Source organism: Sciurus vulgaris (genome assembly GCF_902686455.1).
Source record: "Sciurus vulgaris genome assembly, contig: HiC_scaffold_604_arrow_ctg1, whole genome shotgun sequence".
Lineage (NCBI taxonomy): Eukaryota > Metazoa > Chordata > Mammalia > Rodentia > Sciuridae > Sciurus > Sciurus vulgaris.
This window is the reverse complement of record NW_027632417.1, coordinates 444,160-588,338: the sequence shown is the minus strand read 5'-3', so window position 1 is coordinate 588,338 and position 144,179 is coordinate 444,160. Positions and strand designations below refer to the sequence as shown.

The following is a 144,179-nucleotide window of genomic DNA, read 5'->3' as shown; positions in this document are numbered from 1 at the left end:
ACAGGGAGAGAAATAGCAAAGCAGGCTGCAAATTCTAGCTCCCCACCCCCAGGAGCAGCTAGCTTGGTGAACCTGGCCATGCTAGTAAAGTCATATCCCTTGGCCTTGGTGTCCCCATCTGAAAATTAGGGCAAAGGTGCATCTAAGTAGCTCTCTCCTCCACTGCCTGGTTGTGATCAATATGGTACAGAAACCCTTCGAGTGGGGACTCCTCTCATCCCCACTCTAAAGTCCAAAAACTGAGCCCAGGAAGGATCCAGAGACAAAGCAGTGGACACTCAATCTTCACTTCAAGCCTGTGGTTCCCTAGACAAAGGCCTTCTCACTACACACTGCCATTTTCCCCAAAGGGGCTCTGCAGAACTGATCAGACTCTAGAGTCCTGGAATGGTCCTCCCAGAAGCATTGGAACTGGGGGTCTCCCAACCCATGTGGGTTGCCTGAGGGCAGTTAGGAGGGGTCCTTCTCCAAGTTCTCCAGGGGGCCCTCTGGTGCCAAGGACAGAATGAGACACACACTGCATGGAAGTGTTGAGGGGTGTCCCCGGTGCCAAAGTTCATGGTCTCCTGGTGTGATTGACTCATGGGATGACAGAGAAGATGAAAGAAGGAGAAAAATTTGGAATCCTGATTTCCCATTCACTGTCTCTCCCACTGGTGCTGTGTCATATGACTGTAAGAAGAGATGAAGCAAAGTCTAAAATGAAAATGAAACAATAATGTAGCACATGGTACATAAATTAACCAGGTAGATGACACCCAGCAGGTCATGAATGACTTCATACATGGTTTTATCAGAGGGGTAATTATAGCACAGAAAGACCAACACACATTGTTTCCACAAGAGAGATAGTGTTGGAAGTGATTAAAAGGGCTAAGGGTGGGGAATGTGCTCATCACAGAGACTGCTGGTGTGCTAGAATAAGAGTTTTTTTTTTTTTTTCAAACAAGAGCAGCACATGTCTTTCCAGTGTGCTGAGAGAGGGAAATCTTCTGAACTTCCTTGTGACTCTAGCCCAGGTTCTCTGTTAGAAGTTCCATAGACACACAGGTCAGAGTGGTGCAGCCTATAATCCCAGTGAGCAGGAGAATTAGGCAGGATGATTGCAAGTTCAAGGCCAGCCTCAGCAACTAAGTAAGGCCCTCTGAGACTTAGTGAGACCATGTCTCAAAATAAAAAAGGGGGGGCTGGGGATGTGGATCAGTGGTAAAGCACCTTTGGGTTCAATTCCTGGTACCTAAAGAAAAAGAAAGAAAGACCTTCTCTAGACTCACTTGAGCATCCTCCTTTCACCTCCTAACTCTGTTTTGTCCAAAAATGATCTGGACTGTTCTTGGCATGTGGCTTCTTCACCACAAAACTCACAGCCAAACAGTAATGAGGTCTGAGCAGCCTGGAACCAGAAACAGCCCAAAGACACACAATCCCATTTACAATGGGTGATGATTGACCTTCTCCCAAGAAGGTAGACATTGGTCAATGGGCACAGGAGAAGATGCTCAACATCCTTTAGTCCAGGGGTGGAAATGCACTATTTCACACAATCAGAGATGGACATAGCCAGGAAAACAAAGAACACTCAGGGTTGGTGAGGACATGGAAAAACTGGAAGCTTTGTACATCCAGTGCAGGAAGGACAGTGGGGAAGTCACCAAGGAAAACAATTTCAACCTCCAAAAAGTTAAATGGGCAATGACCTATCAGCCAGCAATTTCACTCCAAGGCACCTACATAAAATAATTGAAAGTGGATTCTCCAACAAGTACTTGAAACTGAATGCTAGATTATCCATGCATACTACAACATAGGTGAAAGTCAAAAACATTATACCCAGTGAAAAAGTTGGACACACAATACCACAGGTTGTGAAATTCCATGAAATCGCTCCACAAGCAATCCATGGAGACACAGAAGATTCCTGATTCCCAGGGACCAGAGGGGAGAGACATCAGAAAAATTACTTGCATGGGCAGGTCTCCCTCTTGGGTGATGCAGAAGACACTCCAGGGTCAATGGTGTTTGTACAATCCTGGAGTGTGTTCAGTACTACTGAATCATCCACTTTAAAAGGGTTCTTTTTATGTCACTTTCATTTCCCTCAGTCATCAAAATAAATTGATGGTGGAGGTGGTGCCCTCCACCTGCCAGAACAAAGGACACTTGGTCTTGGACTCCAGCTCAATACCTACACCTGGAGTCTCCCTGGAGTCTCCCTGGAGTTGGCCTCCCAGGCCCTGTCATTCTGGTCTTGAAACTCTGCTAAATGGCTCCCTAGAGTGAGTCACCAGACCTGTTCATTCTTGGAAGCATTTTTGACAGAATGTGGCTGCAGGTGACATTCATCATTAAATTTTTTTTCTATAACTTTATCTTCCCTCTAGAAAAAAAAAATTCATTCGTCAATTGAAGGGCATCTAGGTTGGCTCCACAATCTAGCTATTGTGAATTGAGCTGCTATGAACATTGATGTGGCTGCATCACTGTAGTATGCTGATTTTAAGTCCTTTGGGCATAGGCCAAGGAGTGGGATAGCAATAGGTGTTGTCAAGGATGTGGGAAAAAAGGTACACTCATACATTTCTGGTGGGGCTGCAAATTAGTGCAGTCACTCTGGAGAGCAGTGTGGAGATTCCTTAGAAAACTTGGAATGGAACCACCATTTGACCCAGATATACAACTCCTTGGCTATACCCAAAGGACTTAAAGTCAGCATACTACAGTGATGCAGCCACATCAATGTTCATAGATGCTCAATTCACAATAGCCGGATTGTGGAACCAACCTAGATGTCCTTCAATTGATGAATGGATAAAGAAACTGTGGTATATATACACAATGGAATATTATTCAGCCATAAAGAAGAATAAGATTATGGCATTTGCAGGCCATTGGATGAAGTTGGAGAATATCGATCTAAGTGGATAAGCCAATCCCAATAAAACAAAGGATGAATGATCTATCTGATAAGCTAATGATGATACATAATGGGAGGTGGGGGGGAGGCAAGAATGGAGGGAGGATGGATTGCATATAGAAAAAAGAAGGGTGGGAGGGATGGTGGGAAGGAAAAATAACAGAATGAGACAAATATCATTATCCTATGTACATGTATGATTACACAAATGGTATGACTCTACTTCATGTACAACCAGAGAAACAAGTTGTACCCCATTTGTTTACAATGAATCAAAATAAATATTTTTTTTAAAAAGAGAGGAAAAGTTAGAAAAGATAAAAGAATTAAACAATACTATCAATTAACATTTATAGAATGTTAATCTAAAAATCTAATTAACATTTATAGAATGTTCTGCCAAACAACAGCAGAACACAGGCTCTTATCAACTGTCATGGAACATTTACCGAAATAAACCATAATCTCAGACAGAAAACAACAAACTTCAACAAATGTAAACCAATTCAAAATCATAAAGAATATGTTTCTAAACATAATGAAATCAAATCAGAAATAAAGACAAGAGGAAAACCTACAAACATTCAGAAATTAACACATTTCTAAACAATGAATGGATTAAAGAAGTCACAAAGGAAATGGAAAAACACAAACCTGAATTAAAATGATTAATGCCACATACCAAAATTAATGGGATGCAACTGAAGCTGTGCCAAAAAGAAAATGTATAGTCCTAAATGAATACATTAAGAAAGAAGGAAGGTCTCAATAATCTGCTTCTACCTAGAAAAGAATGACAAAACAACCCAAAATGAGTAGTATGAAGGACATCATAAAATAAAAGCAGAAATCTATAAATTTGAAAACAAAAATATAGCTAAAAATTTCTGTGGAGAAAAAACAAAATTGATAAATCTTTTTATACATGTTCTTGTCATAGTAAAATAATGTAAGATAAAATAGAACAAATAAATCACTACTATCAGAAATGAGACAGGAAATATTACAGCTCCTATATCCATTTAAAGGACAATACAATAAGAGAATACTATGAAAAACTTTGACAAATTTGATAATTCAGTTCACAAATATGACAAATGAGAAGTCTCTAAGATAGTGAAATCCACCAACATAAAATAGATAACTTGAATAAGCCTATAACAATGAAACAAATAAAGTTTGTAATGAAAAGCCTCCTGAAAGCAAAATCTCCAGCCTACTTCTCTTTACTGGAAAATTTTACCAAATATTTGAAGAATGTATATTAGATTTGCACAATCTCTTTCAGAAAATAGAAGGACACCCTTTCCAACTCAATTGATGAGATATCACCATGAAACCCAAACTAAACAAAGACGCAGGGGGTGGGGAGAAGAAAGAAAGAAAACTTAGATACAAAAATCTTCAGCAAATATTGTACCAGGTGTGTAGCTCAGTAGTAAAGCACTTACCTGGCTTGTGTGAGGCCCTGGGTTTGGTTCCAGCACTGCAAAAACTAAAAACAAAAACAAAACAAAAAACAAACAAACAAACAAAAAACTTCAGCAAAATATCAGCATATTCAATCCAACACTGTAAAAAAAATTAGAGACCATAAAGGAGAGGACTTTATTTAAAACATGTAAGAGTGATTTGATATTTCAAAATCAATTAATGTAATCTACTTCATCAACAGGCTAAAAATGAAAATGCCTATGATCCCTTCAACTGATGCAGAACATCCACAAAAAAACCCACACACCAACTCTCAGCAAGTAAAGAACAGAAGACAGTGACTTCAACTTGATAAAGAGTACCTATGGAAAATAACAAACTTCAGCTTTAATATCACAATCATGGTAATCCATGGTGGAAATTTGGATGCTTTCCACCTAAGAGCAGGAACAAGACAAGGATGTCCGCTCTTGACAATTGCATTCAACATTGTATTGGAAGTTTTAGCTCAGGCAATTAGGGGAAAAATGTGAAAACTAAAAATAGAAGAAAGAAAAAGCATGCTGATTATAAAACTATAAATGAAACTGTCACTATTTGTAAATAACTACCTCATAGAACATGGAAAAAACCTATGAAAACACTGGAATTCATAAGTGGATTGAACAAGGCCACAAGATAAAAATGCATTTCTATATACTAAAAATAAGCATGCAAAAATTTTGGTGATGCCATCTATAATCACCTCAAATAAATTTAAATAATTAGTCATAAATTTAACAAACATGTACACAGGGGTTGGGAGTAAATCTCAGCAGTAGAGTCTTGGTCCAGTATGCTCAAGTCCCTGGGTTTAATCTGTAGCAAAACAAGAAAAACCAAATGCAAAACACATACATAATATGCATGCTGATAATTAGAAAATGTTGATGAAAGAAATTAACCCAAGAAAATGAAAAACTACCATATTCACAGATCAAAAGCCTCAACACAAAAGAGCTGTCAATTCTCCCAAAATTGATCTATAGTTTTAAAGCAATTTCTATCCAAATCCTAGCAAAGATGTTTCTACAACAAACAGGTAAGCTTATTTTAAAATTTAAATGAAACAACAAAAGAAATAGAATGACTAGACAATTTTGAATATGAAAAATAGATATCAAGGATTGTTTAAACTGATTTCAAAACTTACTCTGTAGCTATAGTAATCAAGACAGCTTGGTGCTAGGGGGACAGATACATAGACTCATCAAAGAGTAGAGAACTCAGAAACAGATACACATGAATACACCCACTTGATTTTTGACAAATCAGTCCCTAAATTGAGGAAGGACACCTTTTCAACAAATGGTGCTAGTGCAATGGGACCTTCATAGGCAAAAAATATAAATCTTGATCTAAATTTCATGCCTATAAAAATTAACCCCAAATAATTACAGTTAAAATATAAAAACCTCAAACTATAAAGGGTTTAGAATAAAAGTAGGAGAAAATCTCTGGGATCTAGCAATAGATAATTCTTAGACTTAACACCAAAATATAATCCCATTTAAAAAACTGGTAAATTGTACCACATCAAAATTTAACACATTTGCTCTGCAAATCATCAGTGCAAAAATAAAAAGACAGCTACAGATTTTGAGAAAACATTTACAAACAACATATTTGATCAAGAATAAGTACGTAGAATATAAGAACATCTCTCAAAACTCAACAATATATAGAAGCAAAAGTATCCGATTTAAAAATGGGCAAAAGAAGTAGTAGAGGCAGAACCCTCCGAGCTCCGCGCAGGCTTTCTGCCCCTCCTGCGGTGGACGCAGGCATTGGGATTCCACGTGGCTGGGAACCATGGAGACCAGGGGCTGCGGACAGCCCGAAATCCCAAGGTGGTTAACTGGGGTCCATGGCGGCAGTGAGGAGGGAAGAGCGCTAGACTGGGGCTCACAAGCCAGGCACAGCCCGCTGGGAGCGTACGGGCGTGAGCACACGGATGGAGGACTTCATGGCCGCCAGCTCAGAGCGGCGCTGGAAGCGGCCGAGGTGCTGGGGTGGCCAGGGTGACACTGCGGCCCTTCCCGCCCTTCTCCTGGGCGGCGGCAACCGGAGGTTCATCAACCTGGAGTAGGTGGAGCTGCAGAACCTGCCCAGAGCCACAATCGCCTGCCACCTGGACCCGTACATGTTTGTGGACGGCCTGTGCTGGTGAGGGCTGGGCTGGGCGGATGGCGGACACTTGTTGCCCATAGGAAATGGCGCGGGTAGCAACACTGAGGTTGGGCCACTGGAGGGGCGGACAGCGACCCCAGGGACTAGCTTCCAAGGGCCCCTGCTCCTGGGGTGGCGCCCCGCTGCCCCAGTTCTCTGAGCACCTGCCAGCTGCGTGCAGGACTCAGAGGGGTTTCGGAGGCTCCCCTGGGCCAGGGCTCCTGGCTACTTCCCAGCGACTCCCCTGCATCTGGTGGTTATGCGAGTGGGGGAAGAATGAGCACCCCAATTGTCCAGGCAACCCCTGGGTTCCCCTGGGGCATTAACCACAGACCTGCATTTACTCGGTATGGAAGGGGATCACCTCATTCATAGGGAGGAGGAAACAGACGTTGAGTGGAAGTGTGATTCTCTCTTCATAAATATGACAATGTCTGTGCATGATTCTAAGAAAAGCCAGAAACCAAAAGAAAAATATTATGACAAACATCACTGAAATCCAGAACACTACTAGGAATTATCTAGAAAACTTATTGTTCAACAAACAGGAACATCTAGAAAAACATTATGAAGACTGACATGGTAAAAAATGGAAATCCTAGAATATATGTATGAAGTAGTAGGTATGAATCTAAACAACTCAAATATATATCAAAGGAATGCAAAAATCCAACCTAATAACAGGCAATTATATTGAAGCAGTAATATAAAGCATCCAGGACCAGAGGTGAACAAAGGGCTGAATTTTATCAGATAGCCAAAGAACTGATACGAGTGCCCCACCATTACATGTAAAAGAGAAGGAAAGACACTTCCAAAGTAATTCTACAAAGATAGTATTACCCTGGTTGAAAAGAAAAATAAGGACACAACAAGGAAAAAAAAAATACAGGCCAATATCCTTGAGGGTGGCAGTCTAAAAATCTTTATAAAATACTTCCAAAATATACTCAACATCACAATGAAAACAACAAACACTGTGTTCCCAGAAATTCAGGAGGTTGTGTCAAGTCATTTGTAGTTTCAGTCAACCTGGGCAATTTAGAGACCTGGGCTCAAAATAAACAACAAAAGGAGCTGGAGGTGTGGCCAGTTGTACAGTACACCTTGGTTAAGTCTCTGGGGTCACACACACACACACACACACACAAACACACACACACACACACACACACCATACACCATGAGCCAGCTGGTTTCATTCAAGGGATGCAAGAATGGTTTAATATATGAAAAGTAATTAAACTAATACTCCAGATAAAGAATCAAGGACAAAATCATTTTGTCTTCATTGTCTGAGGTTCTGTCTTCCAAGTGGTCTAGTCTGTTGGTAATGCTTTCCATTGAGTTTTTTATTTGGTTTATTGTCTCCTTAATTTCAAGGATTTCCATTTGGTTTTTTTTGAGAATCTCTAACTTTTTGTTGAAATGATCTTTTGCTTCCTGCAGATGCTTTCAGCTTATTGGTATTATTATTGCCTGCATTTGCTCTCTTATCTCATTCTTTGCTTCATGAATCATCTTTTTTTTTTTTTTTTTTTTTGTGGTGCTGGGGATTGAACTCAGGGCCTTGTGCTTGAAAGGCAAGCACTCTACTGACTGAGCTATCTCCCCAGCCCGATGAATCATCTTAATCATTTATAATCTGAAGTCCTTTTCTGACAGTTCTTCTAACATACTGTCATTGGATTCTATTACTATAGAATCTAGATTTGTTTGGATCATTTTCTTCCCTTGGTTTTTCATGTTATTCATGTATCTTCCCCTCTAGCAGTGCAGATCTGGGGTATTGCAGATTTCCCCCTATAGGCTTATAGTGGCCCTATAGGTTTCCAAAACCCTTTCTTTAAGGGGAGATCAATATTAGCAGTGCCAAATCAGAAACTATGCAATCCTAGACCAAATAGCCCCTATGGGGACAATAACAAAATTGTCATAATAAACAAAATGAGTTCAAATATTATCTTTGGTAAAACAAACAGGTTTGCAATAAGGTCTGCAGTTTCTAATGGAGAACAAAGAGGATGCAGAGGGATGTAGAATGTGGCTGTTAATGAGATAAGAAAAGAATATACAGAAGTTCTAGAAAATAGAAAGGGTGAGAGTGTAATCCAAAGAACTTGGATGTTAGCATGCAAAATGGGAGAAAGAGACTCTGAGGGAATAGGTCTGGCCAGGGGTCCTACAGGGCCTGGCTGTTGTCTCAAAATGGCGGCAGCCATGTGTAATCAAATCTGCAGGTACTGTAACAGTGAACTTCCAGGCAGCAGCAGGCAGATGGTGCTCCACTGGTGGTCGGCCATCAGTTTGCTGACTGTAGTCAGACGATCAGAAAGTGAACCTTGAGAATTGGGTGATAGATAGGAGTAAGGCAGGTGATGGACAGGCGAGAGGCAGGCAAATGGCAGATGATAGACGCCTGACAGTGAGCAATCTGCTCTCAAAAAAGATGTCGATATGCTGGCAGACTGCAGGTCATCACAGCAGAAAAATGGGTAAACACCAGGGGATCAATATGCAGCAAAAACTGCCTCACCGAGAAACAGATATCCTCTGCTTAAAACCGGCATTACGGAGTGACAAGGAACACAGCCTCCCTCTAGTCTGTCATCTTGGATCTTCCCCAAAATATTTAATCTTGAAAATAAAGTGGCCCAAACAGAGAAGATGGTAAGAAACCATGAACGGAATCTCCAAGAACTATGGGACACCATGAAAAGACCAAATTTAAGAATTATTGGGATTGAGGAAGGCACAGAGATACAAACCAAAGGAATAAACAACCTATTCATTGAAATAATATCAGAAAATTTCCCAAACCTGAAGAATGAAATGGAAAATCAAATACAAGAGGCTTACAGAACACCAAATGCACAGAATCACAACAGATCCACACCAAGGCACATTATAATGAAAATGCCTAACATTCAAAATAAAGATAGGATTTTGAAGGCCGTGAGAGAAAAGCATCAGATTACATATAGGGGGAGACCAATATGGATAGCAGCAGACTTCTCAACCCAGACTCTAAAAGCGAGAAGGGCATGGAACAACATATTTCAAGCTCTGATAGAACATGGTTGCCAACCAAGAATCCTATACCCAGCAAAATTAACCTTCAGATTTGAAGATGAAATAAAATCCTTCCATGATAAACAAAAGTTAAAAGAATTTACAAATAGAAAGCCTGCACTACAGAATGTTCTCAAAAAAAAATAAATAAATAACATGAGGAGGAAATGAAAAACAACAATGTAGGTCAGCAAAGTGAGGAACGACCTTAGAGAAAAAGCACTCAAAGGAGAAACCAAGCCAACTTAAAAACCAAAAATAAGCCAAATGCCTGGGAATACAAATCATTTCTCAGTAATAACCCTGAATGTTAATGGCCTAAACTCATCAATCAAAAGACAAAGACTGGCAGAATGCATTAAAAAGAAAGACCAAACAATATGCTGCCTGCAAGAGACTCATCTCATAGAAAAAGACATCAACAGACTAAAGGTGAAAGGATGGGAAAAAAACTACCATGCACATGGACTCAGTAAAAAAGTGGGTGTTTCCATCCTTATATCAGATAAAGTGGACTTCAAGCCAAAGTTAGTCAGAAGGGATAAAGAAGGACATTTCATACTGCTTAAGGGAGCCATAAATCAGGAAGACATAATGATAGTAAATATTTATGCCCCAAAGAGTGGTGCATCCCTGTACATCAAACAAATCCTTCTCAATTTCAAGCATCACATAGACCACAACACAATAATTCTGGGCGACTTTAACGCACCACTGTCACCACTAGATAGATCTTCCCAATAAAATCCAACCAAAGAAACCATAGAACTCAATAACACAACCAATAACCTAGACTTAATAGACATGTATAGAATATTCCATCCATCAATGAGCGGATACACTTTCTTCTCAGCAGCACATGGAACCTTCTCAAAAATAGACCATGTGGTATGCCACAAAGGTGCCCTTAGGTATTGCAAAAAAAAAAAAAAAATTAGAGATACTGCCTTTTGTTTTATCAGATCATAATGGACTGGGAGTAGAAATCAATGAGAAAATAAAAAAGGAAAATTACTCCAAAACTTGGAGACTAAATAATATGCTATTGAATGAAACATGGATAACAAAAAACATCAGGTGTGGAGATAAAAAAATTCTTAGAGGTCAATGAGAACCATGATACAACATATCAAAATCTCTGGGACACTATGAAAGCGGTACAAAGAGGAAAATTCATTTCATGGAGCACATTCCAGAAAAGAATGAAAAGTCAACAACTAAATGACCTAACATTACAGCTCAAAGCCCTAGAAAAAGAAGAAAAGAATAACACAAGAAGTAGTAGAAGACAGGAAATAATTAAAATCTAAGAGCTGAAATCAATGAAATTGAAACAAAAGAAACTATTCAAAAAATTGACAAAACAAAAAGTTGGTTCTTTGAAAAAGTAAACAAAATAGACAAACCCTTAGCCACGCTAACAAAGAGAAGGAGAGAGAAGACTCAAATTACTAAAATTTGTGATGCAAAAGGAAATATCACGACAGACACCACTGAGATACAGAACATAATGAGAAACTACTTTGAAAATCAGTGTTCCAATAAAATAGAAAATACCGAAGACATTGACAAATTTCTACAGATATATGCTCCTCCCAAACTGTACCAGGAGGACATACACAATTTAAACAGATAAATATCAAGCAATGAAATAGAAGAAGCCATTAAAAATCTACCATCCAAGAAAAGCCCAGAACCAGACGGATTCTCAGCCAAGTTCTACAAGACCTTCAAAGAAGAACTCATTCCAATACTTCTCAAAGTATTCCAGGAATCAGAAAAGGGGGTACCCTACTGAACTCATTCTATGAAGCTAATATCACCCTCATACCCAAATCAGGAAAAGAAACATCAAGGAAAGAAAATTTTAGACCAATATCCTTGATGAATATAGATGCAAAGGTCCTTAACAAAATATTGGCAAACCATATCCAAAAACATATTAAGAAAATTGTGCACCGTGATCTAGTGGGGTTCATTCCTGGAATGCAAGGATGGTTCAACATTTGTAAATCAATAAACGTAATCACTCATGTCAGTAGATTTAAGGATAAGAATCATATGGTTATTTCAATTGATGCAGAAAAAGCATTTGAGAAAATACAACACCCCTTCATGCTGAAAACACTAGAAAAAATAGGGATAGTAGGAACATACCTGAACATTGTAAAGGCTATTTATGCTAAGCCTATGGCCAATATCATTCTTGATGCAGAAAAACTGAAACCACTCCCTTTAAAAATGGGAACAAGATAGGGATTTTCTTCTATTCAACATTGTCCTCGAAACTGTAGCCAGAGCAATTAGGCAGACTAAAGAAATTAAAGGGATATGAATAGGAAAAGAGGAACTTAAGCTGTCACTCCTTGCTGATAACATGATTCTATATTTAGAGGATCCAAAATCCTCCTCCAAAAAACTTCTAGACTTCATCAATGAATTAAGCAAAATAGCAGGCTATAAATTCAACATGCATAAATCTAAAGCAGTTTTATATGCAAGTGATGAAACAGCTGATAAGGAAATGAGGAAAACAACTCCATTTGCAATAGCCTCAAAAAATAAAATAAAATACTTGGGAATCAATAAACCAAAGAGGTAAAAGATCTCTACAATGAAAACTACAAAACATTGAAGAAAGAAATTAAGGAAAACCTTAGAAGATGGAAAGATCTCCCGTGTTCTTGGATAGTAAGAATAAATATTGTCAAAATGGCCATACTACCAAAAGTGCTATACAGATTCAATGCAATTCCAATTAAAATCCCAAAGATGAAATTTACAGAAATAGAGCAAGCAATCATGAAAGTCATCTGGAAGAATAAGAAACACAGAATAGCTAAAGCAATCCTTAGCAGAAAGAATGAAACAATACCAGAACTTCAACTATACTACAAAGCAATAGTAACAAAAACAGCATGGTAATAGAGGACATGGACACAAACCCAAATAAATACAATGTTCTCATACTAGATAAAGGTGCCAAAATATGCAATGGAGAAAAGATAGCCTCTTCAACAAATGGTGCTGGGAAAACTGGAAATCCATATGCAACAAAATGAAACTAAATCCCTATCTCTCATCCTGCACAAAACTCAACTCACAATGGATCAAGGACCTTGAAATCAGACCAGAGACCCTGTATCTTATAGAAGAAAAAGTAGGTCCAAGTCTTCACCTTGTTGGCTTAGGATAAGACTTCCTTAACAGGACTCCCATAGCACAAGAAATAAAAGCAAGAATAAATAACTGGGATAGATTCAAACTAAATAGCTTTCTCTCAGCAAAGGAAACTATTAGCAATGCGAAGAGAGATCTTACAGAATGGAAGAATATCTTTGCCACTCATACTTCAGATAGACCATTAATTTCCAGAATATATAAAGAACTCAAAAAACTCCACACCGAGAATACAAATAACCCAATCAACAAATGGGCTAAGGATATGAACAGAAACTTCACAGAAGAATATCTACAAGCAATCAACAAACACATGAAAAAATGCTCAACATCTCTAGTAATAAGAGAAATGCAAATGAAAACTACACTAAGATTCCATCTCACCCCAATTAGAATGGCGATTATCAAGAACACAAGCAACAATAGTTGTTGGAGAGGATGTGGGGAAAAAGGTACACTCATACATTGCTGGTGGGACTGCAAGTTAGTGCAGCCACTCTGGAAAGCAGTGTGGAGATTCCTTAGAAATCTTGCAATGGACCCACCATTTGACCCTGCTATCCCACTCCTTGGCCTATAGCCAAAGAACTTAAAATCAGCATACTACAGAAATACAGCCACATCAATGTTCATAGCTGCTGAATTCACAATAGCCAGACTATGGTACAAACCGAGATGCCCTTCAACTGATGAATGGATAAAGAAACTGTGGTATATATATACAATGGAATATTACTTAGCTATAAAGAATAATAAAATTATGGTATTTGAGGCAAATGGATGAAATTGGAGAATATCATGTTAAGTGAGATAAGCCAATTTCAAAAATCCAAAAGATGAATGATCTCACTGATAAGCGGATGATGACACGTAATGAAGTGTGGGAGGGTGGCAAGAATGGAGGAAGGAGGGACTGTATAGAGGGAAAAGAGAGGTAGGAGGGGTGGGGGAAGGAAAAAATAACAGAATGAATCAAACATCATAAAAAAGGACAAAATCATAAGATAATTTCAATAGCTACAGGAAAAGTCTTTGACAATATTCAATGGCCCTTCATTACTCAGCCCTGAGGAACTAGAAAGAGAAGGAACTTTCCATAACATACTAAAGACCAAGTATAAATTTCCCTTATATTCATCAAGCCATACTTTAGCATTGCATTCTGATTCTTTTGTTATATGATGACTTACTACACCATATTCTACAAATGTTGATTCTATATAGAAACCACAACTGTTGCTGTCCTTGTTATTAGGACCCTGAGGTCTAAACTTATATTTAGGTTGTTTTGTGTCATTATGTGCATATGAGAGATGAAATGTAAAAACTAGAGGAAATATATATATATACATATATATATATTAAATTTTACCTTTGGGCCAACTAATATGAAGAAAAATGTGGATTGTTCTTCATATTGCAACGTTCTACAAGAGTGGTTTCAACCACCTTTTTCATTGTATGATCAGCATTACAGTTTTCAGGTAATGATCTAATTTCTGGTTCCCTAGTGTCAGTGTTTGCTTCTATAATAATAAAAACAAAGTAGATAGTATATGAAAACACTCCTTTTTTTTCAAATCAATGAGCAGTTCAGCAATAGGTATTCTTCAAATAGTTTACCCTCTTTCCTCAACTCATTAGAAGCTTGATGTGATTCTCCTTCTTCGGGGACATTCTAAGAAGGAAAAAATATTTAGGGGTAAATGCACCAAATACAAAAAATTATCATAATGGTTTCCTTTACTGTAGGTTACAAAAAAAAGAGAACATATTTCTGAGCCATTCCAATATAAAATCAAACTTCAATTCTTCAACTTACTAATCTATGTCTTCTTATGGGGGTGAGAATGATTAGAGATAAGAGAGAGATCTGAAATGTTATTCCCCTTACCTCCAAGATAATTTCTCAAATACTGACATTTATAAAACTATTTTATTAATCAAATTACCTAGAATAAATTATAGCCATCTGTAGTTTAGAGTGCTTTCAAAAATATTAGAAATTTAAATGTGATATTTTGAATGAGTTTTTGTGAATTATATTGGCACAAATTATCTCATGAGGTGAAAACATGAGACCTGAGCTTTAAGAGTATCTTATAAATAAAATTGATTGGAATCACAAAGAGTATAAGCTCTGTTCTTCCCATGTGTCAAATAGCTAACAATAAATGTAAATATAAATGTTGATCCTTCCAAGAGAGAGAAGAATGCCAGAATCTTGTGGAGGCAGTGAATGGAAACCACACACAGTTACTAAAAGAAAAGATTTACTAAATTACCAAAGAATGGCGACAAAGATGGCTCAAAGAAAAGACATTGGAGAGATGTTTTTCTGTAAGGTAACACTGAGTCTTGGAGTAAATCATTTCAAAAAATAAGGAAATCTTTATCATAAGTCCAAATATATGCTTCATGATTAAGGGATGCTTGAAGCATATTCTGGTTCCTACTTTAATATTTATGACATTTCTCTAACTTGTTTGCTTCTTTTTATGGCACCAATTCAAGATAACTCACCTGAATTTATATATCCCAGACATCAAAATTAAATACAAACAAAGCATCATTTTTAGAATTCAGTAAACAGTCATTTCATGTTTGTTATTTAGAACACTTCATTTTATAGCAATTTTTTCTACAAATTTATTCATGTTCAAGAAATTAAGAAGTTTTTTACATTTGAAACCTTATTATAGGTGCTCCAGAAAATATAAAAATATATTTATTAACTTTGAAAAGCTCATTAAAAATCAAAAGCTATAAAGTGAATAGTTACATAACTAAGCAAATAACTTCTAAAATTTGGGATCTCCGAATGTGACATACTGGCTTGGATACGTTTAGACACTATGATACAAAAATAATGAAACTAACATCATCATATGGTTATTGAGAGTCTCTGCTTCTAGAATTGGTTATTACTTTGCACATGACATCTATCTTCAATTAAATGAAGAGTTCTAAATATACTCTTAGTGGAAAGAGCCAGAAAGCATGGTGAAATCCCTTTTAAATGCAAATATTTTATAATTTTATTGTATTTTTATACCTTTGTTTATTTACTTAGTTTTATGTGATGGTGAATATTGAACCCAGTGCCTCACACAGACTAGGCAAGTGCTGTACAATTGAGCTACAACTGCAGACACTAATCCATAAATTAATAAAAGTTAATATACATATTCTAAATTTCTCTGTTTCCATAATTTATAACAGTATTTTAGTGTAAAAATGGAGCCAAGAATAGAAATAATGAAAAAAGTTCTCCTAGAAAAGTATGGTAGTAAAATACAAAGGGTCCAATTAAAAAAAACCTGCAAGCAATCTGCTTTACTTATTTCAAATTAAAGACATGAGGGAAATCCCATGATTCTACAAACAGTAACTTGAGCATGAATGTTAAAAATCATGTATGATTTAAATTTCACACTAATGTAAACCTAACAAAATATCCTTGACAAAATTTCCTATTTCTTCTGCATTGAGAAATTTACTCCTAAGACAGTTTTACTGTCATATGTATTTTCCAGCCCAATGTTTCCTCCAGCCCCCCTACACTAAACTACTCAATGGAACACTGACATTTATACATGTTCAAAAATATCAATGTAATTTTCTTCAAATATTTTTGTTATTTTTTCTGAGCGAATTTACAAAATACATATAAGGGAAACCATTGCTAAGTTTCAAGTATTAACACCTCAAAACTCAATATTAAGAGCAAGAAAATTAATTGCACAAAAGATCACTTTACCTTTAAATGAGATTGATAGTAGAGCTCATCCAATATAAGACAGTCACCAACAGGATCAGTTTCAGTGGGATGACTTTAGAACAAAAATGTATAATAAAGTGGGTAGGTAGGTTTTCTCAATAAACTGTGGTGAAAATTTGGATTCACCTATATGAAATGCTATTTCTTGACTAATTTGATTAAAATATAAGCTGTTTTATAAAACTCTCCCTCAACTTTTTCAATCTATGAAATAGTCAATGAACTTACCCATTTTGTTGGTGGACCTTTAATTAATTAATTTATTTATCTATGTGTGGTGTTGAGAATCTAAATGAGTGCCTTGCATGTAAGGCAACTGCTGTACACTGAACTAAAACCCAGCCCCCAATAAACACACTCTTAATTCTATTTCAGACTGAAAGACACTATATAGGTAGAACTTGAGAATAGTTTATTCTCAGAAACTGACTGTCTTGAAGGCTGAACTTGAATTCCAATTTATAGCTGTCATAATATTTTCTTTTTACCTGAAGTGGAACAGACCTTTGATAACCCAAGACAAGGTAGCAAGATGCAGACTGCCTTCTCTCTTGGTTATTCATGGATCAAAGACTAAGTAAGCTAACTTGAAAATTGTGCTGTTGGTTCTTCAGCATGGATATCACCTACAGAAAATACCACATTTTGCAGGGTGTAGTGATGCCTGCCTCTAATCCCAGCAAATTGAGAGATTGAAGCAGGAGCATTTTAAGTTTAAAGCCAATCTCAGCAAATCAGTGAGGCCCTCTACAACTTGACAACACCCTGTCTCAAAACACAACATAAGACAAAAGGGCTTGGGATAAGTCTCAGTTTTTAAACATCCCATGGTTTAGTCCCCAGTACAAAAAAAAAAAAGAAAGGAAAAACAAAAACAAAAATAACTCAGCACAAGCAAGGTCCTAAGCAATTCAGGGAGACCATGTCTCTAAATAAAATACAAAATAAGACTGGGGATGTGGCTCAGTGGGTGACTGCACCTGAGTTCAATCCACAGGACACATCAAAATAGATAAATAAATAAACCTATTGCTTCCCTTTACCCACAAACAGTATATTGAGTTTCATGAAACCTTAAAAAATTTTTAAACACTGAATGTTCAAGTATGTGTTGTTATTGAGAATACTACTGTCAGGTATACTGAAATAATATAAAATACCTTTTTACCTGTGTTGGTCTCACTTTATTCAGATCCACATGAACTAGGAAGCACTTATATTTACAGGCAATCAGATATTCAAGAGGAAAGATTGCTACAAAAGCAGAATGCTAGTAATTGTGCCTGTATTTCCCTAAATATTATTGAACTATCATTCTTCCACTGGCATCCAATTCCCCAGTCTCTCATTTTCAGAACTCAGTGGTACTCTCCATCTTTAAATCTACATCCTGTGAAGATGAAGATTCCTGACACAGGTTGCACTCAAAGGACCAAGAGTCAGAGCTCTTTCTGTTTTTGTTTCTGATTCTTGAAAATAAGCTAAATGGGGTCTCAATCACAGGTCTTAGCATAAACACATTACCAACTACTAAACTGAAGCTCTTCAATGATTTGCCCATCAATTATCTCCATGATCTACCATGATCTACCACACATATAAATGGGAAGGACATCAGTGAGTTGGGAAAAGAAGTGGAAGGGAATAGACACCTGCTAGAGTCTGTAGATCCATATGTTCAACAGATTCTAGTCCCCAGTGTTTTTGTCTCTAAAGCCACTCTCACAGCTCTGTAAATTCAGGAAACTTTTCCCAGTGTCTCAAATTATTTTAATATCTTTCAGCATAACCTTGAATTTTGTCACTTATTCCAATTAAACAAGAGAATAATGGGACTATCAAAACTTCTTTCAAATTCTATTTTAGTACACCTTTCTAGAGAGCATCCCATACTCTATGTCCTGAATATCTGTTTTGTGTTAATCAAACTGGTCATAAACCCCAAGGTTTTGGTCTATTTTATATAACCCTTTTTCTATCCAATGCAGTTATGTTCCTCCTCAGTCTTGCTCTTCCCTTGGTTAGTTTCACTCTGATACTCTACTGCTGGGCTCACTTAGTAATCCCATCTTACCCACTTCAGTTGCTTTCCACAGTCACTTCTACCCTGTTATGTCTGTTGTAAACACATTCACTACACAGTGATAATGAGGAGAATCACTGAGTTTAGAATCGAGGAGCCTCAGTTCAAATCTCATTGCTACCCCTTTCAACACTCAGAAAAGTCCCTTTAATATCTATAATTTCAGGTTCACCATCATGACCATCATTTGGCCAGCATGTCAAACACATATTGAAGGATGAGTGGGTACATTGATTAGTTGTTAAAATTTCTTAAAATTCTTAAATTTTCTGAGCTTTTGATTCAGTCAATAGAATAAAAGAATATTCAATTGAGAGAATAAAAAAGGAAACAGCAAGAGAGCACAAGAGAAAGTAAACATAAAAATTCAAGAAAAGATTTTAATCATAGAAAAAGAAAAAACTGTATAAAGGAAAAAATTTCTTCTTAAAACTAAATATAAATAGTAGCCTGAAGGGAAATGTAACTCTTAAAAACAGAAACAAAATGCGGGTAGGGTAATGAAGGAAACCAAACTGAAAATTGCAAAGTAGATATATCTCTATACAGAGGGTTAATATATCTAATATAACATGGTCTCTACAAAGCTATTCTTGACTTCAAGTAAAATAATTCCTCTACAGAACTAGTCTGATCTTGTTTATAAAGAGAACATGTGACCACAGCTCTGTGAGATTTTTTCCTTAAACTCTATAAGCAGGTTGCTCAGATAAATAATGAATCAGAATTAACATACAACTGATTTTGCCTTTCTTAATTAATGATATAGACCTGCATCTTGATTCTAGTTCTGCACTGGCATTGACCTATACAGTGGAGGAATACAATGGAGTTGTCAGTCAGGCAAGCTTACAGTCTAACTGCAGGCCTGGCACTTATTAATTATGGAAACATGGGAGAAAGAGTCAACATCTGTTAATGATAGCTGATTAATTAGTAAATAACAGGTTATGATAGCACAGGCACTTTCAAAGTCACCGTGATGACTTTAATAAACAAGTGTTAGGAACAATTGTCTATCCTAGACTGGAACACTCAATAAACGCTTTATTCCTTTTATATTCATTTTATAATCAGTTAGCATACTATCTTTTAAAATAAATAAAATCATACTTGTTTAAAGGGTCATCTGTAGAATTTCCATCCACTATTAAAGAAGAGAAGAAAATGTTTATTTAATCAACAATAGAAAATATAAAACATTAAATGTGCACAACTGTGATTCTTTGTTACAGAGTATTCCTCTGGGCCCCTATATGGAGATCTTTCTCTAATAGACACTAAGTATATTTCTGACAGGCAATTAAAGAATTAAGAATTCCTGTGTCCCATACTTAGTACTTTTGAAATGCTAGGAAGAAACATAGAATTTCTCTAAAATTTGATACCTAAAAGTAAACACTTGGTCCCATGACTGTAATTTTAACTAAAAGTTGCAAATGGTCAGAAAGCAATATTATTAGCAGATTGAGGAGCATAAAGAAAATGTCAAATAGCGTAATTTTTCTAGACTAATTGCAGTAGGAGCAATTATGAGAGAATATTCTTATGTTGTTATGACACACAACAGCTCCAGATAGAGGAAACACAACATAATAATTTGAAATACTTTTCTTATTTATACAAAAAATAAGAATTCAGGAACCAAAATTAAATTATCATAGAATTTCTTTAGAAAATATCATTTCAGATTATAAATTTCCTACAATTAGTTGCTTAAATAATCATGAATTCTATACTACTAAGAAAGTAAATAAGAACAATATGAATGTAATTTATATATGTATATGTATATCATATATATCTACATATACCATATATATCTATATATCTATATATCTATATCTATCTATCTATCTATCTATCTATATATATAAACTGCTCCTTTGCCATCAGAACATTCTTATTCCACTGGCAGTCTTATTGTTTTACACCAGGAATTGAATCCAGTGGAGCTGAGCCATTGAAAGATAACCCAGTCCTTTTTAAATTTTTGAGGTAGTGTCTTGCTGAGTTGATTAGGGCCTCAATAAGTTGCTGAGGCTTTATACTTGCAATCATCCTGCCTCAGCCTCCTGAGCTGCCAAGATTACAAGATTGCTGACACTGCACCCAGCATACATTCAATTTTGATCTGAGCATGAATACCAAGAAAAATTCACTTTCAGAAATCTTACCTGGGTCGATATTTTCAGAATTTTTAGGTTCTGCTTTCATATACTGAAGAATTAATTCCCTATGACTATGTATGAAAAATTAAATTAGAATATCAATATTGATATGAAAAAATCATATTCAACACATAAAAATGTTTTAGACAGCACAATATCAGACTTTATAATATGCAGTTGAAATTTGTAAGCCAGACATTTTGTTAACATGATAATTATTTGTAAATTGTTCTATTTTCTTTTGTTTTTGAGACGGGATTTCACAATGATGCCTGGTCTGGTCCAGAACTCCTGAGTTCAAGCAATTCTCATGCAGTCTCCCAAATAGCTGTGGTGAGCACACACATGCCACTGCACTCATAAGCTTATTTTAAGAAAGAAAGTGGAGATCCAAGATGGCAGACTAGAGGGAGGCTGCGTTCTGTGTTGCTCCGTAACTCCAGTTTCAAGCAGAGGACATCTGTTTCTTGGTGAGGCAGTTTTTGCTGCTTATCAATCCCCTGCTGTTTACCCCATTTGTCTGCTGTGACCACTTGCAGTCTACTAACATATCGACACTTTTTTGAGTGCAGGTTGCTCACTGTCAGGCACCTATCATCCGCTGTTTGCCTGCCTCTCGCTTGTCCATCACCTGCCTTACATCTGTACATCATCCAAAGCATGAGGTTCACCTCCCGATCATCCGACAACAGTCAGCAAACTGATCACCGACTGCCAGTGGAACACCAGCTGCCTGCTGTTGCCTGGAAGTTCACTGTTACAGTACCTACAGGATCCCTCAGCCCAACCAATCACTCCCTGTGTCTGGGACCCTCACATCGACTGACTGCTCCCTGCCGCCAGGACCCCCAGGCCAACTGACTGTGCCCTATCACCAGGACCCCAGACTGACTGCACCCAGCCTCCAGGATCCCGCAACCACACCAAACACACCTGAACTCCAGGACCTCTGCCTGACCAACCACACCCCAACTCCAGAACCTCAAGCTGAACATGTCCACACCCTGAGCTGCAGCTCCCCAATTGCCAACACATTTGGAAGCCAGATTGTCCATCTTGGATAATCCTGAAAGCTGTAGCTCCGATCTTTAGGTGGGGCAAATCCTATTCTGAGATGCCTGCTGGAGGCTTGAAGCTCATTTTCAGGTACCTGTCATGCATCAGGCTACTGAAGACTGGGAGGTTTGAATACTATATGACTGTTATAGTGTAGATTTTCCTTTTTCTCCTTATTGAACAATTTTAAGTTTTTTCTTTATTTTTCTTGCTCTCTTTTCCTTTTGTATACCTATTCCCTCAGAGTCTCTTTCTCCCATTTTGCATGCTAACATCCAATTTCTTTTGAATACACTCTCACGCTTTCTATTATCTACAACTTCTGTATATTCTGTTCTTGTCCAATTAACAGCTACATTCTACATCCCTCTGCATCCTCTTTGTCCTCCATTAGAAAATGCAGACCTCTTTGCAAATTTGTTTCTTATACTGAAGATAATATTTGAACTCGTTCTGTTTATTATGACAATTTTGTTATAGTCTTCATAGGGGCTATTTGGTATAGGATTACATAGTGTCTGATTGGGCACTGCTAATATTGATCTCCCCTTAAAGAAAGGGTTCTGGAAACCTATAGGGCCACTATAAGCCTATAGGGGGTAATCTGAAATATCCCAGATTTGCACTGCTAGAGGGGAAGATACATGAACAACATGAAAACCAAGGGAAGAAAATGATCCAAACAAATCTAGATTCTATAGTAATAGAATCCGAAGACAGTATGTTAGAAGAAATGTCAGAAAAGGACTTCAGATTTTACATGATTAAGATGATTTGCAAGCAAAGGATGAGATAAGAAAGCAAATGCGGGCAATGAATGATAATACCAATAAACTGACAGATCAATTGCAGGAAGCAAAAGATCATTTCAAAAAAGAGATAGAGATTCTCAAAAAAAAAAAAAAAAACAAGCAGAAATCCTTGAAATGAAGGAAACAATAAACCAAATAAAAAACTAAATGGAAAGCATCACCAACAGACTACACAACTTGGAAGACAGAACCTCAGAAAATGAAGACAAAATATTTAATTTTGAAAATAAAGTTGCCCAAACAGAGAAGATGGTAAAGAAATCATGAACAGAATCTCCAAGAACTATGGGACATCATGAAAAGACCAAATTTAAGAATTATTGGGATGGAGGAAGGCACAGAGATACAAACCAAAGGAATGAACAAACTATTCAATGAAATAATATCAGAAAATTTTCCAAACATGAAGAATGAAATGGAAAATCAAATACAAGAAGCTTACAGAACACCAAATACACAAAATCACAACAGATACACACCAAGGTACATTATAATGAAAATGTCTAACATTCAAAATAAAGATAGGATTTTGAAGGCTGTGAGAGAAAAGCATCAGATTACATATAGGGGGAGACCAATATGGATAGCAGCTGACTTCTCAACCCAGAATCTAAAGCTAGAAGGGCCTTGACCAAAATATTTAAAGCTCTGAAAGAACATGGTTGCCAACCAAGAATCCTATACCCAGCAAAATTAACCTTCAGATTTGAAGATGAAATAAATTCCTTCCATGATCAACAAAACTTAAAAGAATTTACAAATAGAAAGCTTGCACTATAGAATGTTCTCAACAAAATATTCCATGAGGAGGAAATGAAAAACAACAATGTAGGTCAGCAGATGGATGAACTACCTTAGAGAAAAAGCACTCAAAGGAGAAACCAAGCCAACTTAAAAACCAAAAATAAGCCCAAATGACTGGGAATAGGAATCATATCTCAATAATAACCCTGAAAGTTAATGGCCTGAACTCATCAATCAAAAGACATAGACTGGCAGAATGGAATAAAAGAAAGACCCAAAAATATGTTGCCTGCAAGAGACTCATAGAAAAAGATATCCACAGACAAAAGGTGAAAGGAAGAGAAAAAAACCTGCCACGCACATGGACTCAGTAAAAAAACGGGGTTTTCATCCCTTTATCAGATAAAGTGGACTTCAAGCCAAAGTTAGTCAGAAGGACTAAAGAAGGACATTTCAGACAGCTCAAGGGAACCATCAATCAGGAAGATATAACGATAGTAAATATTTATGCCCCAAACAATGGTGTATCCCCATACAGCAAACAAATCCTTCTCAATTTCAGGAATAACTTAGGCCACAACACAATAATTCTCAGTGACTTTAATGCACCGCTGTCACCATTAGATAGATCTTCCAAACAAAAACCAACCAAAGAAACCATAGAACTCAATAACACAATCAATATACTAGACTTAATAGACATATATAGAATATTCCATCCATCAACAAGCAGATTCACTTTCTTCTCAGCAGCACATGGAACATTCTTGAAAATAAACCATATGTTATGCCACAAAGCAGCACTTAGGAAATGCAAAAAATAGAGATACTGCCTTGTGTTCTATCAGATCATAATGAACTGAGAGTAGAAATCATTGACAAAATAAAAAAGAGAAATTAACCCAACACATGGAGACTAAATAATATGCTATTGAATGAAACATGGATAACAGAAAACATCAGGGAGGAGATAAAAAAATTCTTAGAGGTCAAAGAGAATGATGATACGCATATCAAAATTTCTGGGACACTATGAAAGTGGTACTAACAGGAAAATTCATTTCATGGAGCACATTCCAGAGAAGAATGAAAAGTCAACAACTAAATGACCTAACATTACAGCTCAAAGCCATAAAAATAATGAAAAGAACAGCACAAAAAGTAGTAGAAGACAGGAAATAATTAAAATCAGAGCTGAAATCAATGAAATTGAAACAAAAGAAACTATTCAAAAAATTGACAAAACAAAAAGTTGGTTCTTTGAAAAAGTCAACAAAATAGACAAACCCTTAGCCACACTAACAAAGAGAAGGAGAGAGAAGACTCAAATTACTAAAATTTGTGATGCAAAAGGAAATATCACGACAGACACCACTGAGATACATAACACAATGAGAAGCTACTTCAAAAATCTGTATTCCAAGAAAATAGAAACTACCGAAGACATTGACAAATTTCTAGAGACATATGCTCCTCCCAAACTAAACCCGGAGGACATACAAAATTTAAACAGATAAATATCAAGCAATGAAATAGAAGAAGCCATTAAAAACCTACCATCCAAGAAAAGTCCAGGACCAGATGGATTCTCAGCTGAGTTCTACAAGACCTTCAAAGAAGAACTCATTCCAATACTTCTCAAAGTATTCCAGGAAATCGAAAAGGAGGGTACCCTACCAAACTAATTCTATGAAGCTAATATCACCCTCATTCACAAACCAGGCAAAGACACATCAAGGAAAGAAAATTTTAGACCAATATCCTTGATAAATATAGATGCAAATGTCCTTAACAAAATATTGGCAAACTGTATCAAAAAACATATTAAGAAAATCATACACCACGATCAAGTGGGGTTCATCCCTGGAATGGAAGGATGGTTTAACATCTGTAAATCCATAAACATAATCCATCATATCAATGGACTTAATGATAAGAATAATATGGTTATATCAATTGACACAGAAAAAGCATTCAACAAAATACAACACCCCATCATGCTCAAAACACTAGAAAAAATAGGGATAGTAGGAACATACCTGAACATTGTAAAGGCTATTTCTGCTAAGCCTAGGGCCAACATCATTCTTGATGCAGAAAAACTGAAACCATTGCCTTTAAAAACGGGAACAAGATAGGGATTTTTTCTTTCACCACTTCTATTCAACATTGTCCTCGAAACTCTAGCCAGAGCAATTAGGCAGACTAAAGAAATTAAAGGGATACAAATAGGAAAAGAGGAACTTAAGCTGTCATTTCTTGCTGATGACATGATTCTATATTTAGAGGATCCAAAAACCTCCTCCAAAAAACTTCTAGACTTCATCAATGAATTAAGCAAAATAGCAGGCTATAAAATCAACACACATAAATCTAAATCATTTTTATACATAAGGGACGAAACAGCTGAAAGGGAAATGAGGAAAAGAACTCCATTTGTAATAGCCTCAAAAAAATAAAATACTTGGGAATCAATCTAACCAAAAAGGTAAAATATCTCTACAATGAAAACTACAAAACATTGAAGAAAGAAATTAAGGAAGACCTTAGAAGATGGAAAGATCTCCCATGTTCTTGGATAGGCAGAATTAATATTGTCAAAATGGCCATATTACCTAAAGTGCTGTACAGATTCAATGCAATTCCAATTAAAATCCCAATGATGTTCCTTATAGAAATAGAACAAGCACTCATGAAATTCATCTGGAAGAATAAGAAACCCAGAATAGCTAAAGCAATCCTCTTCAGGAAGAATGAAACAGGGGTATGGCAATACCAGAACTTCAACAATACTACAAAGCAATAGTAATAAAAACGGTATGGTATTGGCATGAAAATAGACAGGTAGATCAATGGTACAGAATAGAGGACACGGACACAAACCCAAATAAATACAATTTTCTCATACTAGGTAAAGGTGCCAAAAATATCCAATGGAGAAAAGATAGCCTCTTCAACAAATGGTGCTGGGGAAACTGGATATCCATATGCAACAGAATGAAACTAAACCCCTATCTCTCACCTTGCACAAAAATCAACCTACAATGGATCAAGGACCTTGAAATTAGACTAGAGACCCTGAATCTTATAGAAGAAAAAGTAGGTCCAAGTCTTCACCTTGTTGGCTTAGGATCAGACATCCTTAACAGGTCTCTCATAGCACAAGAAATAAAAGCAAGAATAAATAACTGGGATACATTCAAACTAAATAGCTCTCTCTCAGCAAAGGAAACTATCAGCAATGTGAAGAGAGAGCCTAGAGAGTGGGAGAATATCTTTGCCACTCATACTTCAGATAGAACACTAATTTCCGGAATCTATGAAGAACTCAAAAAACTCTACATGAAGAATACAAATAACCCAATCAACAAATGGGCTAAGGATATGAACAGACGCTTCACAGAAGAAGATCTACAAGCAGTCAACAAACATATAAAAAAATGTCCAACAACTTTAGCAATAAGAGAAATGCAAATGAAAACTACCCTAAGATTCCATCTCACCCCAATTAGAATGGCGATTATCAAGAATACAAGCAACAAAAGGTGTTGGAGAGGATGTGGGGAAAAAGGTACACTCATACATTGCTGGTGGGGTTGCAAATTAGTGCAGCCACTCTGGAAAGCAGTGTGGATATTCCTTAGAAATCTTGCAATGGACCCACCATTTGACCCTGCTATCCCACTCCTTGGCCTATAGCCAAAGGACTTAAAATCAGCATACTACAGAAATACAGCCACATCAATGTTCATAGCTGCTCAATTCACAATAGCCGGATTGTGGAACCAACCTAGATGTCCTTCAATTGATGAATGGATGAAGAAACTGTGGTACATATATACAATGGAATATTACTCAGCCATAAAGAATGATAAAATTATGGCATTTGCAGGCAAATGCATGAAATTGGAGAATATCATGCTAAGTGAGATAAGCCCATCTCAAAAAACCAAAGGAAAAATGATCTCGCTGGTAAGCAGATGATGACACATAATGGGCAAGAAGGGAGGAAGGAAGGACTGTGTAGAGGAAGAAGAGGTGTGGGAGGGGTGGGGAGGAGTAAAAAGTAACAGAATGAATCAAACATCATTACCCTATATAAATGTATGATTACACAAATGATATGCTGTTACTCCATGTACAAACAGAAACAACATGTATCCCATTTGTTTACAATAAAAATAAATTCAAAAAAATAATAAATAAATTTAAAAAAGGAAAAAAGTAAGATGCAATCATCCTGCATTGAGGGCAATAAATATATTAAATGATAATAGATTGAACTCAGAAAATGTCATGTCCCTGTAAACAATAGCTCTTTCTTCTTGCACAATTTATTTTACTTAAGATTAAAGACTTCTTCCAAAAATAAGGGTTGAACCCTAATGTAAAATAATATTGTAACTATTAAGTCTAAGCGTGTATTACCATGAATACTCAGGGAGTGGAATCAATAAGGGCATTTTGTAGTCAAAGGTAATCATCACCAGACTGCAGAGCAACACAGCAGCAACAGACTTGACAGAAACAAAAGCATTTTAAAAGTCCTTTCCCCTCTCCTTAGACTTTAAGAAAATCCTCAGGTCCTCAAGAAATTAAAGGATGGTAAAAAGCTAATTTTCAAGGAAGGGTAAAAAGATTTTCTGCTCAACTGGGCATTTCAAGACCCAAATAAGTTAATTAGGAAAATCAAAGTGTGACATGGTTTATACCCCATGGTCAGGAATAATACTTGTAATGACAGAGATAAGGCTGGGAACCATGATGATAAAATCTCTAAAACCCTAAGATACCCTAGTGATGCATTTCAGTAGTATAGCAATTCACTAGCATGTATAAGGAGATGAGGGAAGAAAAAGAGAGGAGAGGGAAGAAAGGAACCTTGGAGAAAACTCACACTTCATTACCACTTCTCATCTAGACTCTTGCAGGACTATTGGTTTATGAACTACTCTATTGTTTCATACATAGCTGTACCATGAAATTTCACCTCATATGTGAAATGCAATAGCTGTTATTATTTTGAGCCTCAAATCAAGGTTGATTAGAATTTTAATGTAAACACTTACCCACTATGACCACTAGCAGCAGCATATGCTAATGCCATCTGTCCAAAGTAATCTGTAACAGAGACATCAATACCATTCTGGAGAAACAGTTCAGTCATCTGTTCTGATTTGTGTTCCAGAGCAAACATGAGGACTGTTCTACAATAAGAGAGATCACTTCCACCTTAAATATTTTAATAGAGTTATTTGAACAGCTAATTTATATTTTTCCAATTCAAAATCTTACTTTACAGATACTAATAGATATAAATATCCTGGGAGAGCAAACTTTCAGTGTTGCAAATCACCTCAAAGTCTAAAAGGAAAAAAAAATATTTTCCAAATGAAGGAGAAGTTACAAACTTTAAATGAGAAAACAGGCAGAGAGAAAGGGGGTCACAGTCACATAAAACTAGCTGATGAGAGAATTCATATCACAATCAGCTCTTATGAGTCCTTCTCCGAGGCTAGTTAACCCATATGATATTATCTTAAGTGTCCGTTCCTATCTTATTCCATTGTTCTGTTTTTCTTCTTACCTTTCATTTCCCCTGCCAGCTCATATACTTTACTTGGCTCAGCTGACAATTCTTCCATAACTGTGAATAAGCCACCTCTTCCCCAGTTGCCAGAGTCATCTGACAGAAGAAAGAAATTTTTCATCTATAAGAGGTAAAGTCAAGCCCACAATTTAGAGAAACAAAAGCACATGAAATAGACTTGTAGAAGAATGATTTTTCAAAGGGAAGGAAAACTATATTTGATCTCCTAGGAGAATCATAGTTGAATTCTCAAATATATTCAGGTTTTCTGAAAGATATACCTGGTCATCACAACAGAAAGATATCTCAAAAATGAGTGTTATGAATGAAAAAAAATCACTGTTGGGTCTCTAACTCTGGGGTGGTGAATAAGGAAGGGTGGAGAGTGGGGGGAACATAACAGTGAGCAAGTTCTGTTAATATCAAAGCATACATCTCCCATTTTACTTGTCAGGAAGAGGAAAAGCTAAATGACTCATTCAAGCTTTCATTAACATACTGGGTTATCACATTGTATTTATACTCATTCATACCACAAATATTTGTTTATATGTATTACATGTTAAACTTCATTCTAGGCACTGGAGCTACTGCAGTGGACACACATACACATACACAATCCCCTTCTATTAAGATTATTTTCTAATTCAAGGAGATAAACAAATATACATGTTAACACATGAGGAGGTGGTAAAGGTAATTAGGGTAGAAAGAGGACAAAGAGTAAAAGAGGGGGCATGTAAACTGTTCTGTATAAGGTGATCAGGGGAGACCTTTCTGAGAGGCAGACATTTAAATAATACTTGATGTGACTAGAGAAAATAAGGATCCAGGCAGAGGATACAGAACATGCAGAGGTTTTGAGGGGAACACACAAGGAGTTTCTCAGAGAATGCATTTTTCTTCTAAAATGTAGCCTCATTTCACCATCTTAAAAAAACTTATGCAGAGGACAGGACAGATATTATCCCATTAGTATATATTAGGAAGCTCACACTTAGGGAGAGTAGGTAACTCAATCAGGTAAACCAAAGAGCCAAGAGTCAAATTCACATCTACTGATTTTACAATTCATGCTTTCTTGACCACATGATATTGCACTGGGACCAGCACCCTTAAGTCATGATTTAGATTAATCTTCTCCATTTCTTGGCACCATAAGTACGGAGGCACAATCCCTGTCCCACACCATTTTTTGTACCTATACCATGCACCATGAGAGCACCCTCTGTCATTGCCTGAGGGTGTGTGACATCACCACTAACCTACTTGATGGAGGTTGAGTCTGGGTCATAGTAACCCAATTAGGGAGCACTCTTATCTTCCTCATCCTCAAGGTCCTCAGACTCGCTCACCTCAGAGGGCAAGCAGAAGGACTGGTAATAGTTGGACATCTACCAAGCCATCCTTTAACTCGACAGAGAGAAAAGAAAATTAACCTCTCCTTGGAGCACATTTTGTGCTGCTATTCACAAAAAATAACCACCAAGTAAAATGTAATTAGAAACTCACCCTGACTGAAGTTTTGCCACATCTATTTCCTGACACTCCAACATTTGACATGGCTCTGTTGGAATAGAGGACTCAACACTTGACATGGTTCTGTTGACTGTCCTCCCTCTTTGGGGCCATAGGCGTGGCATGTCTCCATGTGTAGTTGCTTTTTAATATTAAAAATCAATATATCATTAGAAACTTATTGGAAAACATCAGGAATGTTTTACTGTATTGGTACACAAAATAGTGCACAATGAAAATTTACCAGTATTTCACATAGATAAATATGTGAAAATAAACAATTGTAACTTTGCTTGAGAGTAAAGGAGCCTGTGATTGCTTTAGTATAATAATAGATGGATAAAGAGGTTGGATGCAGTGTTTAGCCTTTGTTGCTTTCCTAGTTTTAGTAGTTGATTCTAGAGATACTTTACATAATAAAAACATTTAGGTTAGTCATAAATATAACTTGTGCTTTTCCCATGTTTAGTCTAATTCTCTGAGAATCAGAATAAGATTATAGTCCACCATTATATAAAATGAGAATAGACTAAATATTAGCTATAAATTGATTTCTTTGCCCTTTAATAATAGTAAAACCTTTTCACTGTTAAACATCAGAGTTCATGGTGGGGGTGGTTTCTCAGAAAATCTAGTGATGTGTTTGTTCTGAAGGTTGAAGACTGGCAGATAATGATGCCCTCAGTTTAGCTGGGAGACAAGTTTGTTTCAGTTTAGCTGGGAGACAAGGTTGTTTTAATCTAGCTGGGAAATAAGGTTGTTTTGGTCTGGACTGTCATACAGAGAGAATGTGTACTTTGAGAAGAAGTATAAATTGAACTTTTGAAGGTTTTTCTTATTTTAAACTAACCATAAAATGATATAATCATTTCTAAAGAAAAATGTCTATAAAAAGGCTGGCAGAAAAATAAAGATTCAGATTCAGCCTCAGAACACTTGATGTCTCTGTGTGCTGTTTCTTCAACATGCTAACACCTCCCATCCACCTAAGTCCCCTGACCACTGCTAAGACTGGACCCTGGCAAAGATTTTTGCTCATTTGAAAGTAAAAAAATTTTACTGATTAGCCTGTCTCCTGACTACACTTCAATAATGAGCATCCACCAAATGTTCCTGTTTTTAAGAACATGACTAAAAGGGACTTTTCAAATAAATGAGTCCTCATTAGCTACAATAAACCTTTAAAATTTCTTGTTTCAATAGAATGCATCTCCTCTGCTTTAGGCACTCAAGACTTCTAACTAAAGTAGACTAAATGTTAAAGCTGAATCTTTTTTAAAAAGTGTTCTGTGGAGCTGGGCGTGGTGGTGCTAACTTGTGATCCTAGCTACTCAGGAAGCTGAGGCAGGAGGATCACAAGTTGGAGGCCAGCTGAACAACTTAGTGAGTCCCTGGTTCTAAATAAAAAATAAAAAGAACTGGTGAAATAGATCAGTGGTAGAGTTCCTCTGGGTTCAAACACTAGTCCAGAAGAAAAGAAAGTATTCTGTTACCAACAAGAACTACCAGATTGATAGGTTTTTTTTTTTTTTTAGATTTTTAAGTGATTCTAGTGGAGGAGACGAAAATATCTATGTCACTGGCAATAACAATACTCTCTAGATATAATTTGTTTATTTTCAGCTTCTTCCTTTTCCCTATTCTTTTCCTCTATTATTCTCTTTCTCTTGGCTGCTGCTTCTTGTCTTTTTTTTTCTGTCTTTCCTCCAGTTTGTCTAGGCTCAGAATCCTCTTCCTTTTGGTAGACCCCTCCAAGAGGCCTGGGCTAAGAACCTGTAGGAAGGACAAGATCCAAAGCCAGGAAGGTTAGGAATTTCCTGCTCCTTAATGAGTTTCATTCATCCACAAAACAGACTTTCTACAGAGATAACATGTTTAGGTTTTACAAAATACTGTCTCCCTGTGTGGTGGGCACTGGCAGCAAGATACTTCAATTTACTATTCATATTATGAATCTCATTGGCATGGTGTTCACTGTATTCTAAGTTCAGCCAAAGTATTGGCATGGATAGTGCAGTCATTTTGATTCATTGCATGAGCAATAAGGTAATTCAAAATAGACAATTTTTTCCTTGGTTGGAAGTATACCCTGTAGGATACCATTTAAAGTTTAAACAGTTCTAACACAAAACTTTCTATAAATATGTAATTCCTTTAATACAGAGTATTTTAGCATGATTATCTTAATGATAGATAACATTTAGAAAGTACATTTTAAGCACCAAACACTGTGAACATTACACATATCATTTGTGATTGCCATCATATCTTAACAAAACAGAATCATGATTATCAACAACAGGATATGATATTTTGATTTAACATGGTGATCCTTTTAGGGGTGGCTTATAAGAGGAACAGGGCTGCTTTTACCTGCAATAAATTGTATAATATACTCACCTTATTAACGTTTTTCATGCTAGATTTTTACATAGCTTTTATACTAGTGTTCAGTTAATTTGTTACATTTCAAGAGATGCTTATTTCTTAAGTCATCCTAAGAGAACAAAAATGATACTGAGATCATTTTTGGTTCTTTTATAGGAAGAGAGTTTGGAAGAATTTATAATTTCACACAAATTTACAGCATTTACACTGCCTTTATTCTGGAGTAACCGGCCCTCTTGACTTTTTTTTTTTTTTCAAAATAATTTTCTGAAGATTCACCATTTGTTCAAAGGATTTTCTGTCTTCCTTACTGAGCTCTTTAGAATAATCTTTTCCTTCAAATAAATACATGTTCCTCTAAGAATATAAAACACAAAGCAAGAAATGTTAAGACACTGAAAAACAGGTTAATGCTATATAAAGCAATAACTAGGTGAATAAGAAAATAGCTCATACTCTAAATGGGTCAAGACCAGCTGTGATGAAGGCATTTCATTTCCTGTTGCACCAATACTGATGAGTTTGGGTTCTATACATGTTCACTTTTCAAAGGACAGAGCATTGGCTTAAACACTTTTGGTCCACCCTACATGATGTGGGAATCTCTGCTGGATCCCTCTACACTGTTGAGTCTTAAATCATTCATTCATTCCACAAATATTCCCAGTGCAAATATCACTGACTTTTAAGATCCCCTAATAAAATCTCAATGTTTTTAGTCTAAACACACTTTTAATACTCAACTCTTTTCTCCTTTTTCTATAATATTGAAAAAAGGGGCAAATCTATGAGAAAATAAAAAAATCACAGAAAATAATTCCTTAGATTTATAATATTCCCTGTAGATCTCACAAAGCATCTTCATGTTTCTTACCTCAATCCTGGTATAACTAACCCCCCCTTATGAAAGAGGAAACTGAGATTCACACAGGGATTAAAGGATTCCTCAATTCTCTCTGCTACAAAATGAACAAGGTAGGTTTTTCTGATTCTAAGATCAGTATGTTCTTTTCAGTAGATTAAGGGATATAGAAAAGTAGAGAGAAAACAGGCTTGAAAATAATTATGGCAAAAACAATAAGGACAGTAGTATGATTTTTTTCTTTCCTTAATTTTTGGATCAAACCCAGGGACTCACAGATGGTAAGTAAGAGTTCTACCACTGAACGACACTCCCAGCTGATATAGTACTCTTAAGTAGCACTTTATACTATCAGAGCAATTTCACGTCTATTACCACATTTGACTTTTGCAGTTGTGTAAAAGAGTAAAGAAGACATTAAGAGCACCATTTTACAGATGAAGACACAGAGGCCTAATGAGGCTGGGTGATCTGCCAAAATCATGAATCAAGTGATAAACAGCCAAGACCAGTAACCACAGATAGGTAAGATAATGATTAAAAAGTGAAGTGTATTTAATAGTACATGTTACCAAATAATGTATTTTCACAGCATTATAAAATCAGCTCTAAGTATATTTTTTCTAGAGAGTACAAAAGCAAAATATTTTCATTTTCAAGAGATCAATTGCTTCAAACTTCTACCCAAATCTAACCAGCTGTAATACTAATTGGCATTTGCTAATTAAATCAGCAGTGGGATTCAGTGAGGCACTCTATCAACAAGTGGAAAAAATAAAGAGCTGAGATATGTTAAATATGATCAACATATATAGCATCATAATGCATGAAATTCTCAATTTACTATGTAAATTTGCTTTTTAAAGAACTTTAGCATTAAAGATAAAGCAACCTTACTTTTTACTTAAATTTGATTGGGCTGCTCTAATTACTATCTTTTTTTTTTTTTTTTCAGTGCTTGGGATCGAACCCAGTGCCTTGAGCTTACAAGGCAAGCACTCTACTGACTGAGCTATTTCTCCAGTCCCTCTAATTACTATCTTTAATGTTTATTTACATTATGTTTAATGATGCTGCATGTCTTTAGTCTGTTTCTAATAGGCAGTCAGAGCCCACAGGTCTAGACCCTCATTTGTATTCTGCCAGAGGAACAATTTACTACAAAGAGAATCAAGACCTGGTCACTGAAGACAACATTCCAGATTTTAATGAAACTGGAGAATTTTTTGGCAGAGTGTCTGCAAAAATACCTGTTTTTAGGCAGGTGAAGATATACAATCATCTTTCTGAAAACACTGTAATTTTATTTTGTTCTAGCAAATAAAATTAAATTAATATAGATGACTACAGAAAAGGGTGTAAACTGGATACTAAAGTCATCAAATATAACTTAAAAATATGACCACACACATTTATTTTTTTCTCTCACCTGAAACAGCTAAATGACAATAAATGGATTTCTAAAAAGCTATATGAGGAAATGGTACATTAAAATGTTCACAAACACTTTGGAAAATGAAAACCTATTAAGAAGAGCTGTGGAACCAAAACAAAGGTATCCAGCTGGGACTGACTAGAGGAATAGAAACCCTCTCAATACTCCAAAAGCCTAGGACTTATGGTCCTTACAGGGCACCACAATGTGGGGGAACTGAAGGGATCCACACACCAAGTAATGGGAGCACCATGAGCCCTTGGATCCCTGTCTTTTCAATTTAAACAGACAATTTTGCTGTAATGGTGTATCTTCCAAGGATAATAAAAGAGGACTTGTCTAAGGATAAAATGAGTTGTCCAGTGATGTCTTCAAATCTGGGTGTCTAAAACGTGGATTCAAAGTTCAGCCACATGGGAACAGCCAGATATATTTTCAATTTCTTGGATCAAGAAGCCTAAAGAATGTGCTCAAGAAGACAATAGGGCTGGGTAGGAAAAGGAGGTCCCAGGGAGTAGGATGCAGGACTTCCTATGGTAATGAATATCACTCATGCCCTAGTTTGATTTAACTGTGCCATTTGCTCACCCTAACCCCCAACTCACTTCCTTCTTCCTGCTCTCTGCTCCCTCCTCCAGCTGCAGGCAAGGCATCAGAAACCCACTGGCCATTTTTTGTCTCTCCCAGAGGGGACTCCAGGTCTATCTCATCCATGGTGCTCCCCTTAGAAGACAGCAGTTTATCCAAGCCAAATTTAAGTATTTCACTCAACTTGAATGGAGAAAAGAAAAAATCCAGTTAGTTCTCATGAAAACAAACATCAGGATGTGGTGATCTGCTGAGTGTCTAAGTGACACCAAGCACATTCCTTCCTTTGTGAACTTTCTTCTCTCCCATGGCAGATGACTTCAACCAGGCTACTGTGGAGTTAGATGAGGAATAAGCAGAAAGGTGATAAATGATGACCAGAGCTATTGATTTTGATAATTATTTATAACTGCAAAAAAAAATTTTTAGCCACCAATTTCTTTTATTTTGGGGGGGGGATGGTAAGAATAAAATGATTTCCTGCATCTTCTATAACACCTCTCACGAGTATTTTTTACAGGTATTTCCAGCAGTCCTGATAGAAGTCAGAGACCCTGTTAGCTACCTTCCTACCTCTCCCACTGTCAAACTTCTTAGAAAAAGAAGATGCCACTCAGTACCTCACTTCACAATAAGCTGACTCCTTTTCTTTGCCAAGTTTCTTTCCTACCTCACTACTTTATGGAATCCACCTTGGAAAAACAATAACAATCCTGTTCACCAAGGCCCAAAGGCCCTTTATTAATTTCAATCTCCCTGAATAGTCCTGTGCACTCCCTGTTCTGCCCTTTCCTCTCACTCCTCCCTAAGGGATACTCTGTCTATTTCCTAAGGCTACAGGAACCACCCAGAAAGCTTAGATAGTATTACCTGGCTTTCACTTGCTACTTCCAACTTTACACCTCCCTAAGCACTATCACTTAAAAATTCTGAAACAATTGGGATCCACATGATGGGCCCTCATTTGCATTTTGCCCTTTTAGTTTTGTTTAGTTATCTCTAGACTGTCTATTTTGTAACTTGAAAACTTAAAGGTATTCTGCAGCTTAAAAACACGGAGATAAAAACTAAGCAAGAACATACCTGGATATATTTATATTTAGCCTTAGTAGATATGTGTACACACACAGAGAGAGACATATACACAAATATATATATATATATAGATTACTTACATTAATATATATATATTTACATATATATAAACATAAAATATAATTATACATATATATAAACCAAGGCAAATGGCTTTGGCATTTAGTAACCAAAGCAGAAGAAAACCAAGTGTTTAAGATGAAGCTCAGTTCATACTGGGATCATCCCTTCCACTCCTTTGGACTTAAATCTCCTGGCTTCCCTTGCTATTGAGCACTCACAATATGTTTTTAAGGAACTACCTTTTTTCAAAAATAAAAAATAATATATTATAGTAATTAAGAGGGTGTAGTTGTAAGTTACACAGTGCTTGGATTAGAGTGGTTCTGAATGATGTTTTGGAAAATTTCTTAAAAATTTTAAAGACATTGTCTATGTCATTCTTCTATTACTCTTCTTCATAAAACAACTGGAAAAAGTACACCTCAGACAATGCTTAGCACACAGTAAGCATTCAATAAATGTTCACTACATCTATATCTGTCCCTCTCCTTTCAGGATAAAGAACCTGTTTTCCTTTTTCAGGACTTCACCACTCTACACTGCTTATATTTATCAAACCAGAACCATGTCTTTTACTATTAGATTCTTTAATAATTTAAAAAATGCCCTGCTTTCTTTTGAGACAAGGTAGTGAGTTATTACCCTTGTCCTTGGAAACCATAAATAACTCATTTTCTGGATGGGGAGGAAAAAAATCATACAGAAACAGAATGAGATTTTTTTGCCCCTGGCCTAGGCATAAAGTCCCACCAAGTTCCTCTCCAACAGCCAGTAGTCTATATTGACCTACAGCAGGGAGTTGTGCCTGTGCACTTCACAATGATGTGCTGGTAGACCACATCACAGGGAAACCCCTAATTGAATGCCTGGAGTTCCCTCCACTGGGGAAGAGTTTGAGCATCTGAGACCTCATCTCCTCTAACTCCCAATATGTTCACCTTCACAACAGCCCACAATGAACTCATCTCTCAAGGCTCTGTGAAGAAATGTATTTAGACATCTACAGTATATACCTAAACCTCTCTCAAGCTTTCACCTTACATTTGTAATTGCCTCTTCAATAGTGTGAAAACAAAATGCACAACTGCCCTGCCACTATGACAGATGAGTATGCAGAACACTAAAAATATAGAAAAAGCCAGACTCCACAGTTACTCCCTAAGGTAAACAAAAACCAAGCAAACAAACAAAACATAGGGTTCTTCTTTCAGGTTCTAGTACCCAAAAAATTATAAACTTTTTCTGCAAGTCAATGATTCCCTAAAAAAAAAAATACCACAGATCCCTGTCTGCAATGCTGATGTGCAAAGATACAGGTGTGTGTGAGAGAAAACTGCTATTTTTTAACCCACACTTGGGCTTATTGTAAACTTGATAATTCTGCTTATAATACTGTGTAATTTTTCCCCTTTTGCATACCTCTTGAATTTTTTGATAGCTGGTCTTTTAAAGTCTGGTTTTTCCTGTGAACTTTTCTAAATAAAATCCCTTCCTTTTCAGAGTCTCCCTCTAATGATAATTTGCATTGATTTTTACTACAAACCATGTTGACTAAAGCCTACATTATTTTCACCTTCCTAACACTTTACCACCTATCTTCCTAATTTCTATTCTCATCATTAAGACTTAAAGCCTTAAAGTCATCTTTGAATTTGCTATCTCTCTCACTCCCTGCCTCAAAAAAACAATCAACTCCTGTCATTTCTTCTCTGCAATGTTTCCTACAGGAGACCTTCCCACAGCTACTGCCCTTGTCAGCTATTTCTTACTCACTTCATGCCTGAATTATTCCAAAATCCTAGGGGTTGATCCTCTGTATCTAATTGCTCAAAAGGATCTAGGGTACATTATAATATGGGTTCTATTTTAGCTCAAAATCTGCTGCTATGGAATAACTCTAAGCCTTTTTCCAAAAGAGAGCTCTCTCCAGAATCTTCGAAGTCAGCATTTGACTCCTATCTAATTTTTGTTTCCTCAAGCAAATTAACTCTAGTCTTTCATCCGTATATCCTATAGTATAATTTTGAGTTCCCAGTCTTGTTCATCCTCCTCTGGGTATAAAATGAGTACTGTAAGTCACTGCATAAAGGGTCTGGGATTAATGAGGAGGTATGGAATTAATAATTATTGATTAAGTCAAGTTCTTCTTTAAAAACAAACAACCCCCCCCAAAAAAAAAACCCAAACAAATAAATTCTCTCTGAGAGAACTAGTGGCATACTCATTTTTAGAAACCCCAAAGAGATTATATCCATTATGTTAAGTTACCTGCTCAAAGTCATACATCCAGTAAGTGATAAGGTATAATGTGTAATCTGAATCCAAATTTGACTGTTTAAAGCCCATTCTCTTTATTCTATTTCCTCTGCCTTTAAGTACCACACTCATTTAGCTTCTATGGCAACTTTCATGTAGTAGGTACTGTGTGGGTGTGAATTAGGCTAACAAACTAATGTGTAACTGGAGACAGAGGGTGTTAAGGCTGGTACTTTTTATTTGCATTCATATCCACAGAGACTACTGATTATAAATCATGGGACTTTAAATAAAAGAACAACATATTTTACCTGGAGGTCAGCATCAGCCAAATATTTCTGGGCTCCAAGAGTAAAATAGCCTCCTATGATCATGTTGGTGAGCTGCAGTTTGGAAGCTGCTTTCCTATAAACTAATTCTTCCACAGTGTCTTGGCCAATCAGCCAAAAAACTTTCACAGCCCTGTATGTAAGTCAAGTGATAGCAGTGTGCTATGAGTCTGCAAAGCTGGGGGGAAAAGCATTCCAGAAAAATACAGCAAAAAGGAAGCAGAACCAAAGAACATATTAATAAAACAATTCAAAGGACATTGCTCATTTTGACCTGAGCATTTGTTAGAGAAATCTGGCCTCAACTTCTCTCTGAGCCTTTCCCAAAAGAGTCAGGGAAAGAATGATGAAGTGACCACAACTGGAGCTTCATTTATAGCCAAGGACAACCCCTGGCAGGCATGTTATCCTGAGGTCAAAGGGTAGTTCCACAACCTCTTAACCCCATTTTTTTTTTCTTTTCATGGCACTGGGAAGCAAATCCAGGAGAGCATTATCAATGAGTTATATCCCTAGCATTTCATAAAAAAATGTTTTATTTTTATTTATTTACTTGAATTTTTTATAGACATTGATGGACCTTTATTCATTTATTTATATGCAGTGCTAAGAATTCAACCCACTGCCTCACACATGCTAGGCAAGTGCTCTCCCAGTGAGCCACAATCACAGCCCCAAAATATTTTATTTTGAGACAGGGTTTTAGTAAGTTGCCAAGGCTGGCCTTGAACTTGCGATCCTCCTGCCTCAGCCTCCCAAGTTACTATAATTACTGGTATGTGCCACCATACCAGCTTTAACTCCCTTTTTAAATTGAGTTAGGTTCTAACTAAAGCCTAAAAGTTTCTTCTAATCATTTTGCAATTTAGCTGTTCTTTTTAACAGTGAGACTGAATTGATCATGCGACCCACTGAACATGACTCTGCAAGTCAGTGCCAAAATGGGGTTAAAACCCAGTGGTGGGCTGGGGAGATAGCTCAGTTGGTAAAGTGATCACCTTGCAAGCACAGGGCCCAGGGTTTGATTCAAAAAAAAAAAAAAAAAAAAAACCCAGTGGTTCTCAACTCCCAGTATGACACTCTTGTCAGGACTACATTCTTGTAAGTCATATCGAGGATTAAAATCACTGTCAACAAAAATAACTGTATCTGGTCCTGTTAAGTTCATGCCAATTCCACCTGAAAACCACGCAAAAAAGAAGCATGATCAGCCAATCGCTTTACTTAAAAATGTGTCCCATAAAAATTATCTTCCTCTTGGGTTGAAGTTGGCTAGTGCAACCCTTCTTCACTAAGCGGAATATTTTAAGCTGTATTTAGTTGTTTGGGACATAGTCATAAGCTATCACTGCCACCTGCTGGCAAAATGTGGTAATAAACTCACCTCTTGAAAGTTGGAAACCCATTAAATGAAAATGCTGCAGAACTATAGCAAAAACGTGATAACAAATATGACAATCAGTGTTTGGAAAGGTTAACATCTACTAAGGCCTCCAGGGAGATTAATGGAAAAGCAGAGGTTTCTTTCTAATTTTAGATGACTCAAATATCTGCTCTCTAAATATGAATAACACAAATGGAATTTCTCTCCAAACCTGATGATGCAGTTGACCAGATCCTTCAAGTTTCCCCTAAGACTAACCATGAGACAACGGAATGAATGGCTCTGATACAGGGTGTGGAACATGACCTTGGAAGAGACTGAGGACAAAGAAGTCTGATTATATCTTATTATTGAGTTTATTAGACAGAAAGACATACATAGGAGAAATAATCTCCTTATACTCAAGGATTATATCTAACACTTCTTTTATATACCCATACAGAACAAAGCACTTAATAAATGCTTTAAAAATAAGTCTGAACTTTCTTTTTATAAATATATTAATCTCTCTTTCATCAAGGACACACATTCTTTTTGTATTCCTATAGGTATTCCATATGAATTAATGTCTATAAAAATAGGAAAATGAGACTCAGATTATGAATTCAAAATTGATTTAAGGTCTTTTTGATTTAGGATGTAAGGAAAATTCCATCTCCCATAATTGATTTCAAGTTATTTAATAGTATATAAGAGCACCCCATAACTGACAAAGCACCTCAGATGTCATATGATATTTATGATTTAACTCATATAGAAAATTTAATAATAATTACAAATAGCTGGCAGTTTCACTATGATCACATTTTAATAACAAAATGTTTGTTAAACTTTAAAACACTATTCCAAGTGTACTCATGGAGGAGGGGCAACTAGAAACAAGATTATCTTATTTTCCAAATTCACAGCTGGGAAGGAGAGCTGCCTCCACTGAACATAAATAAAACTTCCTCAAAATCACACACACACACGCAAAAAAAAACACAGGTCAAAGCAGATCAGAATTACTTTCTAATAAGCTCAGGTTCCAGCCTCACTTCTTTGTGACATTACAGCTTAGATTGTTTGGACAGAAAAGAGCTCCAAAGTAGAAGTCCAGTACTATGCTATATCAACTGCCTTGATTCTCTCCTTTTATTATACTCCTTGGTAATAACCTCACTTTTCAGAGAATTATGAAAAATTGCACCAATGTTTGGGATGTAAAAGTACTACACCAGTCCTTTTTTGTCTGCTTTCATCAATATTATGTGGCTTTTCTGCCCTGGTACTTAGGAGAAAAATAAAAATGGGCTGCTGTCCAAAGTTTTTTATAGGCAGGTGTCTCTCTTCTCCTCTCATGGAACCATCCACATGCTCATAGCCATAGCCTTTAATAGACAAGAACAACAACAAACAGAGCTTAACTCTTTTCAAGGACTCTTTAGGAAATAAAAAAGTCAAGTCATTCTTAAACCAAATGCCTATATTGTCCTTTCCATATCCAGGCATGACCCTACTTTAAATAAATCCCATGGGAAAGATCTAAATTTAGGGGGACAATACATCACTTTACCAAAAAAAAATAAAAATAAAAATAAAAAATAAAAACTCACCATAACACTCTATCCTGGGTTTTTAAAACACAACCAACCAAAGTTTTGGCACTTAAAACAGTTAATATTTAGTTTTAATTATTCCTAGGCAACTCTAAATATCCACCTTCTATGGCAGTTTCTATTTGCCGAGATAAAATCCTTAACTAGTCAAGCAGTAATACAAGCACTTAGGAGCCTGCCTGATTACCCAGCATCTGCTTTTCAATGAAGCTCCCTGGCTCTCCACTTACCACCATGCATCAGGTCAGGAAGGGGAATTATAAACTCATCATGTTTTGACAGTGGAGATTCCACTTGCATTTCTGCAAGTTTTCAGGTTACTGAAGTACTTGGAGGGTATCAAGTGGATCTGAGAGACCACTCTAAACTAAATTTTAAAACTCTAAGTTCTGCAGCTGATAATCTACCAAAGGCTCAAAACTCATCCACTGTTTAAGCTTTTTCCCATTATCCCACATCAATTTTATTACATATAAAACAGAGTTCTCAGGTAATTGCCTACATTCCCTATTGTCCATAGAAATAATTGGTCTACCTTCCCCTACATGATTTGTGGGATCTTTATACTATCAATATTCATTTTCTTACTAATCCTAAGTACACAAGTGCTGAGCTGAATGTTGCAAGACACTGAAAGTTTCTGTCACTGAAACTCAACTTATCATATTTCTGAAGATACTCAACATTTTCACATCTGCTTCACTTAGTGCTGTCCCCTCTCCTCATCTTTTTTTGGTTCTGAATAATGTTTTTGCATTTTCTTCCTCTGTAACATTTCCACACCCCTTATTATTCATCATGGACCTATTTGATCATTAAATATAAAAAAGTCTTCAGTAATGTAGTGACCCAGGAGAGCCACCTCTGTAATCCATATAGTCTTGGAGAATAACAAACATCTGAGTCACTTGGGAGAAAAGTAAATCTCAATGGCCTCTGACAAGGAAAAGAAAAGGAGAAACTAGTAATATTTAAGGTGAGTTACCCTCACACAAATTTTATCAAAGAATACAATTTTATAAGTAAGTCAAATGCTAAAGTAGAAATATAAGTGTCACATAACTTTCTCAGAAACTCTACATAGTTTACATAAGAATACAAAGCACCTCCACATGTAGCTGCATCCTTCAGAGCAGTTTTAAAGCTACAGTGGAGATATTCTCAGGGCACATGTCAATTCACCAGGAACTATGGAAACCCTAGAGCAACCAAGGAGCCTATTTCTGGAATGTCACTTCACTCATTGAAAATAAATATAAACTTTTACTTTAATAGTTAAATAAACACATGAAGAGTAAATGGCAAGATTCACTTATGTGTGTACCCCTTCCCAAAGATCCTGAAGAACTGTGGCAATTATCTACTGCTATTCCCCACTTGGGGGTGTAAGTCATTATCATCTAGAAAAGTCTGATAAGCATCACTTTAGAGAAGCAATCCCCCATGATACATGAGGAAACTTGCATACAGATAGTGAAAAGAGAAAAGAATTCAAAATAATGCATTAAGAAAAAAATCAAGCTGACAGCTCCTTGTTATCAGACATTGTTTTAAAATTTGCCTGAAAAAAGAAGTACAGTGTTGACAAAACAATATTCTTTTTAAGAAAATGAACTTAATTTAAGCTTACCACAAAGATAAGATCAAGTGTGAGTGAGAACTCCTGTCAGATTCTAGCCCAAATTGTTGGGAAAGCATTGAGCTTAAATAAAGGTGAGTACTTCAATTCTTATCTCATCTCTGACATTTGCTAGCTATATGACTTTGGACAAGATCTTTCTGGGTCTGGGACATAAAAAACTTGGATGAAGGGTATTTATGGGCTTTTCTCCATCTCTCATACACTTACAGTTGATATATCAAAGAAAATTAAGCACAGTAATACATGCAATTATTTAACTTGCAAATGATTGGAAAATTTTGCCAAATCTGAAGTTTTAGGTTAGTTCAGACCACACCTGGGACAGTCATCCTAAAGGGACAATTTTGAAATTCTGGTCTTCTGATACCCACTCACATTTCTGGGAAAGACTATTCTAAGTACTCCTTGAGTTTAAATCAAACCCCACAGGTTAACAAGAATAAGTGCTTACTGAGCCTTTATTATGTGTCAATTTAGCACAAAGTACCAGCAGACAATTATAAAAGAAATGCTCAATGCTGACTCTGTCCTTCTGGCTCTAAAAAATATAGCTGGACTGATCAAGTGAACATACACTGATCAACCAGGCAGTAGATTAAGGTAGGACTTGCCAAGTGCTGGAGAGGGATCCTAAATACTATAGGAATTCAGGAAAGAACGAATAATGATGGGGAAGAGTGGGGTAGAATGAGATGGAATAGAGTGGGTGTATAATTTTAGAGAAAGTTGACACTGAATTAGGGTCTTGTAAAAGAGGAAAACTTGAATCAGTCTCATGAAATAAGTAAGTTCCTCATTAATTAGGTTTTAAACAGTCACCAGCTGAAAGCAGTACATATATCTATACCTGGAATGCAGGAAGTCCAGCAGCTTATCCAGCAGGTGAAGTTTCCCACTAGCCTCAATCAGGTGGTCTCCAACTTCTAAAGGCTCTGGCTATAAACCTGGAAAAGAAAGGGCCCATTCCCAATCACATGCCCTGACTCAGGGTAAACTTCTTGAATAGAAAAGTCAATACGTAGGCAACAGCAAGAGAACCCTTGCTCCTTTTACTTCATTATGTCCCTTAGTCACATCTATTTGAGGCACTTTTTAACTATTTGCTTATGTCACTATCTCAGTGCAGCTTAACACCAATTTCAGAGCCTGGCACATCCAAAAAGCCTAATAAATACTTGCCTAGGAATCAAACCCACTCTTTAGGAAACTGAGGCAAAGGGAGATGCCAAAGGTCAAGAAGATCCAAAAATAAAATGCTAAGGCTCTCACTCTAGAAAAGGAATCCAGAAACAGTCTTAGGTGTATATAAGTGATTCTCAAGGTATGGGGTAGCAGTCAGAATATTCTGAAAGGGGACATTGCCTGGGAGTTTTCTCTTAGTTGAGGCACAACTACCCCTGAGACCACTGCCCAGATGCCTGGAAGTGTTTTCTTTGGGTGCTGCTGCTGCCCACACTGCTGCTGCACACCAGAGGTCTTTTCTCTGGGCATGCCTGTGGTCTACACTGCTGCCACTGACATTGCTGCCCCTGACATCCCTGCTGCCAAAGCTGCTACTGCTCCCTGGAGGTCACCTGGAGGTCTTCTCTCTGGTTGCCACTGCAGCTACAGCCACAGCTGCCACCACTGCAGCTGCTGATTCCCCACTGCTGCCAATAACACAGATGACTGAGCTATTGCTGAGCACTTGTCTGCTGTCACCGACCCACTGCCACTTACCACTTCTACCACTGCCCAAAGGTTTGCTGCCAGGGAGACTCCAGGTTTGGTTGCACATGATTGCATCCATTTTGAGACACCAGTCAGAGCCTGAGGTATGAGATACTGGTGGGTTTCCTGCTATTGCCATCTTGGGGAGTCAAGGTGCACCTGTCTGGGGACACCAGCAGGACCTGGAGGTTGAATGTCTGGTACCTGTGCGTTTGCCTGTACTTGGGGTCTTCCTCCTGGGAGTGCTGGTTGCTGCCATCTAGTTATTGTCTCTCAGGATTGCTCATCCCTCGTGGTATATTTCCAAATTCCAGTATCATTGAGATCTTGGGACTGCAACATGGTCAAACCTAAGACATCTGAGGCCCAGATTTGTGGGATAGTGACTAGGTCTGTCAGGGCCTGTCTGGGTCAGGCAGTCTGTGGGAAGTCAGAGGCAGGGCTGAGAAGCATTTGGATGCTAGCAGAGACAGTTTTTCAATTTTCCACTGAGATTTATTTTATTTTATTTTTTCCTCTGGCATCTCGCTCCACCATATTTGGAGCATGGTGTTTTTAATGCACCACTTTGTTGAGGATGGAAATATATGCATGGTGTTTTGCAGTTCTGCTGTATATTATTATATTTTTAACTTTTTTCTTTATATATATATTCTTCCTCTTCCTCGTCTGTTTCTCTGGATTCCCTTTCTAACTTTTCTACCCCTAATGTTCAATCTCTGCTGGTTCTTCTTCCACTCTTCCTGTGGATTTTTGCTTGTGGTTTCCCTCTTTCTCCTTCATGAGCATCATGTCCTGCACTATTTCTGATTTCTCGGTGTCCAATATTTGAGATTGCAAATCATTTTGGCAAATTTTCTGTTTATATTGTGGACCATGATTGAAATCATCATTGCTGTTTATAGATAGAAGGCAGTGGACACCTTGGTGGAAGCTAGTAGATTTGAGGATGTGTATTGTTTGTACTGGGTGCTGTTGATGTTGGTCTTCCTCTTAATGGTGGTATACTAGAAAACTTCAGGGACAATATAGTTCTATAGGATAGAGTCTGTAGTACCACAGATTCATTCTACTAGATGGGAAAACACACAAGCAACATGAAAAAACAAGGGAAAAAAGTGCCCAAAACAAATCAAGATGTCCCAATATGAGAATCCACTTACATAATAGTAGAAGAAATGTCCACAAAGGAGTTTAGAATATACATAGTTAAACTGATCTATGATTAAAGGATGGTATAAAGAGTGAAATCAAAGAGATAAAACAGGAAGTGAAGGATCACTTCAATAAAGAGTTAGAGATTGTGGGGGAAAAAAAAAAAACAGCAGAAATCCTTGAAATGAACGTATCCATAAACCAAATTGTACTTGTAATGGTAAGCATCACCAATAGACTAAACTATTTAGAATACAGAACCTCAGGCAATGAATACAATATTATTTACTATTGAAAATAAAATTGATCATGCAGAGAAGATGGCAAAAATCCATGAATAGGCCTTCTAAGAATTATGGAAAAACATGAAAAGACCAAATATAGGAGTGATCTGGATAGATGAAGGAGCAGAGGTATAAATCAAGGGAATTCACAATCTTTTCAATGACATAATATCAGAAAATTTCCCAAAGCTAAAGAATAAAATGGGAAATCAAATACAGGAGGCTTACAGGACTCCAAATGTACAATATTACAGCAGACCCACACCAAGACACATTAAAATGAGAATGACTAAAATACAGAATAAGGGTAAATTCTTAAAGACTGTGAGAAAAAAAAAAGCAAATTACATATAGGAGAAAACCAACTCAGATCTCAAGTGATTTCTCAACACAGAACCACAAAGCTAGGAGGTCTTAGAACAACATATTTCAAACTTGGAAAGAAAATGGATGCCAACCAAGAATTTTATAACAAACAAAATTAAGCTTCAGATTTGAAGATAAAATAAAAACCTTCTATGAAAAACAAAAGTTAAAAAAATTCACAATTAGAAAGTCTGAACTACAGAACATTCTCATCAAAATATTCCATGAGGATGAAGAGAGAAAAAAAGTGAAAACCAGCAAAGGGAGAAACTACACTAAAGGAATAGTCAAAGAAGAAACTACATCAAATTAAAAGTCAGAAATAAACCAAATGACCATGAATACAAATCATATCTCAGTAATAACCTTGAATGTTAATGGTCCCAATTCATCAAGCAAAAGATATAGGCTTGCAGATTTGATTAAAAACAAAATCCAACAATAAGTTGTCTCCAAGAGACTCACTTCATAGGCAAAGACATCCACAGACTGAAGGTGAAAGGATAGGAAAAAACATATCACTCATACGAATTGTGGAAACAATCAGGGGTTTCCATCCTCATATCAGAAAAGGTGGACTTCTAGCCAAAGTTAATCAGAAGGGACAAAGAAGTTCATTTCATTCTACTGAAGGGAATTATACATCAGCAGGACATAAAATTATAAATATATGTGCCCCAAGCAATGGAGCATCTATGAACATCAAACCCTTCACAATTTCAAGAATCAAATAGACCACAGTACAATAATACTGGTTGACTTAACACATCTCTCTTACTACTGGACAGATATAAACAACATCTAAATAAAGAAACTATAGAACTCAACAATACAGTAAATAACAGACATAACAGACATGTACACAATATTTCATAAATAAATAAGTGATACACTTTTTTCTCAGCAGTACATGGATCCTTCTCTAAAACAAACCACATCTTATGCCTCAAAGTAACTCTTAGTAAATACAAAAAAAATGGAGATAATACCCTCCAGTCTATCAGATCATAATGGACTGAAATTAGAAATCAATGATAAGATAAAAAATAGAAGCTATTCTAATATATGGAGACTAATACACTATTGAATGACAAATGGATAGTAGAAGAAATCAAGGATGAAATGAAAAAAATACCTAGGGTAAATGAAAATACGATACAAAAAACCAAAATCTCTGGGACACAATGAAGGAAGTACTAAGAGGAAAGTTCACTGCATTGAGCTCATTTATTAAAAGAATAAAAAGTCAACAAATAAATGACCTAAGTTTATATCTCAAAGCCATAGAAAAAGAACAAATGAACACCAGAAACAGAAGAAGACAGGAAATATTTAAAATCAGAACTGAAATCACTGAAATTGAAAAAGAAACAACTAAAAAATTCACAAAAACGTTGGTCCTTTGAAAAATCAATAAAATTGATAAATCCCTAGCCACACTAATGAAGAGAAAGAGAGAGAAAACCTGAATTAAAAAAAATACAAGATGAAAAAGGAAATATCACAACAGACCCAACTGAAATACAGAATAATTAGAAATTATTTTGAAAATTTATACTCCAACAAAAGAAAATACTGAAGACATTGACAAATTTCTAGAGATGTATGACCTATCTAATCTGAATCAGGAAATCATACATGATCTAAACAGAATAATTTTAAGTAATAAAATAGGAAATGCCATTAAAAGCCTACCAACTAAGAAAAGCCCAGAACCAGAAGAATTATCAGCTGAGTTATACAAGATCTTCAAAGAAGTATTAATACCAATACTCCTCAAATTCTTCCATGAAGTAGAAGGAGGGAACCCTTCCAAACTCATTCTATGAGACTAATATCACCTTGATACCAAAATCAGACAAAGACACATTAAGGAGATAAAACTTCAGACCAATATCCCCGATAAACACAGATGCAAAAATTTTCAATAAAATCCTGGGAAATTTCTACCAAAAATATTAAAAAGATAGTGCACCACTATCAAGTGTGGTACATCCCAGGGATGCAGAATTGGTTCAACATATGGAAAACAATAAATGTAATTCATCATATCAATAGACTTAAAAACAAGAATCATTATCTCAATAGATGCAGAAAAATAGATGCATTTGACAAAATACAGGACACCAACATGTTTAAAAAACTAGAAATACTTAGGTATAGTAGGAACATACCTCAACATCATAAAAGGCACATATGTTAAACCCAAGGCCAACATAATTCTAAATGGAGAAAAATTGGAAAGCATTCCCTCTAAAATTTGGAACAAAACAAGAATGCCCTTTCATCACTTTTATGCAACAATATCCATGAAACTCTAGTCAGAGCAATTAGAAAAGAGAAAGAAATTAAAGGTATACAAATAGGTAAAGAAGAACTCAAACTATCACTATTTGCCAATAACATGATTCTTTATTTAGAAGATCTAAAAAATTCCACCAGAAAATTTCTAGAATAAATAAATTCAGCAAATTAGGAGGATATAAACTCAATACCCATAAATTAAATGCCTTCCTATACATTAGTAATGAATTCACTAAAAGAGAAATAAAGAAAATTATACTCCTCCCCTCAAAAATGAGAGTAAACTATCCCATTCACAGTAGACTCAAAAAAAAAAAAAAATAGGTATCAATCTAAAAAAAGAGGTGAAAGATCTCTACAATAAAAACTACAGAACACTAAAGAAAGAAACTGGGGCTGCCATGCAGCGGAGTGTGCTTTAATGGACAATGTACTGCTATGTATGCCTGAAGTACTTGAAATGCAAATTTGGGACAACTTTGCCATCTAAATGCTTAGCTGGATTAAGCGCCTGATGAGGATGGTTTTTCAACAAGTTGGAGTAAGCATGCAATTGGTACTTTGGTCTGGAAAACCATATGGTTCATCTCGAAGTATTGTAAGGAAAATTGGTACTAACTTATCTCTGATTCAGTGTCCAAGAGTTCAATTTCAGCATACCAGCCATGCAACAGAATGGAGTCCCAACCACCTGGGAGAGGATGCAGTGGTATCTTTTGCTGATGTTGGATGGGTAGCCACAGAAAGAGGAGAGTGTTCAACAATACTAAGGACAGAAGTCAGGTCAAAGCCATCCCTTCTCAAAGACCTTCTTTTCTTTGAGAAGTCCCCAAGCAAGCATATTTCCTTACCAAACTTGTCTCAAGAAGAGCCTCCACTGAAGACCGCAACACTGGCCAATGAGGAAGTCCTGCAAAAGATCTGTGCACTTGAAAATGAACTTGCTACTCTCAGAGCTCAGATTGCCAAAATCATAACTCTGCAAGAGCAACAAAATCTCACTGCAGGTGACTTGGTTTCTGCTATGTCTGTTACCACGGCCCTACCTCCTCCACCCCCCAACAACGCCACCTCCTCTACCTGCTCCATCAGGGCTCCACCAAATTAAATCTGCTATTGATCTGATTAAAGAGCAAAGAGGGCAAAAAACCAGTGCTGGAAAGACTTTGGCTAAGAACAATCCAAAGAAATCTGGCATGCCAAAAATGCTAGAAATCCTTAAAGATATGAATAGTGTAAATCTTTGGTCAGTTAAGAGGTCAGAGCAAGATGTAAAGCCCAAGCCAGTAGATGCTACTGACACTGCTGCCCTCAAAGCAGAAGCTTTGAAAAAGAAATTTCCTTATTGGTATCGAAGTAATAGCCAAGGTGAAGTTGAAAAAGGATCTCCAAAGTCTGAATCAGAGACCACCTCAGAGACAGCATTGTTTGGGCCACATATGTTGAAGTCTACAGGAAAAATGAAGGCTTTAATTGAAAATGTTTCAAATTCCTAATGGATAATGAACTGAGAAAAATTTCCTGGTTCAGCTGGTTTGTGAGGGCTGAATTTGGCTAGTAGAAATCGACACTATTTAGTAAACACCTGACTTTAGTGTTCAGTGGTCTCCTTTTTAACCTAGAGGATTAAGCAATAATGGAAGCACCATAACTTTGTTTTACTTTATGAGATGGTAAGTTCTGGAGCTTCCCATAACATACTGCATTCTGACATGTTTTTCAAGTATAGCCAGGAGATGGAGGCTTCCAATCTTGAAAACATTCCTAAGATTTCAGAACACAGAAAGGACATTTGTGGATTTTACTGTGCATTTAAAATTCTTAACACTAATTTATCTGTACAAATGTTTTATATACATATGTTTGTATATAAAACAGTTTAAAAAATTATCAATGACAATGAGGGTATTGTTATCTTCATATGTTTTCAATGAGCATTTACTCTTAGTGATGGATTAGCTGGTGTAATTTAAGATGTTGGAATAAAATATTTGAGATTGGAATCTTCTTGCCTCAAACAAACTTATATTTTAGATTCTGTCTCACATTTTTGGAGCTGAGCTTTGCATAGGAACCAGTTGATGTCCACTGGTGCAATTCCATATACTTTCCATTACTGTGTGATGTGTCTTCTTCCTGGAGTGCTTGTTATGAACATGTAATGCAGTACATAAATTTGGCCATGGAACCGTCTGTCTTTCCAACCATGAGTATGCAAAAAGCACCTCCCACAGTAGCTACTAGATACAGACTAGCTTATTTTATTAATGGCAAGCCCTGCTACCCCCCTAAAGGCAAGCCCTTAGAGAAGGTAGATATAGCTCTCCCCCTGTCTCTTACAGGGTGGTTTAATCCAGATGATGGTTTTGTTTATGTGTGGTGGTAAGGTAAAAGAATAAGGCTTCACAACATTCCTTCTTTCCTACAAAAAATAGGTCACTCCTATAATAAACATTGGTACACAATGCCTTGTTCTGGGAAAAGGAGCTACATAAGACAAGGTAATTTATTCAGTAAAAAAAACTTAGCCATGGGAACCTTTGGGACTGTTGCCCTCCTATAACTTAGCAATTTGGATATTAATCAGATGGACCTAGTAGAAATGGTCATGTGAGATTATTTGTCTATCGCTTTAACCGCGAGAATAATAATAGTCTTAGGTCACATAGAGTTTAGATATTAAGGAAATAAACATTGTATTAGCTCATTGACTTAGTTAAATATTCTTAAAATAATTGTAATCTGTATGGTTACTGATTTCTCACAATCTTTTGGTAAAAACAATTTCTGCCTATGCCTTGGAAACTTCTTTGATTTTATTAATCATAAGCCTGTCATCATAGCCTGAAGAAAAGTGTATATAAACCCAGCCTTCCCCAGAATAAAGTGGGATTGATTGCACCAGAACTAGAGTCTGTGTCTTTCATTCTCCATCCATCGCCGACGCTGTCTCCCCGCGCCCTGTTTACCAGTGTGGAACCCATGGACTCCTGCTAGGGCTGGACCCTGGCAAGGGCTTATAAGGACTTACTATAAGTAGTCATTTGTAAGTGTTCAATAAACTTTCATGATTTTCTATTTCTGATAAATTCAGCTATAGTTAATGCCAGACTTTCGTACCATAAATAAATATTTGAACTTTTAAAATTTTTATATCTAGTGAAGAAAAGTTATACTTCCTGGGAGAATTAGGAGATAAGTAGATAAACATTTTAAGTTATTGAAAATGTGTGTTCTCCTAAATATTAACAAAAATTATCTGAGGTAATTTACATGGTTTGGTTTTTGGCTTAAGTTTAAACTGTGGCATGTTGTTAGATATTGTTTATAATTCTTTGGTATGTTTAAGAATTCTGCCTTTTAAGATATTCAGAAATTCACCTGACACATATTTTGGTCTCCTAAGAAATTTATATTTGCATCAGTATTGAATTTTGACTAGTACTTCAATGTAAGGAATTTACTATTTTAAAATAAAATAAACTTATTTCCAAAAAAAAAAGAGAAAGAAACTGAAGATGACATTAGAGGATGGAAAGACCTCCCATTCTCCAGGAAAGGCAGAAATAATATTATCAAAATGGCCATACTACCAAAAGTGTTATACAAATTTAATGCAATTCCTATTGAAATCCCAATAGCATTCTTCATAGAACTAGAAAAAACAATCATGAAATTCATTTGGGAAAATTAGAGATCCAGAATAGCCAAAGCAATACTTAGCAAGAATAGTGAAGGAGGAGACATCACATTACCAGACCTTAAACTATACTACAGAGTATAGTAATAAAAACAGCATGCTTTGGTGTCAAAAAAGATACATAGACCAATAGTACAGAATAGAAGACACAAAGACAAACCCACATTAAAACAGATATCTCTTACTAGACGTGTGTGCCAAAAATATTCACTGGAGAAAAGATAGCCTATTTAACAATGGTGCTGGGAAAAATGGAAAGAACATGTAACAAAATGAAATTACAACTTTATCTCTCACCCTGCATGAAACTCAACTCAAAGTGGATCAAAGACTCAGGCCTAACAGAAGAAAAACTAGGCCCAAATCTATACCATGTTGGCCTAGAATCTGATTTCCTTAACAAGACCCCTAAAGTGCAATATGTTCAATCAAGAATCAATAAATGAAATGGATTCAAACTAAAAGGCTTCTTTTCAGCAAAAGAAACAATCAATAATGTGAAGAGAGAGCCTACATTGTGGGAGAAAATCTTTACCACATGCACCTCTGATAAAGTAATAAACTCTAGGATATACAAAGAACTCAAAAAACTTAACACCAAAAACAAATAACCCAATCAATAAATGGGCTAACAGACATGTCACAGAAGTTATACAATTGATCAACAAATACATGAAAAATGTTCAACATTGATGGCAGTTAGGTAAATGCAAACCAAAACTACTCTAAGATTTCTTCTCACTCCAATTAGAATGGTAATTATCAAGAATATAAGCAACAGTACATGTTGACAAGGATATGGGGAAAAAAGTACACTCATACATTTCTGCTGGGAATGCAAATTGGTGCAACCATTATGGAAAGCAGTATGATGATCCCTTGGAAACCTTGGAATGGAACCACCATTTGACCCAGGTATCCCACTCATTGGTTTATACCGAAAGGACTTAAAATCAGCATACTACAGTGATGCAGCCACATCAATGTTTATAGCAGCTCAATTCACAATAGCTTAACTATGAAACCAACCTAAATGCCCTTCAACAGATGAATGGATAAGGAAAAATGTGGTATGTAGATATGTGTATTTTTTCTGCAAAGCTGATATGACATGGTATATCACTACTTCTGTCTTCTTGGGAAGCTCTGTAGCTACCTCAGCTTTTACTCTCCTCAGCAGAAATGGCTGCAAGAGGTTGTGTAGTTCACTTGCTGTGTAAGGAAAAAAATACAAGAAAGTGGTTCAAAAATATAACAAAGGCACTGAACTACTAGAGAACATATAGCAATTTACTTTCCTCATTTTCAAGCTAATTCTGCATTCTAGGTGAGTATAGCAATTTTCACAGTACCGACACTCTTGGATTTACAAAGTGATTGCATTCTTATAAACCCACCACAAATTGAAAATATCACGTAAGTAAAACATGTATTTGACAGACCTAAGAAACCAAACATCACAGCTTAGCCCACCCTATATTAAATGTGCTCACAACACTTACAATAGTCAACTCAGGCAAAATAATTTAACATAATAATATTTTATGAAAAACTGTTGAATACTTTATGTAATTTATTGAATACCTGTGTCTAAACAACACTGACAACATAGAACACTGCACAGCATCAGGTATTTATAGCATGTTCACCTGGGGAACTGGGGAGTTGTGACTTACTGCTGCCACCCACCCTCACAGGACAGTACCTTACAACATATCTCTAGCCTGGAAAAGACTGATACTCATGTTGTCTTATGACTGAATAGTATCCCATTGTGTATATACACCACACTTTCTTTTTTAATCTGCTAATGGACATTTAGGTTAGTTCCAAATTTTGGATACTGTGAATGGTGCTGCAATAAACATAGGAGTAGGAATATCTCTGTAACATGTTGATGTCCCTTCATTTGATGGGACTGCTGAATTGTAGAGCAGTTCTAGTTTTTGTTTTTTGAGGAAACTTCATCCTGTTTTCCATTATGTTTGGACCAATTTACTCCTGCCAGGAGTGTATCAGAATTCCTCTTTCACCACATCCTTGCTAGCATTTGTTAGTTTTTTTGTCTCTTTGTAATAACTGTTCTCACTGGGGTGAGGTAGCTTCTCTTTGTGGTCATGATTTGCATTTCCCCGATGATTAATGACTTTGAACATTTTATTTTATTTTTTTATTTTTAGTTTATCCTTATTGTGGATGGTTATATTTTATTTTTATTTTTTTATTATTTAAACAAATGGGAAACATGTTGTTTCTCTATTTGTACATGGAGTCAAGGCATACCATTTGTGTAATCATAAATTCACATAGGGCAATGTTGTTTGATTCATTCTGTTTTTTTCCTTCCCCTCACCCCTCTCACCCCTCTTTTCCCTCTATGCAGTCCTTCCTTCCTCCATTCTTACCACCCTCTTTATCCATAACCCTAAACCTAACCCTAATGCTAATCCCTCCCACCCCCATTATATTTCCTCATCCACTTATCAGTGAGATCATTTGTTCTTTAGTATTTTGAGATTGGCTTATCTCACTTAGCATGACATTCTCCAATTTCATGCATTTGCCTGCAAATGACATAATTTTATCATTTTCCATGGCAGAGTAATATTCCATTGTATATATATGCCACAGTTTCTTTATCCATTCATCAACTGAAGGGCATCTAGGTTGGTTCCACAATCTGGCTAAGGTGAATCGAGCAGCTATGAACATTGATGTGGTTGTATCTCTGTAGTATGCTGATTTTAAGTCCTTTGGGTATAGGCCAAGGAGTGGGATAGCTGGGTCAAATGGTGGTTCCATTTCAAGCTTTCTGAGGAATCTCCATACTGCTTTCCAGAGTGGCTGCACTAATTTGCAACCCCACCAGCAATGTATTAGTGTACCTTTTTCCCCACATCCTATTGTTGCTTGTGTTCTTGATAATCACCAATCTATTTGGGGTGAGATAAAATCTTAGGGTAGTTTTGATTTGCATTCCTCTTATTACTAGAGATGTTGAACATTTTTTCATTTATCTGTTGATTGCTTGTACATCTTCTTCTGTGAAGTGTCTGTTCATTTCCTTAGCCCATTTGTTGACTGGAATATTTGTATTCTTAGTGTAGAGGTTTTGAGTTCTTTACGAATTCCGGAAATTAGCGCTCTATCTGAAGTATGAGTGGCAAAGATATTCTCTCACTCTGTAGGCTCTCTCTTCACATTACTGATAGTTTCCTTTGCTGAGAGAAAGCTGTTTAGTTTGTTGTTGGTTGTTGCTTTTATTTCTTGTGCTATGGGAGTCCTGTTAAGGAAGTCTGATCCTAAGCCAACAAGTTGAAGGTTTGTACCTACTTTTTCTTCTATAAGATGCAGGGTCTCTGGTCTGATTCCAAGGTCCTTCATCCATTTTGAGTTGAGTTTTGTGCACGGTGAGAGATAGGGGTTTAATTTAATTCTGTTGCATATGGTTTTCCAGTTTTCCAGCACCATTTGTTGAAGAGGCTATCTTTTCTCCATTGCATATTTTTGGCCCCTTTGTCTAGTATGAGAAAATTGTATTTATTTGGGTTTGTGTCCGTGTCCTCTATTCTGTACCATTGATCTACCTGTCTATTTTGGTACCAACACCATGCCGTTTTTGTTACTATTGCTTTGTAGTAGGGTTGAAGATCTGTTATTGTGATACCCCCTGCTTCACTCTTTCTACTGAGGATTGCTTTAGCTATTCTGGGTATTTTATTCTTCCAGATAAATTTCATAATTGCTTGCTCTATTTCTGTAAGGTACATCATTGGGATTTTAATTGGAATTGTATTGAATCTGTATAGCACATTAGGTAGTATGGCCATTTTGACAATATTAATTCTGCCTATCCAAGAACATGGGAGATCTTTCCATCTTCTAAGGTTTTCTTTAATTTCTTTCTTTAGTGTTCTGTAGTTCTCATTGTAGAGGTCTTTCTCCTCTTTTGTGAGATTGATTCCCAAGTATTTTATTTTTTTCGAGGCTATTGTGAATAGGGTAGTTTTTCTAATTTCTCTTTCTGAAGATTCATCACTTATGTATAAAAATACGTTGGATTTATGAGTATTGATCTTGTAACCTTCTACTTTACTGAATTCACTTATGAGTTCTAAGAGTTTTCTGGTGGAATTTCCAGGTTCCTCTAAATATATAATCATGTCATCATCTTTTCCAATTTGTATCCCTTTAATTTTTTTGGTTTGTCTAATTGTTCTGGCTAGAGTGTCAAGGAAGTTGTTGAATAGAAGTGATGAAAAAGGGCATCCCTGCCTTGTTCCAATTTTTAGGGGGAATGCTTTCAGTTTTTCACCATTTAGAATGATATTGGCCATGGGCTTAGTGTAGATGGCCTTTGCAATGTTAAGGAATATTCCCACTACCCCAATTTTTTCAAGTGTTTTGAGCATGAAGGGATGCTGTATTTTATCAAATGCTTTTTCTGCATCTATTGAAATAATCATGTGATTCTTAACTTTAATTCTGTTGATATGGTGAATGACACTTATTTATTTCCAGATATTGAACCAACCTTGCATCCCTGGAATGAAACCCACTTGATCGTGGTGCACTATCTTTTTAATATATATTTCCATGCGATTTGCTAAAATTTTGTTGAGAATTTTTGTGTCGATGTTCATTAAAGATATTGGTCTGAAATTTTCATTCCTCGATGTGTCTCTGTCTGTTTTAGGTATCAGGGTGATATTGGCTTCATAGAATGAGTTTGGGAGGGTTCCCTCCTCTTCTATTTCATGGAATACTTTGAGGAGTATTGGAATAAGCTCTTCTTTAAAGGTTTGTAGAACTCGGCTGAGAACCCATCTGGTCCCGGACTTTTTTGTTGGTAGGCTTTTGATGACCTCTTCTATTTCATTGCTTGAAATTGATTTATTTAAGTTTGTATGTCCTCCTCATTCAGATTAAGTAATTCATATGTCTCTAGAAACTTGTTGATGTCTTTGAGGTTTTCTGTTTTGTTGGAGTATAGATTTTCAAAATAGCTTCTAATTCTATTTTTATTTCACTCGATTCTGTTGGGATATTTTCTTGTTCGTTCCAAATTTTAGTAATTTGAGATTTTTCCCTCTTTCTCTTTGTTAATGTGGCTAAGGGTTTATCAATTTTGTTTATTTGTTCAAAGAAACAACTATTTATTTTGTTAATTTTTCCGATTGTTTCTTTTGTTTCAGTTCCATTGATTTCTGCTCTGATTTTAACTATTTCCTGTCTTCTACTACTTTCAATGTTGGTCTGCTCTTCTTTTTCTAGGGCTTTGACCTGTAGTGTTAAGTCATTTATTTGTTGATTTCTAATTCTTTTGTTGAATGCGCTCCATGAAATAAATCTTCCTCTAAGTACTGCTTTCCTAGTGTCCCAGAGATTTTGCTATGATGTGTCTTTGTTCTCATTTGCTTCTAAGAATTTTTTTATTTCCCTCCTGATATCTTCTGTTATCCATTCATCATGTAATAGTGTATTATTTAATCTCCAGGTATTGGAGAAGTTTCTGTTTTTTATTCTGTCATTTATTTCTAATTTCAATCCATTATGATCTCATAGAGTACAAGGTAGTATCTCTATCTTCTTGTATTTGCTAACAGTAGCTTTGTGGCATAAAATATGGTCTATTTTAGAGAAGGATCCATGTGCTGCTGAGAAGAAAGTGTATTCGAACTTTGTTGGATGGTATATTCTATATATGTTGGCTAAGTCTAAATTGTTGATTGTGTTATTGAGATCTATGGTTTCTGTATTCAATTTTTGCTTAGAAGATTTTTCAGTGGTGAGAGAGGTGTGTTAAAATCGCCTAGTATTATTGTGTTGTGGTCTATAGGATTTCTGGAATTGAGAAGGATTTGTTTGACATACATGAATGAGCCAAAGGTCAGGGCATAGATATTTATGATTGTTATGTCTTTTTGATTTATGCTTCCCTTAAGCAGTATGTAATGTCCTTCTTTATCCCTTCTGACTAGTTTTGGCTTGAAGTCCACATTATCTGAAATGAGGATGGATACTCTAGCTTTTTTGCTGTGTCCATGTGCATGGTATGTTTTTTCCCATCCTTCCATCTTTAGTCTATGGGTATCTTTTTCTATGAGATGAGTCTCTTGCAGGCAGCATATTGTTGGATTTTTCTTTTTAATCCAATCTGCCATTCTATGTCTTTTGGTTGATGAGTTCAGGCCACTAATATTCAGGGTTATTATTGTGATATGATTCGTATTCCCAGTCATTTGACTCATTTTTGTTTTTTGACATGATTTGGTTTCTCCTTTATTTGGCTATTCCTTTAGGCTAGTTCCTCCTGTTGTTGATTTGCATCAGTTTTTCATCTCTTCCTCATGGAATATTTTGCTGAGAATGTTCTGTAATGCTGGCTTTCTTTTCGTAAATTCCTTTAGCTTTTGTTTATCATAGAAGGATCTTATTTCATCATCAAATCTGAAAGTAAGTTTTGCTGGTTATAAGATTCTTGGATGGCATCCATTTTCTTTCAGGACCTGGTAAATGTTATTCCAGGCCCTTCTAGTTTTTAGGGTCTGGATTGAAAAGTCTGCTGATATTCTTTTTTTTTTTTTTTTTTTTTTTTCATTGAATTTCTTTTTTTTTTTTACATTTTTTATTGTAAACAAATGGGATACATGTTGTTTCTGTGTACATGGCATAAAGACATACCATTTGTGTAATCATAAATTTACATAGAGCAATGTTGTTTGATTCATTCTGTTATTTTTCCCTCCCCCCACCCCTCTTTTCCCACTATAGAGTGCTTCCTTCCTCCATACTTGCCCCCCTCCCTAACCCTAACTCTAACCCTAACGCTAAGCCTTCCCTCCCCCCCATTATGTGTCATCATCCACTTATTAGCGATATCATTCGTCCTTTGGCTTTTTGAGATTGGCTTATCTCACTTAGCATGATATTCTCCAATTTCATCCATTTGCCTGCAAATGCCATAATTTTATCATTCTTTATGGCTGAGTAATATTCCATTGTATATATATACCACAGTTTCTTTATCCACTCATCAATTGAAGGGCATCTAGGTTGGTTCCACAATCTGGCTAAGGTGAATTGAGAAGCTATGAACATTGATGTGGCTGTATCTCTGTAGTATACTGATTTTAAGTCCTTTGGGTATACGCCAAGGAGTGGGATAGCTGGATCAAATGGAGGGTCCATTCCAAGTTTTCTAAGGAATCTCCACACTGCTTTCCAGAGTGGCTGCACTAATTTGTAGTCCCACCAGCAATATATGAGTGTACCTTTCTCCCCACATCCTCGCCAACACCTGTTGTTGCTCGTATTCTTGATAATCGCCATTCTAATTGGGGTGAGATGGAATCTTAGGGTGGTTTTGGTTTGCATTTCTCTTATTACTAGAGATGTTGAATATTTTTCCATATGTTTGTTGATTGTTTGTAGATCTTCTTCTGTGAGGTGTCTATTCATTTCCTTAGCCCATTTGTTGACTGGATTATTTGAATTCTTGGAGTAGATTTTTTTGAGTTTTTTATAGATTCTGGAGATTAGTGCTCTATCTGAAGTATGATTGGCAAAGATATTCTCCCACTCTGTAGGCTCTTTCTTCGCATTGCTGATAGTTTCCTTTGCTGAGAGAAAGCTTTTTAGTTTGAATCTATCCCAGTTATTGATTCTTGCTTTTATTTCTTGTGCTGTGGGAGTCCTGTTAAGGAAGTCTGGTCCTAAGCCAACATGTTGAAGATCTGGACCTACTATTTCTTCTATAATCTGCAGGGTCTCTGGTCTGATTCGGAGGTCCTTAATCCATTTTGAGTTTAGTTTTGTGCATGGTGAGAGATATGGGTTTAGTTTCATTCTGTTGCATATGGATTTCCAATTCTCCCAGCACCATTTGTTGAAGAGGCTATCTTTTCTCCATTGCATATTTTTGGCCCCTTTGTCTAGTATGAGAAAATTGTATTTATTTGGGTTTGTGTCCGTGTCCTCTATTCTGTACCATTGATCTACCTTTCTATTTTGGTACCAATACCATGCCGTTTTTGTTACTATTGCTTTGTAGTAGAGTTGAAGATCTGGTATTGCAATACCCCCTGTTTCACTCTTCCTGCTAAGGATTGCTTTAGCTATTCTGGGTTTCTTATTCTTCCAGATGAATTTCATAATTGCTTGTTCTATTTCTGTAAGGTACATCATTGGGATTTTAATTGGAATTGCATTAAATTTGTATAGCACTTTAGGTAGTATGGCCATTTTGACAATATTAATTCTTCCTATCCAAGAACATGGAAGATCTTTCCATCTTCTAAGGTGTTCTTTAATTTCTTTCTTTAGTGTTGTATAGTTCTCATTGTAGAGGTCTTTCACCTCTTTTGTGAGATTGATTCCCAAGTATTTTATTTTTTTCGAGGCTATAGTGAATGGGGTAGTTTTCCTAATTTCTCTTTCCGAAGATTCATCACTTATGTATAAAAATGCGTTGGATTTATGGGCATTGATCTTGTAACCTGCTACTTGACTGAATTCACTTATGAATTCTAAGAGTTTTCTGGTGGAATTTCCAGGTTTCTCTAAATATATAATCATGTCATCAGCGAACAGGGATAGTTTGAGTTCTTCTTTTCCAATTCGTATCCCTTTAATTTCTTTGGTTTGTCTAATTGCTCTGGCCAGAGTCTCAAGAACGATGTTGAATAGAAGTGGTGAAAGAGGGCATCCCTGCCTTGTTCCAGTTTTTAGGGGGAATGCTTTCAGTTTTTCACCATTTAGAATTATATTAGCCATGGGCTTAGCATAAATGGCCTTTACAATGTTAAGGAATGTTCCCACTATCCCTATTTTCTCTAGTGTTTTGAGCATGAAGGGGTGCTGTATTTTATCAAATGCTTTTTCTGCATCTATTGAAATAATCATGTGATTCTTGACTTTAAGTCTATTCATATGGTGAATTACATTTATTGATTTCCTGATGTTGAACCAACCTTGCATCCCTGGGATGAAACCCACTTGATCATTTTGCACTATCTTTTTAATATGTTTTTGTATGCGATTTGCTAAAATTTTGTTGAGAATTTTTGCGTCAATGTTCATTTAGGATATTGGTCTGAAATTTTCTTTCCTTGATGAGTCTCTGTCTGGTTTAGGTATCAGTGTGATATTGGCTTCATAGAATGAGTTTGGGAGGGTTCCCTCCTCTTCTATTTTATGGAATACTTTGAGAAGTATTGGAATGAGCTCTTCTTTAAAGGTTTTGTAGAACTCGGCTGAGAACCCATCTGGTCCCGGACTTTTCTTTGTTGGTAGACTTTTGATGACTTCTTCTATTTCAGTACTTGAAATCGGTCTATTTAAATTGTGTATGTCCTCCTCGTTCAGTTTAGGCAATTCATATGTTTCTAGAAACCTGTTAATGTCTTTGAAATTTTCCATTTTGTTGGAGTGTAGATTTTCAAAATAGCTTCTAATTATGTGTTGTATTTCAATCCTGTCTGTTGTGATATTTCCTGGTTCAATCCAAATTTTAGTGATTTGGGTTTTCTTTCATCTTCTCTTTGTTATTGTGGCTAAAGGTTTATCAATTTTGTTTATTTTTTCAAAGAACCAACTATTTAATTTGTCAATTTTTTGTATTGTTTCTTTTGTTTCAATTTCATTGATTTCAGCTCTGAGTTTAACTATTTCCTGTCTTCTACTACTTTTGGTGCTGGTCTGTTCTTCTTTTTCTAGGGCTTTGAGCTGTAGTGTTAGTTCTTTCATTTGTTGAGTTTTACTTCCTTTATTAAATGTGCTCCATGAAATAAATTTCCCTCTAAGTACTGCTTTCATAGTGTCCCAGAGATTTTGATACGATGTTTCTTTGTTCTCATTTACCTCTAAGAATTTTTTAATTTCCTTCCTATTATCTTCTGTTATCCATTCATCATATAATAGCATATTGTTTAATCTCCAGATGTTGGAATAGTTTCTGTGTTTTACTCTTTCATTTATTTCTTTTTTTCTTTTTTTATTGTAAACAAATGGGATACATGTTGTTTCTCTGTTTGTACATGGCGTGTCTTTCATTTATTTCTAACTTCAATCCATTATCATCTGCTCAAATACATGGTAGTGTCTCTATCTTCTTGTATTTGCTAACATTAGCTTTGTGGCATAATATATGGTCTATTTTAGAGAAGGATCCATGTGCTGCTGAGAAGAAAGTGTATTCGCTCTTGGTTGGATGGTATATTCTATAAATGTCCGTTAAGTCTAAATTATTGATTGTGTTATTGAGATCTATGGTTTCTTTGTTCAATTTTTGTCTGGAAGATCTGTCCAGTGGTGAGAGAGGCGTGTTAAAATCACCTAGTATTATTGTGTTATGGTATATTTGGTTTCTGAAATTGAGAAGGATTTGTTTGACATACATGGATGAGCCACTGTTTGGGGCATAGATGTTTATGATTGTTATATCTTGCTGATTTATGCTTCCCTTAAGCAGTATGAAATGACTTTCTTTATCCCTTCTGACTAACTTTGGCTTGAAGTTCACATTATCTGAAATGAGGATGGATACTCCAGCTTTTTTGCTGAGTCCATGTGCATGGTATGTTTTTCCCCATCCTTTCACCTTTAGTCTATGGGTATCTTTTTCTATGAGGTGAGTCTCTTGTAGGCAACATATTGTTGGATCTTTCTTTTTAATCCAATCTGCCAGTCTATGTCTTTTGATTGATGAATTTGGGCCATTAACATTCAGGGTTATTATTGAGATATCATTTGGTTTCCCGGTCATTTGGTTCATCTTTAAATTTTATTTATTTATTTGTTTGCCACAACTTGTTTCCTCCTTTATTTGACAATTCCTTTAGGATAATTCCTCCCTTTGCTGATTTGCTTCTTTGTTTTTCATCTCTTCTGCACGGAATATTTTGCTGAGAATGTTCTGTAATGCTGGCTTTCTTTCTGTAAATTCTTTTAGCTTTTGTTTATCATGGAAGGATTTTATTTCATCGTCAAATTTGAAGGTAAGTTTTGCTGCGTATAAGTTTCTTGGTTGGCATCCATTTTTTTTCAGGGCTTGAAAAATGTTCTTCCAGGCCCTTCTAGCTTTTAGGGTCTGGATTGAAAAATCTGCCGATATCCGTATTGGTTTCCCCCTGAATGTAATTTGATTCTTTTCTCTCACAGCCTTTAAAATTCTGTCTTTATTTTGTATGTTAGGTGTGGGTCTGTTGTAATTTTGTGTATTTGGAGTCCTATAAGCCTCTTGTACTTGGTTTTCCATTTCATTCTTCAGATTTGGGAAATTTTCTGATATTATTTCATTGAATAGATTGTTCATTCCTTTGGTTTGTTTCTCTAAGCATTCCTCATTCTCAATAATTCTTAAATTTGTCCTTTTCATGATATCCCATAATTCTTGTAGGTTCTGTTCATGATTTCTTACCATCGTTTCTGTTTGTTCAACTTTGTTTTCAAGATTAAATATTTTTTCTTCAATGTTTAAGGTTCTATCTTCCAGGTGTTCTATTCTATTGGTTATGCTTTCTATGGAGTTTTTAACTTGGTTTATTGTTTCCTTCATTTCAAGGATTTCTGTTTGTTTGTTTTTTTTTTTTCAGTATCTCTAACTCTTTATTGAAATGATCTCTTGCTTCCCGTATTTGGTTTTTAACTGTTGATTGGTGCGGTCATTTAATGCCTGCATTTGCTCTTTCATCTCCTCCTTCAATGCCTGCATTTGCCCTTTCATCTCCTCATTTGCTTCCCTGATTGTTTTAATTATGTACATTCTGAACTCCCTTTCTGACATTTCTTCTGCTGTGCTGTCATTGGGTTTTATTGATATAGTATCTAGGTTTGTTTGGGACATTTTCTTCCCTCTTTTTCTCATATTGGTCTGATATCAGTGTGACTCTGAGATATTGCAGATTTCCTCTATTGGCTTATAGTGTCCCTGTAGATTTCCAGTGTATCACCTCCCAGCCTTCAGTTGCCTGAAGTCTTGGAGTAACTTGATAATGTAGTGCTTCCAAAGAAAGCTGCCCCTAGCCTGCTACTGGTTCCAGGACTTGGAGCTGGCTCTGTGTGGAAAGGCTCTCACTGGGGGGCCTGCTCCGAGAAGCTGGCCATGTGGGAGGAGCCCACTGCCGGAATGTGCAGGGCTGCCTGGTGAAGACTCTAGCTGCCCTGGCCTACTCTGATAAGCTGTTTCTATCTGAGCCTGCCGCCCCGGCCGAGATTCACCCGATGGGGGAGACTCACCCTGTGGCTCTATATTAGTCCAAGTCTCTCAATGCCTCCCCTTATTGAATCCTGGGTTCTGGAGTGACTGGAGATGCAGTCACTCTCTATTCTGCCATCTTGGATTGCCCCGTGGAAAGAGCCTGCTGCCGGAGGGGGCAGGGCCGCCTGGAGAAGTCTCTGTCTGCCCTGCCCTGGTCTCAGAGGCTACTTGCAGGTCGGAGCTCTCTGCTGGCTTGGGGACTTGTGGCTTGCTCTGTGTAGAAAGGCTCTCACTGGGCAGTCTGCTCAAAGAAGCTAGCCTTGAAAGGCGCCTCCCGCTGGAGAGAGCCAATCTGCTTGGGGAAGTCCCTGGCTGCCCTGTCCTGGTACCTGAAGCTACCTGCGGGCCAGAGCTCACCACGCTGGCTTAGGGACTTGGAGTTGGTTCTGTGAAGAAAGGCTGTCACTGGGGTGCCTGCTCCGAGAAGCTGGAGAAGCTGGCCATGTGGGAGGACTGCACCGTTGGAGTGTGCAGGGCTGCCTGGGGAAGACTCTAGCTGCCCTGGCTTACTCTGATAAGCCGCCCCTATCTGGGCCTGCCAACCAGGCCCAGCTTCACCTGGTGGGGGAGACTCACCCCGTGGCTCTATTTTAGTCCGAGTCTCTCAATGCCTCCCCTTCTTGAATCCTGGGTTCTGGAGTGACTGGAGATGCAGTCAACCTCTAGTCCGCCATCTTGGATCACCCCTGAACATTTTAATATAACTAACAATAATGCATTATATATCTCAAACCAGTTAGAATTCAGACATAATTTTGAATATACTCAACATAAAGAAGTTTGAGTATATGATATGCTAATTATCTAAATTGATCACTACTCAATGTACACATGAATTAAAACACCAATACCTCAAAAATAAGCACAAATATGTACATCAATAAAAATTCAAAATTCAAAGTACTGTTTCTATTGAATTTGTAATGCTTCTGTAAAATGGTAAAGACAAACAATTGTAAGCTGAACACACATAATTAGAGGAGCGTCTGATTTCTGCCTTTACTGGGTTCTTCCCCATTCCTTCTGGACTTGTTCCTGGCTTTTAACCCCCAAAATACAAACATTTGAAGAGCTTGATTCTTCTTATTAATAATATCATTTTCAAGAAACTGTTTTCCAGGGTATTCTTGCATTTAATCTCACTGAGCAGCGTAACAGACTAGAAATGTATGGCAAGTAATACTGTCACTATTTTTACAACAGTTAAGTGAGTCTCAGAGGAATTAAGCAACTTATTCAAGGACATACAGGTGAATGTGAATATTGCCAGCATTCAAACTTGAGCTTTTGACTTCTAATCCCTTGTGCGTTGACCAGGTATTCTGATATTCAAAAATAATGTAAATTAGAATTATACTTCACATAGGATTATCAGAAACAGAAAATAAAAATACAAGCAACCAGCTAAATCTGAAATTCAGATAAACAATTAATAGTTTTTATATACAAGTTTGTCCCATGTCCCATGTAATTGGATATCCTATATTTTATCTGGCAACTCTAAACATGGGAGAAATCAATCAGAGCAGGTTCATGAGGTAATCTTCATCCTGTGGTATGGGAATTTGTGCTATAAGAAGTCTTGCAACTCATGTTTAACCAGTACATACATAATCACTAGTTGGCCTTCTGCAATTTGTTTTGGACAATCAGCCTAGGATATTCAGATATTACAGGAATATTCAGATAATTCCACAAGGCAGAGGGGCACAGGTATAAGAGAAAGTTACTGGTTATATGGATGAAGGCTTCCCTTTTCACTTCCATGTCCCACTCATCTCAGACTTTTGGTTTGTGCAAAGTGTTAAAGAGAAAATACCAGTATTGCAGAATTCTTAAGGACAGTTTAGGACTACAGCATGCAATTACTTTTCTGCATTGGGAAGTGGCATGGAAAGTAAAGTCTATAAAAATTTACAATTTGAAGGCAGGCATTGCAACATATACTCGAGAAAGGAGGATGGCAAGTTGAAGGCCAGCCTAAGAAACTTAGCAAGATGCTGTTTCCAAATTTTTACAAAAGCACTGGGAATGTATCTCAGTGGTAAATCACCCCTGGCTTAACTCTCCAAAACCACAAAAAGAAAAAAAATTAAAAAGAAAATTACAATTTTTTTTTTTGCAAAAAGTATACAGATCAGTTTGTACTTTCTACCTTCTTCCAAAAATGAACCAAATAAGCCTCAGTGTAGAATCATGTAACAAACAAATAAGAGTCATGAATAGAAGATCACTGGACACAACATGAGGGACCCAACATCTGCCTTGTGTTTGAGGTTCTTTATTTGAAGAACTGCATGAATCCTCTGGTTATCCATTCCCTTTCTTTTCTATCTGTAACTGTTATGCATTAGGGAAGTTTGTGTGTCAAGATTTCTTGGGGATTTTTTGTTGAATGGGAATTAACCTGATTGGACTCTTTCTCAATATCCTGGTAATTTTGAACAAAATCTTCTACCTATTCCATGGAGAAAAGCTCAAGTTCCACAAAACTGAGGAGAGAGTGGAGCTCTTGGACGCTGTTTTGGATAGGAGTTCCAGTCAACAGGAGACTGAAAGCCACTGAGAACTAGAATATGTAAATAAACACAATTAAAATTCTCTAACATTGGGAAGCAAAGCTGAGTTACTCATGACAACATTTATTGAAATGTAGAGTGGCATGATTTAATGGAATGAGTTAAGGCACACGAAATCAGGAGGCTCAAGTTCAAGTGGTACATTCTGTTTAAAGTAGGAGATAATATCTCTTCAATTTCAACTAAAAGAAGGGGATAATAATCTGTAAAGAAGACACTGTCATAGGAATGTAAGTAACATCACTTGGTGAACTCTGAGTATTACATAATTATTCACTATGGTTATTATTATTCAATTTATGTAAGGATTCAAAAATGTTATGACCCACAAGAGGAGTTAACTTGGGCATCTGAGTAAACACATACACATGAGGAGTTTGAAAAGCCAGAGCTACAGCTTCAGGCCTCTCTGCTACAAGCAAGAAACAAAATGTACACTAACAAAATATCTGTTTATAAAACTTTGCAGTACATCAGTTGCAAGACATCAAGATTTCTGGATGTTTCTTGATGTTCTGCCATAAGATATCCAATAAAGAAAGGACTTCTTTAAATTTTTGAGAAACTGGGCAGGGTATGTAGCTCACTGGCAGATCACTTGCCTAGCATGCATGAAGCTCTGGGTCAATCACCAGCATCACCAAAAAAAAAAAAAAAAAAAAAAAAAAGGAAAAACATTGAGAAACAGATAAGAACACCAATAACAGGAGAGATGAATGAAGGAAGAAAAACAATAAAGGTTTTAGGCCAAGTAAGGTCAACCTCTGAACTGGCACAAGAGCTTATACCAGGAGAATTAAATAATACAGCAAAGTTGAAAAGTCATATCCTATTTATATATATTATTTTAAATATTAAAGTACAAACATGGCAAAGAGACACAATCAAGGGTCCCTACAAAGGAGGAAAAGAGGACACCAGAGAGAATGAATGCCCTACCAGACAGGGGATAAAAATGTTTGAAACTAATAAAAACTGATTACATCTTCAATAAGACTCTAAAAACTTCAACTTCTAGGCCATTAAATACAGAATTTGGATCTAAGATTTTCCACTAAATGAACTCAAAGTTAAGTGATTTATTATAGGATGAGGACCAAATTTCAATTATCATCTCAGAAATTACCAAGTGTGTTCTCATGAGTGAGCAAACTTTCACCAGGTAAACAATGAGAATGTAGTTAACATTCCACTGGCTTCTCAGCAAAAAAAGGACAGCACTAGGTTACAGTGATGTTTCTCAACTACTTTGCCAGAATGATACAAGAGATTGAGAGAAGGGAATGAAATCAAGAGTATCATAACAAAAAATATGACAGATGAGAGATTGGAGGCAATATTCTATAAGCAATTGTTCTTTTCATGAGTCCATGTGAATGGTCAAAATTTTGACTAGGTTAATGGGGGGATGGGTGGTAAGGTATGTCCAATACATCTACGACTGCAGGCAGAACTATAAGATCATTTTTGCCAGGAAATCAAAGACACTCAAAAGAGAGTTGAAACATCTCCAAAAAAATGTATTTTATTGGAGTAGGTTCTTGCTCATTTGATAACTGAATTTTAGTAAATATTATCTCCTATATAAAAGAGAAAGGAAAAGTAATTAGCCATATTCAATACTACTTTTGTCACTACCCCTAACCCCCCAAAACAGATTCATTAAGCCCTGCAGAAATCTGTCTAAAAACATATCAATTTAGTTGACTATGTACAGACCTGAACTACATGTTTTCAAAGGGGAGTTAGAGGGGAGAAAAAACAATGAATACATGGGATATAAGATTTTTAAGCCTGTGAAACCATTCTGTGTGATACTATAATGGTGAATACATGTTAATAATGGTTTCTCCAAACTCAAATTATGTGCAATAGCAAAAGTGATTCCATAAATTATGGACTTTGGGTTATTTTGATGTGTCAATGCAGGTTCATTAGTTTTAACATCCCTCTTCAGGGAGATGCTGAGAATGGGGGGAGCATGTTTGTAAAGGGACAGGGGACATATGGAAACTCTCTATACCTTCTACTGAATTTTGTTGGAAACCTAACTTGCTCTAACAAATAAATTCAATTAAAAAATGAAGGAGGGTTATATAAAAACTAAGACTATCCTTTGGGTTTACCTCTGAAAGTGTCTTATGTAGCAGACAACTTTGGTTTTTCAATCTGTGAGCTTCATCCACAACAAGAATACTCCATGTGAAGCTGTGAGGGAAAATCCAAACATTCATTTTCAGGTAGCTCAAACACATTTCTCACAACCACATCTTACTACAAAATTGTGACTTGTTAAAAAGACTAACAGTAATCCCACTTTGTTAGAAATATACCTGGAATCATGATCTTCCTATCTCAGAGGTTACCAAGTGCTGTTTTTTTTTTTTTTTTTTAATCTGGCAAGATGAGAAAGATCTATGCAGGAAGTAAGGGGCCAGAGAAAAAAATAAAAGGATACATTTATAATCTTGTACTATGTACAAGACATTGTGCTTGTGGGTTTATGTGCTATTTACCCAAAAGAATAAGATAAGCAACCATAATTGTGCCAACAAGAAAACTAAAACTCAGAAAGTTTAGGTAAATATGTTGAGATCATAAAGGTAGAACTAAGATTCAAACCCATAAGGAAATTCAAGAGACTTTAAAATGAAGGGGTGGTTAACAGGATCACAAATATGTTCAGGAAGATGCTGCCACTGGGCTTTTTAGCATAGAGGTCATCCCTGGCTAATGCCAGAGTATGTTTTGTAGTATAGTAGGTTATGACAGCAATTTCTCAAGAAGGTCAGTCATAAAATCATATTTTAAAGAGATGCTACTGGTGGAAAGCTGTCAAAAACAATACAAAATATGGAAAAGGACTGGATGATATTCTAAGATGTAATACTTATAGCAAAAAACTGAAAAATAAACTAAATATCCAATAATAGGTGATAAAGTGATAAATACTATGCTGCAAAAATACATGTATAATAACTAAAAAGATATAAATATTGAATATCCTTTTTAAAAATGTGAAAACCATGCAAAAGACAATAAAGTATAAGTTATAGAATTTTTAACTTCTAATTTTGTATGTAACATTATGGAATCACACTACATTGTTTTTGTACTTGTAAAACTAAGTAGGTCAAGCAAAACATTGGATAAAGAAGAACAATTCCTGAAAAATTAAAATAAAAATCTGTGTAGAGGCTGGCCTACAAAAAGGAAGGCTTCTTCCTCTGAGGCTACAGAAAAAATTAAGAGGAACAGACATGCCTACTGCCATTTACCTAACGAGAGTGGTGCAGGTGAAGAGTGATCTGGGGGTCCAAAGAGAGGGCAGAAAGTCCAAGGAGAGTACTGGGCAGTGGAAGCAGGGGATGCATTTAAGCATTAAAAGGAGATAGAGTCCCAGTGAGGTTGGACAGTGGTTATGACATAGGTGCTGAGTGTCCATACTATAGTACCATTCAAAGTAGCTTAGATCCTATTCCTTTGGAAGGACTAGACACAGGTTTGTATAAACACAAACATCTAAAAATGCTTATTCAATGCAGAAGGCCAAGTGAGGTGGATTTGGTTCAATGAATGAAGGTGGGCTGAATAACTCATGAAAGGAAATTATTTTCTAAATGTATAATATGGTAATGGAGAAATATAACCTTAACAAATATACTGAAAGGATATACCTATGTTGTGAGATTCTTACTATAAGTCAACATTATAAATATCCCTTTGTTACTAAGGTTCTTTACTCCACTCAGAAATGCATTCAGAACAGACTGAGATATAAAAATGCATTTCTGCAGAATAAGGTGACACTCCAGTGCTTCTAGATACTTAGAGAATCTCTCTTAGAAAGAAGAGCCATGACACCAATTGGTGGGTTTGAATGTCTGCTCAAATGACTGCTCTGCCTTACTGGGATAACTGATCTGTTAATTTTCTCATTTGTATAATAAATGATAATACCTACCTACTAGGGTTTTCATGAAACCTAAATTGGACAATTTATATAAAGTATGCAAGAACATTTATGTACTGATTTTATTATCTTTTGAGACTTGCCATATATTACCTTGTATCATGAATATCTTTATACTGCTTATCCTTCTATTGGCTCATGAGGTAGCTCAATGACTTACTTTCCTATTTTTTACCAGTAACTTTCAAGAGTTACTTTCCATGGAGAGACTTCAAAAAAGTTAAGCTGGATATTAAGAATATAAAGAAGAGATGGGGTAATAACTAGAGGTAGAGCAGTTGCCTACCATGTGGGAGGCCTGAGGTTCAATTTCCAGCACCATGAAATGAAATGACATAACATTAACATGACATGACATTAAAGAAATAAAGTAAAAGAATAAAAAAGGAAAAGCATATATTCTTCTGAAGAAAAGATAATATACTCATTTAAATGTAAATTAATTAAAACAACATACTGCATTGTCATAAAATTTATGACCTAGTCTTTAGTAGTTCAGAATTAAGATTACAACAGAAACCCATGCACAACAAACTGGATGAGCAAATAAATATTTAAAATATTGATAAGGCACTCTGAAAACAAAATTTTCTGAATGGCAAAGCAGCACAGAGGGCAGGATATTTACATCTATGATGACAACTACTTGGGAAGCTGGAGGATGGCAAATTCAAGGCCAGCCTCAACAACTTAGTGAGACTATCTCAGACTAAACAATGAAAAGGGCTGGGCATGCAGTTCAGTGGTAAAGTTTCCCTGGGTTCAATCCCTGCTACCAAAATGTAATTAAAAATGACAAATTAGAAGTATACTTCAAACATCCTTTCTAAAAAGTTAATTATACAGTACTGATTGCTACTGTGTTGTTTCTTTTTTTTTTAAGGTCTTTTTTATTTTTCTAGACTGCATTTTAATTCATTGTACACAAACAAATGTGGTACAACTTTTTGTTTATATGGTTGTACACAATGTAGATTCAAACCATTAGTGTAATCATATATGTACACAAGGTAGTTATGTCTGTCTCATTCCATCTTTCATACCCCCATCTCCCCCCTCCTCTCATTTCCCTCTACATAATCTAAAGTTCCTCCATTCTTCTCTTACCCCCCAACCCCCCACCCCTATTTGGTATTATCATCCACTGATCAGGGATAACATTTGACCTTTGGTTTTTGGGGATTGGCTTATTTTACTTAGTATGATATTCTCCAATTCCATTCATTTACCTGCAAATACCATAATTTTATTCTTCTTTACGGCTTTATAATATCCCATTGTGTATATATACCACAGAACTTTGTTATTTCCAGGAAAAGCCTCCTATATTACAGTAAAATCACCAAATAGCAGTCCTGAAAGATGTCTATGCAAGCTACAAGGTAACAAATCTAGTGTCTAGGCAGGATGCTGTGGCACCCACCTGTAATCCTGGAGATTCTGGGAGTTGAGGCAGGAGGATTATAAATTGAAGGCCATCCTTGGAAACTCACAGAAACCCTGTCTCAGCATGTTAAAATAAAAGAAATAGGACTAGAGATGTAGCTCAGTGGTAGAGAACTCCTGGGTTCAATCCCCAGGACCAAAGCAAAAACAAAGAAACAGCAACAAGAAAAACTAGGAATCTACTAAACACCAACCATGTAGATGTAATCTCAGTTCTCAAAACAGACCGTTATCCTGTCTTTACCATTGAGGACACTAAAGTTCAAGGAAATTAAATAGCTAACTCAAGGACACATTGCTAATGAGTAGAGATTAGAACACAAGACTCCCACTATGCCTGCCTAAGAATAAACAGGACCCAAAGAAGACAGACCAGACATATCAGGAAAGTGACAAAGTACCAAACAATGTAAGAAGAGATAAGTCTTCCACACATGCAACACATTTTCTGACAGAGTACAATATACTCATGATTTTAGAAATGGTGCATCTTTTAAGCAAATCTTAAAAAATTAAGGAAGATGCATAAAAAGACTGGTATTGTTGGGAGTGGTGGCACATACCTGCAATCCCAATGACTTTGGGAGAATGAGGGAAGAGAATGACCAGTGCAAAGCAAGCCTCAGCAACTTAAATGAAGTCCTAAGAAACTTGGTGAGACCTAGCCCTAAATGAAAAATAAAAAGGGCTAGAAATGTGGCTCAGTGGTTAAACACCTTGGGCTCAATCCATGGTACTAAAAAAAATAGGAAATTAAAAAAATAAAAACACTGCAATTGATAAATTCTGATATTAATAAGCTAGTTTCTTATTTCTTCTTAACTCTCTTAAACCACATGCTCTAAGTCTTTTAACTTGTTAACTCTGTAAAAAAAATATAAGCCCAATTTCTAAACTAGCACTATCATATGAACAGAAGGGAGGAATTGTTAAGTGGAAGGTCTTACAGTTACCCAGTCTTAGTTTAAACAAGATTATAAAATGAGACTGAAATTAAGCATCCTCCATTCCTATAATCCCATTATCAGACATGATGCCTCTGTATACAAAACTCTCCCTCCTGCCTGCCAGCCTCCTGCTAGTTGTCAAAAGAGGAAGTTAAAGTGCCACTTTCCAGGAAAGCTTTCCCCCTTGATCCACCACGAAAAATAGGGAAATATATCTAGCTAATTGGAGCACAGTGATCCTTCACTTTATTTGGTCACAGTCCCTCTTTTAGAATGTGATGAAGGTAGACTGTCCCCTTAGAAAAATGTGTGCTATCAAAAAAAATTAAATATAATTTCAGTGGATTTTATAACTTCTAAGGACCCAGGTTAGAAATTATTGCTTTAGAGAAACAAATGAATACCTCATAGGTAGTCAGCAGTACATGAAAATGACTCCTGCTTTTGATCTTGCTGAAGATGTGCTCTTTTCTCCTTGTTCCCTGCATACTTTATACAGGAAAGGCCTGGAGCAAATCTAAATCCAAGAAAAGTGGCAGATGAACCCAAATGTTAAAGCCATGAAATGGTGTGTGCATGTCATGAAAGGACTGCAATGTGCAGACACCATTCATTAAGTGCTGATCCCAGAAAGAATACTGGGAGTCTGAATTGTTATCTAAAATAAGGTTAAACTTCAGGGGAAGGTCTGTGGTAAGCAGGGAGAACGATCAGGTCTAAGAGGGTCTTGTGCTAACTGGAAATGCAATGATGTTTCTCATTTTAGTTACTTCCTGTGTTTCTATGGGAAGGATAATTTCTCCCTTTGATAAGTAAATTTTATTTATGAAACCAAAAGATGCAATTTATATGACAATAAGATCAATACAAAGGGAGAGAGAAAACTATATTGAAGTAAAGCTTTGTATACTATTGAAATTGTTGGCATCAATCTGTACAAATTTATTTTAAGTGAAAATGTTTATTATAATCACCAGGGCAACCATTAAGAAAGTTTTTTCAAAAATATATAAATAAAGGAAACAAAGACATCAATTGGTATGCTAGAGGATACCTATCTCAAAATCAGGCAGTAATGAATATATGCAGGAACAAAAACAAAGAGAGTACGAGCCTTGAAAATGCAGAATGGTAATAGTAACACCCATTGGATCCTCCCCCATCAGATTCTGTGTCTTAACCTACACTGTTTTGGTTCAAGCATTATGGAATAAAATCATTGAATATGACAATATTTTGATTTATGATATTTTACACATCATCTAGAAAAATATCAACATAAATAATAAAAATCTAGCTGCATCTACTCTGTACCTTTCCATCTCTTCTTTCCAGTTGTTCAAAACAGACAGGGGACAGAGAATCAGAAATGATCCTTAATCATTTAACCTTCCTGCCAAGTAAATTATGAGAGCAATCATCTGAAACAAAGCAAGAAGGCAGTTTTGATCACATTTTCCCATAAGAAACAACAAAGTTCCCACAGCTGTAGGTTGAAAACACAAACTCTTATACATGACTTGCTTCATAAAGAAATTATGTACAATCTTTCACACATTAGGATACTAGTACATTCCTAGAGCAAAATTAGGTAAGCCTCAGTGAGTTTGCTGAGGGAATTGATGGTGTTCAATTACTTCAGGAGTTAACAAGCAATAAGGTTCAATATTTGTGTAATTGAACTTCTAACACAAGTAAAAAAAAGTCAGGAAAAAATAAAAATCAATGAAACATTATGACCTCCACTGCTGGCCCAGCTGCCCTGATGAGAGTGTTTTTCTTCCTTCCCAACTGTCTCCTGCCTTCTGTGTTTTCCTTCCTTATGTATAAATTTATAGAGTGCCTTCTGTTGGCTTAAGTTCTATGTGAACAAAACCTATAAAGGCCCTTGGTCTTTTTTAGTTGGTGCATTATGATTATACTGAATAGTGGGATTTTTTATGCCATATTTGTATATGTTCATATCTAGAACACACATTCAAATGGGGAAAATAGACAATAAATGATTCTCATAAGAAGTATGGGTATAAAATGAAACTTTGTAAAGCCAAATGGGCACACTTCAGGAGATGCCTGAAGGCACTTATGACTCTAAAATTGCAGTGATATGCAAGGAAAACAAATGCTCTCAACAAATGAAAACATTTAAAGAGCTTGCATCCCCACATACTGTGATACTTCTGAGGAAAAAAAAATAGGTCCTTAAGGCTCAAATTCAAAATCCTGTGAAAACTATATGCTCAAAGATGTTCACATCAAAATTTACTTAAGTAACCCAAAAAAGGGGGGGACTCATGACTCCTCTCAATAGAACATTTAAGTAAATTATAAATTCTCTTTATGGCATTTTATGCAGCCAGTTGAAAATGATCATGATATAATAAAATGCAACATACAGTGGCAGTGGTACATTAACAAATAGAAACCATATGAGCTATATGGGCACTATAATTTCATTGACATAAAACATAACTTGCTGCTTGCAGGTGGTTAGAATGCTGTGATGATAGAGTGGCAGTTCACTTTTTTGACATGATTTTATTAATTTCATAAAGGAAATAATTTTCTTATTTAACTATCCCAGCCCAAACTGTGCCCAGAGCAGCACTCTAATAAGTTAGTTAACTGGATTAAAATCATTCTGTTTAGCATTCCCTGAGGATACAATTTAGAAAAAAGTTTATCTTTTATTACCAAAAATCAGATGTGTCTACAAACTTAATTTGGAGTCATTAGTGAATTTTATCAAACATCTAAAATATAAACAATAACAATTCTACATAAACTCTTCCTGAAAATTTAAGAGGAACACTTTTGAACTTATTCTATGAGGCCAGATTTACCAAAATACTAAAACCAGACAAAATTATTATAAGAAAGGAAAACTGCAAACCAATAATTTTCATAATGTAGATGCAAAAATTCAAAACAAACTTCTACCCAAACAGATTGGGAGTTGGTATATATTTAAAAAATTTAAACTACAGGTGGAAAGGCAAAGGACAAGTGGACTTTTCTGGCTCTCAATGAAGTCAGTAAGACAATTTCAATGGCTGAGACAAAAGAGATTATAGCAAGGACACCTCATCTCCAGGAAACTGACTTTTATTGTACTTTCATAATTCTCAGTGCAGGAATAAACCAGGAACATTTTCTTTGCCCAAGAAAGCTAAGAGGGATCAATGATGAATCTCAGGGGACCCTACTGAGAGGTCATATGGTGTTCTGAATAATGCCAAGATTGATGAAGTACACCTGGACTAAATAAAGTAGCCTTCAACATATCATCAGACTAGCCTACATGCAGCACTGCTCCAGCTCAAACTTTATATATGTAAGGTGAGCGTTGGAGGGGATGGTGAACTTCTAAAAAGATGATGAGACCCTTGCTCATTCTCACCAGTGACCACTGGTGAAACTTTCTTGGGATTAGGAAGTTTTTATCCTCCTAATTTCTGATCAAGCTGCCTGTGACATATATCATAATTATATCAGGATATCTTTGGTATCCTTCACATAAGTAATCCTTGTGTGATTAACCCAAGGGGTGTTGTGACTGAACTTTTCTTTAATCCAAGCCCACTATGTCAACCCAGGGCAGCATTGCTGATTACCCTGACAGAAGCATCAATTTCAACACAACACCTACTGATCAATGCCCAAGGGCGCCTCATCTGATTCTCCAGGTTTCTAGGCTCTACCTCACCTGCAACACTTTTTAAAAAAAAGTTTTAGTTGTAAACGGATCCTTATTTTATTTATTTATATGTGGTGCTGAGAATTGAACAAGGTGTCTCACACATTGTAGGCAAGTGCTCTAATACTGAGCTAAAGCCCCAGCCCCATATATCAAACCCTTTTAAAGCCATTAGATGGCTAAGTTGTATTTTGGAAAATAGTGTACTCCCTCTTCATTTCTGTATCACAGTAGAAAAATGGGAAGCAGCCACACCCCAATCCACCCCCACTGAGGAAGGGAGATTAAAATTAGAAGCAATATAGTTAACTTCATTAAGTGTTATTAAGGAGGTCAGAGTCAATTTGATCCTTGGGCAAGTATACATACTTAACACAGAGAAATGTCCTAAGCCTGGGCCCATTAACTGCACTTCTAACTCAAGTAATTAACTCTTCTAATAGATACATGACAAAGCTCAGATAAAATAAGGGTAATGACACGAATCTTAACCACCCTACAACTGGAAAATTCAACTCCAAGTTTGTGATCTCTTAATAAAAGTGAGGTATTTCACATCTTAGTATAAAAAGAGATATTGTAGCTAACAGCTAAGATGGTAATGAAATGTGAGGAGGTATTTAGGTGGAGGTGAACAGTGCTTGTTCCACACTAACATACCTGGCAGGTATTACCGAGACCCATCTCATTTTCAAGGATGCAGCCATTCTGACAGTGGAAGTGTTGGACCAGTCAGTTGACTCCCTCCAGTTGATAAGGGTGTAGATGAATTCCTAGAAATAAAAAATACAGCAAAACCAGATATTAGACATATATGTGGGCTAAGCTCTAATGCTCTGAATGAAGAACATGGCTTACATTCCCTTAATGTCAAACTTTACTACCCATATCTTTTACTGGGAAGTTCTATGTATAAAAACATTAGCTGATTTCCAAATTACTTTATGTGCACACTTGGGTCACCAATCAAAGCCCTAAAATAGCCTGTCACTGTTATATAATCCACTTGATAGATGAGTAACTCAGCTTGGGATTTTTTCTCTAATACCCAGCTCATGCCATTGTCCTTGCCTGGAAATGAAGCACCACCGGTAATGATGCAACTTTACAAACAACATATGGATAGTTCACATGCTTGATTAATGGCACCCATCTGAATTTGCCATTTGTGCTGTGTTGTTACTAAAGAAAAGAGGAACAGTAAAACACCATGACCCTGAATGCTTCCTTTCTATTCCCAAAAACCTACCAAAATTAAGGAAACAATAAGAGCAAGCCTGATCTGGAAAATTCAGATACACATTATCTTAAGGGACACTGGATTTCTCTCATGCACACTGAGACTATGGCGAGTTAGTGTTATGTGTAAAAATCTACTTTCTTGCATGTACACTGGGTCAGTTGCTCTTTGGAATGCTGGTCATATAAGCAAAGTAATGTTGATGTCGCTGCTTCTTCAGTCTAACACATAAGCCCCCCTGAATGGGGATGAGCAAAGAATTGAGGACACTGGGGAAAGGATACATGCCACTCATTTGGCCAGTGCCACTAGGCAAAACCACAGAAAGAGAGGTACTACTTGGAGAAGCACCTTAAGAGATACAGATGCTCTCAGTCAGTCTGTTGCCATGGAACTCTTCCTGCAGCTGCCACTGATCTGCTATAAGCTTTCCCCAATGAATCATGTCTCCCAAGCTGTCTTCAAGAACCTTCTCTGGCCTTCCCACAACCTAGCACTACTGGGCTGTGGAGTGAAACATGCTAAAGGACAAAATAAAAACAGGACTGCATGCTTCAACAGAGAAGCAGAGAGGAGAATGGAAATGTCTGAGCACATAGCTATCTATCTATAAATAGTTCAAAAGTAAAAGGTTGGAGTGGTAGATAAAGAGAGCCCTTCAAAGAGTTCATGTGTAGACCCCAAAATCAGTGAGTATGTTACTTTATTTGGCAAAAAAGACTCTACTGACACAATTAAGGTTCAGGGTCTTCAGATGGGAAGATTGTACTGAATTATTCTGGACTACTCAATCTAATCACATTCACCTTTAGGAAAGGGAAACCTTTACTGGTTGTGATTAGGAGGTGACTATAGTGAAGCACACTAAGTACCCCCACCCAAAAGCCCCTTGCCATAATTATGCTTCTCCTCTTGTCAGATCAACAGGATGTCTTGGGGTTTGAAGCTTCCTCTTTCTTGTAAATGCCAGGTTTGCACACAAAAGGTGTGACAGAGTTAGTCTGCAGGCTTATTGTACAAAAAGATATTATCTCTGTTTTCTTGATAAAAACTTAGGAAACCTGGTCTAGGGAATGGATCAGAAAGCAATAGTCATGTAAAACCTCCAAGTCCCTCCTCCCACTGGATATAAAGTTCAAAAATTTTCCAAAATCTTTGTTCAGAGGAAGAATTCTTAGGTAAGATCCACCCTAGACCCTGCAGACAATGAACCTGCTTCCTGAAAACTCCTTAGGTGTCCAGCCTCTTCTGTCCTACATCAACAAAAGGATCCAATATATGCATGTTGAAGGATCTAAAAAAGGAGGACAGAGGCCCTGGCATGTTTTTTATAATTTCCTTTTTTGTTTAGTTTTTTTGAAGAGTGGCCACACCTGATCTGTTGGATCTCCAGAGTTAGGCCTCTGTCCTAGGACTCCAGTAACAGAAATGGTCTGGCTCTTCACTATATAAGTAAATATCTGGGCTATAATATTCTAAATAGTTTTGCAAGATATTACCATTGGAGAAACTGAGAAAGATTACATGGGATTTTATTACATTTTTTAAACAGAATGTGAATCTGAAATTACCATAAAAGACATTTAATTAAAATATGAAACTATATCCACAAAGATAACAGTATTTAATACTTGAGACAACTACAAAAGAAATCCAAGAAAGTTAGGAAGAAAAGAATTTAATGTAGGGAATTAGGTCACCATAAAATTGTTGGAAGGGCTAGAAGAGTAGCCTCCAGGTTTAGCTTCCTGGTACAACTACTGAATAATTACCATAGAACTGGCTCAATAAGGTAGCATCAACCTCCATGACCAGGAATCCAGGAATTAACCTGAAAGCACTGGCACAACCAAAAGCATAGACTATTTCCCCAAATGTTTTAAAAAGAACAGGAACTACTTCTGGAATTAGGAAAGTAAAAAAAAATTAACTCACAAAGAATAATTTCCAAATATATTAATTTATTTTGGCAAATAGGAATTACAAGTTACAATATTCAATAACTATATTTTGGGCTACTTCTACTTTCTGTTTCTTTCCCTACACTATCAGTTTATAAACACCAGTTGATAAATACCCCCACTAATTTTCCTATATTCTTCTGCTTTTACTCATTCTATCTCATCCTCTCCATCTTCAAATCTCTTGTCTACTCATTTTAACTAACTCATATCCACACGTAGGTTTCTCTGTAGTTGGATATCAACGTGCACACACTGTTGATAGGCAAGCACTTAGCCATTTGCACTTTAGTCAAGATATGCTGAACATACAAAGGGCAGTCCAAAAATTTGTACTTAGATTGAATAAACAGTCTGCCAGTCTCCTACTCTTCAGACATGCACCTTCTCCATACATCTACATCCATCACTCTTCTAAACAAATCACAGGACTGCAACTTTTGTTTCCTTTAGAGAACAACAAAACCTCACACTCCTGTGGTATTTAGTACATAAGTATGAGCTGAATGAACACTTGCTGTCATACTTTGAAAAGCATTGTTTACTAATCTAGAAACTTGGTGGACAGTTGGCTTTGTTGTCTCCTGTACCGAACAAACAATAGCATGCTCTCACTAGCATTTCAATAAAATGATGAGTAATTGGCTATATTATTATTGAGCACAATTCTATCATTCCACTAAGGCACTACCCTGTTCCAGGTCTGATAAATAAGGACAAGGAGGTTGGGACAGGCTGGATGGAGAGTGGGCGCTACAGTTCTATCCCTGCACTCTCCAGGCTTAGAAGACTAAGAGGAGGGCAGGTGGACCTGAAATTGACAACACGTGCGGTAAGAAGCCTACAAATTTTGCTTGTTTGCATTCATCAAAATACAGCTTTGATGGTGATTAACCAGTGGCAAATCATCAAGTGCGCCTGCACAGTCAATGGAGAAGAAATCAAAAGTGGGACATGTGTTATCAGTTTTACCTTAACAACCGCGCAGGCCAGGCCTCCAAACCACCAGAACCTGAAGGGCAATCACACAGCCTGGGGCGCCAGGATGCAGTCTCTGTTCTGAGACCTCCGCTTCACGTGCAACTTTGCAAGTTTCCCCTCCCACCGGCCTGGCCACCCGGATGGGGCCTAGGCCCAGCTCCATCCCCCATGCACGCAGCTGGGCATTGGCATCTTCCGCACCCACCCACTACCATCTCTGGGGCCACAGGAAAGCTGCCCTCATGACCCTGCTGGCAAAAGGCCAGTGCCCAGGAGTTGGTGGATCTGAGTGGTCGTTCACCTTAAATCCTGCTCCTCCACCCATGTCCGCACCGCCTAGTGTCTGCACGCGCTTGTAGGGCTAGTAAGAAGCCAGCACGTCACCCTCCATCTGGCCGCCAGAGGCTCCGCCCACGGGTCCTGCGTACTTGGCCTTTCTGGTGTGCCAGGGAAGACCCTGCCGGCGCTGTGCAGCCACCAGGGGGAGGGCGCACACTGAGGATGCCTCAGAGCTGAAGCTGCGAGACTCCAGGTGTGCAAGTTATGTAAATCATTTAGAAGTTTTACTCTGAATGCTGTATAAAATGAGCTTATAGGGGAGAAGCATAGACTTCAGGTCAGACACTATTGCAATAGTCTGGGCAAAAGATGATAATTTTGGGACCAGCATGGTAATAGTGGTGTGGCGAGTAGATATATTGAACAGGTAATGCCTAGAAGATTCACAAATAGAGAATTGTGGAGAAATCAGATTATAAAAGATGATTTCAAGGATTTGACATTAGCATGTAGTACAATGGAGTTGCCATATGGAAGGAGGAAGACAGAATGAAGAGCATGGGGAGCTTCACGAGTTCATTTTTGGGCTGGCAGGTATGCAGACATAGGCGAATTCTCATACATTGCTGGTGGGATAGTAAATTAGTACAGTCATTATGAAAAACACTATGTGGCTCCTCAAAAAAAAAAAAACAAAAAACCTAAAACTAAAAGTAGAGCTACCATATGATCGAGCAACTACATTACTGAATGTATATCCAAAAGAAATAACATCAGTATGTCAAAGAGATATCACTTCCATGTTTATTACAGCACTATTCATAATAGCCAAGATATGGAATCAACCTAGGTGCCACTTTGTGGATGAATGAATAAAGAAAATGTGGCATATATATACAGTGGAATATTTTTCAGCCCAAAAAGGATGAAATTCTATGATTTAGAGCAACATGGATGAGCCTGTGTGACATTAAGTAAAATAAATCATACACAAAGAAACATCGCATATTTTCACTTAAATGTGGAAACTGAAAAAGTTGATGTCACAGAAGTGGAGAGTAGAATAATGATTACCAGAGTCTAGGAAGAGTGAGAAGAAGAGAGGAATGGAGAAAGAATGGTTAATGGGCACAGAGGTGCAAATGGATAGGAGGAATAAAATCTAATGCTCTCTAGCACAATGAGATTCTTATGATTGATGATAATTAATTGAATATTTCAAAATAGTATAGAGGATAGTGAATGTTTCTAACACAATGTAATGATAAATTTTTGAGGTGATCAATAAATCAATTACCCTGATCTGATTATTTCACCTTGTATACACATAGCAAAATGTCACTGTATCCCATAAGTATGTACAATTATTATGTCCATTAAAATTTGTAAAATACATGTATCAAAAGCTTTTATTCAAAAGGAATTCATGTTGAGAAAAAACAATTCAATTTTGGACAGAGTATAATGAGACATTAATACAGATTCAAGTACAGGTTTTGAATAGTTAACTGGATAGACTATTCTAGAGTTCAAAGGAAAGGGTTAGAACTGAGCACAAATAAGGAAATCATAATTTTAGGATGGAGCTTAAGTTCTAATATCCCCAAGACAATGACTGAAACTATAAAAAAAGACTAATCCTTGGTTAACTAATACTTAGAAATTAAGAAGAGGAGGCAGAAGAGACTAGGAATAGCCAGTGATATAGTATGAGAACAAAGAATGTAGTATCCCTAAGACCAAATGAATAAGGGTTTCAAGAGTCATTGTCTGCATCGAATGCAGTTAAGATGTGTAGTAAATGTAGAATATAAAATAAGCACTAAATTGAACAACACTATGGTTTTCAATGGTCTTGGCAAGAGCTCCAGTGCCTGAGTGAAGTGATTAAATAAAGAGAATGAGAGGAAAGAAGGTGGAGACAGACCATCTCACCCCTTTTGAAGAGTTTTGGTGTAAAGGAAAGCAGAAAATTGGCAGCAGTAACTATCAGGTCAAGGGTAGTTTATTTTGTTTTAAGATGGTGATGTTAGAGCATATTGAATGCTGATGGGAATAATCCAGTGGAGATAAAATCTAATGATACCAGGGTAATGTTCTTGAGTGAGACGAGGTGGATCTAATGCACAAGTAGAGGGGTTGGCATAGACAATAGAAGGCACAGTATGAAAACAAATTTGGTGGTGACAGCACCTGATCTCTCCTGACTCTACTGTCTAAATGAAATAAGAATGGCATCTGGTGAGCTTGTGCGGGAGGGGTGTTGGGGGTTTGAGGACAGAAAGTTGTGAAATAGTTGTCTAAGGAAGTGGAGAGTGAATGGACAGGAGGAATATGGTACTATTGCCAAGCAGCAGTGAGGGCCACTTGAAGTTGATGGTCAGGAGACCAGGCAGCATGGTATGTGTTGGCTGCAGGTGGGGAAGAGTTAGCAAATTGAGTCTTACCAGGGTTGGATATTTGCCAGATAAATACAATAGAGTGATAATAAAGTTGGTCATATCCCCAGTGTCTAGAATACAGGTGAACACAATAGATAAGGTCCCTGTACTTGTGGAGTTCAGATTCTAGTGATGAATACATATAAAAAGAAAAGAAAGTATAAATAAATTATCAGGTATAATAGTGCTAAGAAGGTAATGATATTGACAATAGGGCTTGGTAGCAGCTGAGTAGAGTGGGTTGAAGAGGATAGCACTAGAAAGTTGACATTCAAATTAAGGTCTGAATGATGGGAAGCCAGCATTGCAAAAAAAGAGGAAGAAAGTATAGGTCAAAGAGATCACAAAGGCAAAATCATTGAGATAAGATTTGTAAGGGATAATAAATATATTTAAAAATTGGTGACAGAGCTGGGTGTAATGGAACACACCTGTAATCCCAGTCACTTCGGAGGTTGAGATAGGAGGATGGCAAGTTCAGGGTAACCCTGAGCAATTTAGTGAAACTGTCTCAAAATAAAAATGACTGTAAAATGAAATAAAAGGTATGTAAATTAAAAAGCTATGTAGCTCAATGGCAGAACAATTACCTAGCATATGTGGGGCCCTGTGTTCAATCTCTACTGCTAAAAGAAAAAAAGAATTAGTGAAAATGCACTTGAAGGGATTTGCCATTGATAAGCACATGGTTAAAGGTGACAGAAAAAGATTCCAGGGAGACTCCCACATGTGTCTATCCTGGGATATGGATGTTTGTGCCACCACTGAGGGATTATAAAATATAAAATCTGGTTTGAGTGAAGGACGATAATAAATTCACCTTTAGGATGTATTGGATTTGAACCTAGAACAGTGTCTGGCCCTTGGGTAGCACTGAGAAAGTACTGTTAAATGCTTGAGTGAGAGGCCTTTGGAGCAGTTCAAAAATATAGGACCTATAATTTTTATAATCTTGAGGAAAAGAGAGAATATTTAACAAATGGGCTTAAGGCACAGAAAATTTCACAAACCTGTTCAATATTTTCTAGTGAGTCAGTATTAACTGCCAGAATGAAGTGTAGCTCAATTACTTTTTCATTCATTGCTCAGGTTATATAGTCATAATGCTTGCATTAATTCTGTTTTATTCCTCCACAAAAGGGAATGCCCTCAACAGCAACCCAGTAACATTAACAGTAACCAAATCATGACTTTGATAGATCTTAACATCAACCCCAACCAAAATAAGAATGATTAAAGCACAGTTAGTGAACAGGTTATATTTGCTGTCCACTATTGTCCTTGGTCTACTGGGTTAAAATAGGATACTAGTTGGCAGCATCTAGTGAATCAGATATGGAGCTTCAGTAAATGGTGTGACCATAAGGGGAAATCTTTCAGACCTCTTCTTGCACTCATGAACTTTGACTTTTGAGCTAAGGTTAGGATTAGGTCAGTGCCCTACACTGAATTGAAAGCAATTTGGGTTTTCTTTCTCCCAAGCAAGGAAAAACTACACTTGACTATGATTTAACTATATATCTTAGGCATCAGATTTATATAATAAATGTAAAACTTAGAGAGCTCAAGAGCCTGAGAAGATACACTAAAAAGACTGTGCATTTAAGTATAGCAGGAAGTGCTTTATAGAACTCTTGCCCAGTCACCTCTGAGAATTGTCACTCCCTTTCAATACCAAAAGTAAGGGCACACACTAAAAAATTATCAAAAATTTATTGAGAACACAGGTCAGGGATTGTAGATAGGTTTGCAATGAAACTTGTCTGTGTGTCTTTTGTTTGACAGAGGAGTTCTTGTTTTCCTATTTCATTTGTTTAAAGTACTGGAATTGAACCCAAGGTTTTATGTGTGTTAGGCAAGCACTCTCCTACTGAGCTACATCCCCATTCCTTTTTATTTTATTTCATTTTGGGGCATGGGTAATCTGGCTAAGTTGCCAAGGCAGGCCTCAAACTGAGATCTTCTTGAATTAGTCCCCTATGTAGTTCTGATGACAAGCTTGTGCCATTGTGTCCAGCATTTTTCGTTGTCGTTCTAAATTAATTCTTTTTTTTCAAATTGGTTACAAGCAATTGCACTCTTTTTGGTCCAGCAGGAAAACATTTATGCAATCTACCTAGCTAGTCCCTGAAGACTTTGAGTGTACTACTGCTGGAGTTTAACTTTGCTGACAGATTTTCATGTAAGGAGCACATAATCTCAGCAGTAAAATTGCATAAAGCTAAATGTTCCTCCTGATTCAGCCTATGCTGAAATTCTAAGAACACTCTGTGACCTTCCTCTTCCTCTGGGTTGATAAGAACCCAAAGCCATCTTATACCCTAACTTCACAAACCTTGGTCTTAGGTTTGAAAAATGTATATACCCATTGCACATATATTTGTATTCCTGAGGTACAGTTGTAACATTTAGCCAAGGAAGTTTTCCATTTTGATACCGAAAAATGCTCAAAAGTGGCATGTAAAATAATCTTCAACATCAGAGGACATAAATAATCTGAGAGTGCTTCCAAACGGCCCATGATGTATAGTAATTCATAGTGAGGACAATAGTAGTTGTCCTATAACACTGTTGAGAACACTAAATAGACCATTTTTTTAAAAATTATTTTTAGATGTTGATAGAACTTTATTTTATTCATTTATTTATATGCTGCGCTGAGAAATGAACCCAGTGACTCACACATGCTAGGCAAGTGCACTACCAGGGAGCCATAACCCCAGTCCCACCTTTTTTTTTTTTTAAATAAGAAACAAAACACAAATTTGAATTTCCAGGGTATTGTAAAAGACCAAAATACTTTAGCTAGAAATAAATCTGGAGATCACCCATCTGTCTGCATTTCACCAGTAAAGACTCAAATGATAAGGAGTTATCCTTCATGGTTGAGGTTCCATGGTAATCTCATTAGCTTGTGAAGTCCACAGGCATAGTGTTTTCCTCATTTTCATGGCCCATAGATGTGGTCTCTGAAAGCAAACAGAATCATAGCGTGTGCTTTATCTACTCAATTATAGTTCATGCATAGCCAACTTTGGTAGATTGTATTCCTATTCCCAGCTCTCCATCTTCTCCTCTATAGGAATATTGTGCATCCAGACCCTTAGTCATGTGACTTTCTGTGCCTCTCAATGGACAGAACCCATGTGCTTTGTTTCGGAATGTTTATGAACATGATGTATGAGTTGAAGTTTTAAATGTGTCTGCTTAGATTGTTCCTACTGCCTGCTATGAAAGTTATATAAATCAAATAAGTTCCATGGTGATTAAAATTTTTCCTAAACTTCCATGTAAATATTAATTCATATCATTTCAAAAACTGTATGTGTATACATTATGTGTGTATCTTAATATCATCACCTGTGGAGGTGGAACTAGAGTTGTGCCTGTGTTCTCCTTCATCATGTCTCTTTATGAGTCACATATCTCCTTTCATGTTAATTTTCCACCTTAGGTCTTCTGCTAATAAGGTAAAAGTAAACTGTTGTTTAATTCAATGGCTAGCCTGCACATGTGTTTGGCCCTCACCACCTAGATTTGCACTTATCATCTGGGAAATTATCTGCTATTAATATTTTCTTTACTTTTTAATTTACTATTTTATTTGTTCTGTTTAGCTATACATGACACTAGAATGTATTTTGGCATATTATACATACATGGAGTATAACTTTCCATCCTTGTGCTTGTGCATGATGTGGAGTTACACTGGTCGTGAATTCATTTGTGAACATAGGAAAGTTATGTTCAATTCATTTTACTCTCTTTTCTCATTCCCCTCCCTTTCCTTCATTCTCCTTTATCTAATGTACTTCTATTTTTCCCTTACCCCACCTTATTGTGTGTTAGCATCTGCACATCAGAGAGGATATTCAGCCTTTGGTTTTCTGGGATTGGCTTATTTCACTTAGTATGATAGTCTCCATTTCTGTCCATTTATTTGCAAATGCCATAATTTCATTCTTCTTTATTGCTCAGGAATATTCCATCGCATATATATACCACATTTCTTTATCCATTTCTCTATTGAAGGACATACATATTGGTTCCATAGTGTAGCTATTGTGAATTGAGCTGCTATAAACATTGATGTGGCTGTGTCACCATAGTATGTTGACTTTAAGTCCTTTAGGTATAAACCTAGGAGTGGGATAACTGGGTCAAATGATGGTTCTATTCAAAGTTTTCTGAGGAATCTCCATATTGCTTTCCAGAGTGGTTGAACAAGTTTGCAGTCCCCCCAGCAATGTATGAGTGAACATTTTTCACCATATCTTTGCCAACATTTATTCTTACTTGTATTCTTGATAATTATTATTCTGACAGGAGTGAGATGAACTCTCAATGCCATTTTAATTTGTATTTCTCTAAGCACTAGAGATGCTGAACATTTTTTTTATGTTTGTTGTGTGCTATTAATATTTTAAAAATAGTACAATCCTCACAGGTTAGGTAGAAGTTGCTCACATTTGCTCTTCTTATGTCCCTTGGTGATAACTTGATCATAAATTTACACATAGCTTAGAGGAGAACCAGGAAAATACAGTTCTTCTTTGGGCAGCCCCATTCCAAAGAGATATATGATATTGTGAGAGGAGGAGAAAACATTTTACTGAGTATTTAGCAGTGTCTGCTTTTTGTCTAGCCACTAAAATTCAATGTTAATTCTGCTCTTGATATGCTCCTTCCTACCCCAAAGATGACAACCACAAACCCATCTGGCTACTGTGCCCAACTTGAATTGTATGTCTGGGTGACATGCAGTTGTCTCTCTCAGATTCAGATGTAGCTCCTTGTGGTCCAGTGATTCATTAACAGAAAGAATGTCATCTGTGTTCTCCAACACCTGACAAGCCATGTTTTAACAGAAACTGGATGGTTGTAGATGAAATGTCCTTTTCTTAAGTATCCCTTGAACCTCCCACTACCATAGGTCTTGGGGGGATGGAATGGGAAACTAATTATTCTGAAATCTCAAAGGAGATTTAGGTAACTGAAAAAAAGAACATTGCTTTATCTTGCTAGGAATAAGTAGCATTAGACAGAAAGAAAGGTCCTTGATGACAAAAGACACTCTTTTTGGTGGTAATCTGTGAGGACAGACACTAGTTAAATAAAGGTTTTAGTGGAAGTGTTGCAGGAGCAAAGTGAGATGAGAATTCAGAGCAAAATTAAATAGCAGCTCTTTTAAAATAAGAACTACTTGACTAGGTCATCTTGATGTCCATTGAAAGATTAGTATATTTTGATGGATAACTTTTGACAGAACCACATCGAAAAGTTAAAACATTCTTCCCAGTGCTGTGGCACTCACCTGTAATCCCAGTGGCTCAGCAGGTTGAAGCAGGGGGATCATAAGTTCAAAGCCAGCTTCAGAGAAGTAGTGAGACCCTAAGAAACTTAGTGAGTCCCTGTCTCAAAATGAAAAATAATGGGTTGTGGTTCAGTAGGTAAGTACCCGAGGTTCAATCTCTCATACCCCAATCAAAGTAAAAGCATTCCTTTTTATTACATATATACATACATATATAAATGTGTATGTATACATACATATTTATGCACACACACACACACAACTCCAACTTTGATCCTCTTTTCTTTCATTCTCCCATTAGGTGATGTGGACATTATGTTTTTCCCATTGTGTGCTTCCTATATTTTTATATAATTCAGACCATATATTGGTCTAAGACAGGCATCTTCCTAATGGAGTAAAGTAATTCTTCAAGCCAAAGATATATTTAAAAGTAGTTGAAATGAAAACAGCGATAGTTCATCTAAAAGTACTTTAAAACATGCATGGAGATTTTAAAGTAAATTCTACCAGTAGTGTAGATCTGAAGATCCAGTTCATGAGGTGGGGAGGAGGCACAGAAAGGGGTAGGATCACCTGTTTGAACAGATTTCCTGCAAGGAGGGTGTTCTGTATTTTGACATTTCTATCAAGTTTGCTTGGGAGTAGTTGACAGTTTTGTTTTAGTAGGAGTTTGTCACTTTAAGGGAAAAGCAGGAAGTTAAAAGTGAATGTGGAGAGTAGGGGAGCAAAAGAGATTAGAGGACCATTCTCTCTCCAGAGGGAGTGAAAAAGCACTGCCTATAACAGCAGCTGAAAACTAGAGAAGTTGTAGATGATATTTTTTTTTCCTGCCCAAAGCAGATTCACTCCACGTTTTCTTCCTGTTAAGAGAGGAAGAATTGCTGCCAATGAGTGAGTGGGGTGTTGGCTGAAAGGAGGTGGGGCAGAACAGCTTCTCCCCATCAACTGTTGCTGCTGTTTGTATTTCTGTAATTTATGTTTCTTTTATTACAGCAGAAAATCAGATTAACTTCCAGATTGCAGCTGAAAAATCAGCCAGATGCTTCTGGAAAGTGTAAGATAACACTATAGAGCTTCTCAGCTCTGGGTCCTGCAGGCAACAGGGCTGGCCTATCCTGTGCAGGAGATTCCTTCTGAAGAGAGCCCACAGGATTCACTCCCAACTACAGCAATTCTTTTTCTTGGTCATGGTCTCCACAGGTCTTCACCTGGCTATGGCAATGTCACTTGTCCTAAAGAAAGAATGACAAGAGACAGAAAGCACAAATCTGTCAACAGTTTTTAAGAAAGACAGTTGTCATGACACTCAAATGCTGTAACAAGAAGTGACTTTCAGAAAGCCTCCTGTGGGTTCTTTTCTGTCAAGTGCTGCCTGGATGAAGACTTGGAATCTGTTTGCTTTGAAAGGACTGATGACATTGGAGGGCTGTGTAGGTATCAGGAAAATCTCTTTGTCCCTTAATACTTGAAGCCCTCCCTGCAGATGGGTGCATGTAACATTTTATCGCATGTTAGGTAATATGAGAGCTTGATAGTGACTAAAACTGATAAAATTCTGCCTGTTGACATAACATCCCCCCACCCCACATTTATAAGGGTTTCTCTTTCCCTCTGTTGGCTGCAAAATGTATTGCAGATGTCCCTTTTGTTCCTTTTCTACTGTCTATGAAAACCACAGACAACATTTTCATTTCATTAGTTTTTCTGATTTTCAGAAGAGGGAAACAATCTGTTGAAGCAGGGAGGATGAGTAACAGAACAACATATATTAGAAAGCACAAAGGGGTTAGGAAATGTAGAGTGGTTGCTTCTGATATGTCTTAAAGGTAAATGAGCCAGAATTACCTGCTAACAACTCCTTCCAGGAATACCTGCCTCCAATATTCAACATTACTTTTTCTATTAACAAATATACAGGTATTTTTTCTGACATTTCTTGTCTTTGAATAAGGTATAAAATTTGATAGTTTTATTTGCTGTAAACTTCCTGCTTTGAGAAATTTGAAGTCCTTTGTCTTACAGAAGAGGGTAGAGGGCACCTGTAAATGGGTTTTCTTGTCCTAACACATACTCAGTTTTAAAGTTAAATTGTTTTAATATGCACATCCACCCTACAACTTGTTTGTAACCATTGACAATATCATCTATTTAAATGGTATGCTTATTAAGTGCCAAAAAGTATCATCACCTTCATTGATCTCTTACTTGGTTTACTTTAAAACTCATTTTCTGGACAAGTGAATGGAATTGAGGTGTCACAGCTATATTTCACATCATACAAACTAACACAGTGTTGGCCAGCTACTTAAAAGTGGCTTTATGACATTTGTTAGTTGAACAAATGTGTTGTATCTTGGCTCCAGTTTGGGAACTAATTCTGACTATAGTCTTATTCAGATCTAAAATGAAACCCCTTAGCAAATCTGTATACCTTTATCATAATCAGATGTGGGCTGAAAACCCTGTTAATTTGTTTTTAGTAACAGAAAATTCTACTCTTAAAATCCAGTCACACCTTAGTGTAGAGGTCAAGAGCACTGTTTTAGATTCAAAGACTGTCATTTACAAGAAGTATGGCCTAGGGCAAATCATTAAACCTCTCTGCCCACTGATTTTTTTAATCTTTAGGAAGGGATAATAGTAATACCCCCTTTGTACAGTGATCATAGGGAGTAAGTGAATGAATAATTACATCAATCACTTATAAAAGTGACAGCTCTGCATATGGTTACATGTCAGTTTTTATTCATGCCTAGAGTGAGACCCCAACATTTTGAGTCTCCTTAAGCATCCTAGCCAGATTTGGCAATTTCTGAGCAGCAGTGAAATTAATTGAGGCAGGAATGATGTTGGGAGTGTAGTCATTATTCTGCCTGATTATCAGTTTTGTGGTGTTTAAACTCTAAAAGGATTTGAAGTTAAAATCTGCTGAATTTACAATATGGGGATTTCTTTTTTATTATCCCTTGGGCAAAATTTCAGCACCTTATGAACTGCTTCTATTAAAAAAAAAACTTTCATCATAATGCTCTGACTTCTCTGACTTTTCTTAACATAGTCATACCTATATGGTTCATTATTATAATTCTAAAACCAAGAATGATTCCTGGCATATATTTCCTACCCAATATGTTTATGTTTAATAAGTGGATTTTTGAGAAGGAAGCTATCCTGAGTGGCTGCTAAGAATGTTTATGGAGATATAGACCCTCCTTTTCACATTTTTCAGTTATATACCTGTGGATTCTGAGGTATTATAAACATTCTTTAATGGACTGAACATATTTTACATGTTGCTGGTGGTTACCTTGAGAACTTTTTCCTGAGATGTACTTCTCTATCAGTCCCATGATCATATTTGGAGTCTAGTTGTCCTTCCATCCCCCAAAACTTTTTTATAATTTGTTAGAGGTTTCATATGTAGAATTGATCTAAGCACTGTGAAATTCTGCCTCCACTGGTAGGTGTCCAAAAAGAGAACTGTGAATTCAGGGTTTCTATTTTCTCATTTTTTTTGTGACAGTTTCCTGGGATTCAGTATATTTTTATTTTCTTCTCTGGTAGTACCACTTGTACTTTCCTATCGTGATTCCTCTTTCATTTTTCTATCTGCCAAACAAGTGTTTTATCAAACACCAATATTTCTATTTTCTGATCATGTTCCACCTACCAAACTGGTATTGTCTCTTCCTTGTACAGCTGAAAACTTTCTAATAATAATTATATGAGCTCTGAAGACATTAATTTCAATCAATTCTTGTTCTCTTCATTAACATTAAGTAAGATTGATGGTAGAAAGTAGGTTGTGATATGATATATATCAGTTTACTTTGATGTTACCTTATGAATGAAATTACTTGAGAAGTTAATAATTTCTTTCAAAATGCTAAGGATTTAATAAGTACTCAATGCTATAAAATAATCTTGATATTTTTTGAGTCAAACTGCAGATCTAAAAATCATTAAAGCATGCTAAACAGTGCTTTTCAAACTTTAATGTACACATGAATTACTGGAGATTCTCATGAATTAATTTGGAGTATAACAAAATTTTCCATTTCTGATAAGCCCCAAGTGATATTTATGCTGATGATCAGATAACTATTTCACATAGTAAATTTTTAAAGCATAGCAGATAGACAAATAGATGCCATGTGGGCACAATAAAATATAAAATGTTACTGTACTGTTCAATCAGAAAATTAAATAACATACATCCTTTAATGAATTTTTTTAAAAACCATAAATTTCATAGCTCCTCCTTTCTCAAAAAGATGGCAAAAAAGAGAATAAGGCAACAAATGGATTGAAAAACACTTAAAAGGATATAGTTGTGCACTTTTCTACATATTTAAGAATTAATCACTGGAAGAACATTAACAAAAAATGATGTCAGCCCATTCATTAGATTCTGGTTGTGTTGATCTGGAGTCCCAATAAAGCATTCTGCTAGGTAATATAGGAAACATGAACAGCTAAAATGTTAATTATGGCAGAGATATAGTCATAACCACAACTTAAATGAATACTTTGATTGAAATAGGTAAAATAAATAAGAAAAGACTTGAAAGGAGACTCCTGAAAACCTTATTAGCAGTCAAAAAGAAATAATTATGGGGCAGACAAATGAGTATGGTCAATTCTGGATTCCTAGACTAAATAATTATTTAATAAGAATTGGGAGGAAAATAAACCTGAATGTGGACAAATGCAACACTCTGTTTTGTGGATGTTTAATGTTTTGTAATACCCACTATCCTAATATTTAGATAGGGTCTCACTAAGTTGCTTCGGGCCTTGCTAAATTGCCTCAGAAATTTGAAATTAATTAGTGAGATGATACTTAGATTCTGTGTTTCCCAACAAATTTTTCATTTAGTTATTTAAGCATGAATATTTTTTTTGTAGTTGCAAAACAAATTGAGGTGTTATGGAATAATAAGAGGTAGGTAAATTGTGTCAGCATGTAGCATTCTAATTATAATATCTTAGAATAGCAAAAGTCACATTATAGCCTGAGACCTGCACATAGTCTGATATATCTAGACTATATGGCAAAGGTAGAAGTGTAGTTGAATATATCTCTAGGTCTTTCAGGTAAGAAACTTTTTGTATGCTCTGCTAAATAAAAAGTTTGGGGGTTGGGGATTTAGCTCAGTGGCAGAGCACTTGCCTAGAATTTAAGCAAGTGAGTGACATAATAGTAAATCTATAATAAAAGTATTGTAGAATGACCACAGCACCTGACCCAGTAATATTCTTTATAGCTTTTTATTTTCTTTTCTAAATCAAGGATCCTAAAATAATGTTTACTTGCCTTTCTATTCTAAGGCAAATGGTATAGAAGGCAGATAGATGCCCTAAAGACAACTGTAATAGTTCAGGGGAGATATGGAGGAAACAAAACTATTCTGGGTAATCTTCCTTTTTAAGGGATAAAGAGCATAAGCTTGGTGAGCAGATATGAGATAGTTTTGTGACTTGGCCATCTATGTAAATGATGGTACTGCTAGTGAAAGGGAATAGGTTTAGAAAGAAAAATGAAATCATGAGGTTGGGATGCAGAAAAGAATCTTCCTAAAGGTTAGAATCAAAGCAAATTAAATTCAAAAAGTCAAGGATAGTTGTAAACCATACAGTATTTCTGAGGCTAGGCCAGGAAGGTAATGGAATGAGGACTGTCAGAGTCTACTGACTTAAAATTCAGAAATTAAGACTGTTTTAAAACTGAATTAAGACTTTTTTAAAAAAGATCCAAGATACTGGAAACCTGGCTTACATATTTTATACCCTTATTCCATGCTGTCTCTAGAAAACACTAATTAACATGTCCAAAGTATCCCAACAGAGTTTATAGAAAGCTATTTTAATAGAAATTCTAAAATACTAGGCTGTATAACATTGGTCAAGTCACTTCATTTTTCTTGACTTCAGTTTCCACATCTATACAACCTAGATAATGACACCTATCCTATCTCCTTCATAGAGTTCATGTGACTGTCAAGTTAATGCATGGAAATGTAATTTAAATTGTAAAATGTTTTATGGATGTAATTTATTACACAGTTTGGAAAATGAAATTCTAAGTCTACCTCTTGGGCCTTTGGAACTAGAAATGGAACTGAACAGAATATTAGCGGACACGTTCTTCTAGACAATGATATTTGGACAGAAACCATTGGCTTATGACCTTATGATACCACAGACTGTTAGTATTACTTAAGAAACCACATATGCGTTCCTCAAATAAGACTCTTCTTCCTTCAATTCTCCAGTACTTTACTCTTTCGGTGACTTCTAGGGTTCAGATTTTGCCCTGAAAAGTTGTTGTAAAGTAGAACTGGTATAAAGCAGAACTTTTCCAAATTTCATTGGTAGACTGAGTGGAAGCCATTGACATTGTTTAACCACCTCCACCAAAGCAAAAATTTACTTACATGATTTATTTCTCTCTTTCTCCTTCTTTCCCTCTCTCTTGGTCACTCTCATTTCTCCTCTTCATACAGCTCTGAGCCAGAATCCAACAGTAAATGATGATCTGCCAAATATATAATTTCTGGCTTGGTAACAGTGAAAGGAAATGTGAAGGAATCCACAAAGAGAGCTGTCATATTTGAGGATGGCCCCAGGGAGGATGACATTGATGCTGTTATCTTTGCCACAGGCTGTAGGTTTGCCTTTTCTTATCTTGAAGATTACATCAAAGTGGTCAAAAACAAGATATCCCCATAGAAAAAGGTCTTCTCCCAACCTAGAAAAGTCAATTCTTGCTATCATAGGTCTGACTCAACCGTTAGGAGTCATTATGTCCATTGCAGAGCTCCAAGGATGCTGGGCCACTCATGTATTTAAAGGTAAGTGACTGTACAAACTTATTACTTAAATACTTGATGATGTTTAATTGTGTTTATGTATTTGCTTTTAAATAGCAGCATGTATGACTGAAATCATGAGGGTTGCATAATATCTGGCATAAAGTTATTACTAGAACAGTTACTTTTAAGTGACTCTGAAGTAGTAATTTATAACCATAAACATATATTAGAATCACCTGGGATATTTTCCAAACTTAGAGATACTTTCATCTCATTCTTGGTGATGATTATTCAGTACTTCTGGGTGGGACAGGCATAAGATTTTAGACAAAATTGTTCTCCAGATGATTCCACTCATCTAAATTTTGGACGACTGGCATGTATTTGTGAAGTAAAAGAATGCCATCTTTCATTATAGAGAATGTCAAATATAGAAATGGTGTGACTTGATTTCAGACAGCAAGATAACGCCTGGTAGGAGACTAGTCCAGAATGTAGAATATTCAATTTTCAAATGCTCTCACCCCCTTTACATCCTTCTTTCAGTTTTGGCTAGGAGTACTAGAAAAAAAAATTTTGAGGTTTGGGATAGTAGGCTCAATATGAGTCAGCAAAGGATAAGGCTTCTAAAAGGCAAGATTAAATCTAGCATCATCAAAAAAATATTTTGTCCCAGAACACATAATTGTTCTCTAAATTGATCAGACTACCACCTGAAAACATTAAAAAAGTGAAACTGGAATTCATTGAATAAGGAGAGAGACAAGAATGATATAAGAAATGTGAAAACATATCATTTGAAATACAGATGAATTTGCTGGAGAAGTTGAGGCAAAAGAAGTTAATATCTGGGGGAGATCTGAGCATTCCCTACAAATATTAGAAGGAATAACCTACTTAGTAGGGCAAAGAGACAAACTAGAACCAATGAGTGAAATCTTGAGTGTTGCATAATATCAGCTTAACATTAAAAAGTTAAAAAAGATAAGACCTTTTCCGTTTTTGTCCATATAAAAGTTTTTTTCTTAATTTGTTGTTTTTAGATATACATGACAGTAAGGTGTATTTTGACATATTATACATACATGGAGTGCAACCCATTCCAATTTGAATCCCATTCTTGTGGTTGAACATGATGTGGAGTTACACTGGTCTTGTATTCATATATAAGCATAGGAATGTTATGTCTAATTCATTCTACTGTATTTCCCATTCTCATCCCTCCTCCTTTCCTCTCATTCCCAGTGAACATCCATACTTTTCCTCCCTACCCTCCTCTGTTATGAGTTATCATCCACATATCAGAGAGTACTTTGGCCTTTTATTACTTGGGACTAGTTAATCTCTTTTTCTAAATTTTTTTTTGGTGTAGATGGACATAATATCTTTATATTATTCATTTTTTTTATGTGGTGTTGAGGATTAAACACAGGACCTCACACATGCTAACCAAGCACTCAAACATTGAGCCATAACACTACTCCTGATTTATTTCACTTAGCATGATATTCTCTAGTTCAATCCATTTACTGGCAAATGCCATAATTTCATTCTTCTTTATGGCTGTGTAATATTCCATTGTCTATATATACCACTTTTCTTTATCTATTCATCTGTTGAAGGGCACCTCGGTTGGTTCCATAGCTTTGCTCTCAGGAATTGAGTGCTATAATCATTGATGTGGCTGTGTCACTGTAGTCTGCTGATTTTAATTCCTTTGAGTATAAACCAAGGGGTGGGATAACTGGGTCAAATGGTGATTCCATTCCAAGTTTTCTGAGGAATCTCCATACTGCTTTCTACAGTGCTTCCACCAGTTTGCAGTACACCAACAATGTATGAGTGAACATTTTCCCCTACATCCTTGCCAACATTTACTGTTACCTGTATTCTTGATATATTTCTGACTGAGATTAACTCTCAGTATAGTTTTAATTTGCATTTCTTTTATTACTAGAGGTGTTGACCATTTTTTCATATTTTTTTGACAATTTGCATTTATTCTGTGAGGTGCCTGTTTGGTTCCTTTTCCCATTTATTGATTGAGTTTTTTGGGATTTTTGGTATTAAGTTTTTTTGAGTTCTTTGTATATCCTGGAGATTAATGCTCTGAGGTGTAGATGGTAAAGATTTTCTACCATTCTGGTAGCTATTTTGATTGTTTTATTTGCTGCAAAGAAGCTTTTAATTTGATACCATTGATTCTTGATTTTACTTCTGCTTTAGAAGTCTTAAGGAGGATGTCACTTCCTGAGCCGTCATGACAGTGAGTTGGGACTACTTTTTCTTCTAATAGGAGTAGAGTTTTTATTCTATTGCCTAGATCAACAAGACCTTTACTTGGGCAGCCTCTGAAATTGTGAGAAATCCAAACATAATAGCAAAAGAATGTCACATGGCTAGATGGCCATTTGAACAGAGGTGAATGGAGGAGAGTTAAGCCTCAGAATAGAGAGAAGCCAGATGACTTTGAAGTTTCTTTCTAAAGAAGAAATTCTTTGATCCTATAATTATTATAATAAAATTTGTTATTATTACTAGTATTTAATTAAAACTATTCAGTGTTTTCATTGGAATTATAGCTTACTGTTTAGTAGTGAGATCCTCATGATGTCAGAGGGAAAAAATATAGTGCTATATAGTTAATAGGTAAAAAAAATCTTTCCAAATGTCTGACATTTCTTAATTTCTTACAGTCCATGCAGTAGTTCATGTACTATTTAAGAGCACTGGACCACCAAATGCAAGTAACCCATGGTTGGCTTAATTCTAGTCATATTAAATGGATATTTTAATTAGATCAATTAAGTAAGGGGAGCAATTTTTTAACATAGGCCAGAGCATCTTAGTATGCTTGAAGCAAATGGGACTTTTATTCCATGCCTAAGTAACTTGCTAAGAGAAATTGGAAACATGAGTATTTGGAAGAATCTGCATTACGGGTATGAGAGTAGGTGATCCGAAGAAAAATGTACAAAAATTTTAGATTCTTATGGTAGCAGAAGCCTAGCACACATTCTTCCAGCTTTTGCAAAGAAGAAATCTTGAGAAGAATCCCTATGACTTTACCAAACTTCCAACAGGAACACAGGAACCCTGAGTTTTTTAATCTACCCATGGCTTACCTGTCTACCTACCAAATTCTTGTCTTTCTCAGCCCTGAATTTTATCTTCACTAGTTCATCTTTGACCTAGTTTCTCCTAGTCTTTCAAGCCTGCCTAGCTCAGTCTGCCCTCTTCTTTGGTCTGTCTTCCCTCTACCAAATCCCATTTTCCTTCTTCCTTCATTCTCTGGAATTATTGCCCTCTTGTCAAGGGAAATATTCCACCCTTCTCTATAACACTGAACCCACATTCTTGCATGAATGAAATCAAGTTTCGTTGTTCTTTCCCTGTTTTGCCAATCTCACAAGGGTTCTTTCATTCAGCAACTTTCTTTCCTTGAAAACCATATCAAGTTATACCAATTCTTTGTATTACCAGAAGGTATAATGTCATAGGGTAATATTTAGGTTCCACCACAGATTGGTATAACCTGCTTTTTCAGGTTCATTTTTTACTAGTCTTTACCACACATCAAGGCTTCTAAAATCACTGAATGACTTACTCACTAAGCAACAATATAACAGATATCCTTGTACCCAGAGCTTTTGTTTATGATGTTCTCTTCTTAGTATGCCCTCCCTTTACTTTCTGTTTATACAGGACAAACCTTTGCATATTTCCTCCCTCCTTTATTAATATATTGAAAGCTCTTTAAATAATCATGTTTATTTACCTTTCTATTTCAAGGCTAGATGAATGCCTAGCACATAGAAGATATCTTATAAATGTCACTTGTAATGAATACAGTATGGCCTTGAAGCAAATGAAGTTCTGAATTCTGTAGTACAAACTTCATAAGATCTCAAGTGCCTTGGCCAATTTCTCTTCATGTTAAAAGGCTGAACTGGTCTGGAAGACCAGTGTGGCAGTCATATCTTTTTCCTCTTGTAACCTTATACCAAAATGTGCAGGGCCTACCAGGATTTCAGAAAGTCAGGATTACACAAATACAATATGCCTTACTCCTGAGAGTAGACCTTGAAAGACCAATTACCATAGAGCTTAATTTAGGCTCTCTTCATTTCCACATTGTCTTGGGACCCTGGGAAAATAAACTTCAATTCCTCACTATTCTTCAAGAACATTGTTCAGCAAACATTTACTGATATCTCAGTATATATGATCTCCTAGGTACAGAAAAAACAGAAAAACAGAAAATCCCTATTTTCATGGAACTCAGAGTCATAGAAGGAAAATAGACAAGAAACAAACATTTAATGTGTTCATGTACATCAAACAAATCCTTCTTAATTCCAGAAATCAAATAGACCACAACACAATAATACTAGGCAATTTTAACACACCTCTCTCACCGCTGGATAGTAGATCTTCCAAACAAAAATTGAATAAAGAAACCATAGATCTCAATAACACAATCAACAATTTAGACTTAAAGGACATATATAGAATATACCATCCAACCAAGAGTGAATACACTTTCTTCTCAGCAGCACATGGATCCTTCTCTAAAATAGACCATATATTATGCCACAAAGCTAATGTTAGCAAATACAAGAAGATATAGACATTACCTTGTATTCTATCAGATCATAATGGATTGAAATTAGAAATAAATGAAAGAGTAAAAAGCAGAAACTACTCCAACACCTGGAGATTAAACAATATGCTGTTATATGATGAATGGATAACAGAAAATATTAGGAAGGAAATTTAAAAATTCTTAGAGGTAAATGAGAACAAAGAAAAAACATATAAAAATCAATGGGACACTATGAAAGAAGTACTTAGAGGAAAATTTATTTCATGGAACACATTCAATAAAAGAAGTAAAAATCATCAAATCAACAACCTAACACTACAGCTCAAAGCCCTAGAAAAAGAAGAACACACCAACACCAAAAGTAGTAGAAGACAGGAAGTATTTAAACTCAGAGCTGAAATCAATGAAACTGAAACAAAAGAAACAATACAAAAAATTGACAATATGGTTGGTTCTTTGAAAAAATAAGCAAAATTGATAAACTTTTAGCCAAACTAACAAAGAGAAGATGAGAGAAAACCCAAATCACTAAAATTCGGAATGAACAAGGGAATATCACAACAGACATGAGTGAAATATGAAACATAATTAGAACCTATTTTGAAAATCTTTACTCAAACAAAATAGAAAATTTCGAAGACATCAACAGGTATCTAGAGACATATGAATTGCCTAAACCGAATGAGAAGGACATACACAATTTAAATAGTCCAATTTCAAGGGATGAAATAGAAGAAGTCATCAAAAGCCTACCAAAAGAAAAGTAACGGACCAGATGGGTTCTCAGCCGAGTTCTAGAAAACCTTTAAAGAGCACATTCCAATACTTCTCAAAATATTCCATGAAATACAAGAGGAGAGAACCCTCCCAAACTCATTCTATGAAGCCAATATCACACTGATACCTAAACCAGACAGAGACACATTGAGGAAAGAAAATTTCAAACCAATATCCTTAATGAACATCGACACCAAAATTCTCAACAAAATTTTAGCAAATTGCATACAAAAACATATTAAAAAGATAGTGCACCATGATCAAGTGGGTTTCATCCCAGGGATGCAAGTTTGATTCAACATCAGGAAATCAATAAATGTAATTCACCACATCAATAGACTTAAAGTTAAGAATCACATGATTATTTCAATAGATGCAGGAAAAGCATTTGAAAAAATACAGCACCCCTTCATGCTCAGAACACTAGAAAAAATAGGGTTAGTGGGAATATTCCTTAATATTGTGAAGCCCATCTATGCTAAGCCCATGGCTAATATAATTTTAAATGGTGAATAACTGAGAGCATTCCCTCAAAAAACTGGAACAAGGCAGGAATGCCCTCTTTCACCACTTGTATTCAATATCATCCTTGAAACTCTAGCCAGAGCAATTAGAGAGACCAAAGAAATTAAAGGGATATGAATAGGAAAAGAAGAACTCAAATTTCAGCACACTTGAGGCTGAGTGAGGCCGCAATAGAGAAAGCTACACCTGTCCTGTGGCACTGAGCCCCTGACGTCCTCCCAGCTGTCCACTTGCCAGGCAGCGGGGCCCACAGCTCTGGTGCTTCGGGCATGGTGTCCCCACGGGGTGGTCCCTGTCCAATGCCCCTGCCTGGCACTGGAGGCTGTGTGCACCCACCATTGAGGTGGCAACAGCTAGAGAGGCGGGCGGGCTGGCAGGGGAGCCAGGGTTCGGGTGGCAGGAGGGTGCAGGAGTGGCCCCACACCTCGGGCCTTGTAGCCATTTTTGGAGGAAACCCAGATCCCTGGCCATGGGTGAGGCTTCAATTTCAATAACTTTATTGGTGGCCTTGCCTGCCCGACAGCCAATGCGCCAGTGGTCCCAGGAAGAGGGAGCACATCCCTGGAGGTGATGGGGTGCAGGAGTGGGTGCAGTACTGTGGGGGAGTCCCGAGGGCGGGTTTCCAGAGTGGAGGAAGCGGGAGACCCAGGGGGCTTGAGGGAGTCCCTGTAGGCCAGGAGGTTTGGGACCACGGGGCACAGTTTCCTGAGGCGGGGATTTCCTTTCCGGGTTCCCAGGTGCAGAGGCCGGGCCGGGGTGCCCCTGGCTCGGCAACTGGGGTGTTTGTTCCCCGCCGATTGTAGCTCTCTGCACCAAGTGGCCCCCGAATTGAACTGCAGCCATAGGAAAAACCACCAGCAACCGGGTGTCTGGGGAGTGTCACAGCACAAAGGCTGCATACTCGGAGGGTGACACGGCCATGCCCCAGGCAAGGAGCACAAGATCATGGTGGGAGCATCAGGGACCCAGGCATCTTCAGCCTGCTGGACTCCAAGGTACTCGTCTCCACATCCCCTACCATGTTGATGCAGCTACTGCTTGACTTCCAGACTCCTCCTCCTTTCCTTGGCTCCTTTTCATCACACTAAACTGGGTTACAGAATTTTTCTTTTTTTTTTTAATTAAAGGGATATTCCAGGGAGGGAGGCATTATTCTTCTTTTGGTGCCGCCTAAATATAAGGCAGACATGGATTTCTTATTTTCTTGGTGGTTTGACCAAAACTTGAGCCACATATTTAGGGCAGGAACCATAGACATGTCCCCCACCCTCACCATCCTTGGTTCTTTTAGCAATTTATAGGTTGTAATCTTTGGTGGAAAACTTGAGGTGGTAGATTGTTTGAGCCACTGGCCCTAGGTCAGTTGCTTAAATTTTCCTTGAAATATCTAAGTGATTCTTTTCCTTGAATTTTCTGTTTATTTGGATCCTTTTTGCTCTTTTAGGAACTCTGCACTTTGGGTCCTTTTCCCCTTTGTCATAGCTGTAAGCACCCACCACTTGTTAACTAGAATAGTTATAATATATAAATATTCTATATAATTGTCTAGACTTGGAGATCAATAAAGGGCATCATTTAGTTGACTATTCAGTTTTTGTCCTATATTTTGTAGTTGTGGTGACTATGCTTTCAGGCCAGCTTCTCATAGTGGGAGGGCCAGTGATCCCCAGATAGCTCCACTCCACAGTTGTTCTTCAAATATTTCCTTAGCCTAAAAGCAACAATTCATTACTTCCCTGAAAACCTTGCTTTCAATTGAAGGAGTTACAGGAAGAGGTCAATTGTGTTCCCCTCCTAACAGAAAAGACAGATGAAGCTGACAGCAATGTGATTACATTGTTTCTAATAACTTAGAAGTGTCAGCAAAAATGCATTTAATTATTTCTGGTAGGCTGTTCAGGGGTGAAATAGAAAAATGGAGAGATTGAGGCAATTGGGGAATATGTTTGAGGCTCTAGAGAGAAAGTACTTTTATTTGCCACAGCAGTAGTACATGGAATTTGGATACTGTGGTTCATTTTTTTGGATCCCAATTGAGAACATCATCAAAGAATTAGAAATAAGAGTGGTGGAAAGGGGCATTTTATGGGGCTTTTTCTCCATTTCTTTCTTTCTTCTTCCATTTCAGAACTTCTTCCTCATCATGTGGTCTGTCTACCCAGCCATCTGTATTTACTTCTTTAAAGCTTTCCCAAGGTGATCAACCTCATTGCATTTTTACCTCTTTCCCTACTTCAATAACTCAGGATTTAAGTACATTGTATTTTTCAAAACATGACTGAAGTCGTTGGTGTCCTTAATTAAAGTCAAATTGTTCTTTGTGAATTGGGGCCTATTCTGGATTATTCTTTCCCTCACTCCAATCTTGCCATTTGGAAAACAAGAAAATGGTTCATATAATTCTTATGGTCCCACCCAAATCTAAGGGTTTTCAAGCTACCCTCTTCTTCCCTCTGTATTTTACTAAAGCCTCTTCAAACTATAATTTTAATTGTTGTTTTGCCTCTTTTATCAGTGGTTCTGCTGTTTTACTTAAAGCAAACAACCTTTTTTTCTAGTCAGCTGCATTCAATCCTACCACAGAAATGTCATGTAATAAGTGGAAGGGCTTTGCTTGAATGTTGGAGCATTAGTAGTTTGTGGTTTTCAGATTCTAAATGAAAAATCCTAAGTTGTAGAATAATTTATAGAAACAATGGCAGTGAACCCTCCATTGGATGCCAGCCTTTTTCAGCAGACTAATTCAATGGTTCTCAATCTTATTTTTGTATTAGAATCACCTGAGATTTGTTTAAATACTTTATGGAAAATTTGAATCATTTACAAAGTAGGGAGAACAGTATAATGAACTGTGTGTGCCTCTCACCAAGTTTACAGATTGATCAAAGCATGAATGAATGCATATCATCTATACCCTAATCTACAATTCCTCCACCAACTTTTTTCCACCAATTTTTTTGAAGCAAATTCCAGATGTTATAACAAATTATGATGTACCTCAAAAGATGAGGTTTTTCTCCATTTTAACATAATCACAGTCTTATCTGGGATGATTTTAAAAATAGATTCCCAGGTCCTATGTCAGAATCAGAATCTTAGGTTATTCTTACGCATATGCAAAATTTCCTGTCAAATGCAACCAGTCACACAGAATGCAATTCCTTTAGAATATGGATACTAGATTTTCTCTTATGCTAATTCCATGTAATATTGTAAAAGCCTCTTCAGTTTTCTTTTTTCAGATTTTTTCTTTCTTTTAGTTAATTAAGTAATTAATCTGTGCTTCTGGGGCTGGAACCCAAGGCCTCATGCGTTCTAGGCAAGTGCTCTATCACTGAGCTTCATCCTCAGAACTTGAATTTTATTTTAGATCATGTGCCTGGTTTCTCAGAGTGTAGTTTTGAGGAATAGTGAGAAACAGTATGGAAAGTAGATTTTCCATTCCCCACAACCACCACACACAAAAAAAATCATAAGTAAATAAGCTAGTCTTTTTTATTAATGCACTTTATTTTGTTTGGTAATATCATTACTTAACAGTGTAAAGTCCCTTTTACCTGTTACCAGTTTAAGGCAGGGCTTAGCAAATATTTTCTGTAAGGGACCACACGGTGAATATTTTAGACTATGTGTTAGGGGCAGTTATGGCTCGTCATTAGCTCCTAGAAAAATGCCCCACAGACATAGGTCTCACACAAGGAACTTTTATTTTATGTGGATGATTCATGTCTGCTCAGGGGGAAAGGAAAGAAGAAAAGAGAGAACGTGGCGTAAGGTTTCTCTCAGACATAGGAATTTCGTGGGCTGAGAGGAACCAATCACGGAGGAGAATTCTTACAGACTGACTGATGGACCAATGACATATTAGAACATAAAGTGGGAGGCAGGAAGATTACGGCAGCGTAAGCCGTAAATTCCTGTAACGTGAGAGGCGGGAAGAACACAGACTGACAGGTGATGAGGATGTCGGAAATTACTGTAAAGGGAGAGGTGGGTGGAATGCAGATTGACAGGTGGTTGGGAGGCCAGATTTCTTACATTCCCCCATTTCCTTTTTCATGAAAACTAAAAAAAATCTTGTTCTCCAGTTCTTTTTGAAGCCTTCTCTCTCCTTCCTGCCTAGGTGACTGGGGTTGGTTTTGCAGGTGAGATGTAAAAAGTTCATTCTCCTTCCAGGCTTCCAAAGGCAGATGGTTTTCATGGACTTCATTTTCTCGATTTGATTGATCCACTATTTCTGCATTAACTACTTGTCCCCAATTCTAACTTCATTTACCCCTCTAATGCTAGGAACTCCTTCACTGCTGTAGGGAAAAGGGGTGATGACTGATCTGACTTCTTCGAGCTGGAAGTGGGCAGTGAGAGGCAAGCAGTTTGGAGGTTCTTTTTTAGAAATCAATTGAGGGGTTCATGGTAGAAGTGCGGTCGGGGGAGAGCAGGCTGTAAAGGCATCTGGGGATGGGTGCTTCTATGGGAGAAGAACAAAAAGACATGAGTACTGAAATCAGATTGTTACAATATAAATGTTGCAGGATCTGGAACGTGCTAATGCATGTTATAAAGATGACAGAAGTCAATGATTCCTCACCAGGGGGTGGAAGAACTGAGAAGTTGTTCCCATAACAAGGCCTAGCAAAGACTGGAGAGGACAGGCCTATATTTGGGAGTTTTAACATTGTCTAGGTTATCAGGAATGTGAACACAACATTTAGTAGAGATTTCTATACTTCTGTTACTAGCAAACATAGATTAAGCCTACCTGTATCTGTAGGCCTTAAACTGACTAAAAACTTCTGACTCTGACAGTTTCTCTTGATAGTTACTATTATTTTTAAATGCCCAAGAATGGCAAGAATGGCTATACTTTGGTTTTAACTGATATGCTAGGTGTTTAAGATCAAGCTGGTCAAAGTGACCTCTTCCTGTCTGTTAAAGAGTCAGCTGAGTTTCCACAGGGGTCACTAATAGAGAACTTAAGAGCAGTTTTTTAGCTCCATTAGTGCCATTTGGTTAGGCAGGGTCTTCCCGATGACATGGTTTTATTTGAAAGCATCAGGGATGTCTCCCTTTTTCCATGACCCTCCTCTGCAGCAGGTGCACTGAGGGGCTTTTCCTCTAGTGGCCTCAACAATCTCCTTGGTCAGGAGGTTGTGTGACCCAGAGTTGCAAAGCTTCTTGGGGAATTCCTCTTGTTCCCTGGGTTCATGCTGACTTTGAGGGCAAGACCCAAATATGGACTTTTATTGATCTCTGTATTTAATCTCAATCTCTAAGTTTGATCTTAACCATCGAGCAAGACAGTCTCACCAGTCATAAAGTAAGAGTACTGGGCTTTAGCTTTAATGTCTATAACTTTACAGTTATTTACCCCCTTTTATCCAATTGGGGTTTACATGATCTGTTCTATAGGTGGTGGCTTACTATTTTAAGTTAATTTATAATGTTTGATCTTGAAGTAGTACTTCTGCAAAATATTGATCAGGCAACAATTAGAGTTTACAAAGAAAATACAAAATGGAGTCATCAACAGTAAAACATTCAGTTTGTGCAATAGCTATTTTGAATTTTGGCTGAGTTCTCATTTGAGATACAAAAAACATTAAACTTTTGAACACAACTTTAAATGAGTTAAAGTCAGGCTTACTTTGGAGCCATTGTAATGTGTAGCAGGGTGGTGAGGCACAGCCTTATCTCAGGTATCATGGGGCTTTTCAGTGAGGGGCAAAGGAGTATATAAACACAGATTTTGAAAATTAAGCTGAGATCAGATGGCGCTCTGTTCTCTAATGGAAATGTGGATCTAAAGAGTTATGTCAGCAATCTTTATATGTGTGCAATGTTAGGTTTTATACACCCTATTGATGAAAGGTTCTATAATACAACATTAAATGATAGGTTAACCATTACAGACAGGTTTAATTTGGAGAACAGCAGCTTGATAAATTTTCTGCTTTAAAGGCTTGTATACCTGGAAAATATGAACACATTTAATATAAAAAGAATAATGTTTTTAAGTATGTTACTCCATGGAATAGCTTTATAAATTAATCAGATAACTGTAACAAACACATTTGAATAATCCCATACATTTTGACTCCAATTCACTCATCTTATTGTAGAAAAACCAAGATATCAGACAAGTGTACCAACAGTATTTGCCCTCTCTATTCTGTTGAAGAAAATTCCTAGAAAAATTGATGTTAGACAGTTTATAAACATTAATATGTTATTAGTGTGACCACCTAGAGACTTGTGAGTTAATTTTAATGACATGTTACTTCTATTAGTTTAACCAATTTAAATTGAATCTATTAAATCACGTGAATTAAAAATATTTGGATCCATTTTTAAAGTTTTAATTTTCATGCACCCTTATATTTAACACAAAAGCAAAGGCCTTGTAATATTTATTTTCATTATAATGTAATGGATGTTCAAAAATAACTCTAGAGTTGGATTAAAAGAACTGATCAAAAATTATTAACCTAGGTCAATAGGATTAAATTTGTGAGCTCAAAAATACAGCATTTCCTAGAAGAAAAACAATAATGGTTATTAATTTAAGCATGAGAAAATGAGGAAAGAAAAGTTGAAAAGTATTCTGAGTTGTAGCCCAGGAGAAATTTAAAATGGACACTTTTAGCCTTTTTTTTCCCTTGGGTTTGAAACTGGTTTCCTACTGCGCCTTTCTTCATTTACATTTCAATGTAACCCTTGACTGAGATCTGAATCTGAAAGGGGATAATATGTTCTAGCAGAAACTTGATGCTTAGGTCCTTTTAATTTCTTGAGCCTGCAGGGAGAGTTAAGAAGCGAGAAAGAAAATATTTGAAAATAAGGAATCAGCCAAGAGAACGTGTTCAGGTTTTACTCCCTCCGTGCTAGCCACCTCCCATAAAGGAGCTAGAATGTGTGTACAAGACTGCGTGGTGGGGGGACTTGGTAGGCTGAATGGAGGAGCAGAAGGAGAAACAGAATGAGGCAAAGGAGAGGAATGAACAGGAGCTTCTGCAGTAGGAGACCTGTAAGGACATGTGTAAGGTTCCATATGCAGTCCGATCCACACCAAAGATGGCCCCTGAGCAGCTGCTTCTTCCCATAAGTCTTGGCTTCCCGCCACCTATTTTCCCGCCGGCGGCAAGCTGGACCAATCAGCAACCCACACGTCACTTTCTCCCTTAACCCGGAAGCCCCAAGAGTATATATGTAAGCCTCATCTTGTAATAAAGCGGACTTCTCCGGTGACTTGCCAACCGTCTCCATCTTTTATTGGTGCCGAAACCCGGGACGGAGTTAGCCTTCAACGGCACTCCGTTCCTCTGTTGGCAGGCCACCCTCGTCCTCTTGCTCCGGCGCTGGCTCTCGACACTCAACACCGGCTTCGAAAATTCGTAAGTTTCCCCTTGGAGGAGCACACCTTACCTCAGCTATACGCGGGAGTACTAGCCGTGACCGTCCGGTAGCCTCCCGACGCTGAGTTAAGGGGGGACAACCTCCCACCACGACCTTCATGGTCACAGTGGACCCCTGTGCCCTTCCGTCAGAACACAAAAGAGGCCAATAGAAGACACTTTATGAGGAGTGAGGAGCTTAATCTACCCCCGGGGAACCTCAGTCACCTTTCCTCTCCAACTGCCTAAATCCAGTACTGGTAACCTCGTGGCCATCCGGGTTCCTTACCCCTTTGGGAATAGCGATCGAGGTGACGATCTCCATTGCGCTTTCCCTTCCGTTCCGTCTCCGGAACCTCCGGATCCTTCTCAAGGCATTGGGGACGCCCTTTACCTTGTAGATTGATCCCCCTCCGGGTCTCTCTCGAGGCATTGGGGACGCCCTTTACCTCGCAGACTGCTCCCTCCTCGCCCGAGGTCTTCCGCTCCCTACACCCTTCTTCCCTCTAACCATGGGGACCTCCCCATCTTCCCTGGTGGCAGACACACCCCTCCAGTGTCTCCTCAAAAATTTTGGACCTCTTTCCCTTAAGCCTGACATCAAACCCAAATTATTGACAAAATTCTGATCCAAATCTTTTAAGGGACCTTTTCAACTATTGCCAGCGCCTGAACAAGTGGAAGGAGATCCCTTAAGATTGCTTCCTCATTGTCCTCCCCTCCCCCATCCTCCTCTCTTGATTCTTTTGACCCCGCCGATGAGCCTCCCCCTTATAGGGCCCCTCCTCTCAACCCTATACTCCCGGAGCCACCTTCCTCCCCTCTCCCCCCGCCCCCCCGCCGCCTTGGCTCCGGCGCCCATAGCTCCTACACCCACCGCTCCACCTATTTCCTTCAGCCCGCCGCTCACGCGCTCCCATGGACCCCCTCCGGCCCCTCCCACTTTTATGGTCCCATTAAGGGAGGTAGCTGGAGCTGAAGGTATTGTCCGTGTCCACATCCCCTTCTCCCTGGCTGATTTATCTCAGATGGAGCGCAAATTGGGCTCCTATTCCTCCGATCCTACCACTTACATAAAGGAATTCCAATGGATTTTACAAGCCTACAGCTTAACTTTTAAAGATATATGCTCCTCGCCAACACCCTCCTGACCGAGGAACGGCGACGAGTTTGGGATGCAGCTCAAACTCATGCGAATGAAACACATCGCACAGACCCTACTTTCCCTCTAGGGCCTGAAGCGGTCCCAGAAATCGATCCACAATGGGACTACAATACAAATCAAGGCATACAAGCCCGAGATCGGTTTGCCTCGTGTCTCGTTGTGGGCCTAAAGAAGGCAGCCCGCAAAGTAGTTAATTTTCAGAAGGTCCAGGAAATTATCCAAAAAAAGGATGAAACCCCCACTGAGTTTCTAGAGAGGCTTACTCAGGCCCTCAGGCAATATACCACACTGGACCCGGACACAGATGAGGGCCGTCATATCCTTATGACCAGTTTCCTAGCTCAGTCCTACCCCGACATTAAGGCCAAATTAAAAAAATTGGAACATGGACCGGCAACTCCTCAAAGTGAGATTCTGTCGCTGGCCTTTAAGGTTTTCCATGGACGAGATGACGAAAAAGAACGCCTAAGGCATAAGGCCAGGCAAACTGATTTACTAATGGTTGCTCAAATGATCAGGGGGACTCCTCATCCTGTTCCCCATTCACAGAAATTCCCGATCCCTACAAGGGCCCCTCCTGGAGCTTGCTTTAAATGTGGAAAAGAGGGTCATTGGTCACGCTCCTGTCCTCAGCCATGGCCCCCCAATAAACCCTGTCCCAAATGTAAACAAACAGGACATTGGGGCTCTGATTGCCCCTTCTCCCGAAGGGGTGAGGGGCCAATTGCTAGAATGCCCCCCTCTTGTCCTCCGATAGTGGGATTAGCTGAAGAGGACTGACGGAGCCCTGGGCCACACCCGACCCTCAATATCACCACTCGCGAGCCTAGGGTAACCCTTGTAGTGGATGGCCGGTCTGTCACCTTTTTATTAGATACAGGAGCAACCTTCTCACTTTTGACAGAGTTCCATGGTGCCACCACTCCTAGTTCCACTCCTATTGTCGGGGTAGGAGGGAAACGCATATATCCACTCAGAACTCCCCCTTCTGTGTCGCCTTAAGAATTCCTCTTCACATTTTATCCACTCCTTTTTAGTCATGCCTCAATGCCCAATTCCCTTGTTGGGACGGGACATTCTTTCCCAATTCAAGGCGTCTATTTCCTTCCCACTTTTCGATGCCTCTACTTCCTTTTTTATGGCCCTATTGCAGGATCCTACCTCCTCACATCCACGTATCTCCCACCCTGTTAACCCCTCAGTTTGGGACACGGACAATCCCTCCATAGCTCAGTGCCCCCCAGTCTCCATCCAATTACGGGACCCTACCAAATTTATTCATCAGCCTCAGTATCCCTTAACCACCTCTACCCTTCTCGGACTTTCTCCCATTATTTCTGACCTTCTTCGCAAAGGATATCTACGTCCCACTCAGTCCCCCATAACACCCCCATTCTGGGTATAAAAAAACCCAATGGTTCCTACCGTTTGGTACAGGACCTCCGCTCCATAAATGCTGCTGTCATACCCATCCACCCTCTTGTTCCCAATCCCTACACTCTACTCTCTCTCATCCCAGCTTCTTCCACTCACTTCTCAGTTCTGGACTTGAAGGATGCCTTCTTTTCCGTACCTCTAGACCCTTCCTCACAGGATCTTTTTGCCTTCACATGGACTGACCCCCACACACGACACTCCGAACAGCTCACTTGGACGGTTCTTCCTCAGGGTTTTAGGGACAGCCCACATCTATTTGGACAGACCCTCTCCCATGACCTCAAAAATTTCTACCCCACTTGTCCTCTTTCCACACTTTTGCAGTATGTTGATGATCTCCTTCTCTGTAGCCCTTCTTGGGATATCTCTCAACGGGACACGGCTGCCTTGCTTAACTTTTTGGCCCAACATGGATACAAAGTGACACCTTCTAAAGCTCAAATCTCAGCCTCCCAAGTCACTTACCTAGGGTTCTTACACCACAACATAAATCCATTACAACTGACAGGAAACAAGCCCTTTCGTCCTGGCCCGTACCTAAAACCAAGGCTGAAATTCTCTCTTTTTTGGGCTTAGCAGGGTATTTCCGTGCTTGGATCCCTAACTTTTCTCTTTTAGCCAAACCCCTTTACGATCTCTCTAAAGGAGACCCAAATGAACCACTCCCCTCCTCCCCTAAAACGCCTTTTAATAACCTACGTCTCAAACTCCTATCCGCCCCTGCATTACACTTACCAGATTTAACAAGGTCCTTTCTTCTCTATGTTCATGAAAATCAGGGACAGGCCCTAGGGGTACTGGGACAAATGCAGGGCCCCACATTTGCCCCAGTAGCCTATTTATCAAAACAACTTGACCCCACAGTAAGGGGATGGGCCCCTTGTCTCAGGGTCCTTGCAGCTGCCCAAAAACTACAGCAGGAAACTTTTAAACTTACTTTTGGAGCCCCCTTAACTATATGCTCTCCACACCATCTAAAGGATCTCCTAGCTTACAAGTCCCTGCATACTTTACCCCCCTCACGAGTTTTAGCCCTAATTACTTCCTTTTTAGAAAACCCTTCTATATCCTTTCAATCCTGTTCTCCTCTCAACCCAGCCACTCTTCTTCCTGTTCACCCTACCCCAGAGCCTCCACTTCACAACTGTCTAGAAACATTACAATCCTTAACTCATTCTCCCTCTACCATTGTCGAGGGCCCCTTACCCCATGCGGATCACAATTGGTTCACGGATGGATCCTTATATAGAAGTCCAACAGCCCCCAAAGCTGGTTATGCCATAGTCTCCCTAACAGCCACTATAGAAGCCCAACCTCTCCCTCCGGGTACCACCAATCAGCAAGCTGAACTTATCGCGGCAACTCGAGCATGCATTCTGGCCGAAGGGAAAACCCTAAACTTATACACCGACTCTAAATATGTGTTCCACACACTCCTCTCCCATTCGGCAATATGGAAAGAGAGAGGATTTATGACAACTCGTGGGAACACCATTACCAATTCTGACCTAATTCACAAGCTATTACAAGCGTCCCAACTACCCACGCGGCTCGGATGCCCAAGAACCAACCCTAACACCACTACAGTTCCTTACCCATATCCCTCACATCAAGCCCGCGGTTCCATTCCGGCAGCAGACTGGCAAGTTGATTTCACACACATGCCTCCTGTTCGCCGACACTGGTACCTCCTAGTTTTCCTAGATACCTTTAGTGGCTGTATTGAGGCATTTCCTACTACCAACAAAAGGGCCTCCACTGTCGCCAATCACCTCCTTACCTCCATCATCCCACGCTTTGGGATGCCTACCTCCCTTCAATCGGACAACGGACCGGAATTCACAGCTCAAGTAATCCAATCTCTCTCTCAATCTCTAGCCTTACCCTGGCATCTACACTGCCCATATCGTCCTCAGGCCTCAGGTAAGGTTGAAAGAGCAAATCGGTCCATAAAGGAGACTCTCACCAAACTTTCCCTAGAACTCCACTTAGACTGGATTTGCCTCCTCCCTCTGGCACTCTTTAAACTATGCTTACTTCCAAAGAAACCTACCAATTTGTCCCCTTTTGAGGTGATGTATGGAAGATCTCCTGTACCCCCCAGAATTGTTCCTACCTCTCTAAACATCCCAAATACCCTCAGCCTTCCTCTCCTTTCTCACCTTAGAGCTGAACTTTGGAAACATCAAGACTGGTTACTTCCCCGTCCTCTTGCAACCTCCCCTCCTCCCTCCTTGAACCCAGGGGATCTTGCCTATTATACTCCACCAACCACACCTGAACCCTTATCTCCTAAATGGCTGGGACCATACCCAGTAATCCTTAGTACCCCCACTACAGCTAAACTCATCCTACCTTCTAACGAGACCACTCCTTGGATCCATATTTCTAGGTTAAAACCCTGCCCGACTGACGGGCAAGCCGAACATCTACACCAGTTCCGTGGATCCCTCTAATCCTTTGAAACTCCGTCTCTCACGCCTCTCACCCATTCAGGAGGATAACTTCCTCCCTTTCTGCTTTTTTCCCCTTCTTTTCCCTGACCCTAGCTGGATTTGGTCCACCTGTCAACAAACTGGAACTCATTAAAACCCTATATGGACAACCCTGTGCAACTTGCAAAGGGGCCTCAACCCCGGGAGCAGTGACCACCACAGGGAAAAATTATATAGTTGCCTCCCTCTATTAGGTCCACTTATTGGAGTTCTTTGCATCATTTTCTTCCTCCCCTGTCTCATAAGGTTCGTTAGAGACCAAGTACAAAAAATTTCTAACCAAGCCTTTAACCAGCTTCTCCTCAGGAACTATCAACTGCTACCTACTGGGAACAACGCCTGGTGACGTCCTGCTATGATGGACTTCCCCCAACTTCTTCCAAGGCTAATATCCTTTCTACGGACCTTGGACACTGATGCATGACTCCTCCACCCGACTAATGACTACAATGAATTCCTAGACCAAATTGAGGACTTATGGCTCCAAGGGAGTTTTATGGGCTTTACGGGGGATGAAGTACTCTGATCTGACATGGCTTATTATGCAATATAATAGCCAATGCTTTGTTCTCCCCTCACAACCAACCCCCCTGCCCCGGGCCCCTTGACGACGCCCCTGATCAGCAGCAAGCAGCCAGATTGAAAATCAACGTCCCGAATTCCCATAAACCAAAGAGGGGGGAATGTAAGGTTCCATATGCAGTCCGATCCACACCAAAGATGGCCCCTGAGCGGCTGCTTCTTCCCATAAGTCTTGGCTTCCCGCCACCTATTTTCCCGCCGGCGGCAAGCTGGACCAATCAGCAACCCACACGTCACTTTCTCCCTTAACCCGGAAGCCCCAAGAGTATATATGTAAGCCTCATCTTGTAATAAAGCGGACTTCTCCGGTGACTTGCCAACCGTCTCCATCTTTTAACATGACTCATCAGCTGGATTAAACTTGGAAGAGAAAGAAGGGTTAAAAGCAGGGGGAGAATCCAAGAGAATTTGTTAGGTTTAGCAAGAAAGAAAGGAAAAACACGAAGGGGGAATGTCCCTTTCCATTCACCAGGTTGCCCACATATGTACTTAATTATAACTAGTACAATTAGGCATATAATTTTACCTAGTATAAAGCTAGAATTTAGGGTGTCATAAATAGACCATTCTGACTTACTATCTAAAGTACAATTTAGCTCTGATTCAGGGAATATGTGAAGGGGTTTGAGATGATTTAGTAAACATCTCTGGGGCGAGTCATGGCACCAGATGTTAGGGGCAGTTATGGCTCATCGTTAGCTCCCAGAAAAACACCCTGCAGACATAGGTCTCACACAAGGAACTTTTATTTTATGTGGATGATTCACATCCGCTCGGGGGGGGGGGGAAGAAAGAAGAAAAGAGAGAACATGGCGCAAGGTTTCTCTCAGACATAGGAATTTCGCGGGCTGAGAGGAACCAATCACGGAGGAGAATTCTTACAGACTGACTGATGGACCAATGACATATTAGAACATAACACGGGAGGCAGGAAGATTAGGCAGCCGTAAGCCAGAAATTCCTGTAATGTGACAGGCAGGAAGAACACAGACTGGACAGGTGATGGGGAGGCCGGAAATTCCTGTAAAGATAGAGGCGGGCGGAATGCAGATTGACAGGTGGTTGGGAGGCCAGATTCCTTACACTATGTAGATAATACAGTCTTTCACAACTGCTTCCATGGTGGTGTGAAAACAGCTGTAGATAATAGGCATACAAATGAGTGTAGTTATTTTTCATTAAAAGCTTTATAAAAGCACCTGGCTTACTAGCTGCAGTTTGCCAACTGCTGGTCTAAAGGGATGGTAATAAAAAAGAAGAACTAAGGAGTTAATATTTTTCAGAATCCTGCAAACTTTATTTGATTTTATAATTGTTTTTATTAAAGAAAAATGATTTCATTGTCTTTTGTTGTTCCAGATGCCAAAATTTGCATTCCTATACCTCAAACAGAATAAACCTGTCATAGGTGAGCAAGTATGATTTCATAACCATTTTTTTTGTTCTAGTACTGCCTCTCACTAGCTAGACCAAGTCCTCTACCACTAAGCTACATTCCTACCCACTATTTCTACATTTTATAAAATCAATGATCTGTTTTTTTTATTTTAATCAATTAACTGATTAGTCTGTGGTTCTGGGGCTTGAACCCAGGGCCTCACATAGGCTAGGTAAGTGCTCTGGCACTGAGCTAATTCCCCAGATCTTTAATATTAATTTTTTAATGTCCCTTCTTTGTGTAACTTATTAGTTAAAATAAAGTTTTTAATTTTTTATGAAGTTTGGTATCTGTAACTTTCTTTACAGTTGATAATTGAGAACTATTTATAGTTGCTTATGAACAATATATACCTGACTTAATTTTTAAAAATATAGCCTCCTTCGTTTCATTTTTTCTCTCCCTTAAGAGGTTCTCAGAAGCATGTTATAATTGCCTGCCTATGAATTAAACTGGCAGTAGGGAGTAGGGTTTTCTTTTTCTTTTTTTTTTTTAAGGTCAATCTTAAGAATCTGAAAGAGTAAGTAATATATGCAAACTCAAAAGTTAGAATATGATTTATGCAGCACTTGAGCATAAGCCACTTGACCATTTGTGGTTCAAGATGAGTTCTTTTTATATGGTTTGTAAAAATATGATTTATTCTAATTTTAAGGCTTATTTCCTTAGCTGAATCCTACACCCCTCTCTACTCTAAGAAGGAGAGTGATCTTTTTAAGAATTCTTGGGTCACAATTTATTCTACGGATAACCTATTCCTTCTTTCAGCTCCCTGGGGACAAACAGTTTGCATCATGGCAGCAGGATTTGGATGACTCCATAAAGCCCACCCAGCAGACCCAGCCCACTGTTATCCACTGGTTTGAAGGAGGCAAGGAGGTCTTCATTTCTGGGTCTTTCAACAACTGGAGCACCAAGATTCTACTGATTAAGAGGTGAAGATAAGTGTTTTGGTTGAGACTGTGGAATCCAGGAATAGAGCCTGACCTGTTGTCTTTTCTAATAAGAGTGAACAGCCTGGACTTTCCATCTCCACCCACTAGATGCTTTCTTTGGAATATGTCCTATTCTGTAACCACTTAGTATCTATGGCATTGTTTTTTAACCTCATTTTGAGTCAGATGCTTTACCACTTAGAATATCATTACCTCAAGGGAATTAATAATAGCTTTGTCAGTGCATTTTTTAGGATGGTGTTACACAGGTCTTTTCTATGTTTGGAGGAAGCCTGTAACTGACAGAATCTGTTGCTGTGACTTCTACACTAAAGCAAAATGCACTGTAAAATTTAAGGTGGTAGTGTTATGTGGTACTTGCAGAGTAAAGATGAATTAACTGATTATTAGAATGGCCCAGATAACAAGATAGGTCATTTTCCAGTAATGACTCACCAAAATATTGAAAGTACCTTAAGGTCTCCTATATCCTAAATCTGTTAAGGTGCTTATACTTGTGAGGGATCTGTTCTGCTACAGTAAAATTGTTATACCAAGATGCACCATTTTGGGAAATCATTGACTATTTTTTTCTAAACATTGGTTTAAGAAACAAAGTTTTTGGAAGGGTTGGAAACATATGTCCAAGATGATATAGATAAAGATATTGGATGTATATATTATTTTTTACACAAGGGACACAGTGGCTTAGGATTATGGGAAGTCATTGGTATAATACTATAATTACCACTTCGTTTTCTATATTCTGTCTTCTTAAAGAAGACCTTCTGTTTTCTTCTATACCCATAATGACTTCATTGTCATCTTGGATCACCCTGTTGGGAGAGAAATAAAACAAGTTTTTTGTAGTTGGACAGTGGGTTCATGATCCATCGGAGGTAAGACTTTGACCTCCAAAGGTCACCATGACTTAGCAGCCTCATTTTAACTATCATTGCTCTCTGAATTGATGGTAGCAGTTCCCTGACACTAAAGGATTCCTCTCAATAAAAGATGGTGATGCTGAGCATGATTATTTGTAACCTTCAGTAGACTCAGAGAGGAGGATGGGTGGAAGAGAAGGATTTGAAAAGGGAATTCAATAATTTTTTTCTGCTTATTATTTCAGCCTATGGTTACCAGTCAAGTTGGCATGATTAACAATTTGAATTATGTCAAGAAATCCAATTTTGAGGAGTTTGGTGCTCTAAAACTAGATTCTATGGAAAGTTCTGAGACATGTTGTCGAGGCAATTTTATAACATTTGTTCTCTTTTGCCTTGTCTTTCTTGTAACACAGAAGTGGTTTTAAAATTTCCTTCTTGAAATTAATCTATTAATTTTTTTTTTAATTTCCATTTCTTCGGAGGAATCTTCTGAATCCTTTATATATGTGCACATATTTCTTATATAAACATTTAGAGTCTATTCTTTATACCAAAAAAGTCTCAGTCTAGTGTACTTTAACTTTTTAACCAAGTATCTACAGTAAGACATTTATTTTGCATTGAAGCCCAACACACACATACACAGATATACAGAAGTGTAATATGTGGGATAATGTTTGCCTTTATTCCCTGTGATGTATTATTTTCTGTTTTTTAAAAATATTCATTTATTTTGGTACTGAAATTGAACTCAGAGACCCTCTACCAACTGAGCCATAACCACAACCCCTTTTATTTTGAAACAGGGTCTCACTAAATTGCTGTCTGACCTTGAACTTGAGATCCTCTTGTGTCAGTCTTTTGGGTCACTGGGATTACAGGCCTGTGCCACAGCTCATGGCTGCTATTGTATATTTACAGCCTATTAGTAGACTATAACCTATTGTTTGAAAACTCTTTCTAGTAATATTTCAAGTTTTCCATTGACCTTTGGTGGTATCACCCAGCAGAGACTAGATGTGCCTTGTTTGTCTTACTAAGATGCCTCAGCTTAATCTGCCAGTTTGATAAATTGGTTGGCAGTTCTGAGTTTTCTGAGACCCTACCAGTATAGTAGTCGTTGGAGAAAAGTCACATAAAAAACAACAACCACACACACAATATCAGGCAATTCTTTTGCATATAATCAAAATTTTGTAAATTTTTTATTTAAAAAATTTCCTGGTATGGGAAAAGATCTCTATACACTCTTGTTTCTTTTTCTTTTTTTTTTTCTTACAGTGCTGAGGATTGAACCCAGGGCCTTGTGATAATATAGCTGAGTTATATCCCTAGTCCCTTTTGTTTCCTATAATATTATTTTTTCCAAGACCGTCATCTCTACTTAATTTACTATGTCAGTAATGCAAATATTCTCCAAACCACATTCATAATTACTGTTTTGCTACTTTACAGTAAGAGCTATGCCTGTCTAAGGAACTGTGCACTGTATTTACACTGAGTATTCTTCTCGCTTTGAGTTCAAAACCCACCTCTGCTACTAAGTAGTTTTACCATTGTGGACAAGGCCCTCAATTCTTTTGATTCTGTATGCCATAACAGTAATATCAGGGGTTGCACTCAGTGTTTCTCAGCAATCACAAGTCCTGAAGTGGAACATATCAATAATCACAGGGCACAAGGGTGACATGTTGTTTCTAAAACTGTGTAGTATAATAATTATTTAGGAAATTTTGGATAATAATGTTTTCATTATATAAGCCCTCAAAGTTAAGCTACACATTCTTTTTGACTGGTGGGCAGAGATCTAAAAGGGTTTAAAGATACCAAATTAAATTATGAGGCCACTGGTAACTACATTTTTGCATTATATGATTCTGGCAAAGCAACCAATGAATAGTCAATCATAAATATACAGAGAGAATACCAGCATACTTTTGATATTTCTCACTTCCCTCTTTCACCTATTTTTCCAATCCATTCAGGTAAGCCTTAGGATACATTTTTATTAGGTTCTAATTTGCACTAAGTTTACTGTAGCCAGTTACTTAACCAATTTGTATTGTTTTGGATGATGATGATGATGATAAGGAAATTTTAAAAAGACTATTCTGTGTACTTCCCAGCAGTGTTTTGTGGATTACATGACATAATAATTGGATGTGCTTTGGAAAGTTTTTAAGATATTGTATAATATTTGTATTTATTTTATAATATTGTATCTATTAATTTTGCTTTTGCTTCATATATGTTTAACTGAAATCAGTTCCTTAAATGAACTCTTATAATCTTACAGTGGAGACTATAAACCATTTTTTAAAATCTTTAAACAAAATCAGTTTTCTTTATTGTTAAATTTTTTTCTTCTAGGATGCATTATTTTTTCCATTTTTGAAGTATAATTTACATACCATAAAATTCATCCTTTTAAATTGTACAGTTTCATAAGTTTTAGTGTATTCAGAGTTGTGTTAAATTATCACTAGTTCCAGAGCATTTTTATTATCCCCAGAAGAAACCTTGTACCCATTTGCAGTCACTTTCCATTACTTCCTCTCTCATGCTCCTATCAACCACAAGTCTACTTTCTGTCTTTACGGATTTGTCTATTCATGGTGTTTTTTGTGAGACTCTTTCACTTAGCTTAATGTTTTCAGGGTTAATCCATATTGAAACATGTATCTATTTATGACAATAATATTCCATGGTATGGACATACCATTTTGTTTATTTGTTATTGATAGACATTTGTATTGTTTCTGGCTTTTGGTACTGTAAACATTAACATACAAGTTTTCATGTGGGCACATATATCTTGGATATATGCCTGGGAATGTAATTGTTGAGTCACATGGTAACTTTCTGTTTAACTCTTTGAAGAACTACCAAACTGTTTTCCCATGTGGCTATGATATTGTAGATTCCCACTGGCAATGGGAATACTGTAGTTTGAACGTTCCAACTTCTTCATCATTGCCAGTATTTATAAGTTTGTCATTTTAATTATAGCCATCCTAGTGAGTATGAAATGGCATCTTATTGTGGTTTTGATTTTCATTTCCCTAATGACTATTACATAACTCTTGTTCTTATTGCTGCAGTCACTGTAGTATCAGTAATCTTAGAATTTGTAACCTTGTTATGTGTTGCTTGGTTGGGGGTAAAAATGAAATCTAATTTGTACACATTGTTTGAAAGTTTGCAAGGCCTCTTCACATCCATGATCTCTTTAGTTTCCTCAATAACATTGAAAATAGGACAAGGATTTTTTTTTATTTTTATGGATGAGGAAACTGAGTGTAGTAAAGGCATTTTCCAAGGTTGTAAAACTGATAAATAGGGTAGCTTTTTCCTTAGTTCAAGTCTATGATCCCTCTCCTTTTCATTGAACCTTGTTGCCAGCGACATTTTCCTTGCACTACTTGACACTTGTAGACCCAATGGATTAAAAGTTATGATCCATGACTTCTATATTTAATATTAGTGGCCATGTATTCTTCTATGCATTGTCCTAATTTTTGTACTTTTGCTCATATTTGTGGAAATATCTTTTAGATCTTTCCATCTCACCCCCTGGGCCTTATGGTCAAGAAATGTATGTATTTTGATCTGAAGAGAGATTCAAATCCCCACCCATCCTTCTTCCTCACCTACTCTAAGTTATTCTTAACAAGGACACAAATATTTCTGTAAGTTTCCTGAGAATCTTTCTGGAGGATCTGGGAAACTGTAGGATTAATTTGGCCAAAATTCAGTAATCATAGAGGTTGGGATTACTATAAAGGTATATTGAGATTATAAATCATATACATATGAATAACACTATAGACCCCTTTTATCAAGTCTGGTTTGTTAGCTTATTCAGGAACTAAAATCAAAACTTGTAGTAGTCTCTATTTTTGAAAAAAATCAGGACCAGAGTGTATTGTAGAACCAATTTCTGAGAATTCAATTACAACATGAGATAAGGAATACTTATCATTTGGGATATACAAAAGAGTTACAATTTTTGTTTTGCATATAATTGACTTCTGTGTTTATTCTCAGTGATTCTCACAAAGATTATTTTTGCTATTTAATGTAAATCTTCCATAGTTGTTGTAGGTAAGATTTTTGTTTTAGCTCTGTTAAGATTAGCAGATCTTGATGCTTAGGGTTTCTGCCATGAACTGAGAATTTTCCAAATTCTCTGTAATAAGAATGTATTATTGGTACATACAGGAGCGGATACACTATTGAAAGGAGATAAAGATAAGGTGTTCTTAACAGTCCCAGAAAGCTCTGAGAAAGAGTAAGCTGATGGTTTGTTCATAAAAATAATGTTGTTCTTTTGAATCTTCAGTGTCTGTTAGTGTGATACAGCCTTACTTCCTGAGCCCACCCATGTTATGCTGAACCATCTCTATGCATTATCTATTAAGGCAAGTGGTGTCCTTGGTTCTTCACATCTCAGCAATATGAAAGGTTAGGGGTAACATGTTGTGTAGTGGTTACTTGCTCAGTTACTGCATTTTATTTGAAGGTAGCAGTAATGATCTCTTTTCTGTTGCTCTCAAGGGACAGCCAAATTTACGAATGTTGATTCCTATTTTTCCTGGCACAAGAACACATGAGCACAGGCATTCCTAACTTCACAACACCTACCTCCACGATCTACAATTTAAGCTGAGTGATCCTGGGATATGCAACACTAATCCCTGCACTGCTTCGATTGAGGACATCCATCAATATTAACAAAAGAATACAAAATTGCTCCATTCCTCTTGACACTGGAGCACTAATGACATTGGGTGAGTGGGTTGTGAAAGGCCTGTGAAACTCCTGAATGCCATCAATACAGGCTAACATGGATTCAGACCCAAGTCCTAACTTTACTCACCAAGAAATCACAGGCAAGCCTCCGCAAAGCAAAAGTGCGAGAGGAGTTCCAGGGACAAGAGCGGCTGTCTTTCGTGTTCACCTCCTGGCTTAACATTAGACCATGTGTGTGGTACAGATGGAAAGTGCTCTGTCTTGAAAGCCCCTTCACTGGCAGAGAATAGGGCAGTGGGTCCAAGAAGCGGGGTGAGTGCCAGGTACAATTGCAGTTGTTATTGTGAATTTCCTGAAAACCTGTGCACAATGCACAGCTGAAGAAGGTGCAGAAATATTATTCGCATTAGCCAACTCTTGAGAGGCCATTGATCTCTGTCCTAAGGTGTGTAGAGTGAAGTCATGGAACATGTCCTCTGAGGAAATGCAGGTGACTGTTGAGCACTGCTCTCTTGGAGCACAGTAGGCTGCTGAAAGTTGTTGGTGGACTTGGGTTGCATGAGAAATTGGTGCTGTTTTAGAGTATTGATTCCTTTTGTGACGGGAGGATAAAAGAAAAGGAAAAGACGATGGAAGGTTGGGAAGCTCAGATTGGGTTTCCACTGTAATTTCCACAATCCCACAGTGCTGGGGACTCGAACCCGGGCCTCAAGCATCAAGGCAGGCACTCTCTCAGATGGGCTATAAGGCCTGCACTGGAATGGCTCCTCTGACATACAACTTATGATCTTGTAACGTCTTAATTCGTGAAATTTTATGCGGAGAAGCAAACATGCCCAAGCAAAACAATATCTAAGGAATTCATAATTCTCCTGTTCAAAACAATCCACTATGGATCCATTTTGCTGGACAATACCCAAGCCTAGCACTTTGTCGTGAGGGAAAGATATTTCCCCTCTTCATAAAATATGGAAATGGAAGGAGCTGATAGATCCGTGAGCAGGAAAATATATCAGTGAACCAAGAAGGCCAGGAACAGGGGCAGAGGCAGAAATATGCGGGAGTGAGATGATGCTCAATTAGTGAGTATGAATGGAGATATTGGGGAACATTCACACATGAATGACTTGCCGTTACATTCAAAATTAACTGACACTTTCCTGGAGAGAATTTTTTTCCCTATTTTTCCTCTTGAACATTTTTTGAAAAATGCCAAAGAGCAGGGAAAAGTGCATAAGACACAAGCCAGTTCAGGAAGTGGATCTTCCCACCATCTCAGGAGTTGTTGATTCAGAGGAAATTGTGCCTCCTATTCTAAGCCTGTTTCCCTCAGTAAAACTGCTTCAGCAATTTAGACAGATGCTGCCGGGAGATAAAAACAGGCAAACGAGGTGGCATCCTTATGATTCCAGTTTTTACTCTCAAGATTTATTACAGAGAGAAAAGTGGCTAAATTCATATCCTCGATCCTTCATTCAATTGGTTGCAATCAATTTTATTCAGAAAAACGTAACAATTGTTTTCCAGTTCTCCTGTGACATGAGAGTCATACATGGAAACTACCCTCTAATTAAGAGGAAGGAGCAGGCGTTGGTCAGCTAGGTTGTGAAGGTCACGGTGCTTCGAGGCTCCAGTAGGAGAAGTCAGTGGATTGCACACCTCAGAGTGGTTGTAAAGCCTTGGGCAACATGTACTTTCAAGAGTGTCTCCAGAGACATTGCACCGGCACCCCAGAATCCAGCTGATGTCATAGAGGAGCTGACTGAGAAAGCGGAAGCGTCAGGGTTCCCATGGCAACCAGAGACCTTTCAGCTGCTGTACTCTTCAAACCCACATTAAAGAAATGCGGTGGGTCAGGTGTGAGGGCAGGAGGATAGATGAAGGGAGCGGGTGCCTGAGTCTTGCGTTTTTGGAGAAATGATTCTATCATTGTTCCTGGACAACTAGGAAACAGGCTGTGAGCGATAAATCCCCTCATATCCATGCAGGACCAGGAATCCCATTGAAGTGTGAAAGCTCGCACTTCCACCCAGTTCCAACAGGTGCCGCGGTGCTCCCTTGGCCTCACCGTTTTGAATGGAGGGCAGCTCATCTGCTTCCTGATGCATGCTATTAGACCCCACCAATATCAGTGCAACAGGCTGGGACAGAGGGGTGGTTGAGGGCACATGGATCAACAATCTTAGCACCCCACCACTTGGTTTGACCTCCGACCCGATTGATCCAGGAGCAGAAAAACCCGGGCTTTCTTCAGACTCAGGAAACACACCTAGGGGCCTTCCAGCCACATGGGAAGATGGGTGGTATGTGCTCAGCTCAGTAGAGCATGCAGTTCATCTCCATAATTTAGGTGATCCTTGATATGGGACACATCATTTTCCAACAGTCTGGCATCAACTACTGTCCTACAAAGTGTGGACAGGAGACAGGTGGAACCTGGGATGCCCATGTTCCATGTGAATGTGAGTGTCTCCTCTCATGGCTCATGAAGAGAGGAGGGAGTCATTCACTCTGCCTGTTGGAAGGAGGGCAGGACGAACCTGACATGGAAGGAGAGTTGTTCTCTGTTCACTTCAACTGCCAGTCCTCTTCTCTTTGCTGCTGCCTTACAACTGGGCTGCAACCTGAAAGTCACCTCCTGGGATTTTTCCAGGATCACATCAAAACATAAAAAGATGCAGATATGACTTGTCAATATGTATTCACAAAGTGGTTGGTCTTCTTGAGAGACCAATACCTCTCTGCTGCCAGGGTCTTTGGGATATTACCAGGAGACTTCTAACCAGCTCCAGGATGGAGCAGAAAACAAGCTGGTGGATCAATTATTAGCCTGGGGTGGCATGATGGACACAGTTTCACAGGGCATAACACCAGGCTTGAACATAAATGGTGTTGAAAGTGAAATGGTTCACAGCCTCCAAGCTGAATATTCAAAAGAGGAGAGCAAGGATATTTATGGGAGCAGAAAAGCTGAATGTCGTTGACGCTGAAACAGAAATACAGAGAAGGCAACCGATGAAATTCGCCATGGATCATGGTCAACCCTCAAACTCCACAACATATGTTCAGGTTCTTCATACACTACAAATACAGGAAGTAATTATTGCCTGCTCATTCTCTATGCAACCTTGAATACCGGCCCTCATTCCCCTTTTTAGAACAACAATGAAATTGCAAGTTACTGTCTATTTTCTGTTGCTCTCAAGGGACAGCCAAATTTACGAATGTTGATCCCTAATTTTTCTGACACAAGAACACATGAGCACAGGCATTCCTAACTTCACAGCACCTACCTCCACGATCAACAATTTAAGCCAGGAGATGCTGGCATATGCAACACTAATCCCTCCACTGCTTCAATTGAGGATATCCATAAATATTAACAAAAGAATACAAAATTGCTCCATTCCTCTTGTCATTGGTGCCCTAATGACATTGGGTGAGAGGGTTGTGAATGGCCTGTGAAACTCCTGAATGCTGTCAATACAGGTTAACATGGATTCAGACCAAAGTCCTAAATTTACTCACCAAGAAATAACAGGCAAGCTTCTGCAAAGCAAAAGTGCAAGAGGAGTTAAAGGGACAAGAACGGCTGTCTTTCATGTTCACCTCCTGGCTTAACATTAGACCATGTGGTACATGTGGAAAGTGCTCTGGCCTGAAAACCCCTTCACTGGCAGAGAATATGGCAGTTGGTCCAAGAAGCAGAGAGAGTGCCAGGTACAATTGCAGTTGTTATTTTGAATTTCATGAAAACCTGTGCACAATGCACAGCTGAAGAAGGTGCAGAAATATTATTCGCATTAGCAAACACTTGAGAGAACATTGATCTCTGTCCTAAGGTGTTTTGGGTGATTTCATTGAACAAGTCCTCTGAGGAAATGCAGGTGACTCTTGAGCACTGCTCTACTGGAGCACAGTAGGCTGCTGAAAGCTGTTGGTAGACATGGGTTGCATGAGAAATTGGTGCTGTTTTAGAGTGTTGATTCTTTTTGTGACGGGAGGAGAAAAGAAAAGGAAAAGAAGATGGAAGTTTGGGAAGCTCAGATTGAGTTTCCTTTGTTATTTCCACAATCCCACAGTGCTGGGGACTCAAACCCAGGTCTCAAGCATGCAAGGCAGGCACTCTCCCAGATGGGCTATAAAGCCTGCACAGGAATGGCTCCTCTGAGATACAACTCATGATATTGTAACATCTTAATTCGTGAAATTGTATGCAGAGAAGCAAACATGTCCAAGCAAAACACTGTCTAAGGAATTCATAATGCTCCTGTCAAAAACAATCCACTATGGATCCTTTTTGCTTGTCAATAGACAAGCCTAGCCCTTTGTCGTGAGGGAAAGTTATTTCCCCTCTTCATAAAATATGGAAATGGAAGGAGCTGATTGATCCGTGGGCACGAAAATATATCAGTGAACCAAGAATGACAGGAACAGGGGCAGAGGCAGAAATATGTGGGAGTGAGATGATCCTCAGCTGGTGAATATGAATGGAGATATTGGGGATCATTCACACATGAATGCCTTGCCATTACATTAACTGACACTTTCTTAGGGAGAATTTTTTTCCTATTTTTCCTTTTTAACATTTTTTGAAAAATTCCAAAGAGCAGGGAAATGTGCACAATGCACAAGCCAGTTCAGGAGGTGGATCTTCCCACCATCTCAGGAGTTGGTGATTCAGAGGAAGTTGTGCCTGCTGTTCTAAGCCTGTTTCCCTCAGTAAAAGTGCTTCTGCAATTTAGCCAGAAGCAACCGGGGTATATAAACAGACAAACGATGTGGCATCCTTATGACTCCAGTTTTTACTCTCAAGATTTATTATAGAGAGATAAGTGGCTAAATTCATATCCTCGATCCTTCATTCAATTGGTTGCAATAAACTTTATTCAGAAAAACGTGACAATTGTTTTCCAGTTCTATTGTGACATGAGAGCTATATATGGGAACTCCCCTCTAATTAAAGGGGAAGGAGCAGGCATTGGTCAGCTAGGTTGTGAAGGTTATGGAGTTTTGAGGATCCAGTAGGAGAAGTCAGTAGATTGCCCTCCTCACAGTGGTTGTAAAGCCTTGGGCAACATGAACGTTCAGGAATGTCTCCAGAGACATTGCACCTGCACTCCAGAATCAGCTGATGTCATAGAGGAGCTGACTGAGAACTCAGAAGAGCGTCAGGGTTCCCATGGCAACCAGAGACCTTTCAGCTGCTGTCCTCTTCAAACCCACATTCAAGTCATGCAGCGGGTCTTGTGTGAGGGCAGGAGGATAGATGAAGCAAGTGGGTGCCTGAGTCTTGCGTTTTTGGAGAAATGATTCTATCATTGTTGCCCTGGACAATGAGGAAACCGGCTGTGAGCGATAAATCCCCTCATATCCATGCAGGACCAGGAATCCCTTTGAAGTGTGAGAGCTCGCACTTCCACCCAGTTCCACTAGGTGCTGCTGTGCTCCCTTGGCTGCACCATTTTGGCTGGCAGGCAGCTCATCTGCCTCCTGATGCAGGCTATTAGCCCCAACCAATTCCAGTGCAACAGCTGGGACAGAGGGGTGCTTGAGGGCACATGGATCTACAATCTGAGCACCAGAACCACTTGGTTTGCCCTCCGACTCCACTGCTCCAGGACCGGGACAGCCCGGGTTTTCTTCAGACTCAGGAAACTCGCCTAGGGGCCTACCAGCCTCATGGAATGATGGGTGGTAAGTGCTCAGCTCAGTAGAGCATGCAGTTCATCTCCATAGTTTAGGTGATCCTTGATATGGGACACATCATTTTCCAACAGTCTGGAATCTCCTACTGTCCTACAAAGTGTGGACAGGAGACAGGTGGAAACTGGTATATCCATGTTCCATGTGAATGTGAGTCTCTCCTCTCGTGGCTCATGAGGAGAGGAAGGAGTCATTCACTCTGCCTGTGGGAAGGAGGGCAGGATGAAATTGACATGAAAGGAGAGTTGTTCTCTGCTCACTTCAACTGCCAGTCCCCATCTCGTTGCTGCTGCCTTACAACTGGGCTGCACCCTGAAAGTCATCTCCTGTGATTTTTCCAGGATCACATCAAACCATAAAATGATGCAGAGATGCCTTGCCAATCTGTATTCATAAAATGGTTGTTCTTCCTGTGAGACTAATACCTCTCTGCTGGCAGGGTCTGTGGGATATTACCAGGATATTTCTAACAAGCTCCAGGTTGGAGCAGACCACAAGCTGGTGGATCAATTATAAGCCTGGTGATGGCATGATGGGCACAGTTTCACAGGGCATTACACCACGCTTGAACATCAATGGTGATGAAAGTGGAATGGTTCACAGCCTCCAAGCTGAATATTCAAAAGAGGAGAGCAAGTACATTTGTGGGAGCAGAAAAGCTGAATGAGGTTGACGCTGGAACACAAGTACAGACAAGGCACCTGATGAAATTCACCATGGATAATGGTCAACCCTCAAACTCCACACATATGTTCAGGTTCTTCATACACTAAAAATACAGGAAGTAATTATTGCCTTCTCATTCTCTATGCAACCATGAATACCGGCCCTCCTTTCCCTTTTTAGAACAACAAAGAACTTGCAAGTTCCTGTCTCTTTTCTGTTGCTCTCAAGCGACAGTCGAATATAAGAATGTTGATTCCTATTTTTTCTGGCAGAAGAACACATGAGCACAGGCATTCTTAACTTAACAGCACCGAACTCCATGATCAACAATTTAAGCCAGGTGATCCTGGGATATGCAACACTCATCCCTGCACTGCTTCAATTGAGGACATTCATGAATATTAACAAAAGAATACAAAATTGCTCCATGTCTCTTGAGACAGGTGCTCTAATTACATTGGGTAAGTGTTGTGAATGGCCTGTGAAACTACTGAATGCTATCAATACAGGCTAACATGGATTCAGAACCAAGTCCTATCTATACTCACCACAATTCACAGGCAAGCCACCGCAAAGCAAAAGTACGAGAGGAGTTCCAGGGACAAGAACGCCTGTCTTTCGTATTCACCTCCTGGCTTCACATTAGACCATGTGATACAGGTGGAAATTGCTCTGGCCTGAAAGCCCCTTCACTGGCAGAGAATATGGCAGTGGATCCAAGAAGCGAGGAGAGTGCTAGGTACAATTGTGGTTGTTATTTTGAATTTCCTGAAAGGTGTGCACAATGCACAGCTGAAGAAGGTGCAGAAATATTATTCGTATTAGCAAGCCTTTGAGAGAACATTGATCTCTGTCCGAAGGTGTGTAGAGTGATTTCATGGAACAAGTCCTCTGAGGAAATGCAGGTGACTGTTGAGCACTGCTCTCTTGGAGCACAGTAGGCTGCTGAATGCTATTGGTGGACTTGGGTTGCATGAGGAATTCGTGCTGTTTTTGAGTGTTGATTTCTTTTGTGACGGGAGGAGAAAAGAAAAGGAAAAGACAATGGAAGGTAAGGAAGCACAGATTGGGTTTTCTTTGTTATTTCCACAATCACACAGTGCTGGGGACTCAAAACCAGGCTACAAGCATGCAAGGATGGCACTCTCCCAGATGGGCTATTAGGCCTGCACTGGAATGGCGCCTCAAAGATGCAACACATGATCACGTAACGTCTTAATTCGTTAAATTGTATGCAGAGAAGCAAACGTGTCCAAGTTAAAGAATGTCTAAGTAATTCATAATTCTCCTGTTGAAAACAATCCAATATGGATCCTTTTTGCTGGTCAATACACAAGCCTAGCCCTTTGTCGTGAGGGAAAGTTATTTCCCCTCTTCATAAAATACGGAGATGGAAGGAGCTGATTGATCCGTAGGCACGAAAATATGTCAGTGAACCAAGAAGGCCAGGAACAGGGGCAGAGGCAGAAATATGTGGGAGTGAGAAGATGCTCAATTGGTGAATATGAATGGAATTATTGGGAATCATTCACACATAAATGCCTTGCCATTACATTAACTGACACTTTCCTAGAGAGAATTTTTTCCTATTTTTTCTTTTTAACATTTTTTGAAAAATTTCAAAGAGCAGGGAAATGTGCATAATGCACAAGCCAGTTCAGGAGGTGGATCTTCCCACCATCTCAGGAGTTGGTGATTCAGAGGAAGTTGTGCCTCCTGTTCTAAGCCTGTTTACCTCAGTAAAAGTGATTCAGCAATTTAGCCAGATGCTGCCGGGAGATATAAACAGGCAAACGAGGTGGCCTCCTTATGACTCCAGTTTTTACTCTCAAGATTTATTACAGAGAGATAAGTGGCTAAATTCATATCCTCGATCCTTCATTCAATGGGTTGCAATCAATTTTATTCAGAAAAACGTAACAATTGTTTTCCCCTAATCCTGTGACATGAGAGCCATACATGGGAACTCCCCTCTAATTAAAGGGGAAGGAGCAGGCATTGGTCAGCTAGATTGTGAATGTCACAGAGTTTCCAGGCTCCGGTAGGAGAAGTCAGTAGATTGCCTTCCTCAGAGTGTTTGTAAAGCATTGGGCAACATGAACTTTCACGAGGGTCTCCAGAGACATTGCCCCTGCACCCCAGAATCAGTTGATGTCATAGAGGAGCTGACTGTGAACGCGGAATCAGCGTCAGTGTTCCCATGGCAACCAGAGACCTTTCAACTGCTTTCCTCTTCAAATCCACATTCAACACATGCAGTGAGTCATGTGTGAGGGCAGGAGGATAGATGAAGCGAGCAGGTGCCTGAGTCTTGCGTTTTTGGAGACATGATTCTATCGTTGTTGCCCCGGATAATGAGGAAACAGGCTGTGAGCGATACATCCCCTCATATCCATGCAGGACCAGGAATCCCATTGAAGTGTGAGAGCTCGCACTTCCACGTATTTCCACTAGGTGCCGCTGTGCTCCCATGGCCGCACCGTTTTGGCTGGCAGGCAGCTCATCTGCCTCCTGATGCAGGCTATTAGCCCACACCAATTCCAGTGCAACAGGCTGGGACAGAGGGGTGCTTGAGGGCACATGGATCAACAATCTTAGCACCAGCACCACTTGGTTTGCCCTCCGACCCCACTGCTCCAGGATGGGGACAACCCGGGTTTTCTTCAGACTCAGGAAACTCGCCTAGGGGCCTACAAGCCTCATGGAGAGATGGGTGGTAAGTGCTCAGCTCAGTAGAGCATGCAGTTCATCTCCATAGTTCAGGTGATCCTTGATATGGCACACATCATTTTCCACCAGTCTGGCATCTCCTACTATCCTACTAAGAGTGGACAGGAGACAAGTGGAACCTGGGAAGTCCATGTTCCATGTGAATGTGAGTGTCTCCTCTCCTGGCTCATAAAGAGATGAGGGAGTCATTTACTCTGCCTGTTGGAAGGAGGGCAGGACGAACCTGACATGAAAGGAGAGTTGTTCTCTGTTCACTTCAACTGCCTGTCCCCATCTGCTTGCTGCTGCCTTACAACTGGGCTGCACACTGAAAGTCACCTCCTGGGATTTTTCCAGGATCACATCAAACCATAAAAGATGATGCCTTGCCAATCTGTATTCACGAAATGTTTGGTCTCCTTGTGAGACCAATACCTCTGTGCTGCCAGAGTCTGTGGGATATTACCAGGATACTTCTAACAAGCTCCAGGTTGGAGCAGACCACAAGCTGGTGGATCAATTATAAGCCTGGTGATGGCATGATGGCACAGTTTCACAGGGCATTACACCACGCTTGAACATCAATGGTGATGAAAGTGGAATGGTTCACAGCCTCCAAGCTGAATATTCAAAAGAGGAGAGCAAGTATATTTGTGGGAGCAGAAATGCTGAATGAGGTTGTTGTTGGAAAAGAACGTCAGAGAAGGCACCCGATGAAATTCGCCATCGATCATGGTCAACCCTCAAACTCCACAATATATGTTCAGGTTCTTCATACACTACAAATACAGGAAGTAATTATTGCCTGCTCATTCTCTATGCATCCATGAATACTGACCCTCATTCCCCTTTTTAGAACAACAATGAACTTGCAAGTTCCTGTCTCTTTTCTGTTGCTCTCAAGCGACAGCCGAATATACGAATGTTGATTCCTATTTTTTCTTGCACAAGAACACATGAGCACAGGCATTCCTAACTTCACAGCATCAACCTCCACGATCAACAATTTAAGCCAGGTGATCCTGGGATATGCAACACAAATCCCTGCACTGTGTCAGTTGAGGACATTCATCATTATTAACAAAAGAATACAAAATTGCTCCATTACTCTTGAGACTGGTGCTCTAATGACATTGGGTGAGTGTGTTGCGAATGGCCTGTGAAACTCCTGAATGCTATCCATACAGGCTAACATGGATTCAGACACATGTCCTATCTTTACTCAACAAGTAATCACAAGCAAGCCTCCCCAAAGTAAAAGTGTGAGAGGAGTTCCAGGGAGAAGAACGGCTGTCTTTCGTGTTAACCTCCTGGCTTCACATTAGATCATGTGGTACAGGTGGAAATTGCTATGGCCTGAAAGACCCTTCACTGGCAGAGAATATGGCAGTGGATCCAAGAAGCGGGGAGAGTGCCAGGTACAATTGCGGTTGTTATTTTGAATTTCCTGAAAGGTGTGCACAATGCACAGCTGAAGAAGGTGCAGAAATATTATTCGTATTAGCAAGCTCTTGAGAGAACATTGATCTCTGTCCGAAGGTGTGTAACTCTAGGATTTCGTGGAACAAGTCCTCTGAGGAAATGCAGGTGACTGTTGAGCACTGGTATCTTGGAGCACAGTAGGCTGCTGAAAGCTGTTGGTGGACTTGGGTTGCATGAGATATTGGTGCTGTTTTAGAGTGTTGATTCCTTTTGTGACGGGATGAGAAAAGAAAAGAAAAGATGATGGAAGGTTGGGAAGCTCAGATTGGCTTTCCTTTGTTATTTCCACAATCCCACAGTTCAGAGGACTCAAACCAGGGCCTCTAGAATGGAAGGCAGGCACTCTCCCAGATGGACTATTAGGCCTGCACTGGAATGGCGCCTGAGAAATGCAGCACATGATCTCGTAACGTCTTAATTCTTGAAATTGTATGCGGAGCAACAAACGTGTCCAAGCAAAACAATGTCTAACGAATTCATAATTCTCCTGTCCAAAACAATCCACTATGGATCCTTTTTGCTGGTCAATACACACACCTAGCCCTTAGTCATGAAGGAAAGTTATTTCCCCTCTTCATAAAATACGGAAATGGAAGGAGCTGATTGATCCCTGGGCACGAAAATATATCAGTGAACCAAGAACGCCAGAAACAGGGGCTGAGGCAGAAATATGTGGGAATGAGATGATGCTCAATTGGTGAATATGAATGGAGATATTGAGGATCATTCACACATGAATGCCTTGCCATTACATTAACTGACACTTTCCTAGAAAGAATTTTTTATTCTATTTTTCCTTTTTAACATTTTTTGAGAAATTCTAAAGAGCAGGGAAATGTGCATAATGCACACGCCAGTTCAGGAGGTGGATCATCCCACGATCTCAGGAGTTGGTGATTCAGAGGAAGTTGTGCCTCCTGTTCTAAGCCTATTTCCCTCAGTAAAAGTGATTCAGTAATTTAGCCAGACACTGCCGGGATATATAAACAGGCAAACGAGGTGGCCTCCTTATGACTCCAGTTTTTACTCTCAAGATTTATTATAGAGGGATAAGTGAGTAAATTCATATCCTCGATCCTTCATTCAATGGGTTGCAATCAATTTTATTCAGAAAAATGTATCAATTGTTATCCCCTAATTCTGAGACATGAGAGCCATACATGGGAACTCCCCTCTAATTAAAGGGGAAGGAGCAGGCATTGGTCAGCTAGATTGTGAAGGTCACAGAGTTTCCAGGCTCCTGTAGGAGAAGTCAGTAGATTGCATTCCTCAGAGTGTTTGTAAAGCATTGGGCAACATGAACTTTCACGAGGGTCTCCCGAGATATTGCACCTGCACCCCAGAATCAGCTGATGTCATAGAGGAGCTGACTGAGAATGCGGAATCAGCATCAGTGTTCCCATGGCAACCAGAGACCTTTCAACTGCTTTCCTCTTCAAACCCACATTCAAGACAAGCAGCGGGTCATGTGTGAGGGCAGGAGGATAGATGAAGCGAGCAGGTGCCTGAGTCTTGCGTTTTTGGAGACATGATTCTATCATTGTTGCCCCAGATAATGAGGAAACAGGCTGCGAGCGATACATCCCCTCATATCCTTGCAGGACCAGGAATCCCATTGAAGTGTGAGAGCTCGCACTTCCACGTATTTCCACTAGGTGCCGCTGTGCTCCCATGGCCGCACCGTTTTGGCTGGCAGGCAGCTCATCTGCCTCCTGATGCAGGCTATTAGCCCACACCAATTCCAGTGCAACAGGCTGGGACAGAGGGGTGCTTGAGGGCACATGGATCAACAATCTTAGCACCCCACCACTTGATTTGCCCTCCGACCCCACTGCTCCAGGACTGGGACAACCCGGGTTTTCTTCAGACTCAGGAAACTTGCCTAGGGGCCTACAAGCCTCATGGAGAGATGGGTGGTAACTGTTCAGCTCAGTAGAGCATGCAGTTCATCTCCCCAATTTAGGTGATCCTTGGTATGGGACACATCGTTTTCCACCAGTCTGGCATCTCCTACTGTCCTACAAAGTGTGGACAGGAGAAAAGTGGAACCTGGGATATCCATTTTCCATGTGAATGTGAGTCTCTCCTCTCGTGGCTCATGAAGAGAGGAGGGAGTCATTCACTCTGCCTGTTCGAAGGAGGGCAGGACAAACCTGACATGAAAGGAGAGTTATTCTCTGCTCACTTCAACTGCCAGTCCTCATTTCATGGCTGCTGCCTTACAACTGGGTTGCACCCTGAAAGTCACCTCCTGGGATTTTTCCAGGATCACATCAAACCATAAAAAGATGCAGAGATGCCTTGCCAATCTGTATTCACAAAATGGTTGGTCTTCTTGTGAGACCAATACCTCTGTGCTGCCAGGTTCTGTAGGATATTACCAGGAGACTTCTAATCAGCTCCAGGTTGGAGTAGAGCACAAGTTGGTGGATCAATTATCAGCCTGGTGATGGCATGACGGGGATAGTTTCACAGGGCATAACACCAGGCTTGAACATAAATGGTGCTGAAAGTGGAATGGTTCACAGCCTTCAAGCTCTATATTCAAAAGAGGAGGGCAAGGATATTTGTGGGAGCAGAAAAGCTGAATGAGGTTGACGCTGAAACACAACTACAGAGAAGGCACCCGATGAAACTCTCCATAAAACCCTCAAACTACACAACATATGTTCAGGTCTTCATACACTACAAAAGCAGGAAGTAGTTAGTGCCCGCTCATTCTCTATGCAACCATAAATACCGACCCTCATTTCCCTTTTTAGAACAACAATGACCTTGCAAGGTCCTGCCACATTTCTGTTGCTCTCAAGGGACAGCCGAATATAAGAATGTTGATTCCTATGTTTTCTGGCACAGGAACACATGGGCACAGGCATTTCTAACTTCACAGCACCTTCTCCCACAATCTTCAATTTAAGCCAGGTGATCCTGAGGTATGCAACACTAAACCATGCACTGTTTTATTTGTGGATGTCCATCAATATTAACAAAAGAATACAAAATGGCTCCATTCCACTTGACACTTGTGCTCTAATTACATTGTGTGAGTGGGTTGTGCAAGGCCTGTGAAACTCCAGAATGCTATCAATACAGGCTAACATGGATTCAGACCCAAATCCTAACTTTACTAACCAAGGAATCACAGGCAAGTCTCTGCAAAGCAAAAGTGTGAGAGGAATTCCTAGAAAAAGAGCGGATGTCTTTCGTGTTCACATCCTGTGAACTCATGAAAGTGTGGATCATGTGTGTCTTTTTCACTGTATGCTCAGCAACTAACTGCTTGCTAAATGTTGAGTAAATGAGTATTGTCTTCAGTTCTCTGAATAATTTCCACTGGAGAGCATGTAAATAAGTTAGCGATTATATCTATTGTTAATCTTGTGTTCAGCAGATAAAAATGCAATCACATTTTTCTAAATATTCCATTTAAAATTTATTAATTATAGTAATTACTATTCGGGGTTTAAAATGTGGGGATATTATAGTATGTTTTACTCTTTGAATTAAGATCTGATAGTTCATTAATGTAATAGCCTTTAGCTTGAACTCTCCACCTGCTTGCATTGGTGGAATTCAGTAGTGCTGTTTATATTAGAGACTGATTATTCAAATTTAACTTCATAATTGCAGTATAATAATTGTTTTTTATATATGAATGTCTTTTTAATGGGCACATAATTTTATGGATTTATTTGGTATTTTGACATTTCATTACATGTATTAATGTGTGCTAATTAGATGAGATTAACTGGCATATCTATTACCTTAAATATTCACTATTTCTCTGTGTTAGGAACATTAAAAATCCCCTGTACTAGCCAAAATACACAGTTAATTATTTCCAATCAGTTACTTTAAAAAAAAAAGTTTCAGTATATTCTAATGTCATTAATTTTTATTCTCTGAAGAGTGGTTCTTAAGTTTTTCATGTATCCTTTTCAAGTTATTCCTTATACTGTATAGTCACTTTTCATCTTTCAAACCATTAATTTATAGTCAATCACTTATATAACCTATTTTTTTCACTGGCATAATCTTTAAAGCAAACTGCATTGTTTTTGTCATGATCACCACTAGACCAAAGTATACTTCATATTAAGGGCATTCTAGTATTTGCTTAAGATACACAAATGAGTAAGAAAATTTTCCTACTACTGAGAAGAAAAGGTTTCTAGGTCAGTCATGTCTTCTCCTGAACTTCTCTTTGTTATAGACAATGACTTTATGTACATTTTTTCATGGATACTCATTATTTTGTTCATATTGTCTTACGCTTGTTTTCAACATAGTGTTATTTTCCCTCAGTAAAAGATGACCCAAAACTTAAAATTTAAGTTGAAAGTGCAGTAGTTCCATGTTTGTAAGTTTAAACATCTGAAGACCACACATGTATAAGAAAATAATGTCATTTTATCATAGTTTCTTAACATTGTATAGTTTAATATAAAGTGAAAAATTATTGGAATCAGGCTATCATGTACCAGAGAGTGGGCTGTTGGCCACATTTTCCATACTGAAGTAAAAATCTTCATTTGTTTCTGGAAATTGTTGTATTTTATAGTTTTGCTTCATTATTCTGCACAACTATTGGTAATAGAAAGAATTTAGTAAATAATAAATCACATAAAAGATAGTACCTGGGTAGGTAGTGTTGTGCCCAGCGGCTCGAGACCCCACAAAGACCACCAGAGACCACGATCAATGCAAGCAACAAAGAGTCACTTATTAGCAAGCTCGAGCCTGGTCTTCCGCGCACTTGGTAACCAGTGACACTAAGAGGCCCTGAGCCTTTGTTCAGCAGGCTTTTATAATGAAAGGCAAACAGTTTTACAGTGTTCTTTTTAATTGGTTAACATTTGAACAGCTAAACATTAGTCCTCCTCTGGTTGGGTCCTGCCAATCTATTTGATTCTCATTGGGTCCCACCAGAACTGAACGGTCCTAGAGGAAGAAGGGAGGAGGGAAGGGGTGAACTGTGCAGGAGATGAGTTGCAGTTAGGCCCCCCTGTCCTTGATAGATAAGGTTTCTAGGCAGCTGCACATTTCTCAGGCAAATATTTCTTAACAACCTCGATAAGCATGGGGGCCCAGCAGTCCTGTTTGCGCTGTATTGGCTTTTGAGGGAGCAGTCCCAACTGCCTGCATCCTGGTAATTAAGACAGCTAGCTGCACAGATATCACCCTGTTCTCAACAGTAGTATATGTTGGTTTTAAAACTTCATTTTTCTAATATAATGTTTTTCATGAAAAGCATCATATACATAAAGTAAAAAGGTAACAATAAAAGCAAACAGAAGCAGTTTTTCAGTCATGTAGTAATATAGTACCTATGACAAGAGTTTTAGTTTTTGAGATTTGAATTAAGAACGTTTTAGCTGAACCTGCAATTTTCTACATCATTTTAAATTGGTGTATGTCATTGTTAACAAAAGGATAAAAATGATTGCTTTGTGGGACCTCCTCTACTTTTGGCTATTCAACTTCAGAAAGATTATTGTTTTGTCTAAAGTAGTAAGTGATGCCAAGTCTAATCATCAAGTATCAGTTTTATTTTATTTGACAACTCCAGAAAAATTGCAAATTTGGTTCTCTAGGGCTGGAGTACAATGCAATATTTTAATAATTTAATATGATTTATATACCTATGAAAAATGAAGTTATGCATTATTTCCTTTCACTAGCATTTTATTTAAAGACATTAGCATCTTCTACGAAAGAAGTGAATACTTTTTTAGATTATTATTGTATCTTCTATTGCAAAGGGATTTTAGAAAACAATTTTAAGAAAATTCTTTTTCTTGGCTTCTGTTTACTGTTTTTTTGTTTTTGTTTTTTTTTTTTTAGTTTTGTTCTTTCAGTTCCTATTTTCCACCTGTCTATATTGTTTCTCCAATCTTTGATGTTAAGTTTGCTTACTTTTTTTAAAATTTTCTTTTTAAATATGTATTGGATATATTGTGTTTTTGTGACATATTTTGATATATTCCATCTACCTCATTTATTGACTCCATAAAAAATAAGTAGTGAGTTTAAGGTTTAAAAGAAATAGTTTAGGAACTCACTTTTAAACTTTTAACGTTAGAAAAATGAGAGTTACATTACTGGATCTGTGTTTGCATGTTTCCTGATCTAGTAGAATGTAAATTGGTTTTCTTTTTAATTGTATTATGATTGGAGAACCTGAAACTCATCTTTTTAGCATCTTTTTGGTTTCAAGGTTCCATAGAAATTTAAAGATTGGTCAGAAAATTATTTTGTAATTTTTTTTTTTTTAGTGGTAGTGGGGATTGAACCCAGGGCCTTGTGTTTGCAAGGCAAGCGCTCTACCAACTGAGCTATATCCCAAGCCCCGATATTTTGTGATTTCATTAAAAGAAAAATCAAATAGTAATTTTATAAGATTCTTTAGTATCTTAAAATAAAATGGTAGTTTAAAATTTGGGTTCTTTTGTTTGCAAGGCAAGCACTCTACCAACTGAGCCATATTCCCAGCCCTGCTCTTTTGTGATTTTGTTAAAAGAAAAATCAAATAGTAATTTTATAAGATATTTTAATATCTTAAAATCTGTGGTAGTTTAAAATTTGGGTTCTTAAAATAAAACAAAGCATTCACAGCAGACCATTATCCAATCCATGTGTAAGGTAGGTTGACTGTTTCAATTATGAATACTGATGCTTTCTACCCTTTCAATATTCCAACATCAAGTATATTTTGAAACATGAGAGATGTTCAACAATTTGACTGTAACCAACTGTTTCTATTCTTAAACACTGTAGAATTGGAGAGTTTTAGATGTTGAGGAAGAGATAAATTTTAAGAATAAATACTCAACTTATCATAGTTTTGCTTGCAGTCAGAAATTTGGCTTGGGAAATTGGAAACCTACATCAAATTAGAAAAACATGGAAAGGTAAATAAATTCTTATTTCAAAAATGTAAGACTTTCTTGTTCATCATCTAAGTGTATCGTTTTGCCAACCTGGAAAATTGTGAACATTGATGTCTAAAGAATTATATCTTGCTCTGAAAAGGTAACAAAATTAGGAGGAATGAAGCTTTCAATTCTTGAAAGTATCCTATCAGTTTTAGAGGAAATGTGTACTTTTTAATAGGCTTAAAATCTTTTATTGAAACAGAAAATATTTTGCTTTCTTGGTAACACAATAGGCATCTGTTTGTTTAGCCTCCTAGCAGTCTCCTGTCTGTGCTGTCATGGGAAATTGCATGAGTTAAAATTTCTTAAAAATAACTTTAGAAATAAAAATATTTCATTGAAGGGTAAGAAATTCTTAAAATATGCTTTTTCTTTAACTTGTCACTATCTGTAATGCTACTAACTTAGAAACATTCTATCTTCCACAGTAATAAAGTGCAAGAAAATAATAAGTAAAAAGTAATAAATAAACAGTAAGTAATAATAAAAGGTAAAAGTAATAGAAAATAAATAGCAGGAATGAAAATAATAGACTTAGTTGACAGGGAATCTCTTTTCTTTTTTAAACAACTAATGTGCAAAGATTTTGAAAAGTTTGGAAAACTGGGTAAAACTTTTTTGATTTAACAGTGTAATGATTCTTACATTTAATGTGCTCAGTGTCATTCTTCATACACCATTACAGGGAATGCACCTTTGATTTTAATACTATTGATCCAAATCTTAATTTGAAATAAAGCACCAAACATAAATTAAATTCTTGTTTTATACTTTTGAGACACTTTTAATCTTACAAAAACCTGGAAGTTGTGCATATGTAACTAAAAGTCATCCTTGCTATAAGAAAGTCTAATACTGGGCATTGCGGAGTTTCTTTGCAAGATGGAATTCAGCATGTTTACAAATTAGGAATTCAGGTAGGTCTCTTTATTGTTCTTCATTGTTACCCTCTTATAATACTCTTGACTTTTTCTTCCAAAATATATTTTATAGGGCACATATGCAGCAGTTTATAAAGGAAGAAGTAAACTGACAGAGAATTTGGTGGTATTAAAAGAGCTCTGTTTGGAAAATGAAGAATGCACACCCAGTACAGCAATAAGAGAAGGTATATTTATTTAGACTATTTTAAAACCAAAACTGTATAAGAGTAATTTTAATAAATAAAATCAGATAGAAATAATAGGTGACCAGAAGATATAATTAGATCTTCAAAAATTATTTCTAAAAGTAACATATTCAGTGGAAAGAAATTAATTTTCTTAATGTATAGTGAAATACTATGAAAACATTAAAAGTACTGACATGGATAAATATCTGATAGAGAAATTATATATATTGGAACATGGGACACATGATAACTGTAAATTAGCTACATATATTAAATATAAGAAATAAATGAACTGTGTATAAACATGTCATTATACCATTTTATTTAAAAAGTGAATTATTCAAAATTGGTTTGAATCAGGCAAGGTGGTAAATGACTTTAATCCCAGTGGCTCAGGATGCTGAGGCAAGTGGCAGGCTTGAAGCCAGCCTCAGCAACTTAGCTAGACCCTGCCTCAAAATAAAAGTTAAAGAAAAAATAGAGGGGCTGGAGATGTGGCTCATGTTCAATCCCTTGTACCAAAATAAATAAATAAATAAATAAATAATGTTTGAGGCAACTGATTAGCAACATGGTGGAAAAAAGCATACTTGTACTATAATTAATATTACAATTAATATTAGAGGCTCAAAAAGTTGACATTCAAGGAAAAACAGCAGAAGATGGATAGTTGTAATATTAGAGATGACTTCAGGTACTATAATATCAAACTCAAACTCATAAAAAAAGAAAAAGTTGATATATTTAGTTTTTCTACTACTAATTCCCTTGGAAAATTACTGTTTTTAACTTAAGATAATTTTATACACAGTTGGTTTATGTGTTAAACTTACTTCATGTTTTTGTAAAATCTTACCTTCCACAGACTAAACAATTGGCTTTCATTTCTGTTTTACAGTTTCAGTCTTAAAACAATTTAAGAC

General features: G+C 37.8%; 3 pseudogenes across 3 annotated transcripts; 2 read left to right on the top strand and 1 right to left on the bottom strand.

Annotated features, from left to right (window-relative positions):
• Positions 1-28,566: 28,566 nt before the first annotated feature.
• LOC306652800 (chromodomain-helicase-DNA-binding protein 1-like) lies at positions 28,567-79,307 on the bottom strand (annotated as a pseudogene). Its single transcript has 18 exons — positions 79,284-79,307; positions 76,241-76,347; positions 75,331-75,443; positions 74,451-74,482; positions 70,687-70,768; positions 68,389-68,550; positions 54,813-54,934; positions 45,051-45,139; positions 43,424-43,497; positions 42,181-42,333; positions 40,675-40,758; positions 39,562-39,741; positions 35,837-36,019; positions 33,158-33,308; positions 32,159-32,336; positions 30,247-30,452; positions 29,043-29,141; positions 28,567-28,662 (listed from the first exon to the last, which is right to left on the bottom strand). The product of its transcript is annotated as a chromodomain-helicase-DNA-binding protein 1-like (transcript).
• LOC306652804 (mitochondrial fission regulator 1-like) lies at positions 50,513-51,529 on the top strand (annotated as a pseudogene). Its single transcript has 2 exons — positions 50,513-50,578; positions 50,678-51,529. The product of its transcript is annotated as a mitochondrial fission regulator 1-like (transcript).
• Positions 79,308-100,570: 21,263 nt separating the features above from the next.
• On the top strand, positions 100,571-127,631 carry LOC306652799 (5'-AMP-activated protein kinase subunit beta-2-like; annotated as a pseudogene). The gene is made up of 8 exons: positions 100,571-100,607; positions 104,405-104,560; positions 118,842-119,008; positions 119,813-119,907; positions 120,138-120,258; positions 123,451-123,584; positions 124,248-124,359; positions 127,399-127,631. The product of its transcript is annotated as a 5'-AMP-activated protein kinase subunit beta-2-like (transcript).
• The last annotated feature ends 16,548 nt before the right edge of the window (positions 127,632-144,179 follow it).